Genomic DNA, 121,896 nt, shown 5'->3' on the forward strand with positions numbered 1-121,896 from the left:
CATCAAGGACATTCACAGTGTCTGTACAACTATCAGCCAACCATCAGCACCGTCCATCCCCAGAATTTTTTCATCGTCCCACAGAAACGGAAACCATTAAATAACTCCACACTCCTCCTGCGCCCAGCCCCTGGCAATCTCTATTTTACTCTCCCTATGAATTTGTTTGTTTTAGGGCCTCACTAGAGTGGAATCAATCATAGAGTTTGCCCTTTCATGTCTAACATTTCCCTTAGCTTCACCTAGAAGAGGACTCGCTGGCTCATACAGTAATTCCGTGCTTGCCTTTTGCAGAAGCTCTCTTTTCCAAAGTAACAACACCGTTTTGAGAGCTCCAGTTTCTCTACGTCCAGCCTCTGCCTATTATTTTCCTTTGTCCTTTTTCAGTAATAGCTGTGGAAGTGGGTGTGAAGGGCCTTCTGCTCTCTTTTACGTTTTCACAGTGCATACTGTCAGACTGTTCCCTGCACGCATGCTCGCAGCGTGCCTGCTCCGAGTATCGTTCGTCCATAGTTCTCCAGGGCTGCCCGCACCAGTCTCTACGCTCTGCACCCTACGGCTAATTTAAGGCTTTGCCAAAGGTAATCCCAAATGCGTGACTGTCTCTACGTCTCCTTCCACTGAAAAAGAGATAGCAGAGGCCTGGCAGCCTGTGTGCCACTGTCAGGCCCAGGGTGTGTAAGAGCCAGTCCCAGCTCTCTCCTCCCCCCTCGCCCCACCTCTCCTGTGCACAGTAAACCCGGTGCCCGGGAGGAAGGCAAGGACAAGGGCGGCTCACCCAGGCTTCACACTCGTATTTACGGTGCTCTATTTCAAAACAACTGGAACCGTTGTGAGAGGGTAAGGAACAGGCAAAATACAGAGCCTTGAAACAGACAGACTCTGCAGGTCCCCCCGATCTGATCCTCTGTGATCCTCAAGCTCAAACAATAAATAACACACGTCCTGGAGCAGAACACACAAGTGTAATTTATATCTCAAAATCCAAGCAAGTTCCAAACAGCAGCCAAGCCTACAGATACAAATCCCAGCTCATTCATAAGCTGACATTCCTCGGTCTGAAAAAATTCAACAAGCAAGAAGGCGCTTTCCTGGGTACGAGTACACACGGCCAGGTCTTGAACTCCCAGGGAGGAGCGCTTCCAGGGGCTTTGTCAAGAGCTAGGCAGTGACTGGGGGGAAATGTCCGTGTCCTTGGCTATGGATCGGCTTCACATTCAGCAGATTTTCATCTCGTTTCACAGTCTCAGGGTAACAAAGCTGGGGGATCCTGAGACCCTCTCACCTCATCACACAGATGAGATCACTGAGGCCCAGCTTTCTACAAGGTAACCAGCCCCAAGCCTGTCACTCGCAGGCCAGCCTCTCGGCTTCAATACGTCCTCCCATATCTCTTATGGGCAGCACCCGCCCTTCCTCAAATGGGCAAATTTGAAATCAGTGTTGACAAATCTGTTTTGTTGTTTTCAAACTGACATTTGAGACCCAGCTGGTTCTTTTATCAAGAGCAAAACACTGACATGCCAAGGGGTGGGCTCAAACATGAGACCGCTTCACTGGAAGCAAGGAATACATCATTACGCCACGGCGGGCCCCAAAGGAGAAAAGCCAAGTGCTGATCATAAAGCAACTGGAAGCTGAAACTCCCACTGCGAGATAGGAGAAACTTTCTCGGAATAAGGCAAAGCCAGCTCCCTAGAGGCACACACACACCCCAAAGCTCCGGGACCAGAGAGACGGAGCCAGCCCATGGGGAGACCCGCAGCTGTCCTGAGAGGCAGCTGCTCCTCTGCTCCCTGAGTGACCCTGCTCAGGGATCCCTCCCAGCTCTCATTCTGGAGTGTCCCAGAGCCTTTCTTCTGCTACAGGTTTCCTTGGTTTGGACAAGAATAAGAGCCAGTTTAACAGAGGACAAAGAAATATCCCGAGTACTGCCCCACGCCAGGGCTGGGCTGGGGGATTCATGTCTCGACATTAAAAGGTGAGGACCTCCCTCCCCATAGATGGAGGCTGGAGCTGAATCTCGAAACCACACACAGCTGGCAGAAACAGCTCTGTGCCCATTAGACCCGGCCTCCACCCCTGGCTGATTTCTTTTTTTTTTTTTTTTCAGGGCAGAATTTTAAAAATCATTTATTCATGAATCTGGAATGGATTCCCTCTCCTCCAACCCCTACATGCATGATGACAAGAGGAAAAGATGGCAAACAATGGTGTCCAGTCTTATTACACAGTGAGGATACGATTCTCAAGTCAGTCTACTGATCACAACAAAGAGGACACTACCATCAATGAACTCAACACGACCACGTTTAAGAAGTTCATCAAAATCGGGTCTTTCTTATGAAAGAGGATTTGGAGTACAACCTCAGACAAGAATCACAGCACAGTTCTCTCTTGCAATGTCTATTTCACCGCACTCTGCCTACAGAGAGGAGCTAGCTAGTCAAGTTCAGAGTTCACTGGGGGGGTTGACTTGCAAGTTTCAACCTCAGGCTCTTAGTCTCCTGGAGGTCAGATCAGCTAATGTCCAGATGTGTGTGTGTGTGTGAGATCAGCTAATGTCCAGGTGTGTGTGTGTGTGCGCACGCGCGTGCGTGCACGCACACGTACTCAGTCACTCAGTCCTGACTCTTGTGACCCCATGGACTGCAACCCACCAGGCTCCTTTGTCCATGGGATTTTCCAGGCAAGAATACTGGAGTGGGTTGCCATTTCCTTCTCCACCTGGCTGATTTCTAACGCGAAAAAGCCCGGGCTGATCTCCTTGGGTTTAGGGCACTGAGGCAGCCCGCTCATTTTATTGTTGCTATTGTAGTTCTTTTCCTTCCCAGTTGATTCTAACGTGCAGTCAGGGTTGGGCTTTCCTGGTGGCTCAAATGGTAAAGAACCTTCCTGCAATGCAGGAGACCCAGGTTTGATCCTTGAGTCAGGAAGATCCCTTAGAGAAGGGAATGGCTACCCACTCCAGTATTCTTGCCTGGAGAATTCTACAGTCTGCTGCTGCTGCTGCTAAGTCGCTTCAGTCTTGTCTGACTCTGTGTGACCCCATAGACGACAGCCCACCAGGCTCCCCCGTCCTTGGGATTCTCCAGGCAAGAGTACTGGAGTGGGTTGCCATTGCCTTCTCCATTCTACAGGCTATGGGGTCGCAAAGAGTCAGACATGCCTAAGCAGCTAACACTTTAGCATTAAGATAGACAGCCACTGTTAGACCAGCAGTTCTCAATGTTACCTGCACATTAACGTTACTAAAGAAGCTTAAAAAAAAGGTGCTGAGCCTGAGTCCCTCCCACCCCCAATCTCCCTATGTTCTGCTTGAATTGACATGAGGTGACCTGGGCATCAGGATGTGTAAAAGCTCCTCAGGATGATTCCTCTGTGCAGTCAAGTATAAGATCCACTGTCTTAGGTGATACTTAGGGGAAAAGAGTCCGGGTTTCTCAAAAAGTCCAAGGATCCCATTACCTGGGTGCTTAACACCATAGGGTTCTGCCCACCCTATTCTCCAGGATCGAAATCTCTGGTTTCATGTGTTCCTCAGACACCCTTTCACACAGAGAACGCTGCAGCCAGCCCTGCAGAGCTTCAGCCAGCCTGTGTCCTCGCCCAGAGCCCCGTCTGAGGCCCTTGCCCTGCATCTCAGTCCCCACATCCCCGTGTCGTAAGCCCAGCTGGCATCCCAGAGACCCTGCCAGAGGCTTCTCAGTTCCTTTTAGCCAGTTTTCTGGGTTGCTTATTCAAGGCATCAGCAGCCTGACTGCTGAGGAGATGAAGCGCTCAGCCCTCCAAGGAGTCCACAGAGTGACGGGGAGCACTGGCATCCTACGAAAGCCTCACTGGCCACCATGCACAAGGCAGAGAGAGCCCAGCCCAGGTGCACAGCAAGGCGGGAAGGATGGCTGCGCTGGAGCCAGGTCTCAGCGGAGCCACCCGCAGGGCCTATTGAGCCAGCCTGGAAAGAGGCTTGTGGATCCAGCGTGGAGAGGCGCATGGTGAATACCATCATCAAGAGGGGGAAGGGGTCTGGCCCCAATGGGCCTCCTTCCCAGCCAGGGACAGAGCCCCCGGAAGCCAGCAAGGAGCTTCCCGTCCCTTGACCAACCACGGCTGATGTGGGCTCCGCAAGTCTCCGACACGCTCATCAGTGGCTGTGATGATGTGGGCTGGGCCCGTTCAGGGCATGGCGTCCTCTCTCACCAAGGCCCCCACAGCTGCGACTTTGAGTGCTTCCTGGAAACCGCTTCTCCTAAGGAGCCTCCCTGGATAAGACCAGCCCTCTCATTTCTCTCCCAGGGCACTCTTCTAGCTGTTGACTGTATACACCTTCATTCTCTTCTGTACCACCTAGCAGTGGGCCTTCCATAAACAGGCTTTCTATATATTTTATTGACTGGTACATAATTCCAGTATACTTTTAGGTTACAGAATCAATTATTTAGCAACAGGCATACTGTGGTGAAAAAATGTTTTTCTGTATATGCATAACTATATAACTTGAAGGATTTACTCCAGTATGTTAGACTAAACAATCTGGAAGGAGATACTTTCTTAATTTTTATCCCTATTTCTTTTTTCAAAATGCATTTTTACTTTTGTCCAAGTAAAAAAAAGTAACCAGGCTTAATTCAATTCAGTTCAGTTCAGTCGTTCAGTCGTGTCTGATTTTTTGCGACCCCATGGACTGCAGCACACCAGGCTTCCCTGTCCATCATCAGCTCCCGGAGCTTGCTCAAACTCACATCCATCGAGTTGGTGATGCCATCCAACCATCTCCTCCTCTGTTGTCCCTTTCTCCTCCTGCCTTCTATCTTTCCCAGTATCAGGGTCTTTTCCAATGAGTCAGTTCTTCACATCAGGTGGCCAAAGGACTGGAGTTTCAGCTTCAGCATCAGTCCTTCCAATGAATATTCAGGAGCGATTTCCTTTAGGATGGACTGGTCGGATCTCCTTGCAGTCCAAGGAACTCTCAAGAGTCTTCTCCAACACACAGTTTGAAAGCATCAATTTTGAAAAAGATTTACTGAGCATGGCCCTGCCTATCAGAACAAGACCCAGTTTCCTCCCAAGACAGTCTCTCCCCATCAGGACGCTTCCATAAGCCTCTTATTCTTACCCATCAGAGGACAGACAGAATGAAAACCACAATCACAGAAAACTAATCAAACTGATCACATGGACCAGAGCCTTGTCGAATACAATGAAACTATGAGCCATGCCGAGTAGGGCCACTCAAGACGGATGGGTCATAGTAGAAAGTTCTGACAAAACGTGGTCCACTGGAGAGGGGAATGGCAAACTGCTTCAGTATTCTTCCCTTGATAACCGCATGAACAGGATGAAAAGGCAAAAAGGTTTGACACTGAAAGATGAACTCCCCGGGTTGGTAGGTGCCCAATATGCTGTCGGAGAAGAGTGTAGAAATAACTCCATAAAGAATGAAGAGATGGCGCCAAAATGAAAACCGCGCCCAGCTGTGGATGTGACTGGTGACGGAAGCAAAGTCCAATGCCGTAAAGCACCCAGCTCAGTAAGGGCACGAAACAACCAGAGCCTTAGAGCTGCAGATAAAAGCGACGGTAACAAACAGCAATTTGTGTCTCTGATTCCTCTCCCCAGTTCCACTGCCCAGAGACAAATGCTATCAACTCTTCAAGCAAATTCTTCTGATAGCCGCTTTCAAATTTTGGGGAATATTCTTGTTGCAGCTTCTCACTGGTCAGCTGTAAACATGAACTTCTGGCATCCTCATCACTGCCTCTCCTCCCAGCTTCCTAAAATATGGTCATTCCAGACACTTGTTTTCTTCATTTCTGAGAAAGCCTCCTGCGCTGTTTCTTCAGCACTCTTCCCTCTTTGGTCCATATTTCTGGAACTTCAATAGAGGAGATAAACCCTAGCCTTTCTCCTTTATTTCTCTGTCTCTCTCTTTTGTTCTATTGATTTTAGATTCCGACTGTTCTATCATTTTGCTCCATTTGCTTTATTTCATTTGATTCTGTTTTCTTTTCTTTTCAAAATTCTGTGCTCGGGCTATTTTTTCACGGTGCTCTGCCCGTGTTTCGTGGATGTATCATCTTCCCACGTATCTTTTAGGATGGTAACCATCGGGCTTACTAGTTCTAGCCTCCTGCACTGTCCGCACCTTCCCTCTGTGTATCCTCTTTCTATTTGTCTTGGGTCCTCTCTGTCACACTGGAGCCTTCCGCTAACAATCCACGGCCCTATGTTGACCTTATATCTGGGACAAGGTCCTGCAACACTGACTGGGAGTTTTCTGTGGAGATTTCAGGAGCTTGTGGGTTCCACCATCAGACCATTAGATTTTTGGTCCCCTGCAAGTTAGCGTCCAGGCCTTCTCTGAGGCTGTTTGTACGCTCCAAAAAGAGCCCTCCAGCTGCCTGCCTGGGGGTATAGGTGTGCCTGTTGCTGTTCTAGAGTCAGGGAGGAGAAAACGGCTGAAGAGCTCACAGCTCAGCACAAGTCTGACTAATCCGTCTTCTGTCCTCCGCTTTGCCGCTTTGCCTAGACTTCCACGGCCTCCCATCGCCACCATCCAGTTCATCTGGAGAAGAGGCCTCTGGTTTCTGTTGGATGGAGAGACAGGAGAAGGCCAGGGCAGAATGGAGGGATGGGGGTCCCCAGATAATAGGGAAGGACCCAAGAGTCCAACCGCTCAGTGTACAGAATTTCAACCATCCACCCGTCTCTGGGCCATCTCCCGAGCCCTGCTCTTTGGTTCTTGGCGTCTCTGGGTGCTGAGCCCCTCAGGGATTTTCAGAATGAAAGATACACTGTTGACAGGAAAAAACCCCTGCGGGCAAGTAGCTCGAACCTTTCCATGTTCTGAAAGTCAGCCACCACGCCTCCACCTTCACTTGAGTCCCCCTCCATGCTCTTACCTCGTATTCTTGCAGTGAACACTTTTTTTAAAACCATTTATTTGGCTGAGCCTTGAAGGATCCTTTAGTTGTGGCTAATGGGATCTGGTTCCCTGACCAGGAATGGAATCTGGGTCCGCTGCATCGGGAGCAGAGTCTTAGCCACTTGACCACCAGGGACATCCTGGAATGGACACTTCTGAAATTCTCACACTGTGCTTTGATGGGAGCAGGGGCTGCAGAGATCAAAAACAATTCATTCATCAGGCAGGCTCCAGTCACATGAACTTTCAAGGATGAGTGTCATGAGGAGGAGGAGAGACTGTTGCAAAGCAGACGTGACGTTACAGGGAGGACAGAACAGGGAGGGACAGCGTGAAAGTGTGTGTCTGGTGGGGCTGAGGCTCAGCGCCCAGACTGTCCGGAGAAAGAGAAGAGGGGAGGGGCCAAAGACTCAGAGATGGCACGAGACAGCTTACAGAGGCCCGAGATGCTGGCCTAAGGAGTCTAGGCTTTATTCGTTCAGTTCAGTTCAGGCACTCAGTCGTGTCCGACTCTTTGCGACCCCATGAACTGCAGCACGCCAGGCCTCCCTGTCCATCACCATCTCCCGGAGTTCACTCAGATTCACATCCACCGAGTCCGTGATACCATCCAGCCATCTCATCCTCTGTCGTCCCCTTCTCCTCCTGCCCCCAATCCCTCCCAGCATCAGAGTCTTTTCCAATGAGTCATCTCTTCGCATGAGGTGGCCAAAGTACTGGAGTTGCAGCTTTAGCATCATTCCTTCCAAAGAGATCCCAGGGGTGATCTCCTTCAGAATGGGTGGTTGGATCTCCTTGCAGTCCAAGGGACTCTCAAGAGTCTTCTCCAACACCACAGATCAAAAGCATCAATTCTTCGGTGCTCAGCCTTCTTCACAGCCCAAATCTCACATCCATACATGACCACAGGAAAAACCATAGCCTTGACTAGATGGACCTTAATCGGCAAAGTAATGTCTCTGCTTTTGAATATGCTATCTAGGTTGGTCATAACTTTTCTTCCAAGGAGTAAGTGTCTTTTAATTTCATGGCTGCAGTCACCATCTGCAGTGATTTTGGAGCCCAAAAAATAAAGTCTGACACTGTTTCCACTGTTTCCCCATCTATTTGCCATGAAGTGATGGGACCAGATGCCATGATCTTCGTTTTCTGAATGTTGAGCTTTAAGCCAACTTTTTCACTCTCCTCTTTCACTTTCATCAAGAGGCTTTTGAGTTCCTCTTCACTTTCTGCCATAAGGGTGGTGTCATCTGCATATCTGAGGTGATTGATATTTCTCCTGGCAATCTTGATTCCACCTTGTGCTTCTTCCAGTCCAGCATTTCTCATGATGTACTCTGCATAGAAGTTAAATAAGCAGGGTGACCATATACAGCCTTGACGTACTCCTTTTCTTATTTGGAACCAGTCTGTTGTTCTGTGTCCAGTTCGAAATGTTGCTTCCTGACCTGCATACAGATTTCTCAGGAGGCAGGTCAGGTGGTCTGGTATTCCCATCTCTCTCAGAATTTTCCACAGTTGATTGTGATCCACACACTCAAAGGCTTTGGCATAGTCAATAAAGCAGAAGTAGATGTTTTTCTGGAACTCTCTTGCTTTTTCCATGATCCAGTGGATGTTGGCAATTTGATCTCTGGTTCCTCTGCCTTTTCTAAAACCAGCTTGAACATCAGGAAGTTCACGGTTCACGTATTGCTGAAGCCTGGCTTGGAGAATTTTGAGCATTACTTTACTAGCATGTGAGATGAGTGCAATTGTGTGGTAGTTTGAGCATTCTTTGGCATTGCCTTTCTTTGGGATTGGAATGAAAACTGACCTTTTCCAGTCCTGTGGCCACTGCTGAGTTTTCCAAATTGGCTGGCATATTGAGTGCAACACTTTCACAGCATCATCTTTCAGGATTTGAAACAGCTCAACTGGAATTCCGTCACCTCCAGTAGCTTTGTTCATAGTGATGCTTCCTAAGGCCCACTTGACTTCACATTCCAGGTTCTATTAGGTCCATACCATTTCTGTCCTTTATCAAGCCCATCTTTGCATGAAATTTTCCCTTGGTATCTCTAATTTTCTTGAAGAGATCTCTAGTCTTTCCCATTCTGTTCTTTTCCTCTATTTCTTTGCACTGATCGCTGAAGAAGGCTTTCTTATCTCTTCTTGCTGTTCTCTGGAACTCTGCATTCAGATGCTTATATCTTTCCTTTTCTCCTTTGCTTTTCACTTCTCTCCTTTTCACAGCTATTTGTAAGGCCTCCCCAGACAGCCATTTTGCTTTTTTGCATTTCTTTTCCATGGGGATGATCTTGATCCCTGTCTCCTATACAATGTCACGAACCTCATTCCATAGTTCATCAGGCACTCTATCAGATCTAGGCCCTTAAATCTATTTCTCACTTCCACTGTATAATCATAAGGGATTTGATTTAGGTCATACCTGAATGGTCTAGCGGTTTTCCCTACTTTCTTCAATTTCAGTCTGAATTTGGCAATAAGGAGTTCATGATCTGAGCCATAGTCAGCTCCTGGCCTTGTTTTTGCTGACTGTATAGAGCTTCTCCATCTTTGGCTGCAAAGAATATAATCAATCTGATTTCGGTGTTGACCATCTGGTGATGTCCATGTGTAGAGTCTTCTCTTGTGGTGTTGGAAGAGGGTGTTTGCTATAACCAGTGCATTTTCTTTGCAAAACTCTATTAGTCTTTGCCCTGCTTCATTCCGCATTCCAAGGCCAAATTTGCCTGTTACTCCAGGTGTTTCTTGACTTCCTACTTTTGCATTCCAGTCCCCTATAATGAAAAGGACATCTTTTTTGGGTGTTAGTGCTAAAAGGTCTTGTGGGTCTTCATAGAACTGCTCAACTTCAGCTTCTTCAGTGTTACTGGTTGGGGCATAGACTTGGATTACTGTGATACTGAATGGTTTGCCTTGGAGACGAACAGAGATCATTCTGTCGTTTTTGAGACTGCATCCAAGTACTGCATTTCAGACTCTTTTGTTGACCATGATGGCTACCCCATTTCTTCTGAGGGATTCCTGCCCACAGTAGTAGATATAATGGTCATCTGAGTTAAATTCACCCATTCCAGTCCATTTTAGTTCGCTGATTCCTAGAATGTCGATGTTCACTCTTGCCATCTCCTGTTTGACCACTTCCAATTTGCCTTGATTCATGGACCTGACATTCCAGGTTCCTATGCAATATTGCTCTTTACAGCATCGGACCTTGCTTCTATCACCAGTCACATCCACAGCTGGGTATTGTTTTTGCTTTGGCTCCATCCCTTCATTTTTTCTGGAGTTATTTCTCCACTAATCTCCAGTAGCATATTGGGCACCTACTGACCTGGAGAGTTCCTCTTTCAGTATCCTATCATTTTGCCTTTTCATACTGTTCATGGGGTTCTCAAGGCAATACTGAAGTGGCTTGCCATTCCCTTCTCCAGTGGACCACATTCTGTCAGACCTCTCCACCATGACCTATCTTGGGTTGCCCCACAGGCATGGCTTAGTTTCATTGAGTTAGGCAAGGCTGTGGTCTTAGTGTGATTAGATTGACTAATTTTCTGTGAGTATGGTTTCAGTGTGTCTGCCCTCTGATGCCCTCTTGCAACACCTACCATCTTACTTGGGTTTCTCTTACCTTGGGCGTGGGGTATCTCTTTATGGCTGCTCCAGCAAAGCGCAGCCGCTGCTCCTTACCTTGGATGAAGGGTATCTCCTCACCGCCGCCCTTCCTGATCTTCAACGTGGGATAGCTCTTCTATGCCCTCCTGCACCAGTGCAGCCACCACTCATTGGACTTGGGGTTGCTCCTCCCGGCCGCCGCCCCTGGCCTCGGGCGTGGGGTTGCTCCTCCTGGCCGCCCCTGACCTCGGACTTAGGTAGCTCCTCTCAGCGTTCCTGCACCGTTGCAGCTTGGCACTCTCGGCCACTGACCCTGACCTCGGACGTGGGGTAACTCCTCTTGGCTGCTGCCCTTCGGGCATGGGGTCCTCCCGGCTTCTGCCCCTGACCTCAGACGTGGGGAAGCTCCTCTCGGCCGCGCTTGGTGCGCCGGTTGCAGCCACCCGCGCTTATTCGTTAGGCAATAGAAAATCTTCGAGGGGATTAAGCAAAGTTATAGCTTGTAAAATCTGCAGTCTCCACCAACAACTCAGGTGCAGGATGGAGGCTGGAAGACCAGACAATGACAATTATCTGAGCAAGAAAGAGTGAGAGCTGAACTCAAACAGGGCCAGGAGCAGCAGACACGAGGCTGCAGATGAGAAGCCCCCTGTGCCGTGAAACTGGAGGAACTGCAGATAGAGGGAGGGAGAGGCGTTCCCAAAGCGGACGTGCTAGCTTAGGTGACTAGAGTAATAATGAGGCTAGTAGCCAGGATGTAAAAATCAGGACACAGGAAAATAATGGAGTGGAAATACTAAGTTCAACTTGGGACATAGCAAGCTTGACACATAGGTGACCAGTATACAGGCGGAAGTTTAGCTAAGGAAAGGAGGCTTGGGCCAGAGGCCCTCCCTGGGATTAATCTCATACTGGAAACACTCAAGCTATGAAATTAGAGAGAATGGAGAGTGGATGAGAGAGAAGGGGATTCCAAAGAATGTATTAGTTAATTCTTGGTGAGTAAAAGATTACCCTAAAACTTAGCAACTTGAAACAACACACCCAGCGGGGTGAGCCTAGCTAGGAACCTCTTAAGACTATAGTCAAGCTGCCAGCTGGGGCCACAGTCATCTGAAGGCAGGGGATTTGCTCCTAGGCTCACTTGTGTGGCTGCTGTTGAGGAGGTGTCGGTTCCCCAACATGTGGCCTCTCAGTAGATCTCCTCAAGACACAGCAACTGTCTTCCCTGAGACAGAGGAAGTGGCCAGGCTGACGTAATACCACTTCTGCCACGTCCAGTCACACAGACCAACCCTCCCCATGCAGGAGGACACACTCCAAGGCGTGACTACCAGGAGGGGAGACCATAGAAACCGTTTGGAGGCTACCAACCACAGATCACCCCAGGTAAACAGAAAAGAGGACTCAGCAGAGGACGCATAAGAAAAAGAAAGTACACAAGCCCCAATGCATGAAGGATGATTGCCAAAGGCTGGGGTCACAGGGAGCATTTCCGGTAGGAAGGATGTTAATAGCTTCAAAAGCTGAAAAAATCCAAGAGGTGGAGCTGACAGAAACAGCCATTAGGCCGCTGGATCTGGTGGTCAGCTGCCAGGCCGGCACAGTGGCAGTGACTTGCACCCAAGTGGAAGCCACGTTTTAGTAGGTGGACAAGGAAACAAAATACAAAGAAGCAACGGGAGGGAGTGGTAATTTCAGGCCCCTCTCAAGAGCCTAGGAGGTGCAGGGAGGAAAGACTGCATGTGGTCTGCAGGGGGAAATAGTGCCTTATAGGACAGCTTTGTTCTTGGCTGTAGATGAGTAGATGGGAAAGCTGGAGGCGAAAGAGGAAGATACAGGTCCCAGGTCCCAGGGGACTCGTGATGGCGCACAAGTGTGAGGATTAGCCCTTGTGCCTCCGCTGGAAGGAAAGAACAGGTGAGGGGGAGGATGCCGTTAAGAGGAACGCGAGCGGTCAAGGGTGCAAGTCTGAGGGCCTGTTTTCTTCTGCAGACGCTGAAATGAGGGGTGAAGTGACAGGGCAACTGACGAGGTCAGAGGCTTAGATCAGCTCCGGAGAGTTGTCTCCAGGGCCAGGTGCTCACTTGAGTTATGCCCGTGAGCCTCCTAGTGTCTTGCTGAGGCTTCTGCATCTTGACAGATGAAGATCCGTATACACCCACATTTCATCTTTCCCTGACTTCTCATGCTCCCCAGAGCCATCCCGAGCATCTGGAATTTGTGTGCTGCTATTAATGGCACACAATTTATGGCTACCCTGCATGATGGGGAGTCCTGAGAAGCGTCCATGTATAGCAACACACAGAAGCTCTCGATGAGACCCAGGGAGAGCTGCAGTCCCACACAGGAGGCATTCATTCCCATGCACTGCCATTGGGAGGGCAGCGTGGACAGCTTCACCACGCCCACCACTGCTTCCTGGGATCCAGGGGCAGCAAGGAAATTAACAGCCAGCTTCCACCCGTAGCCCTCCTGAAAGATCTGCCCAAGGGTACTGGGATGGTCTCCTCTCATCGGCGGCTTCATGACAGAGGCGACTGTAAAACCAGAGAGGGCGACAGAAGGGGTCCAAGCCGAGACAAGTGGCCTAAATTCCCCTCATTTCTGCTCCCTGTAGGCTTGAGCAAATGCACTTAACCCAGCATGACTCTGCTTCCTTGTCTGCAAATGTGAATAATAATAATGAGATTGTGTATATAGCATTTAGCACAGACCTGGAATACTGTTAATACTAAGCAAAGGCTAGTTATAATAAGCATCACTGACGTCATCACTGGTTTTCACAGCCCTGGAGTCAGGACTTGGATTATGGTAAATTCCTTTCTTTTTTTTTTTTTTTTTTTGGCCGTGCCATATGGCACGTGGGATCTTAGTTCCCCAAACAGGGATCAAACCTGCACAGAGTCCTAACCCCTGGACCACCAGGGAAATCCCACGGTAACTTTCTTGAGGCAGCTAGTCTTCCTATGGCTGCAACACACAGGGCTCTGGTGTAGCGTGAAATGAAACAATACAGTAAGCAAAGCCCTGGGTGAGCCCTGTCATCTCAAAGAACAGCTTCTCCTTTTACCCTGGTTCTCCATGATGTCAGGGCCAGACTGTGCCCCCGTCTGGGGTATCGTTGGTTCAGTGGGTAGGACCCCCTGTTAATGAGCCTACATAGGGTGGGCCCTGGTGCAGTCACTTTGTTCTCTTATGCATTAGCCTCCATTTCCTGGCATCTGCGCTGGACAGGCCCTTCTGACACGCCACTTCTGATCCCCTAGTGAGACCCATTTTACAGATAAGGAAGTCAAGAGAGCAAGGAATGTTCCAGGCCACGCAGCTGTTAAGGGTGGCAATGAGTTTGGAAACTGTCCTGGCTAGTCCCCACACTGACTCTCTCCCCTGGCCAGACGCTCAGAGCCCACAGGCAGGTGGGCAGAAGAGGAGCTCGGCGAGGTAGGAAACCCCAGCTCTCTTCCTTTGAATCCTAGTCACTTCTCACAGTCCCTGTCTTGAATTGTTCAGGCATCACAGCCATCTAGAATCACAGGCCCCTGGGTCTGAATCCCCCAGTCAGTGCTTGAGAACGTCCCATGTGCCACCTCCCCCCACCGAGTAGTCACGGGGCTCCAAGGAGCCCATTATCTCCTGCAGCAATTCATCCCACCGATGGGAGAAGGATGGTTAGGACGCCTTCCCCTCCTTGGAGCTAAAAGCTTCCCTGCAGGATTTCCACCTGCTGGTGCGAGTTGGGACTCTCCAAGACGCAATCACAGGCAAAACAACGCCTTCTCTGTGTGAGATCCGGGCCACACCACTGTCGGGGCAGCGGGGCCGCAGCACGACGCTTCTTGGACCTCTGTGAGCTGAGACTCCCTTTTTCCTGCTCCCAGTACTTTCCCACACTCTTTATGCATGTTCCTCGGCCCTCCGCAGTCCTTCCTTCTGTCCCGCCCCCTTCTTGGCTTTTCACAGGCTCCCTGGGCGGTCCCGCTATTTCGCCAGGAATTGCCCCTTCTCCTTGTCCTCTGGGTCCATTTGTGACTACCAGGTCAGACTCGGATGTCTCTGCCTTCTCAGCCAACTTCTGTTTTAGTTCTCTGACCCCTGGCTCCTGGCAATCTTTTCTCTAAATTCAGAGTTCTAATCTGGCCCAACCAGATTTCTCCCTAAACCATAACCCCCTCCTCCATCCCTCTAGGGGGGCAAGACCCAGTGAAGAAGGGAAACTTCGAGGATGGAAGAACATTCCTAATGCTCAGCGCCATTAATTTTCAGCCTCTCCCAATCTAAGCCCAGCTCACAAACAAAGAGCTTCCCCAAAAAAGGCTTGGAGAGCCATGAAACCTAAGTCAACTGGCTACCAACAAGGAACAGGTAAGTTCAGCAGGTCCATAAGGACGTTCGATGCCCTGTTCTGCTGGGTCTGCCCTTTGCCTCATCCCCTCATCACCAGCTAGCTGCCCAGCCAACACAGGCTTATCCAAAGGGAGAGAGGGAAGCCCGTCCAGCCCTGGGTTAAAGTGAGGGGCACTTTCCCAGCAGCTCATCAGTACATGCCCCTTCCAGGCTATTTGACCAGACTTGGCTTCCATATTTGTTCCTCAGCCTCTACGAAGGGGAAGCTGTAACTGGGACCAGTAGGCTGAACAGACCCTGGCAACCAAGGCCTGGAAGGACTCCATGTCTTCTGAGTATGGCGGCACCAGATTTACAACATCACTGCTGTTATCAAGGAAGAAGCAAGATGTGCTGCAGGGCCAGCCAGAGCTTCCCAAGGAGCTCAGGGAGGACAGGTTCCTCAAGGACATGAGCCACAGGGCGCTGACCCCAGCCCCCAGCATCTCCGCATGTGCGATTCAGCGTGTGCCATAGCGAGCCAGGTACCACATCAGGAGAGCATGCAAGTGCCAAGCCCTGTTTAAATTGGGAAGTTTGGAGTTGTCTGCTGCTAAAACACAGTCAAGCAACAAAAAAACTAATAAATGTGCTAAATCATACCTTTTTTAACCTCAGTCTTAAAGATCACATGAACACAGAGGTTCTTAAACTCATTCAAAGTGGGAAAGGAGTGTGAAAAATACGAGTTCTAGAATTCTTTATGAAATCTTGGTCAAGTTGATTAAATTAAAATAAATTTAATAGAAAGAGTATTTCTTATATGACGGTATATACATTTTCAACAAAGAGAAGCAAAGCAGACTATGCCTGAGTTTTGTATAGTTACTAGAATCTGGCCTTGGTTTGGGTTTTTGTGTTTTGTTTTTTTTGGAGTATGGTTCCTTAATAATGTGTTCATTTCTGCTGTACGGCAGAGTCAGTTCTACAAACACATATATCTCCTTATTTTTTTTTTTTTTTTTTTTTTGGATTTCCTTCCCATTTAGGTCACCACAGACCATTGGTTTGAGGATTTTTTTTTCCCCCTAATTTAGTGGTTGTTTTTGTTGTCTATCCCACAGGGGCAGAGGCATAAAAAATTTCAGGAAAATGTCTGGAAGGAAAACGAAGGCTTGATAGAATTTGATCTATGTCAGTTAGTAAATTAAAAATTAATAAAAGCCCACCATTGTCCAATTTTAGAAGGCAGCTTCCTCCAAGCCTCCCTCAGAACATGTTTTGAGGACCATCAATCCAGGCAAACCCTCTCATTTGTTTCCTGCAAAAGTTAACAAGGCACACGCATATCTTTGGGTTTCCCCAAGGTCACTCAGTTAATTATTGACATAGAAACTCACCTCCCAAAGAATCACAGTAATTTCCCACATCACCTGTCAGGGATACCTATCAGGGATGGAGAAAATTCTGTGTGTGGCATGGGCCTGAGCTAAGCATGTCTAGTCAGAGTCCAAACGTGCCGCAGACTTGAAAGCTTTTTAATCCACCTATGTGCAGAAGAATAGAAGCTTGGGACTCCTTTCAAAAGTTGTTTCTGGGATTTAAAGACACATGCCTCTCTCCCATACACACACACAGACACAAACCTGCCAGACACCGACTCTCAGACCCTCAGGCTTGAGGCCCAGGTGTGACTCTCTCTGGGCCTTTCTGCTGCCCAGTAAGGAACAGCCTGGGCTGGCTCCCTGGCCGACTCCCTCCTCCCAGCCAGAAACAGTTAATTGCCAGCTCCAGGCTGCCTCCAGCCCAGCCCTAATCGGCCTGATCTCCGGCGGCCACGCTGGGGCCGCGGCAGCTCCAGACCAGGCCCTGGCTGTGCTGAGCAGTGAGGGCATTCTTCCAAGGTAATGATTAAGCCGAGCACCTGGCAAGCTGGGAAGGTGAGCTCTATTCACACCTCGGCCAGGCTGAGGTGGCCTGGACTGGTTTGGGAAGGCAGGGTGCACAAGCCCAGAGCTGGCAGCCACAGCCTCCCGCTGCACACAGGCAACCTGGAACCTCTCGGGCCAGAGCTCCTGCTGCCTGTCCTGCTGGGACCCTGCCTCGCCCCTGGCGCCATGAAGCAGCAGGTGTTCTGGATGGGGCTGGAATACACCTGTCGGCTCCTGGGCATCACCACCGCTGCAGGTAAGACCCTGCCTCCCAGCTCCGGCCCCCTGCGCACTGGGCACAGCACACAGGGCTGCCCAAGGGGCGGGCGCCGGCCAGTGGGGGATGGGCAGAAACACCTGGCCACATCTTCACCTCCTGCCCCCAAACCCCGGAAACACGGCTCTTCAGGGCAGTGGCAGATGCAGTGGGGTGAGCCTGGGGCTGGGACCCGGGGGCATGGTACAGAATCTCTGCTTGGCCACCCACCATCCATGTGACTTTGGGAACCCTCAGCATTGACACCTGTGAAATGAGTTGAGGGGGCCACCCCCCTTCCTGTGGACTGTTGAGAGGTGGATGGGGGAGACCTGAGGTGAAAGTGTAAAGGGCAAAGGTGAAAACCGGATTCCTCACTGGAGGGACATGGAAATGGCCAATGGAGGGCACCTTGTTTTATGCCAAACGCAGCCCACCTCACGTAGGGCAGCTACACTCGGAGGTCCCAGGCTTCCCTTAAAGCACCATGGGTTTGGGGAAGAAACAGTTCCCCCTGCTGGGCGGCTCTTCCCCACCCAGCCCGGCTTGCTGGGAAGATGGGTGGTTACAGAAGAACCTGAGCAGCTGTGACTCTGCGCTCTGCCTGCTCACTTCCCCAGCTCACACCCGGTCCTGAGCCCGGTGCCCCCGGGGTGGTCAGGACCTTTGCTGGGAAAGTGAGCAAGCAGCACTCTGAAACCTTAGCCCTGGGCCCCACTGAACTTTAAAGACCAGGAAGAGACACCCACTGCTGATCAAGTCTTGCCTTCCCACACTGCTCACAATCTCATGCGTGCATCTTGGCAAATGGGAAATGGCCCCCAGCTGACCTCAGACAGCGCTAGTCCCCAGCCCTGTCACTCAGCAATGCACGACCTGGGGAAAGCCACCTGGGTGCTCTGGGGTCGTGCTTTCTGGTCTTTATGATAAAGATGACTGGACCTGCTGGCCAGGTGTTTTGGAAGATCAAGGATGCAGGAACTGAGCGTAGCTAAGTGGAACTGAGTGTGTAAGCCTCTTGAGAGAAGCCCTAGGACATACTTCAGAGCTCCACGGGGATCTGTGTCATTCCCGAGGTAATATGTGAGCAAACAGACTTTTCTCGCATGTAACCCTGAGTTAGCACAAGGAGGGCTGTCATCAATGGTCTAATCCCACCCATCCTGTTACAAAACAGAGCACTGAAGTTCAAATAGGGGTAGTGACCTTGCTCAAGGTCACGCTACAAATCAGGAGGACAGCAGACCTGGAACCCTGATCCCTCGACTTTTTAAAAGGCCAGGACTCTGGCCAAAGAGCTCCTTCTTCCCAGGGCAAGAAGCCTCATGCTCCAGGGGCACTAGAGTGTCCAGAATCGCTCTGCTGAGGGTTCTGGGTAAATAACAAATGGAGGCCTCAGCTCCAACCTCTGCTGGAACCGCCATGTGGCTTGCGCCTGGAGGAAAGAGCCCCAAGCCACCTTCCCATCCAGCCTGGGGGAGGGAGGTTAACCCGAAGGGTTTCTGTGTCTGGGGTCCTACCCTCTACCACTGCTGGTCTGGACTCCACCCTGCCATCCTCTAAGTCTTGGTTTCCTAATATGTAAAACGCACCCCTTTCATTTGTCAGAAATCACAGTGACACTTCTCCCTGTCATACTCTGCCTGGAGGGGAGGCCTGGCTCCGTTGGGAAGCTGTTTTAAGAGGTTTATAAACTTCTAATGGATTAGCTGCAGACAGTTTAAAAGTCTGATTTATCTCAGCCAATGGAAGGGTCTGCAGCAACACACATATAGTGCCCCCCACACACACACCCCACACACACACACACCCCACACACACACACACACCCCACACACACACACACCACACACACACACACACCACACACACATACACCACACACACACACACCACACACACACATCCCACACACACACACCACACACACACACACACATCCCACACACACACACCACACACACACACACACATCCCACACACACACACCACACACACACACACACATCCCACACACACACACCACACACACCACACACATACACAAACTGCACCTCTGAACCACAACCCTCATCTCTTGCAGAAAGCCACCGATGATGCAGAGGATGGGCCTCCCGCTTGGTTTTGATATAGGGACCAGGTTAAATATAGGACACCGTATTGCTTTCTAATGTCCAGGTTTTCCAGGAATGGTGTTTGGGGTCTTTCTAGCATGCTAGGAGCCGGTGGGAAGCTAGAAAGAGGGGTGTTAGTCATCTTAGGAAAATCTCAAGTTTCTTTCAGCATCCCTGAACTGCTGGCCTATTTCCAATGTGTAAGGTCTGCAAATTCCTTATTCCCTTAAGCCTTTTTTTTTTTTTCTTGAAATCCTCTGTTGAGAAGTCCAGGCCTTGTGAATAGGGGCATTGCTGCTAGAGGGGAAATCAGACTTGAGACAGAGGCTGTCACTTTGCAGAAACCCTGGGAAACCTAAAGTAGCCCTGGTCCCCCTGTGTGGAGGAGCCTGAGTTTCCTAGAAACTAGGAAACGCACATGAGCCAGGTCACCCGGAGTGCCACCTGCAGGGACCAGGCAGCTCCTGATCCAGCAGCCCCTCCCCGGTTTCCCTCTCCCTCAGCAGAAGGACCTGGGGCTGTCGGCAGCTCGGAAGGTCCCCGGCCCTGGGGACACACACCAGGGTGGCGAGCCCAGCAGCTGTGGCCAACGCATGCCTTGTGCAGGGGCTTCTTGGCTCAACTCGTCTCTTACTCCCCATTCAGCCCCTCCAAATGAAGCTCCGCTAGGGTGTCCAGGGGTCCCACAGGCCACTGCTGTCCCACCCCACAGCCAGCCCCGCAGCACAAGGGCACACAAGTGCCACCGCCAAAGAAGGGCACCCAGGCTTCGCAGATTTCACCCCAGACAGAAGTGTTTTAAAATCGAAAAATGAGACTGTTCTTGCCTTTGGATCCGTCGTAAGTTTCCCAGATCATCACAGACCCCATTTACCATACACTTAGCTAGCATCTTTCATTGGTACCCCTTCCCTGGCCATGGAAGGCACTGGGAGTCCTTCCTTTGCTGAGATGTGGCACCAGACACACAGACACACATGTGACTGGGTGAGGCCACCCTGGCGGTCTAGAGCCCCCACCATCGGTCCATCCGGACCGGGCACAGCCTCAGGCAGGCGGGGTCATGCCGAGAGTGGGCAGAGTTCCATGGAAACAAAGGAAGGCTGGCCAGACACTTCCTAAATCTAAAGACTGGCCTTCTTTTATCTGCAATATTATGTGACCGATTTTACGGAACGAAAGATCCGTTTAATCCTACAGCACTTTACCTTCGAAAGCCTCACACACGGGACTTCGTATAATTCCGCAGTGACCCTTTGGGCTTCTTGTGCCTGCTCCGCTATTGCCCTGCGCCCTCTGCGTCCCCGCTGGTAGCCGTCCGCTCGCTCTCTAGGTCTGTGAAGTCACGGCTGTCCATTCCAGCTCCTCGTGCTCTTTGAACGATCCCCAAGTGCGCTTTGACCAGCACCACCCTGACTCTCTCCAGCCACACTCACTCCTGCACCTCATCTGGACAGACAAATCTGCGCACATTTCCAGAGGGAATGGTCACAGCAGGACCTTCCACGTATGTGTCCAGAGATACCGGGCTGACAACACACTCGAAAGTCAATTATTAATTAAAGTCACTGCCGCAGACGTACCAGTGTCCAAGAGGACCAAGCGCTGAGCTAAACCTCATTTGACAAATGAGGAAGCGAAGAATTAGAATGTTCAGGTAGTTTGGGAGAGGTTAAACAGCCAGTGAACAGCAGGTTTGGTCTTCCCAGGTGGCGCAGCGGTCAAGAATCCACCTGTAATTCAGGGAACATGGGTTTGATCCCTGGCTCAGGAAGATCCCCTGGAGGAGGGCACAACAACCCGCTCCAGTATTCTTGCCAGGAAAATCCTATGGACAGAGGAGCCTGGCGGGCTGCAGTCCATGGGGTTGCAAAGAGTCGGACACGACTTAGCAGCTGAGCACACTGCAAGGAGCAGGTCTGGTGCTGGAGGGCCAGTCTGCCCGTCACCGTGTGCTGACGCAGTGGAACAGAATGTCTGGAGCCCACCTAGGGTCCATTCAACTGGCAGACACTGACGGAGTCCCCACTTCGTGCAGCGTAGGCACGTGGATTAGGATGGTATGACCTCTAGCCTACAGAAGTGTGTCTGGGGGCTGTCAGCACACATCTCCCAAGAGGACACCACACGGCCAACAGGAAAATGAGCTGGCTTGAGACAAAGCCTTTTAAGCAAATCCTGCCTATCACAAATCAGTGTGGGATCAACCTGGGGTCACTTAGGAATTTTGTTTTGTTCCAGGTTCTTGACCCATTAACCTCTTATCTGCATAAATGACAGAGCTGCATTCCTGACAGCCCCATGCCTTGCACAGCCCACTCAAATGGAGACTTGGCTTATTAATATAGACCAGGATAAAGGAAGCATTTAAACCTAGATGTTCTCATTATTTTTTAAAGAGTACAGCAAATGCATAGTCTGACTTTAGTCCTATTTAAAGCCTTTGGAAGAAAAACAACTGATGCTTCTGGGACAGTCATCTTGGGCCCTTCATACTAATGTCCACCCTTGTTAAATATATGTCCCCGTGACCTTCTCCTGCCACCTAGGGAAGCTTCATGCACTCCAACAGTCTGCAGGTGGCTTTATTACCCAAGCAAGACCTTATTGTTCTCAGATCTTACAAGTGGATATAGACTGTTTTCCACTCTGTCCCAGTGAGCAAATGAAATAGTCCCATCTTTGTTCCACCCTCCTACCATTAAGTGAAAGTGAAGTTGCTCAGTCATGTCTGACTCTTTGTGACCCCATGGACTGTAGCCTACCAGGCTCCTCCATCCATGGGATTTTCCAGTCAAGAATACTGGAGTGGGTTGCCATTTCCTTCTGCAGGAGATCTTCCTGACCCAGGGATTGAACCTGGGTCTCCCTCACTGCAGGCAGACGCTTTATCGTCTGAGCCAGCAGGGAAGATGCTCCTACCATTGGGAGATGATAAATCTGGTCGAAGCATTTCTCTCTCTATTTCTTTATGCCTGTGACTTCCTTGTTAGGGGCTTCCCTGGTGGCTCAGACAGTAAAGAATCCTCCTGCAAAGCAGGAGGCCCAGGCTCGATCCCCGAGTCGGGAAGATTCCCTGGAGAGGGGAATGGTTGCCCACTGCAGTATTCTTGCCTGGAGAATTCCATGGACAGAGAGGAGCCTGGTGGGCTACAGTCCATGGGGCCACAAAGAATCAGACACAGCTGAGCAACAGACACTTTCACTTCGCTCTCCTCCTTCTTAGAGTTAGAACAAAACGTCTAGACGTCCACCTAAGACTCATTTATCTGGAAAATACTGGTGGAGTTCCCACTTTGCACAATGTGGACACAGATTAGAATGGTATGACCTCTAACCCAGAGGCGGGTATGATCTGACCGGGAAGACAAGCTAGTAAATGCATGCCCCAGTGCCCGGCTCTGAAGCACGGTATTTGGGAGGGCGAATCTGTGTCCCTCTCTACCACTCACTAGACATATGACCTTAGGCGTGTCACCTAGTCATTTTAAATGTCGGTTTTCTCATCTATGAAGTAAGGATAACAATTCATCTGCCTTCTGGGGTCATGAGCATCCAATGACGAAATCAGCAAACGTCGTGGCACGTAGATTCCCGCTCAGCACTGTCTGATTCTAGAGGAATGTGTAGGACAGACGGACGGCACTGTGTGAGCTGTGGGATCTCCTTGCAGGATGGAAAAGGAAGATCAGAGGAAAGGAACACGCTAGCATATGATCCTTGAGGCTAGAAAGGAAAAGGGGGTGATACCGTGAAAGCTCTTACCCTGAGTCATATTTTCCTTCACATTTTGAGCTTGGGCCGTTGAGATCACGCCACAGGATGCTGATTATTCCTACACCACGTGTAATGATGAAACCAGAGGAAAGATGGTAGCCGCATTATATTTTCCGTGGGCTAACAGTTCTTTTAAGAATTGTCTTTAGTCTGTGCAGCCAACTGAAGAGAATTGTTATCAAGAAGGAAGGCAGAAACAAACGGCTAATGCGGGGCTGTCCCCCGAGCCTTCCTAGCTTGCCACAGGCCTGGGTAAAGATCTGATAAAGAAACATGGTATGTGCAGCAAAGACAGAGAGCAACTGGAGGCTTAGTCGTTGTTTCCTAAGGCCAGGGAAGCTGCCATATGGAAGGTGAGTGAACACGTACATTCTCTTTGAATACAAGAAAGCATAAGAATCAAATACTTGAGCCAAATACTTTGACTTGAAGCCAAGATCTAGAAGAAATTTCTTCTGTGGGTTTCTGCAAGAAGGATGCCATTCTGCATCCAGGTCAATATCAGCAGCAGCAGCAGCGAAAGTCTGTAGGGCCCCTCCGTGTAAACGACATCACCAGCAAAAGTCAGTATTGTCCCAGGTAGTTTCTTAATCTTGACTCTTATAACCCTAAAGGAAGAGTTAATACTCTGCTACGTAGCCGTTCCAGAAATTTGAAAAGGAGGAGATGGTTCACAAGTCACTCTATGAACTAGCATTATTGGGTTATCAAAACTAGACAAAGAATTCACAAGATTAAGACTCTGTGCGTCCAGTGCAGGGGGCACGTGTTCAGTCCCTGACTGGGCGCATGCCACACGGTGTAGCCAAAAAAAAAAATTTTTTTAAGGGTACCCACAAAGAAATGATTCAAAATGGTTAGACGTAAACGTAAAACCCAAGACTATAAAACTTCTAGACAATAGGATAAAACCTTAGTGATGTGTTAGGCAGAGATGTTTTTAGGTACAATATCAAAAGTCCAATTCATAGAAGAACAAATTGATAAACTGCATAACTTCAAACTTAAAAACATCACTCTTGAAAGTATAATGTTAAAAGAATGAAAAATAAATCAGCAGAGACACGATGATAAATAAGCACATGAAGAAACAGTCCACATCAGTAGTCATTTAGAAAATGCAAATCAAAACCACAATGAGATACTACCACATACCTGTTGGAAAGGCTAAAATTAAAAAGACTCACTATACCAAATGCTGAAGTGTCGGCAAGGATGTGGAACTCTCATACACTACTGATGGCAATTGAAGATGGTATACTCACTACGGAAATGGTTTGGCAGTTTCTTTAAAAATTAAACATACATCTACCACATGATCCAGGTGTTTTGCTTCCGGGTATTCATCCAAGAGAAAAGAAAGTCTGTGTTCATACAAAGATTGTACTTAAAGACTCATAATATCTTTATTTGTAATAGCCCAAACTAGGAACAACCCAAGTGCCCATCAACAAGTAAGCTATAAAGCAAAGTATATGTCCATACTACTCGGCAATAGAAAGGCATGGACGATTGATACTATAATATGAATAAATCTCAGAATAATTATGATGAGTGAAAGTAGATAGCAAAGGAGTACATCTTGTATGATCCTATTTGCATAAACGTCCATAAACTGCAAACTAATCTCAAGTGCCAGAAAACGGGTTGGCGGCTCCCGGCAGGGGACACGAGGGCGCCCAGGTGGCACCACGATGGAGAGCCCGCCTGCCAGTGCCGGGGACGGAGGAGGCGCAGGCCTGACCCCTGGGTGAGGAAGATCCCCGAAGGAGGGCCCAGCAAGCCACTCCAGTGTTCTTGCCTGGAAAATCCCATGGACAGAGGAGACAAAGGCAGGCTACGTTCCACAGGGTCCCAAAGGGTCAGACAGAGCTGAAGCGACTTGGCAAGAACGTACGCAGGGGAGTGGATACAAAGGTGGGAGGGTGGGGTTACAAGACACAAGGAAACTTTGGGGTGGTACATGTGTTCATTATCGTGAGTGGAGTAGTGGTTTCCCTGGTGTATGCATATTTACTACGTAGCGAGTCGCACACTTAAACGCATGCGGCTCATCGCATGGCAACTATACCACAATAAGGCTGATTTCAGTAGCAGATTCGTCAGCTATCTATGCCGAAACAATGCTGTTACTTCAAAACCTTAGACATACAGCCATAAGCTTTGTGCGTGTATCTGCAAGGCATGCAGAATCTTAGTCCTTGGACCCAAGCTCAAACCCCCATCCCTGCAGCAGCAGCACAGTCTGAACCACTGGACGGCAAGAGGCGTCCCCAGAAATGAGTTGTCATTGTCCGCACAGCTGGGCGAGTAGGCCAGGAGGCTCTGCTCACGCAGACGAGTGCACTCACCTCTCTGAGGATCAGACAGCTGTTGGTCCATCTAGACTCGCCTTGGCTGGGGTGATAAGGCCCCTGGTGCTCCAGCAGGCTGGCGTAGACACATGCCTACGATAATGGCAGGGACACGAGAGGGTAGGTCCGGTTCCCAAGTCCGGTTCACATCTGTGCTTGCCTGTTACCTGACAATCCTGCTGTCCAAAGCAAGTCACGGTGCTGAGCCCAGATTCAAGGGGTGAGGAGACAGACTTCTCTTTAGTGCAAGGGACTGCACTGGCATATAACAAAGGGTGTGGATACCAAGGGCATGAAGACTGAGGAGGCATCACCGCAACCTGCCAAGGCACTTTGGCCAGTCTACAAGGCCAGACAAAATAGATCTCTTGGATCGTCCCCTACAGTCTAAGACAGAGAATCGGGTAGAGAAAGAGGACTCTCTTGCTTTCAGAACATTCTGCCTAAGCAGGCATGTGAGTGCTGATGAGTGCTGTGAGTGCTAACCCTAAAATTTTCTTCTATAAAATCTCGGCCTCTTCTCATAGTGTGTCTGAACCCTGGTCCCTAGCTGTCCGCTGAATGGCTCTCAACACCCGAGCAAACTTCCGCGCCATGCTTCGAATCTGCCACAGCTCCTTCTGAGTTAAGAAGCTTGCAACTTACTACCTTATTGCCTCATTGGATTCTTAGCAGCTAGTTCCTGCATCTCTGGGCTCTTAGAAATGGTGCAGATATAGCTTTCAGGTCTACAGTCAGCCGTGACCCCTTCTGAACCATCCCCAGCCATTGTCATCAGGCCAGCGTTTCCCTACCAGAGATGTCCCTGCAGACATTATGACCAGTAGGAGATATGCCATAGCTGTGGATGAAGAAAATCAATAAATACAACGTGGGGTGTTAAGAGCGACCTTCAGCAGCAGTGAGTACGACCTTCTCCCCCAGCTCCCCAGGCATCCAGGGCCAAGACCTCTGCCAGGCGTGGAAAGTCAGTTAGCACGGCCTCTAGTGACCTCTGAGGAGTGTCCTACGTTCTCACCAGGACACTGCACTGAATGCGAGTGAAAGTGCAAGTGTTACGCACGCAGTTGTGTCCAAATCTTGGTGACCCCGCGGACTGTAGCTCACCAGGCTCCTCTGTCCACGGGATTCTCCAGGCAAGAATACTGGAGTGGGCTGCCTTTCCCTTCTCCAGAGGATCTTCCCAACCCAGGGACCAAGCCCAGGTCTCCTGCATTGGCAGGCAGGTCCTTTACTGCCTGAGCCACCAGGGAGGCTTGCACTGAATGCAAGACAGGTGTCAAAACTCAACCCAGCGGCTGATAAGCTCCAACCAGCCGTGGCGCTGGCCCTGAAGCAGAGGAAGCAGGGGTCAGAATCTGTGGAGACAGCCTCTCAGCCATCAGCCGTAACCCTGACCCAGACAGGCCCCATCCTCAGGAACACATGGATACTACAGGATGCACAGAGAGGCTTACACGTGAGGTGTAAAGGTAGATGGGGCTTTGGACCATTTACATCAGTTGAGACTGCAGAAGGGATCTGCGAGACAGGAAAATCAATGAACAACATTTGTATACAGAGAAGAGCTCTTGAGCCACAATAAAAACATGTATTAGTGGAAGGAAAGGATAAGAGTAAACCCTCCCCTTCCCCCATGGCTACAGATGGGAATGCCCTGCCTCTCCTAATAATGCTATTAGCCATCAACTACATTTGCACAACACTTTATAATTTACTAAGACTGAGGCTCACAGCCAGTTATGCATGTTTTATGATCCCCGTTTTCTGGAATAGAGATGCAGGCAAAGGAGTTGCCATTTGTGTGAGGAACCGGATCCTGCTTTTCTGATCAAGCCTCCCATTCTCTTTGCCACAGCCCAGCACATCCACCCACACTTCTGTCCAACCACACTCTGGGACCAGAGCTTTGAGATGCCTGGAAATATGCTCTGCTGTGTGCCTGGCCCAGGCCTGCACCACAGGTCTAGAATCTCTGATCCCTGCTAAGGCTGATTAGAACAAACAGCTCAGGACGGCAACCCAGAAGAAAGCCCTGGCCTCTGGGAGAAGAAAATACTGTACTGTGGCTGGACACAGCCCAGACAAGAGGGAAAGAAATCAGAGGCCAGGGGATGAGATGAAGAGGCCAGGCTTGCCCACAGATGCTGATTATAACAAGACTCCAGGAACGATGCTTCCCCAGAGACTGTGAGGGGAAGTAAGATGGAGGGGTGGGACGGGCTGTGTCGGGGCGGGCTTGTAAGGTGGTTCTGTTGGGCTGGGACCAGGGCGAGAGGACCCTACAGGATGGGTGACCAGGAGGGATGGAAGGAGTCTAACGCTGCTCAGTGGGCCCAACACCCCTACCACCTACAGCACAAAGAACGATGCAGCTCAGAATCAAGGCTGGTCTGGGGCAATTTCTCTATAGAGACGTTGTTATAATGAAGCTTTGATCCGGGAGACGTGATGGCCTTTGTCCCCCACCTTCATCCTCACACCGTAAGCTCCTCTGTCCCCAGCCCCAGCTCATGGCGAGACCCCCAGTGTCACTTTTTGGGGTGAGTGGCTGATGTAGGTTGGCCCATTTACACAGAGCCCTGCAGAACCACGGAAGATGAAATGGAAGCACAGTCCAGGAACAGCTGCCGGGAGATGCCATGCAGCCTGGGCAGGCAGCAGCCAGGCAGAAGCAAGGGCAAGGCCACAAGCAGACAGATGGGTACAGAGGAAAGGAAATACTTCACATCCATCAGCATTGCCACAATGTCAGTGGTCTGCCTTTGAGAACATGAGCCCCAAAACTAGGAGAATCAAGCAGGGGAACCCTTGGCCCCAGTGTCAAAGGGCCTTTCAGGCCTCCCATGAGAGTTCTCTATGGATCTCTTGGCCTGAGGGGTCATGCTCCCAACTCCAGCCCCCTGCTCTCCTCCTCCAACCAAAGGCCATTCCCTCTGTCCCTGGGCTTGCAAAACTAGCATGCTTATTGTTGGTTGAGAGCCCTTGGAAGGGTGACCTTACTTCCCTTGCTCCAAAATGGGCTACCTGGAGGCTGGGAGAGCTGAACAGGCCAGAGTCAGAGGGAGGAAGGAACTCGTGTGTCTGGACCACCTGACATCTCTCAGCACAAAACGCATTATTTTCCCCAATCTAAGCAACAACTCTGGGAGATATAACTAATTCTACACATTCCACACATGGCAAACCCAGATCAGATGGGCTAAGTGAGGAGTGAGGACATGTGTACTAAATCTCTTCAGTCATGTCTGACTCTTTGTGACCCTATGGATCTGGCCCACCAGGCTCCTCTGTCCATGGGATTCTCCAGGCAAGAATACTGGAGAGGGTTGCCACGCCCTCCTCCAGGGGATCTTCCCCACCCAGGGATCAAACCTGCATCTCTTATGTCTCCTGCATTGCCAGGCGGGTTCTTCATCGCAAGCGCCACCTGGGAAGCCCCATGGTTTAACTGCCACTGCTGCTAAGTCACTTCAGTCGTGTCTGACTCTGTGTGACCCCATAGACGGCGGCCCACCAGGCTCCCCTGTCCCTGGGATTCTCCAGGCAAGATCGCTGGAGTGGGTTGCCATTTCCTTCTCCGTGGTTTAACTACTAATCCACAATTACCCACTCAGAACCAGGATTCCAACCCAACTCTTTTTCCTATTGTTATTCTCATTTTTTAATTTTCTTTCTCTCTTTTGGCCTCACCATGCAGCATGGCAGACCTTAGTTCTCCAACCAGTTCTCAAACCCACACCCCCTGCACTCGACGTGCAGAATCTTACCCACTAGGGCGTCAGGGAAGTCCCTGTTATTCTCATTTTTTAAGCTACAAACAAGCACTGCCTCTAGAGTGTTCCTGAAATGCCCCTTTGACTACTGGGCTCTGTTTAAAGACATCAAAATAGCTCTCCATGCGCCAAAGGGGTGCAAGTTAGGGAAAGGGGCTGAGTTCCCGAGAACCTCTCCTGCCATCTGCTGGTCAACCGCCAGGAGCAGTGCAAGTGTGCAAAGAGCGCAGAGGTGGAAGAAGGCCCCGCCTCACCCCAGAGGTGAACAGCCGTGAGAATCGCCGTGGGCAGAGGGTCCCTTCCCACAGGCCCCGTGGGGAGGTCCTCACCTGGGCTGGGCTGTGTTCTTGTGCCAGAAATTAGTGATTTCATTGAGCGCCTGTGATGTGCTTGGCATTAATTAACTCGCTGAGTCCTCAGAGAGATCAGCAGAACTATTAACTGGCAAATGGAAACTAAAGTGCAGGATCTGACTTAGACGTCCATGACTGGCCGGCTGATGGGCTGGTTTTACTTACACTCTCTACGCCTCCAGCACCTCTGACATAAAGTGAGGGTAACATAGTCCTCTCACATAAAACTCTTGGGAGGACTAAAGAAGTCGTGTGGTACGCTAAGTCGCTTCAGTCGTGTCCGACTCTTTGTGACCTGATGGACCATAGCCCGCCAGGCTCCTCCGTCCATGGGATTCTCCAGGCAAGAATCCTGGAGTGGGTTGCCATTCTCTTCTCCAGGGGATCTTCCTGACCTAGAGGCACTTGAGAAGCCCCTTAAATAAGTTAATAAATGCAAATGCCGAAAACAGGACAGAAAACATAGTGAAAACTAAATACATGAATATTTGCTGCATAACACACACACACACTGCATCACACACACACACTGCATCACACACACACACACACACACTCCATCACACACACACACTGTGTCACACACACACTGCATCACACACACACACACACACACACACACACTGCGTCACACACACACACACAGGTCCACAGTGGAAACCAGGAAATGGTCCAATGCCTGGAGCTAGAATTCTCAATCTTGTTTCCTAGGTCCTTTACTTTCTAGATGTGTCCTTGGGAGAACTACACAGTCACCGAGCCTCATCTCCACCCCTGTAGAAGGGGGCGTATAGAACTCCCTGAGTCATGGGGCTGCTGGGAGGAGCCAGAACATGTGCAAGCACTGTATGCTATCCGCTGAGTGCTCTGCAGGTTGTGTTAACGCCGCAGCGGGGCAGGAAGCGTCAGGGTATCCCCGACTCTTAACCTGGGACAAGCCAGAAGTCAGTTACAACTTGATGAGGACAGAGGTGTGGTGTCCTCCACCACCGTGACCCCCAAGCACAGGGCGCGCTAGAACCCAGTCCCTAGGGATACATTGGTCTCCCCGCCCTAGACGGGAGAGCTCTGTCCCTTCTCCCCAGAGGACTTCTGCACCCCACCGCGAAGCGAGGGGTGGAAGGGCTAGCGGCTGAGAGACAGAAGCCTGCGTGTGAAAAGTCAGAATTTCTGCCGTGGATCAAGAGCTCAGGCCGCCCTAGCGTGGGAGCTTACCCAGGGGATCCCCCAGGGAGAGGAAGAGGCGTCACTGCCCGGGGAAGCAGGCCCAGTGCAGCAGAGACGGAGGCCACCCACCAGCAGCCGGGAGCGGCAGCCCAGCCCTCGCTCTCTGCGGGGCAGGCGAGGTGAAGCCACAGTCTGGCAAATGCCAGTGTGGGCCCTCAGAGCCTGCAGAGAGAAATGCGGGGTGCCTGGGCTGTAACACAGGACGCACGGCCGTAACCAGGCAGGGCCAGAAAGAGGTCTGATCCGAGGTCACTGCGGCGGGAAGAACGTCTCCACACAACCTGCACGCTGTCTGTGGCGTGCTTCCTTCTTCGGGCAGATGGGCTGGAGCCACGGCTGGCTGAGTGAAGCCGTGAGAGTGAGGAGACAGCCAGGACCCAGCAAGTCCACAGAGCTGGCTCTGAGATGGATTCATCCTGGACAAATGGAAGTTCAAGTATTTGAGCACAAACACCAACTGCCAAGAAAAGATAGGAGGCGAGACAAGGCTGAGCCGCATCTTGTGTCTGAGCAAAACTCCAGGGACTTCATCAGCACTGGGTCCAACACAATGAGCCAAGAGTGTTCGATGCAGCCGCCAAGCCAGCAAGTGAAAACGAGGCCGTGAAAACAGCAAGAACAGCGATCCGGGCAAGGGAACGGGGTGGGGGCAGGCCCACGGCCAAGCACCAGGGCCCAGACACACAGCACCCCTGGGCCTGTAGGGTGGTGAAGGCCCCTGACGCCACTCCACATGGAGGGCAGCTGAGGAGCCCGGGGCTCGGGGCCTGTCTGTATGCTGTTTCAGGGGGCACTCGGGGTGGTGGCATGACCAGTGTGGAAGAGGACGGGCATCTTCTCTGGGGAGGCTGGATTAAAACTCCTCTGGGCTTATGCATAAATCCCCTCCTGTTCCCAGAGACCAATCCAGAAATTTCCTTGCCCTCCTTCCCAACCACAGCTCCCTGTGCCACACGGAGAAGAGACCCCCTGGCTCCCAGTGCCCAGGGGATGGCTGACTTCACGGCCAAGGAGCCTCCACAAGGCAGCGCCATGGCTGGAGGCCCCAGGCCCACACTTCCCTCCTCTTCCTCCTCCCTTAGTGCTGATCGGCGTGGGCACTGAGACCTTCCTCCGGGGACAGTTCAAAAGCCTGGCTTTCTACCTGCTGTGAGTATGTGTGCACGGGCCCCTCCCTGCCAGTATGTTCTCGTCCAGCTCACCCCAGTCCTTCTGCAGAGATTCACCTGCAGCACGTCCCACACCCCACACGAGCTCCATTCTGTACCAAAGGCGAAAGGAGTAGCGGGGGCTTCTGGAATATCCTCCTGTTTGGAAAAGACTTTAGACAGATTATCCCATAAACCAACCAATCAGCATTCCATCCATCCATCCACCCACCCACCCTTCCACCTACCCATCCATCTATTCACCCACCCACTCCTCCACCTACCCATCCATACATCCATCTATCCATCTCATCAATCATTTCTTTACTCAGCAAACATTAAGCAAGCTCTTTTTTTAGAGAGATGGGAATCAGTTCAAAGGACTCTCTATTTGAGCTCCTCTACATGCCAAGCATAGAGTTAAATGTTAAATGTTTTATTTATATGATGTCCTTTACCTTTGTCAGAGTTATAGGAGAAGTGCACATCATATAGCCTGTTTCACAAATTAAAAGAACTCAGAGGGGTAAGCAGCTCAGCCCACATCACCAAGCCCAAGACCAGCAGGGCCCAGAGTCATCCACCTGGGTCCCTTTAGTCTCTCAACCTCTGTCTTTCTCTTCTGCCAGTTGCCTCTGCAAACGCCCCCTAGGCGGAAAAAAAACCTGTGCAGGGGTGAGGAGAGCCTGGGGTCCCTTCCCTGCCGGTTCTGACAACCCAGCTTCTCAGCAGGCCATCTTGAGGGACCACCAATCTGCCTGGAGCACACCAGGCTGCGTCTCCGCCCCCACCTGCTCCCACCCACAACCGGCCCGCATCACTGTGCCCTGGTCTGTGTCCAAGGAGCCCTCCCCAGAGCTGCTCCGCAGGGCAGCCTCCTCAGTTTGCTGTTAATACATGGATCACACCCATCAGCTCCCAATCCCGTTCTACCCTTCCGGCGCATCTCCACTCCACCACTTCAGCCACTTAAAACTAGGTCCTTCTGACAATCTTCAGTGGATCCCACAGCCTCCAGCCTTTGTCATCCTCTGGCCTCTGCTTTCTTTCTTATCCCTCAGTTTATACCCCAGGAACTTCTGACTCTCTCTCAAACGCACCCATGTCACCGCCCCTCCAAGCCATCACTCCGTTCTGTAGAGCACAAGACAGCCTTCCCAGTCACTCCAGCATTCCCAGAGCCTGGCAGTTTTCCCCTTATGCCTCCCGAGCCCAGGAGCCCCTGCCAGACAGAGTGGCTTTCCCTGGCTCCGAAGGCCCTCCCTGTCTCATTGAGCCTGTCCCTGGCCACTGTGCACGGTCCTGGAGCCCAGAAGCAGGGCAGGCCTTCCTCCTGTCCACATGGCTGCCTCGCTCACCCACAGTCCTGGTGACCCTGGGTGGATGGATATGCCTGCCAGTGTCCCAGCAGCAGTGTGGGGCCAAGTGGTCGCGCCTGCCTTGGGCCTCACCGCCCTCTGGGCCCCAGCCTCCACCCCATGCCCACTGCTAAGGACCAGCCCAGCCCAGCCCAGCACAGGGCCTGGCATCCAGGCAGCTCCTAGTGGCTGTTGGCCGGATGGCAGGATTCGGTCAAGAAAGTCCCAGTCTGTTGTTCAGCTATGCAGAGAAGCCCAGGAGGCCAGGGTGCTGTGAGAAAACTCCCAGGGAACGTGAAGAGTGTGTCTGGCCTCCCTCACCTGTCTCCACACAGGTTTATAGGAGCCGCCGTCTCCGTGAGCGAAGGGGCCTACTTTGTGGCTCAGCTGCTGTCCGTCTGCTTCCAGTAAGTAGCCTCTGGAGCTCCCCCAACACCCCCCCAGTCCCAAACACCCCAGACGCCTCTGCCCATGAGCACACAACTGCAAAGTGTTCTGCTCCGGGAGCAGCGGTGCCTGGGTTCCCTCCCGACCCTGCAGTGAGCCCCGGCCCAGACTTGGGCTCAGGCTCATGGGGCTCAGTGGCCCCCTTCACCCTTCCCCCACCCAGGGAGTGGACTGACACACCCATCAGGGCCTGACCCCACCCAGACTCCACTTGCAGAGTCGTCCTCATCCTCCGGAAACACCCAGTCACCGTACCCGCCATCTGAGTCAGCCACCAGGGGGCAGACCCCACAGAAGGCCAGCTTGGAGCATGCGGAGCTGGGATTGAGCACTGACTGCCTCCAGCCAGGACGCAGGGGCGGGTCCGGGCCTTGGCCTCCAGGCCCGTCTGTGGGGCAGGGCTGCAGACCCGGCAGGGTCTTGGGAGGCCGCGTGGCCACAGAGGGCTGTGCCTCTGCCCACTTGGGCTCAGCTCACAGAAGCTGTCGTTGGTGTGGCTGAGGTGTAGTGCTGGACCACATCCCCAGAACCTACGCAGTTGTGTCCCTAGGCGGTCAGCGTGAAGAATCAGACTTCAGATCCAGCTGTCCTGGCATCTCGCAAGGCCACTGGCTGCCTCCCAGGGGCATCAGCTCTGAGGCAGAAGTCTTCCCCCATCTCTGCGGAACACCACTGCTAAGGGACCCTTGCAGCTTCTCAGGGCAGGAGAGGGTGCTGCCCTCACCCTAAAGGGGCATTCTGCCCTCTCTGGACTTCCTCCATTCCCACCCTGGGTTTGTAACAAAATAATGACCACCAGGGGGCACCAATGGACCGTGGCAGAAGGCTCTGGTCCCACATAACCCAGCCTTACCATTCCTGCAAAGCAAGCCTGGGCTGTGTGCAAAGTCTGGCTTCAGGCCACTTCAGAGGGTGAAGGAGGAGGAACCAAACACAAACACTAACCTCCTTTGCAACTTGGAGGAAGCATCCTCAAGGAAACCTGCGCAGCATCAGACCTCTACCAGGCCCATGTGTGGTCCTTGCATGCCAGTTAACAGAGAAGCCCCTCTAGGCCGATGCCATCTCATGTCTAGGCAAGGCCCCTTTGAGCAGGGTGCAGCTGGATTCCAGCCCAGTTGCCCATGTGTCCAGTACAAAGCACAGCCTTCCAACTGTCGCAGCCGAGGGTCCGCTGTGCGGCACTCCTTCCCCACCGCACCAGGGGCTTCCCAAGGTGCCCCTGAGGTGCCTGCTCCTTCCCACCACCTGTGCAGCCTCCTGAGAGCATTTATCTTCCTCCCTCTAGACCAGACAGCTGTGGCTGCACGGCCTTTCAGAAAAACTGTTGGAGACCCTCTGGAGAGGCTCAGGCAAGGCCCCCTAACTGTGAAACCCACAGTGAGGAGTTCACCTCCTGGGAGGAGTTTAACCAGGGGCCGCTGCAGAGAACACTACTATCATGGAACCCCATCCCAGACTCTGAGGGCTTTTTACATTGCGGGGACTTTTCAGGGCGCCTCCCTACTTCCTGCCAATCCTGGACTTCCTCCCCACAGGTGTCAGCCAGGGTCCCTGGCCTACAGAGCAAGAGAGAAGGCCCGCTGGCTGGGCTGCTTCCAGAGGTTCCTGGCCTACATGCTGCTCTCGGTGGCCTGCTTCCTCCACCCCGTCCTGGTCTGGCACGTGACCATCCCAGGTAGGAGCTCCAGGAGGTAGTGGAGGCAGGCAGACTCTGGCCGAGGGAAGGCTCTGAGCAGGAGGCTCTGAAGCCCCTCTCACGGGCCTCCAGTGATGCTGCCCCTAGGGCCCCACTGGCCCCTTTCCCAGCATAGATCGTCGGGATGAGGAACTGATCAAGAGACAGGAACGTCCCAGGAAACGCATTTTTCCTGTAAATGTCCAGAGGTTACACCCACAAAAGCAAACTGACCTTTTCTCCAATTCTTGTGTGCGATCTAAGCTTTCAGAGGGAGCGAGATGATTGCTTCTCCATCCAAACCCTTGTGTCTCTTAGCCCCTACACATTCAGGTCCAAACTCCTCAGTCTGGTTTGAAAGGCACACTAAATGGGACCCCCAAAGGCCCTCAAACCCCTCTTCTTATCCCCCTCTACTCACCCTGCTAGCCAGCCCAGTTTTCTGACCTCAGAAGCCAGAAATGGATGCTTTTACCTCCGGGTTTCAATGATGACTTTTTCTGCTGGGACGCTTCTCTCCCCTCCCTAGCTGTGAAAACTGCACCCCTCCTCAATACCCATCTAAAATGCCAGGAAGCTGACTGCCTTTGGAAACGAGGTTCAAAGGCAGAGCCGCGTCTCAGGGCCACTCCAGGCAACCTTCAGTAGAGTCAGACTCAGCACTGCCAAGGTCAGACTGAGCCACAGCCTCCTACCTTTAGAGAGTGTGAGATACACAGGAGGCTCTGGCCCTGGCAGGCAGGAGAGCCACCTTCACGCCTTCCTCTGGACAAGGACGGGCTCCCAGCAGGAGACAGAGGGGCCTCCGGCCTGGAGGCTGCGTGAGGGGCCAGGAGGGGTGTGAACACTGTGCCGGCTGCACCCGAAGGGCTTTGCACCTTCCTGTGTGTTTGCTGGAGGCAGGTGGTGGTAAAGCAGGTTGTCCCCACTCCTGGGAATAGAAGGAAGCTCTGATCCAACCTGGAGTCCAGGTTTGCTGAAGGCGCTGCGGGTCCAGACACAGCAAGCCACCCCTGAGAGGGAGGCTGAGCACAGCGCAGGGAGGACAGGCAGGAACGGCACAAGGATCAGCTTCCTACACGAAGGGGGCCTCAGGCACTGGGCCTCCTGGCGAATGGTCGCCATGAAGACCCCAGCACAGACTGGCCCGCTGACATCCCCCACTGACCAGGCAGCAGCCTGCCACGGGGTCTGATGTGGGTGTGTGAGGACAAGTTAGGTGTGCGGGCTGGAGAACTGGGGGCCTAAGGGTGGCTGCGCAGGCCGCCTGCGCGGGGACAGTGGGCATCTGGCTTTTCTCGAGGATGTGTCCAGCATCCTGACCTCCCAGATCTCTCCCAGGCTCTATGCTCATCATCACCGGTCTGGCCTACTTCCTGCTGAGCAAGCGGAAAAAGAGCAAGGCTGCAGCAGAGGTGCTGGCCCCCCCGGAGCAGTACACAGACCCCTCCAGCAGCGTGGTGAGCACCACCGGCTCTGGGGACACCGAGCAGACCTACACCTTCCACGGAGCCCTCAGGGAGGGCCCTGGCTCCCTCTTCATCCACGTGAAGAGCATCCTGAAGGGGACGAGGAAGCCCAGCGCCCTCCGGCACCCGGACACCCCGACGGAGCTGCCTCTGGAGCCTGCTGGCTCGCTGGCCAAGAGGAAGCAGGTGCAGTTTGAGGACAGCGTGGTGAGAGTCAGCCCGGCCCTGGCTGAAGGCCCGGACGATGTGGACAGCGAGCCGGAGGAGGCCACCTCTGACACCACCCCCATCATCCCGCCCCCCGAGGCCCCACTCTTCCTCTCTGCCCTCTCGAGCCCCGGCCTCTTCTGAGCTGCTCTTTCCAGGCTGGGGGATGCTCAGCAAGGAGTCTGCATAGGTAGATGGTCCTGCCAGGAATTTCGTGGTGTCCAGGGCCCCTCGGGGGAGCTCAGAGTCTTCAAGGGCCAGCTCTTCAGGGGTTACCAGACATCCCCATGGCGGCTGGGCCTCTGGGGCCACTGGGCAGCAAGACAGGTCCTGTGGAGACCACAAGGGTGGCACAGATGACGCTCACGCTGCCTCGAGCCCTTACAGGTTCCTCCCTCCTGGACCCAGACCAGAGAAGTCCTGGTGCTTCCCTGAAGGAGAGCATCGCTCCCACTCACACAAGGCATCAGCCCAGAAGTCCCGAGGCTGCTTCGGCCCCTGACACCGGATCCTCACTCTGCACCGGCACGGCCCGTCTCCCCTCTGATGGCACATCTCAGCTCTGCAGGCCCAGCGGTGCTCTGGCAGCTTATGCATCTCAAAGGCAGGTGTTGACGACAGCCATGGTCCCGAACTCCAACTGACAGTGTTCAGGACGGGAAGCGGGGAAGGAAGGCAAGGTGGCAAACCCCCAGGGCGGGAGCAGCGCCGAGCGGCAGGCCGCATTCTCTGCACGCTCGGTGCTGGCGCCCGGCAGCAGAAGCCACAGAGCCACTCGGGAGACAATGCAGCTCTGTGCTCACTGCAGGGGGAGCTGGGCTGGGAGACCGATGCTCATTCCAGAAGCATCGCTGAGGGCTCCCCGTATCCCCACCCCATGGGTTCTCAAGATTCCAGGCAGATGATGTAAACTAAGAGAGACTGTGAACCGACAATCTTCGGCCATGAACGCCAGCAGACAGGACGAGGCGCCCGCCGTGTGCAGGGGCCACCCAGGCAGTGCCTTGCAGACTCACACAGCATGGAGACTGGCTCTGGCCTGCTGGGTGACTTAGGCAGCAGGAGAGGTGAGAAATGTATGTTTGTTCAAAATGGGAGAGAAGGAAGGGAGAGCAGGGGAAAGAGGGAAGATAGGAGAGTGGGCTGGCGGCAGCCCAGCTCTGCACCACAGGCCACAGAAGTGACAGTTAACCCAGAAAGTGCAAATAAAGTTGAATCAAACATTCAGTGAAGGAAACTGCAATATATGTATTTCTGGAAAGTGTGCTGTGGTCCTTCAGGTGGTTGCAAGGCAGAACAGACGTGTTATTCTTCATCAGCAATCTTAATTAACCAGCAATTATATTATAAAGCTTCCCCATTCGTGTGTGTGAGCAAACACTAGCGTTCTGCAGAATAAACCTTAGAGCACATGCTTTGAGGTTTAGGTAAGAAACATGGGCTTATTCTTGCACACTTTTCCGCATTCCCTACAAGTTATTTCACAAATGTACGGAAATAGCCAAGCAGGAGCTGGCATCAGTGTGGCGCCTAAACGCAGCAAGTGTCCCAAACAAGTAGACTCCTTCCTGGGGTGCGGGGGTGGGAATAGTTCTTCTGTAAAACCAAGTGAGAAAGGATACTCTCATGAGCCCTCAAAGGTGGAGGCTGCAGAGTTGTTTTTTTAGCCGCCGCCAAGGAGGAACTTCAGGAGTCATTGTCCGGGGAGAATGAGTAATATGGATCGTGAGTATGTGTAGGCAGGGATTGCGCTGGATTCGTAATGGGCCAGGGGACTCAGGCTGGCCTGCTGTGCACCCAGGGAGCCCAAGCGGGAAGGAGTTAAGGGCCCCACCTGTCATGGGGAGCGGGGGCGGAGGTGATGGGCAGAGACACCCTCACTGCACAGGCCTCTAGGGAACACGACGCTCCTGCCCCCTTCTCAGCCCAAGTCAGCTGAGCTAGATCGGTGACCCGGTCTCAGTAAGCAGCTGGGAAGCACAATCTCAGAGCCTTCAGACCCCGCTAGTAAACAGCTCAGTTTTTTAAGAGAAGTTTAATAAATATCTGCTATGGCATCGTCCGTGAGGTGGGCACTGGGAGTTCTGGGTGATATTCTGGGACCTCTAGGTTTCCTGGTGGGCTTCCCGGGTGACTCAGACAGTGTGCAGTGCAGGACACCTGGATTTGATTTCTGAGTCAGGAAGATCCCCTGGAGAGGGGAATGGTGACCCACTCCAGTGTTCTTGCCGGGAGAATTCCACGGACAGAGGAGCCTATCAAGCTACAGTCCGTGGGGTTGCAAGAGTTTGACATGACTGGGCAATAAACACTAGCAGGCTAAGGCTTCCTGGTGCCTGCTATCAGTACAGGGAATCTGCTGGGTATGGAGCATTAGAGGCTTAGGTGATTATGAACTTACCTAGGTTAACAAGGTAAAGTTCTTCAACACTCTTCTTGCTGACCCCACCTCACCCTCCAAAACAGGCTTGGATGAGGTCATTCAATAGACCAGAGCCCTCATCTCTGTCAACGGACCAGGCAAGAAAGTAGCGCCTTCCTCAAAAGCAGGCAATCGCCACATCTCCATTTGATTCTCAGTCCAAAACATGAAACCGCACCCTTGTCTACTGCTGTCCTTATGCAGATGTCCTGACGTCCATCTCACGGAGAGACAAGGACTAGCAGGGCTGACCTTGGGGTGGCCTGCCCCACCTTCCCAGCAGAAGGCAGAGCAGACATGGCGTAGGTGGAGAAGAGAAGTGCTGGAAGTGGCGCACTGGGCTGAGGCGCGCGCGGGCAAGGGGCGGCTCTTAAATCTGCCCTTAACACGGTGACTGACCTCCACCAAGCTCTTCGCCTCTCTGGTTCCAGGCTCCCCTGTTAAGTAGGAATAACAGCACTTCTCTCAGAATAGGTGCAGAGTCTTCCAAGAAGGATGGGGAACGTGCTTTTTCAGATTACATGTCACCCAAGCCGGTGTGAGTGCTTGTTGCTGTGGGGCCTCACAGTGAGGGAACACCAACAAGGCTGGTCTCCAGGGCAAGGCTGGTGCAGGCGGGCGCAGCTCCAGAGGCCAGGGCTTGAGCCTGGAGAGGGTGCAGACACCACCCTCCAGCTTCAGCAGAGAGGCGAAGCAGACCCCCAGTAATGAGGAGCCGTGCTCTGCGGTCAGTGGGGGAGGGTGGACCTAGTATTCTAGTCTCTCTCCCGTCAGTACTAAAGGATTATTTTTTAATTTTTAAAATATCTTTATTGAGATACAGTTCAAGTACCATACAGTTCACCAAAGTGTATAACTGAATGTTCTTTGTTATATTCATAATTGGGTTTACTACAACCTAAGCTAATACATTTTCACCACCCTACAAAATGTCTGTTACTCGTTAGCAATTATTCCCCACCCTCCTCCACTCCTCCCCTAAGCAACCACAGGCTACTTCCTGTCTTCCTAGGCTTTCCTGCTCCGGACATTCCGTGCGAACGGGCTCCTACGACGCGGTCTCGTGAGACTCGCTCCATTCACTCAGCATAGTGTTCTCAAGCTCCGTCCGCGCCGTAACGTCTCACTCTATCCCTTCCTTGGCTGAACGCTCTTATTCGGAGGCACAGCCACAGCTTGCACCCATCTCTTGATGGGCTTTTGCGTTGTTTCCATTGGTGCCTATCATGAATAATGCTGCTGTGAACATCCCCATGTACAAGTGTTAGGGTGAGCATGTATTCTCATTTCCCTGATATATACCTGGCTGTGGAATTGCTTGGTTAAGTGATAAGTCAATGTTTAACATCTTGAGAAACTGCCAAACTGTCTTGCAAAGGGGCTGCATCATTTTACCCTACCATCAACAATGTATGAGGGTTCTGATTTCTCCATATTCTCACCAACATTTGTTATTGTCTGATTTATTATAGTCATTCATTCATTATGGTTTTGATATGTTGTTACTCCTGCTACTGCTAAGTCGCTTCAGTTGTGTCTGACTCTGTACGACCCCATGGACGGCAGCCCACCAGGCTCCCTCGTCCCTGGGATTCCCCAGGCAAGAACACTGGAGCGGGTTGCTATTTCCTTCTCCAATGCATGAAAGTGAAAACTGAAAGTGAAGTTGCTCAGTCGTGTCCGACTCTTAGCGACCCCATGGACTGGAGCCCACCAGGCTCCTCCGTCCATGGGATTTTCCAGGCAAGAGTACTGGAGTGGGGTGCCATTGCCTTCTCCGTTGATATGCATTTACTTAATGGCTAATGGGTTGGGGCACTTTCCACATAATTGTTGGCCATTTCTATACCTTCTTTGAGAAACACCCATCCAAATGGTTTGCCCTTTTCTGAATTGGACTGTTTGTCTTTTTATTTTGAATTGTAAGAAAAGAGCTTTTAATATATTATGGACACGAGACTTTTTTTTTGATACTAGACTTTTATCAGGTATGAAATGTCAAATATTTTCTCCTACTCTGTGGATTGCCTTTTCTCTTTCTTGAAGTGTCTTTTGAAGCCTTTTCTCCTTCTCGCCTGATTTTCCTAGCTACCACCACCAGAACAGCATTGGCTAGAGTAAGAGCAGACATCTATATCTTGTTTCTGAGTCATAGAGAAAGCAATCTTTCACCATCGAGTATGATGTTAACTCAGTTTTTTGTAGATGTTTTTACAAGGTTGAAGAAGTTTCTTTCTATTTCCAAGTTGTTGAGTGATTTTATCATTAAAGGTTAGTGGACTTATCAAATGCTTGAGGGAAAACTGTAATGTAAAGAAGAATTGGAGGGAGAGGGCTCCTCTGTGCTATCAGCCATCCTTGTACCTGGAGTAATTTCCAAGAGAGAGAGCTGAGAGGGAGAAAGCCAATGGGTCATGGTTCAAGTGCCACACACCCTCTCTGTTCTCACCAGGAGCTAATAGATTTTCTTGAATGAAGATTTCTCCATTTGCTATATGCCTTTAGGACAATTTCCAGAGATCTTAAATAATTGATACTGTTCATTTCCCCCAGTTAAATCGTTGGTTTGTAGGGAGAGTGTCTCTCTATTTGCTATATGCCTTTAGGACAATTTCCAGAGATCTTAAATAATTGATACTTTTAATTTCCCCCAGTTAAATAGTTGGTTTGTAGGGAGAGTGTCCCCCGAGTTCCTTATGTTGCCAGTCCCTGAGTCTTGTTCCTAATTGCTCGTGGCGCGGCCGTGGCGGCGCGTGTGGCACAACCATGAAGTCACGGCGTGTGTGGGTGTGCCCGTGAAGGCGCGGCGCGTGTGGGTGTGCCCGTGAAGGCGCGGCGCGTGTGGGTGTGCCTGTGGAGGCGCGGCGCGTGTGGGTGAGGACGCTGGCCATCGGGTGCACGGAGTGTAGTGTGGAGCCCTACCTCCACTGCTCGCCTGCCCTGTGGGCAGAGCTCATGGAATCCCTCTGAACCTCCATTTCCCCATTTGGAAATGATAAGACCACCTACCTCTAAGAACTGCTTGAGAGTTAAATATAAGGATTTAGATGAGGTAAGGCGCCTGGCTGCTGGCAGGGACTTACCAAACATCAGCCCCCAGCCTCTGAATGCTCCTCTTTGAGAACATGAGCACCTATGACCATTCTGGAATCTTTTGCTGGCTCCCTGGTCAGCTTTGCTGAAATGTAGCGACTTCACTTTCACTTTTCACTTTCATGCCCTGGAGAAGGAAATGGCACCCCACTCCAGTGTTCTTGCCTGGAGAATCCCAGGGACGGCGGAGCCTGGTGGGCTGCCGTCCATGGGGTCGCACAGAGTCAGACACGACTGAAGCGACTTAGCAGCAGCAGCAGCAGCAGCTCTCTTTCTGCAGGCATCTCAAAGCCCCACCTACCCCTTTCAGCTCAGCGTGGAGTCCAAACCTTGCCAAGGACATATATGTTCCAGGAACAGACTCGAACCTCTTTTTCTGGAGTTCTACCCTCCACACCTTACTGTCCTCTCGAAGGAAATGTACTATTTTGTGTGTCCAAACGGGAGAGCATCTTGTGCCATCCACTGCCTGCACGGAGCGTCAGCCTCTCTCTGCAAACTGGGCGTCATCCAGCCTGAATCTTCCCCTCAGAGCCCTGGGGTCAGCTGGAGATTTGAGCTGCTGCCCTGGCAATGCAGACCCAGCTGTTTGGCCATGTGGAGAGGGGAGGAAAAACTAACATTCTTGGAAGACAAAGAAGTAGTGTCCCCATTGGCTGGGTGAGGGCTGCTCCCATGGGATTTGTCTGGCTGGTCATTTTCTCATTGTCTGGAGAAGAAGAAAGAATTGATTAGTAAAGACCTTTGCACAAGAGGGAAGTGGATTTCTGAGAAGCCGAGTTTCATTTAAGGGGAACATTATGCTGTGAGTTTCATATTATGACAAAAGTGAAAACAGCCTTTATAAAAGGAAGCTTCCAGGAAGCCAAGAGTATTGTCCCACTGGGCTCTGCTGAGAAATGAGGTCATCTGTGAAGTTTCTCCCATCTCCAAGCCTCAGCAATGCCCAGCTGGGCACGTTAAAAGGGAGTATGTGCCCAGACATCAAAGCAGGTCCAAGGAAAATCCAATACTGAGTCTAAAGATAGGCTGTGTGGTTGTTTGTCTGTTTTTAAAAGCTAGATCTTCTGGGAAATTCGCAGAGTCTCTGAAGATAGAGAATGGAGGTCTGGGGCAGGGGGAGTGTCAGAACTGCGGACGTGCTCTGACATGTACTGAGGCAGGTGCAAGAGCCCATCCAGTGAAATGTTTACCAACTAACGGACACTGAGAGCCTTTGTGAGTCTCAAATCAAATTTCCCTTTAAAGAGAAGATGACAAGTAAAGTAAATAGGCAATGCCTGTGATGATTCATTTGTCCCTCAAGAACTGCCTCTGACTGAGGCTGCATGCCGTCCAGAGTGGGGCTGAGGCTGCCACAAGCCCACAGTCGCTTCAGTTTCCAGGAGACCCAGTGAGATGGTAACAGGTCCCAGGTTTCGGGTTCTCCTTCTCAATGTGAACTACATCTTTCTTTTGGGCCAGCAACACCAGTATAAACTTAGAGACCAGCTTGCTAGGGACAAGAGGCCATTTAAGGAACAAATATCCGTTAAGCTCCTCCTAGTGCGCTATGCACCATGCGAAGTACTGGGCTAAAGGGATGAGTCTGGCTTACTGTCTCATCCCATAGAAGGATGTGTGGCTGACATGAGGCAGATATAAGCATTATAATGAAACTGCAGACAATATTCCATGAGAGATGAATTCAGAGGGAGACCTAGGAAGGAAGAGTCATGTTGAGCTTCAAAAGCACTAGCATATTACCAGGTACATCACTGTCTCTTCTGGGACAAGAGAAGCATGGCAAAGTCCATCAGAATCGGAAGGCAGAGATATGTTCTCCATACACAACAAAGAAGGCTTTTGTGCCGTAGAAAGAGCTCAAGGCAAAGAGCCCTGTCAACAACAAGGCAACAACAATGGGTAGAAATGAGACCTGAGTGTGTGCAGGGTGTTCAGTGTTCTGCAAGTCTGTCTTCTCTAATTCTTGAAGCCTGTGAGGCGGGGTCTTTACAATTACACATTACAAATGGGAAATCAAAGCATGGAGACTTTAGTAACTTGCACGCTGGCTCAGGAGGTGCTGAAGGACAGGGGAGCCTGGTGTGCTCCAGTCCATAGGGTCGCAAAGAGTCGGGCACAACTGCGTGACTGAACAGAAACACTGGCTTACAGCTAAAGAGCAGCAGAGCCTGTATTCATCGTAGGCTCCAGAGCTGAGATTCTTCAAGCCATCAGAACGAAGTCTTAGACTGGCCACAGACCTCATCAGTCCATGACCCTGACCTTGCCCCATCCTCTGCACCTGTCTCCCCTGTGTTTTGAATGAGAAGGGTGTTATCCAGAAAACCCTAAGGTCCTTTCCATCTAAGTCCTCTGAGACTCATTTTTCTGAGCGGTGGATTGAGAGGAGGAAAGGAACAGGGAGGGATATGGAAAGTTTAGGGAGTTTGGGTGGGAAGAGGCAGAAGACCAACCCCCCACGGAGGCCTTGACTGTTTACAGCATTTTCCACCTGTGTTTGCATGGCCGGGAGCAGTTTCTATTCTGAGCACTAAACCCTCCCACCTCAACGCACAGCCTGAGCAAGGCATGACTCCTGCTCGAGGCACAACCAGTGCTGAGTTGCTCACCCTGCCAGAGGCCTGGCACCTTTGAGATTTTCTCTGGTGGCTGATTGGCCCTAGCAGAGCCTGGGAGCTGTGCCAAGCCCTCCCACATGGCCTGCCTCCAAGCTCAGAACAGAACTGCAGCCTCAGCAGGGTCTTCCCTGCCCCATGCAGTAGGTAAGTAAGCAGTAGCTAAGTAAGCAGCTCTCTGACACTTAGAGAGATGCATCGATCCCCAGGCTATGCTCTGGTTTCCTTCCAGAGGCCCAGGTCTCTTTCTGCTCCTGCTTGCTGTGTTCCCTAAGAATGCTCAAACTACCACACAATTGCACTCATCTCACACGCTAGCCAAGTAATGCTCAAAATTCTCTAAGCCAGGCTTCAACAGTACGTGAACCATGAACTTCCAGATGGTCAAGCTGGATTTTAAAAAGGGAGAGGAACCAGAGATCAAGTTGCCAACATCCACTGGCTCATCCAAAAAGCAAGAGAGTTCCAGAAAAACATCTACTTCTGCTTTATTGACTATGCCAAAGCCTTTGTGTGGATCACAACAAACTGTGGAAAATTCTTAAAATGATGGGAATAACAGACCACCTGACCTGCCTCCTGAGAAATCTGTATGCTGGTCAAGAAGCAACAGTTAGAACTGGACATGGAACAACAGACTGGTTCCAAACTGGGAAAGGAGAACATCAAGGCTGTACATTGTCACCCTGCTTATTTAACTTATATGCAGAGTACATTCGGAGAAGGCAATGGCAACCCACTCTAGTACTCTTGCCTGGGAAATCCCATGGATGGAGGAGGCTGGTAGGCTACAGTCCATGGGGTCGCAAAGAGTCAGACACGACTGAGCGACTTCACTTTCACTTTTCACTTTCATGCACTAGAGAAGGAAATGGCAACCCACTCCAGTACTCTTGCCTGGAAAATCCCAGGGACGGGAGCCTGGTGGGCTGCCGTCTATGGAGTCGCACAGAGTCGGACATGACTGACGTGACTTAGCAGCAGCAGAGTACATCATGAGAAATGCTGGACTGGATGAAGCACAAGCTGGAATCAAGATTTCCAGGAGAAATATCAATAACCTCAGATACACAGATGATACCACCCTTATGGCAGAAAGTGAAGAACTAAAGAGCCTCTTGATGAAAGTGAAAGAGGAGAGTGAAAAAGTTGGCTTAAAACTCAACATTCAGAAAACGAAGATCATGGCATCTTGTCCCATCACTTCATGGCAAATAGATGGGGAAACAATGGAAACAGTGAGAAATTTTATTTTCTTGGGCTCCAAAATCACTGTAGATGGTGACTGCAGCCATGAAATTAAAAGATGCTTGCTCATTGGAAGGAAAGTTATGACCAACCTAGACAGCATATTAAAAAGCAGAGACATTACTTTGCCAACAAAGTTCCATCTAGTCAAAGCTATTTTTTCCAGTAGTCATGTATAGATGTGAGAGTTGGACTATAAAGAAAGCTGAGCACCAAAGAATTGATGCTTTGAACCATAGTGTTGGAGAAGACTCTTGAGAGTCCCTTGGACTGCAAGGAGATCCAACCAGTCCATCCTAAAGGAAATCAGTCCTAAATATTCATTGGAAGGACTGATGCTGAAGCTGAAGCTCCAATACGTTGGCCACCTGATGTGAAGAACTGACTCATTTAAGACCCTGATGCTGGGAAAGATTGAAGGCGGGAGGAGAAGGGGACAACAGATAATGGGATGGTTGGATGGCATCACCGACTCAATGGACATGAGTTTGAGTAAGCTGCAGGAGTTGGTGATGGACAGGGAGACCTGGCGTGCTGCAGTCCATGGGGTCGAAAAGAGTCAGACACGACTAAGTGACTGAACTGAACTTGCTGTGTTCCAGTCTCTAGGGTTTATAAAAATGGTTAGCAGAGAGGCCAGCCAGCACTGCCTCCCAAAGACCTCTTGCTCCCTTGAGCCCGGAGCCCATGGCCAAAGACCCCCAGTTGCTGGTGGGGGTCTTTCAGGCCTCAGGACCCCATGGCCGCTCTTCCCATTTCCCAGGTTTGGGCAGCTCCCTGCGCTTGCAGCCAGGCCACTTTTCTCTAGCCGGGGTGCTCTCCCCACTACTGAGAGCTTCCTCCCCAGCTCCCTGGTGCTCCACAGAGGACACTGCTCTCCTCAACGTCTCTCCAGCTTTTGGCCCAGCTCACTTACCCCAGTGCGGTGACTTTGCCCCCACAGTGGGCTCTGCTTGTCTGCCGTGACTCTGCAGCTACCGCAGGCATGGATGGGCTTGTTTCCAGGGGCACTGTGATCCCCCACTTGCTGGTGGAGCCTGAATTTCCATAGCTGACCTACCTTCCTCCCCTCTGCCAGCCATATGCTGGGTCACTTGGGTCCAGTCACCTGGGTCCATCCTCTGCAGGGCATCCATATCCCACTCCTGGACAACAAGAAGTGAGAGGCAGCTGGGGTTGCCCAATACCTTCTAAAAAAAGTTTCCCTGCTACTAACATAAGCCTCACTCGATCACACCCTTCCTCTCCTTCCACTCAATGTGGTCATGACTGCTGAGCAATATAAGAACCGTTTCCAAATGGAAGGGGGAACTAAAAGTGTGAGGATGAGTGCAGAGATGGAAAGAACCTGGGTGCTTGAAAAGGTCTCTGAGACCCTGACTTAAACAACAATGGAACCCCCCATTCCTGGGGCTTTCTACGGTATAAGATAGTAAAATCCCCTTTGTTTAGGTTTTTTGTTCCTTACAGATGAAAGCATCCCATGCTAGAGTGTAACTTACCCACACCCTTTGCTAGGTTTTGCATAAAGAAAATGTCCTATATCAACCCCACCTCTCTCTTTACTCATGGACCAAATTGGGCCCTCATCCTGTTTCGGTAAATAAAGTGTTATCAGAACACAGCCGTACCATTCATTTACAGGTCATCTGTGACTGCCTCTGCTTGAGAAGGGGCAAGAGAGACGGCACAGGCCACGACGGAGAAAACGTTTACAGTCTAGCCAACTCCTCAGGTAGACTCAGTGGCCAACAGAGAGGCGAAAGTTCCTCAAAAATTGCCCCAGGTTATAGAAGCACATTAAAACGGGGAACCCCTGGGAAAGGAGGCACGGCCATATTCCAGAGTGTCTTAAAATTCCGAGCATCAGGCCGCACCTGGCCACAGAGCCTGTTCTGAGAGGGGCGTGATTCATTTCCTGTGTCCACTTGGCTAAGCCATGGCGCCCAGCTGTCTGATCAAACACAAGTCTAGATGCCGCTGTGAAGGTATATTTTTTTAGGACGTGATTAACATTTCACATCAGTAGACTTTGAGTAAAGCATATTTCCCTCTATAATGTGGTTGGATCTCATTCAATCTTGAGGCTTCCCTGGTAGCTCAGGCGATAAAGAATCTGCCTGCAATACAGGAGACCAGGGTTCAGTCCCTGGGTCAGGAAGATCCCCTGGAGAAGGGAATGGCTACCCACTCCAGTATTCTGGCCTAGAGAATTCCATGGACAGAGGAGCCTGGAGGGCTACAGTCCATGGAGGTGCAGAGTCGGACACAACTGAGTCACACACACACACACACACACACAGCCAATCCTAAGGCCTTGAGGATACCTTAAGAGCAATGACTGAAGTTTCCTAAGGAAGAAACGATTCTGCTTCAGGACTGCAGCATGAAAATCCTGGCTGAGTTTCCAGACTGCCGGTCTGCAGATTTCAGACTCAAGAGTGCTGCGTCAGCGCTTACCTGAATCTCTAGCCAGTTGATCTGCACAAGAGACTTTGGACCTGTCAGCCCCCAGGAATTATTTATTGGAATTGTCAGATGAGCTTATTTCAATAAATAAATAAATCTCTACCCACCTATCACAATAGGATATGTAATATAATATAATATATATTTCCTCTTTGTGTTTCTCTTGAGAACTCTATTATACCAGTCATTCTAATTCTGCCCCAGGGGTGAGGTTGACATCTTAATTATTACAATGAGGGAGAGTTTTCAAAGTGAAAAAAAGAAACAATTTCCAATGGACACACAATTTAAGAAGTTTAGTAATTATACAGTGCTGTCCTTTCTTAAGGGCCTCCCTGCTGGCGCAGATGGTAAAGAATCCGCCTGCAGTGCAGGAGACGTGGGTTTGATCTCTGGGTCAGGAAGATCCTCTGGAGAAGGGAATGGCAACCCACTCCAGTATTCTTGCCTGGGAAATCCCATGGACAGAGGCGCCTGGGGGCTACTGTCCAAGGGGTCGCAAAGAGTGGACAGGACTGAGCAACTAACACACACACACACACATACACACACACACACACACCCTTTCTTAAACAGTCAGGGCCTTAGTTTACAAAGTTTGAGAAGGAAGCTTGGGAATGGGCAGCTTCTGTCACACCAGGGGCGAAACAGAGGTGGCTTTGATAGCAGGTTCAGAGGTAAGGTCAATTCAGCTGAAACATCTTTTTAAACCCAGGGTTAACAGGTCAAGTCTGGCCAACTTGCCCCTTCCCCGCTGGGGAGGTTTTCCATCCTCAGGAAGCCGAGTGCTTAGAAGACGAGGTAGAGGAGGCCACTCTTCCCTGCAGGCACAGCAGCAGCCTCATTCTCTCTGCCGGGGAGTCTCCCCAAAGTGCCTGAGGAAGGTCATTTTGAAATTCACAGCCCAGGAGCTGGACAAACCGCCCTTGTTTGTCAAATGCTTTATTTTTCATCTGGAAGATCCCAGCTTCCTTTGGCTGCTTAATATCCTGGCTTGAGGGAAGGTCCTGACACTCCTTAGTTCTCAGCCTCGAGTATCAGTCAGTATTTTGTTATTCATAGAGATTCTGGCTCCCAAGCAACACAGACTCTCTGTGGAGGGAAATCCTTAATTAAGATGTTCTCCTTTGAAAAGCATTGTCCCTTAAATGCCCTTATACTCTTTCAAGTCCAGCCATTGTGTTCCATAAACAGTCTTGCTTTTTGTTAAATGAATCAAAATATTAAACAATTTCAAGTCATTTTCTATTGTTAAAATTATAGTTACAGTGAAGATGCAGTTTGTCCAGGACTTTTGCGTTGCGGGTTATTTTCATCCTGTTGTTAAGATCTTATTAACTCCTGATCATTACAATATCCATTCATAACAATCAGCTTTCTAGCAACCCCGTATTGTCAGCATCCTCCAGAGGCACAGCCACATAGACAGTGGAAGAACATACGAGATGTGGGTGAGTGGGGAGGTGACGCAGGTCTGGGGGAGGCATGGGAAGGCAGGGAGACTCCAAGGACGCGGAGAGATGTCCCTCCCCTAACTTTGTGATTCGTGCTGTTGGATGGACCCCACCCCACCCCCCCAAAAATCTGTATGTCCAGTGTCAGGAAGATAGGGAGGAGAGTGTGAAGAGAAGGGTCTTAACTGATCAACCAAGCAGACCAATGTTTGCTCTCTGCCTGGAGATGTTCATGCCACCCTTGTCCTCACATATGTTTTTCAAGCAGTTCCGGGTACATTTATATCCTCTTCTCGGGGCCAAGTGGAGAAAGGGCTAGAGCTAAGCAGTTATCTTTCCCCAAAGGAAATTTCAGCAGCAATCTTTAGCAATTAATGTACCACCTTTTAAAGCAAACTCTCATCCTCCTAAGAAACCCAGTGCCTAGCACTTATTAGATCAGCAGCATGGGATGTTTTTCCAAAGCATAACTTAAAGGACAAATATGTTAAGTGTGTGTGCCCATTTAAGGAGAAGGCTCTTATATGGCAAACATCGTTGAAATTTATGTCCATCTGTAGAATAAATTCTCATTCTCAGCCTGCCTTTGGAATGGGTTGCAGAGTTCCATATATTAACCTGAAGTTACTATTTATATGCTAACAAATGGAGTTAATGAAAACTAATAGGAAAGAAACGTAGATGGTATGCAAATTATTTGAGACATTGTCTGAAAACTGGCAAATCCTGCTGCACAGTAAGATCACACAATGGGGTGACCTTGTTACTCAAGGATTCCACCAAACTGAATAGGACAAGAAGTATTCTATAAGTGGAATCTTCTGCTAATGGGTTCAATAAAACAGAACCCACTAAAGTAAAGAAAATCTGCTTGAAACTAGCTCTTACTGATCTCAATCAAGTACAATCATCCAGTTGTTTTCCAAAGATATACATTCAAAATCTGCAGAATTTTTGAAAACTTGCTTTAAAAACTCACTTGTCCAGAATCTTCTGTCAGAGAATGTAAAAGAGGAAAATTATACAAAGTCACCCACAAAAAGCCTTAGGAAATTACCCAGTAATTTTAATCCAAACTCCACTTTACTGTTTTAAAAGAATGGCCTTGAAAATCATCTTCATTGTTAATATTATTTATGTTAAAATATGTCTATTTTCTTTCAAGACTCAGAGAAATCTAAATTGAATCTTAACAGCATGTGATTATACCCAGGCATTTTCATGACTTGCCGCTCAAAACACCAGAGGGAAGAAGCTAACTTCTCCGCCTTCTTGGAATGGTGCCAAGAAGCTTCAAGGAAAGCCTAGCTGAGTGCACTGCCCCAGGAGCAGCCTTATCTGACGCAAGAAATCGCATATGTTTGATCAGACTTGGGCTCTTTTACGTTTCCACACTTACAAGTCAAACATAAGTTTATTCTCTGTGGTTCCTTCTTGGCTAAAACTGTTGGGTCATGAGTGCTTCCCTTCGGCATTTTATGGATCTTACAAGTCAGTCTGGACTGTTCACAAAATAAAGATATTTTTTTCCTAATGATTTTCTGAAGCAGGAATGCTATAAAAAATGAGACTGTCCAAGATAACAGGATAATGCCCTATTTCCTTATTGACTCCCAAAGGTCCCCTTTATTGGGACAATTCCCTGGGGGATGAAGTCTTCCAGAAAATTCTGTGGCCCCTGCTTCCCTGAGCCCCAGTCTTCCAATAGAGGCACATGCTTAGTCGCTGCGTTTCTTTACCCGATGAGTCATCAGGGAAGCCCCCGATAGAGGTAGAAATCGTTCCACCCTCATTCCCTGGTGGCACAAATATGACCATCAGGGCAATTAGGAGGCAACCTCAGATTCTACGACTTTACTCACTTTGTCCCCTTGGACGGGGTAATGAGCCTCGTTATGTCTGTTTTCTTACCTGAATTTGACAGGCAGGGAAAAAAAGTCAATCCTACACCAAATGTTGATTAAACACCTTCACATTCCAGACAGAGTTAGTATCTAAGGAAACAGATAAAATCTCCCTCTCTCAAGGATCTCGTGATAAAGAAATGAAATATACAGCATGCAAGAGAGTAGTATGTGTGGGCCAGGGACTGGCCTTTCAGACAGTGGGCAAGGGCAGGCTGCAGAGAGGGCAGTTTGTGTGTAAAACCCGAAGCAGATGAAGGAGCAAGTCCTGCAGACACTTGGGAGAAGAGCCTTCCAGGCTGGGGGACAGCAGGGCAAATCCACGAGGTGCGAGTGGGCCTGGAGAAGAGCCTTTCAGGCTGGGGGACAGCAGGACAAATCCACGGGGTGCGAGTGGGCCTGGAGAAGAGCCTTCCAGGCTGGGGGACAGCAGGGCAAATCCACGAGGTGCGAGTGGGCCTGGAGAAGAGCCTTCCAGGCTGGGGGACAGCAGGGCAAATCCACGAGGTGCGAGTGGGCCTGGGGAAGAGCCTTCCAGGCTGGGGGACAGCAGGGCAAATCCACGAGGTGCGAGTGGGCCTGGGGAAGAGCCTTCCAGGCTGGGGGACAGCAGGGCAAATCCACGAGGTGCGAGTGGGCCTGGAGAAGAGCCTTCCAGGCTGGTGGGACAGCAGGACAAATCCACGAGGTGCGAGTGGGCCTGGAGAAGAGCCTTCCAGGCTGGGGGACAGCAGGGCAAATCCACGAGGTGCGAGTGGGCCTGGAGAAGAGCCTTCCAGGCTGGGGGACAGCAGGGCAAATCCACGAGGTGCGAGTGGGCCTGGAGAAGAGCCTTCCAGGCTGGGGGACAGCAGGGCAAATCCACGAGGTGGGAGTGGGCCTGGAGAAGAGCCTTCCAGGCTGGGGGACAGCAGGGCAAATCCACGAGGTGGGAGTGGGCCTGGAGAAGAGCCTTCCAGGCTGGTGGGACAGCAGGACAAATCCACGAGGTGGGAGTGGGCCTGGAGAAGAGCCTTCCAGGCTGGGGGGACAGCAGGGCAAATCCACGAGGTGCGAGTGGGCCTGGAGAAGAGCCTTCCAGGCTGGGGGGACAGCAGGGCAAATCCATGAGGTGCGAGTGGGCCTGGTATGTGGGAAGGAAAAGAGAGAGGGAGGGGAAGTGGGAGGAAATGAGGTCAGAGAGGCAATAAAAAGGGCAAGGTCACCCAGGGAAAGCTAGTGAACTGTAGCCCAGGGGTCACACGTGGCCTGCCACCCGTTTTGTTAATAGTTTTACTGGCACTTCACCAGGGTCCTTTGATTTGCCTACTATCTACAGATACTTCCAAACCATAGCAGCAGAATTAAGTAGTTGTGACAGAGATCACTTAGCCTACAAAGCCTAAAATATTGAATATCTGGCCCTTTACAGAAAAGACTTACCAACCTGGGGCTTAAACAAATAGCAGTTAATTGGGGGCCTTTCCTGGTGGCTCAGAAAGGAAAGAATCTGTCTGGAAGTCTAGAGAAGGCGGTGAAGGCATTGTGCAGCAGCTCCATAAAGTTACTAACGGCCCAGACTCCCGTCATCGCTGTGCTCCACCAGCTTCAGTATGTGGACATGTTGTATCGTAACCTCAAAATGGCTGCCAGTGCTCCAGACAGTGCACATTATCCACGTCTGAGACCGAAGGGCAGGAAAAAGGGGAACCTATCTGTTCCTTCTATCAGGGAAGCAAAAGTTGTCTTCACCCTCCAGCAGTTTTCCCTATCTCTTAGCCGAAAAGAGGGTCACATGACCACTTATAGCGTCAAAGGAAGCTGAGAAAACTATGTCAGACTGTCGAGATTGACTTAGACAGTAACTTTCACCCTTTTTTAACTGAGGCCCACAGTGAGAAACATATTTTATACAACAGCTAATACACCTAAATGAATCGTAAGGTAAACAAAATTTTGCAAGACACAACTTTCTATTTTTAAAATACCAGTCAAATCACTACTGACTGAACTTCATGGCACACTGTTGAGCTGTAAGTACAGTATGAAAAACACAAACTGTCACGATCCATTACTAGGGAGTGGCACATTGCTGCTCCAAACAGTTACCCACTCTTGCTCTCTCCCTCTGTTTCTGTCTCCCTCTCAACTCTTTTTTTTTTGAAGTACTGTAGATTCACGATGTGTGTTAGTGTCTGGTTTATAGCAATGTGATTCAGTTATACTCCTTTTTCTTATTCTTCTCCATTATGGCTTATCACAGGGTATTGAATATAGCTCTCTGTGCTATACAGTAGGACCTTGTTGTTTATCCACTATATAACAGGTGTGTAGCTGCTAATCCCAAACTCCCAGTTCGTCCCTCCTCTATGCCCCCTCCCCTTTGGCAACCACAAGCCTGCTCTCCATGTCTGTGGGTCTGTTTCTGTTTAGCAGATACGTTCATAGGTGTCACAGTTTAGCGTCTACATATGAGTGAGATCACAGGACGTGTGCCTTTCTCTTTCTGATTCACACCTCTTAGTGTGAGAACCTCTAGGTCCACCCATGCAACTGCCAGCGGCAGTATCTCATTCTTTTTTATGACCAGGATTCCACTGTATGAATTTACCACTTCTTCTTTGTCCATCCATCTGTCAGCGGATGTTCAGGTTGCCTCCATGTCTTAGCTACTGTAAACGGTGCTGCTATGAACACTGGGGGCCGTGTGTCTTTTTGATAAGCCAAGGAGTGGGGCTGCTGGACCATATGGCAACTCTAGTTTTACTGTTTTGACAAACCTCCTTACCATTCTCCATAGTGGCTGCATCAATTTTCCTTTCTTTTCCTTTCTTCTCCTCTTTCTTTTTTCCAAAGCAGAGAGTGGGTACTGGGTTGGCACCTAAGAGTCTACACAACACCCACCATAAGTGGCCTGGGGGCCAGATACGGTGCCGTTGAACACTGAGGGAAAAGGTGATTCTCCTTCTGAAGCTCCTTGAGGATGGACACTTGTGCTGTATGTAAAATGGGGCTAGTAACAACCATTCCCGGGAGGTCGTGGGAATTGGGTGGGATCCCTACAGTAAAGCACCTACAGAGTGCCTGGCGCACAGTGGGAGTGAGGGACACATCGAGCTGTTCCTTAACGCCAATCATCACCCCAGGCTAGTCCTGGCCCTGAAGAGAGCTTGATCAGCTGATCAGCTGATCTCAGGTGCTGGAAAGCCCCAGGGAAATTATTTTACCTAGGTGCTCTGTTCACTTATCCTACTGGGCATGAATGAATGCTCAGAGGTTGAGGGCTACGTTGCATTTTACTTACTGTTTGAAAAAAAAATTTTTTTTTTAAAAACTACTTCTGAAGCACCCAATTATTGTCCTCAGCTTTAGTGAGCAGACCTTTGGGCTCTGCAGGAACAGAGGTCCCTGACCACAGGGGTGTCCTGAATTGGCAGAGAGGATGGGCTACTCTTCATGAAATCACGCCAAGACAGAGCTGAAAGACCCCTGGCCTGGTCATCTTTAGCTCCCTCATTTTTACGAAGGGGGAACTGAAGCCCAGAGCCATGGCAACAGGGCAAGCTTATGCAGGAAGTCGACGGTAGAGCCCAATCTCTTTACCCCATATCCAGCAGCCCTAACAACAAGGATTAGTACAGTTCAGTTCAGTTCAGTCGCTCAGTCGTGTCCAACTCTTTGCAACCCCATGAATCGCAGCGTGCCAGGCCTCCCTGTCCATCACCAACTCCCGAGTTCACTCAGACTCGCGTCCATCGAGTCCGTGATGCCATCCAGCCATCTCATCCTCTGTTGTCCCCTTCTCCTGCCCCCAATCCCTCCCAGCACCAAAGTCTTTCCAGCCTCCCTCAAATGGGGTCCAGAAGCTCACAGACTCAAATCTCAGGCTGATTTTTGCCTATGTGGGAACCTGCATTTTTCTAAAAGGTCCATATCACATTCTAAACTGGCCATATGACTCTAAAAATATTAGGAACCACAGACTGAGAGGAAAGTAAAATGATTCATGCTGGGAGGAGGGAAGGGGAAGTCCCAAGATCAGGGTTGGGATGGTGGCATAAAACAGAAATCGGAATTGTTTTCATCAACCCCTTCTCCATTCCTTCCACCCCCACACCCCAGAATTACTGAACTATTCGAGTTCCCCAAAAGGCCGTGGTCTTCTGTTCACTCTGCCCCTGCGCAGATAAATCTTCCTGCAGCAGGCGGTAACTGGCAGAGAAGTTATCTCCTCTCCATCATCTGAGGATCCGATTTCTTAAAGGCGGTGAAGCTCTGAGAGGCAATGCCAACCTTGCAGCCGAACTGCAGACGGGTGGCCCTTGAGCAGAAACTAACATCGCTGGGGTTCTGCTGATAACCTCCTCTCTCATGACAGGCACACGAGGAACTGCGGGGCTCGCACAGCGACCTTTGTTGGAAACCCGAGTGTCTGCTCCCTCAGGGTTCCTGACCTTGGCCCGCGTGCTTGATCCTGACGACCCAGTCGGGGCCGCTTCCTTCTTGAGTCTCCCTCAAGGCGCCCTCGGGGTGGTCCCGGGACACCCCGCACTGCCGATGCCCCAAACCTTCCCCGAGGCCCCTCGGCACCTCCCCTACCTTCCCGCGTGTGCCAGGGGTGGGCGGGTCCGTTAAGGTGACAGGACGCCATTGGCCAGAGCTGGGCGAGAGGCGGGGAGGGGCGGGGAGAGCCGGGGGGCGGGGCGGAAAGGGAGTAATGGGGCTGTGCCATTGGCCGGAGCGAGGCGAGGGGCGGGGAGGGGCGGGCCTGACCCTCCAAGTCCTGGAAGACGGGCAGTAGGCGCTGCGGAGGCATCTCGGGTGACTGCGAGGGCAAGGCACCGGCCGCGGGTTCTGCACGGCGTGATGAGTGGTCGGTGAGTGATGCACGGGGCGTCCGCGGAGCTCCGACCTCCCTCCACCGCGCGAGCCCAGGACCTTCCCCAGCCAGGGGCTCTGGAGTCTAGGCACTTGTGGCTGCAGCGTGCTAAGTCCCCTCCCTCTGCCAGCCTGGCACTTCCTGGGCCTCGGGCCCAGCGCTGAGGGTGGGCACTGCGCCAGGCACCTGCTCCAACGAGAGGACACTTAAGGAGCTAAAGCCTAAGCAAAGCAGGTGCGCGCGTGGCCGCGGGCTACATCTTTGCCCGCCTTGTGTCTTGTCTTGTCCAATATCCTAGCGGCATTGATCTTAGAACTGGGGGAGAGGCTTGAAGTGCCTCTTGCACAACCCTCAGATTTCATGGATGGAAGACCACGATAATAGCAGCAGTAGGGCCTCACAATCGCTTTTTACAGAGGATTTGCCTTGTTGTCAGACCTGTGCTAAGAGTTTTAGCACAATATGCCTCTCACACTTCTCACAGCCTTGATACTTTCAGTGTTCCCACCTTCAGATGAGAAAACTGAAGCTTGAAAAGTTACAGAGTTGTCTGGTTATACCCAGATGAGTCAGGGATAGGGTCAGAATTTCTAGCCAGGGCTTATCATGCCAGATTTCTTTCATTTCCCCCAGTGACTTCAGCACCCTCTTTGCCCCGTGCTCCTGACTGTCCTGCACTTCCCACTCTAGACGGATGCCTTTGTTTTATTAATCTGGCACAGCCCTGGGGGAGGGCTGTGTGTGATCTCTCGCACCAGGATCAGTGCCAGGCCAGTGACAGTGTTTTCTTAAAACTCTGAAAAAGCTTTCATAACCCCACTTCACAGAGGAATTAAGTATGGTCATGACAGGTGAGGGCCGGAATTCTGGAATTTGTGCCCAGAAATGGTGAAGGGCAGGGAAGTCTGGCACGCTGCAGTCCATGGGGTTGCAGAGAGAGACATGACTTAGTGACTGAACACCAAGTTGGACTCCAGAGCCGTGCACTCGCAAGAAGGACCTTCACAGGCTTCTCCGTAGTTTAACTGCTCACAGCACAGTCAAGATTTGTTGGCAGAAGCTATGAGTAAACAATAACAACTGAAATGATGATCTGCCTGCCTCCAACTCCCTGGAGTAATTCTTGAGCTGCCGCCAGGAAGGTGGGAGGTGCTAAGTGGGGCGGAGGGTGGGAGGGAGGGGAGGGAGGGTAATGGGAGGGAGAGGGGAGGAGGGGAGGAAGGCGAAGGAAGAAAAGAGAAGATGAATGCCTTTGCCCTGGGTCAAAAATCGCAGGCCAGAAGTTGTTACGGGTTCCACCGCTGTCAGTACATTTCCATTAGTTCTTGTCATTATACCCTCTGTGCACAGTGCTGGTGGTTCAAGACTTTGCAGGGAAAGTGAGGTTGAGACCCCAGATTAAAGGATCAGGGTGAAAACGAGGGTGGGGGTGGGGGGGATGAGGGGAGGGGAGGGGCTGGGGGGTTAGGAGGTGAGGTGGGTGGAGCCGTATTTCCACCCTGAGACTCCAGCAGCTGGCCTGAAGAATGGAGCGAAGGTCCAGAGTCCCCCTGGGTCAGGGTCAGCTGGACAATGACCCGTAACAACAGAATATGAACAGAACTCGGGCGTGTATTATAGTTCAGGTTCTATAAATGCAGAGGCTCAAAGGGGAGGGTCTGACTCTGCGAGCTACCAGAAAGCACTCTGGACCGGGCCCTGGTTTAGAGAGTGAGTTCAGCCAAATACCGTGGCTCATAGACGCTCCTGCTGAGAACTGTCATCGCCCTTTCTGAGCACCATGTTCCCATATCAGAGCCTCGCTGTCCCTCTGGAGGCCTGGACTCCCATTCAGACTTCTACTGGGAATGCTTTTTATCACGGGCGAAGCCCATATGAAGCCCACCTTACCTGTTCCCTCATTCACCTTCACAGCAGTCAGTGATTCAACTGAGGAATCCGAAGGTCAGAGAAAGAAAGGGATTTGCCTAAGGTCACACAGCTACAGAATCCCAGTTCACAGTTCAGTTCAGTCATTCAGTCATGTCTGACTCTTTGTGACCCCATGGACTGCATGCAGTATGCCCGCCCGGCCTCCCTGTCCATCACCAACTCCCAGAGCTTACTCAGACCCATGTCCACTGAGTCGGTGATGCCATCCAACCATCTCATCCTCTGTCATCCCCTTATCCTCCCGCCTTCAATCATTCCCAGCATCAGAGTCTTTTCTAATGAGTCAGTTCTTTGCATCAGGTGGCCAGAGTATTGGAGTTTCAGCTTCAGCATCAGAATCCCAGAGCAGAGCTCTATGTCCAGATTCTTACAAAGCCTGGTGGTTATCCTGCCGCAGAGTACACTGAAGAAAACAGTTTCAAGTTGTTTTAAAGCAAATCAAAATCAAATAGGAAGTGGCTGCACTGTCCGAGGCTTTGGCAGACTTCTCACTCCTGTTAAAGGGGAACTTGCAGTTGGTCCCCTCCCTTTTTCGGCTTCTGACCTCCTTCCCCAGGATGCACTGCTGAAAGAGATTTGGAGCCCCTTCCCCTTGCCTGGGGCTTCCCAGGTGGCTCAGTGGTAAAGAATACGCCTGTGGTGTTAGAGACGCAGGTTCGATCCCTAGGTTGGGAAAATCCCTGGAGGAGGAAATGGCAACCCAGTCCAGTGTTCTTGCCTGGGAAATCCCATCGACAGAGGAGCATGGTGGGCTGTAATCTATGAGTTCACAAAAGAGTTGAACACAACTTTAGTGACCCAACAAGAACAACAACAACAGCCTTGCCTGACCTTGGGGGGTAGAAGTGAGGGTGTCATACAGCCCCATAGCTGCAGAGCTGGAAAGAGACCTAAAGACACTCTTGTCCAGCTGCCTGGCTACAGTCCTGGCTAGGCTGAGGCCCAAGAGATGCGGCCGCATGCTGAAATCACGTGCCAAGCCGGTGCCCCAGCAAAGCCCGCACCTGCCTCCTCTCTGGCACGCCCCTTGTCTCCTCTCTCTTGCTGTGACACGTTCCGCAGAAGTTCTTAACCTGGGACCTGGGGACCCAGGGGCACGTGGATAAGGGTTTGCTGACCCCCTGCAACGGTGAGCAGACCTCCTGTGTGCGTGTGTGCACGCTCACACACACATGGGCATTTTTCTGGAGACTGTGTTAAGCTTTCAAGAGACTCCAAAGTGCTCCATGACCCTTGGTTCTGAGCTGAACCGTGTCTCGCAGGAAGCCGCCTTCAGCAGCTGCGTGCGGTGCACAGGTGTGGTGCAGTGGGTAGCACTGGCTGGGGAGGGAGGGCGCAGCAGGGAGCAGGGGTGGGGCAGCAATAGAGGGCGTCCGCGCCGCCCCGCAGCACTTGGCACTTAATAATCGGAGGGCCTGCCCCGCTAACCGCAGGCCAGCGGGATATTGGTCAGCGATCATTCTCAGTAGCTATTTGGCCCAAAAAGCACGCTGCAAGGATTCCTGTTTCTATGAGTGCGTGCTCAGCTGTGTCCGCCCCTTTGTGACGGCATGGACTGTAGCCTACCAGGCTCCTCTGTCCATGGGATTCTCCAGGCTCGAATACTAGCGTGGGCTGCCATTCCCTGCTTCCTCCTTCAGGGGATCTTCCCTACCTAGGGACTGAGTCCTCACGTTCTTACTGATGCCACCTGGGAAGCCCTCCTGTTTGCTTGGATTTCTTCTTCCGTAGGCAAGGCGCGGGTCCAGTTTGAGGAGGAAGAGGTGTGGGAAGGACTTGCCAGGAGGACTGACGCGCTCTCTTGCCCCAGGCTGCCATGTTTTGAAAGCAAGGACAGCACCCGGAGATCTGGCTGCAGGAGTGTGGGTGTAGCGCCGCCTCGAGGTGGGAGCTGTCAGAACGCTTAGGAGAAGGGCCAGGCTGCCTGAGTGCGCAGGGCTCGGCTCTGCAGAGGAAGGGCAGTGGTGTCACGGAGGACTGGGTGTTGGGATGGTCTGAGCGAGAGAGCTGGTGGAAGCCCAAGACTTGGGGGGGAGAGGATACAGTGAAGGCGAGCCGGGGTCAGAGGATGGGCCCAGGAGACGGCGGTGAGGAGGGAGGCTCTGCAGTGAAGCCTGCTCCGCTCGGCCCCAGCTGCGCTGCACAACGGCCCCCTGGGCTTCCCGGCCGCCAGGGCTGGGGCGGGGAGGGTGTGGCCACGCCCAGGGTGGGGGTGAAGGTGGGGGAGAGAGGAAGAGCCGAGGCGGCTGTGTGGAAGGGGATGGGAGCCGCAGCTGCCGTGTTCCTGCTCAGCACCCGCATCCCAGCAGCTGGCTCTCTTGGCAAAAATCTGTTGCTTGGGAGTGGCCTGTGTCTGGCCAGATCTGCTATCGGGGCAGCTGGTACCAGCAGGCACTACGGTTTCTTCCTTGGCCAACTTCCTGCCATTTGCTGGCTAACAGTTGCTCTCGAGGGCCCATTTAAAGGTCCATTGTTTTCCCCACCACCTTCCTGCTGGCCCTGGCTGGTGATCGAAAGTTGTAGCCTTGGGCTGCTGAACAGGGGACTCGGCTCCCCAGGAATGCATGGCAGTGGCCCAGCACCTGCTCTTTTCCTGAGAGCCGCCTTCCTCCTTCTGGTCTGAGTGGCCTGGGCTCAGAGGCCCCCAGCCGTGCCCCTCATGCCCTGTCCTTTTCCTTTGGCTCATCGTGTCCCAGTCCTTAACATATTTAATTTCCATCCTGCCCGCCCGCTCCTGTATTCCTGCCTGGAAAACTCCGTGGACAGAGGAACCTGGTAGGCTACAACCGTGGGGTTGCAAAGAGTCAGACACAGCTGGGCACCCACGCGAGGAGGAACGTCAGGGTCACAATTTTATAAGATTAAGAGCAGAGGTCACCAAGCGTTCAGATTTCACGAACATCCTCAGAACATTTTAATTCGGACACTGATACCATTTTCCATTCTGCCAAGTGAGGACAATGACCATCTATTGTTGCCACAAGTTCATGAAAGAGGGGCATTGTGGGAAGCACATCGTCTTGACGTAAAAGCCTTTCAAATGTAGTGGATTTAGCCTCAGGAAAACACCACTGCGTCAGCCTGCTTTTTCTGCTTCAGACCTTGGCCCGTAGGGAGTGGGCTACAGTGATGGCCTGAAGGGCCATCCGCCTTGTCCCACGATAACCGGCTCCATAGCCCCCAAAGAGGAAAGATGGTCCAAACCAGGCAGCTGAAAACCTTCAGTGTCCTTTGTCCCAAACAAAAGACCAGGGACAATGGGGAGGGCAGGCAGCCGGCCCACTGTCCTCACGGCTGGCAGAGCGGCTACTGGAGTGGAAAGCAGAAACAATTCACTGCCTGTTCGCTGGGACAGGTAACCATGGCTGGCTTGCTGCCCTGGGGCCCCTCCTCTGGGGACAGGGAACCCTGGCTGCAGCCTGAGTCCCTGAAATGGGGACAGAGCCTCCTCCAGCCAGGGAAGCAAGAGTGGAGGCCCTATCTGTGTGCCCTGAGGCCTGGGGGAGGGGAGCCAGCCAGGACAAAGAAAGCTGGGCTCCGCAGAGCCACGGAGCTTGGCCTGCCCAGCTGCATCTCACTCTGTGCTTTGCAGACTGCACCAAGGCGGCGGGCCAGCCCACCCTCTCCCCGACCCCACCCTCGACCAGAGCGGCCCGCTTTAATCCATCTGTGCATTGGGCTTCTCCTGGGGTTTTATTGAAAGATAAGATCATGCTTTTTATAAAAGGTAGAAAAACATTCCATTGGAGGTTCATTAAGTCCTGCCCAGTGCATGAGGACAGCGAGTGTTTAAGGGGAGGTTTCAGGAACATGTTCCAAACAGAGATATCTCCATTGGCTTTCTTCCTGGGCCTGTGTCCCTGCTGTCTCTCAAAGCTCTCATTCAAGTTATCTGTAGGATGCCTCTTAGGTACCCTGCAGCTCACCTGAGAACTGGACAAGACACTGGGAATGAAAACTGTCTCAACCTCCAGCTGGGTAAATGAGGCACAAACGCAGTGTCGCCATTTGGAGTGGGATTCTGAAAGTGGCCCCAGAGCTCAGGTCTGGAATGCAAGGAGACGACAGGGTGGCCACCTTGGAGTCGGGGGATGAGACATGTAAGAATCAGAGATCATGAGAGCAGCCTCAGGCCATACGCATGATGGGTGTCAGGGCAGCAGTAGATGGTTCTCTCAGAGAAGAGAACTGGGGGAGAGGTTCCTGCCCTGTAAGGCTCAGACCTCGCCCGGCAATTCGGAAGCAGCTCGGTTGCTTCCCCCAGCCTTCCTCACGCCCCTCCTTCCCTTACTTGGGATGGTGTCCTGGATTCTCTTCCCCTGCCACAGAAGCTGTTCACTCGACAAGCCCCTTCTCCTTTCACTTTGTCTGTGTCATCTAGGATCCTTCTGCACTTTGCTCCTGATTCCCTCTGGGCTGCCAACCCCAGCTGATGTCACCCAACTCCAGCTGGAGACCGTCAGCTTGTTGATTGTGTCCTTTAAATAAGCAGGCTCTCTAGCGTAAAGTGTATTCCAGAAGCCCAGTGCGGAGAGCATCTCCTCTGTCATACATCACAGTATTATCCAGAGATGGAAGATCCCCTGGAGGAGGGCAAGGCAACCCACTCCAGTACTCATGCCTGAGAATCCCATGGACAGAGGAGCCTGGCGGGCTACAGTCCATGAAGGTCCCAAAGAGTCGACACAACTTAGCAGTGAGCACACACGTGGGCAAAGCCGTGGGTGGGGGCTCCCCGCCACCCACCTCACCTTCAGCCAGAACACCCCCTGTAATCTAATCTGCATAAATATCCTGTCTGAATGAAGAGTTCCACAGGTAAGAAAACATCTAACTCAGTGGAAATCAATATTCTCGTACAGATGGAAAAATCAAGACCCAGAGAGGAAAAAGCATGCAACTGAAGCTATATGGGTTTTTAGCAGCTCCCAGCCCAGGACACTTTAAGAAGTATCTTCTATTAATAACTAATCACTGATTATAAGAGAGTTCTCTTAGAAGAGAATTCCACTTATAAGTGTCCCTACTAAATAGAGCAAAAGGGGCATATCCCTCACAGGCTGTGGGAGAGCGAAAGCGTGAAGTGCTATAAACTGTCGTGTATCTGCAAGCTTTACAGATATATGTGTATGCTGCTGCTGCTGCTGAGTCGCTTCAGTCGTGTCCGACTCTGTGCGACCCCATAGACGGCAGCCCACCAGGCTCCCCCGTCCCTGGGACTCTCCAGGCAAGAACACTGGAGTGGATTGCCTTTTCCTTCTCCAATGCGTGAAAGTGAAAAGTGAAAGTGAAGTCGCTCAGTCGTGCCCGACTCTTAGTGACCCCATGGACTGCAGCCCACCAGGCTCCTCCATCCCTGGGACTCTCCAGGCAAGAGTACTGGGGTGGGTTGCCATTGCCTTCTCCAATGCATGAAAGTGAAAAGTGAAAGTGAAGTTGCTCAGTCGTGCCCAACTCTAAGCAACCCCATGGACTGCAGCCCACCAGGCTCCTCCGTCCCTGGGATTCTCCAGGCAAGAGTACTGGAGTGGGGTGCCATGCCCTCCTCCAGGGGATCGTCCCAACCCAGGGATCAAACTCCCATCTCTTGTGTCTCCTGCACTGGCAGGGGGGTTCTTTACCACTGGAGCCACCTGGGAAGTTAAAAATATACACATTCATTTTCTAATTAACTTATTTATTTTAATTGGAGGCTAATTACTTTACAGTATTGTAGTGGTTTTTGCCATGCATTGACATGTATATTCATTTTAACTGAATTATTTACTGCCTTAGAATAAACCAGATTATCCTGCAGTAACAAATCCCTGAAACAGGTTTATTTCTCTCCCCACATCCACATCTGCTGTGGGTTGACAGAGGCCTCCGGTCCCCAGCGATACCCTGGGACCCAGGCTGACCGTCAGGAAGCTGTACTAACTGGGTTGTGTGGCTCTCCGGGTCACCATGGCGGGAAGCAGGAGAGCTGCCGGGCCACAGCCTGGCCCAGGTGCGCTGGCCTGGGAGTGACGCTCAGCACTTCCATTTGCAAGCCAGTCACCTGGCCCCGTGGCTGCAGGGGGCTGGGGAGCGGGCGCTATCACGCAGTCATTCCAGGGGCAGTGCTTGTCTCCACCACAGTCACCCAGCTTTAAAAGTGAGCTACGGCCTATTTCTGGCTTCTCATGAAACACCAGAAAAGCTGCCCCGCCGGAAGAAGAATGTGTCCCCAAGCCCCCATAGAGTCCACTGACCAGTGTCCCTCAGCCAAGTCACGTCCCTGGCCCCTAGAGACTTTGACATGATTTATTCCGGCTATGTATACACAACTGGGAAAGTTGACTTCAGTGGACCTCATGAGGCTTTCTGTACTCATTCAATAATTTAACAGCCGTTTATGGATCTCCGCAGCATCCAGTCTTGTGATCTGTGCTGGAAACAAGCGGTGAGGCGTAAAAGTAACATCTCTGCCATGCCAGGCTCCTGCTCTTCTGGGAGAGTCACAGTGAGAGGCAGGTCCTGTGGCGGAGAGCGGGGCACAGGAGCTGGCCCAGAGAGGATCTGATGGCTGGAGGAGGGGCCTGGTCTGGGCAGGGCTTCCTGGACAGCTAAGGGTAGGGTCTAGGATGAGGATGATGCTGGATGCTGAGAGAGAGTGGCCATAGAAACCCAAAGGGAGGACACAGCCTCGAACCCACCAGGGGACCGGAGAGCTGCTCAGGCAGGCTGGAGCGCAGAGCAGGAAGTGGGGAGGGGTGAGAGCGAGGCATGAGGAAAAAAAGCTCCTTGGGCCATTTCTGGGTCAATCCAGCCCTTGCCATTATGAGCTTGCTTAAAACAAAGACAGTTGGGTCACTGACCCAACAGAAGCAGTGTTGACCGAGAGACTCAGCCTTGCCCTGGGCTGAAGCCAGCTTCTGTGTTGGTAGCATTTAAGGAAGTACCCGGAGAGAGAAGCTGGCAGATCACTGTTTCCACAGGAGAGCTGAAATGCTGAGGAACTGAAACCCTATTTTGAAATAGGCCAAGGAGAAGGCCGCTGGAGGCCCCCAGCTCCAGGCCCCACGGCGCCGATGCCCCGCAGCTGGGAGCCTGCCCCGTCTGCGGGCCCGTTTGCCACACGGCAGACCAAGGCAGAGGGGAGGTGTTTCGGGGATGATCCTGATGTCACCGGGCAGCTCACCACCCTCAGATCATTCCCCGTCTCCATGCCTACCGTGTGTCCCCTGCCTCCAGCATCGGTGCTCAGGGCTGATGTGGCTGCAAGAAGGCTGGCTCTTCCTGTGTGTGGGAGGATCGAGCCAGCAGGGAGACGGTGTGCTGGGCTAGTCGGGACCAACGCCCGGGGCTCTGTGCAGTGAGGCCCTGCTCGCGGCAGCCGTGGAGCAGGCCCTGAGCCCCACAGTATCCCTGGCACAAACTCGGGTCAGGAAGGTGTGGCTGAACCAGGCTGTGTGAACATACGTGGAGTGTTGTTTTTGAGAAGAAGCCGAAGGAGCGCCATGATGTGAAAGACATGCGGTGTGCCCTCCCAGGTCTGTGCCGTCCCCCAGGGTCACAAACTCCTCACTCCTCGCTGCACCTTGGGAGAACGCGGGCAGAAGCAGGATCGAGGTTAGAGAGAGAGAGAGAGAGAGAGTGTGTGTGTGTGTGGTGTGTGTGTGTGTGTGTGTGTGTGTGTGTGTGTGTGTGTGTGTGTGTGGTGCTGGCTTAGAGCCCAAAGCGCAATGGGGATCTACGCACAGGGTGCCAACAGGGTAGAGAAAGCTCTCGATTTACCCTCCATGAAAGGAGCCCCGAGGGCTTGGGAAGCTCCGCAAACATTTCCAGGTTGTGAATGAGAAGAGACAGTTTCATGGATGAGTCTATGAACAACGCTGTCGGACAGAAGTTACTTCATGCGCCAAAGAGAAAATGAAGGGTCTGAGGGCTTAAGTCGCTGTCGAGATCAGTGTACAGAAGGGGCTGAAAGACCAGAATCGAGGGGCTAGACGCTTGTGATCAGTGACTTAGCCGGTTACTCTCTGGGAATCTTAGGTGAAGCACGTAACTTCTGTCCCTGATTCCCCATCCGTGAAATGAGTACACGATGGTCCTTACCTCTGAGAGTACTGTCAGGAATAAATAACTCATAGAATACGCTCAACAGCCTCCAGCATGTATAAACATGGTATCAATCAGCCTGTCACTGGGAGGGCTGACCCAGGGGTGCTGACTCCAAAGACAGCAGTGGGGCAACCACCCCGGGATCCTTGGGCATGGACAAGAAAGGCCCAGGGCGACTTAGAGGTCTGAGGGAGCAATGGAGGTGGAAGACATCATTCAAGGTGTCCTTAAAAGGGAAAGAGAATATAGCCTGAAACACTTAGGAGAGTGATCTCATTCCTAGGGATTGTGCGGAGGTTGGGGCAGGGGGCTGAGCGGTAGTTCTGACCTTGCCCTGCCTGGGCTGGCGCATGGGGGTGCAGGGTCCCATTAAGGCCTCTGGGTCTGGCACTTCAGCCCCTCCGTGCCTGGGGGCGGGGGGCGGGGCGGTGCAGCAGGAGTGAGTGGTCTCAGGCCTCTACGCCAAAGCTCTGGCCCCGCCCTGGCTATTGCTCCTCCTGGCTTACCCATCTGTGGGCCCTCCCTTGTCTACCTAGCAGGTAGCTTCCAAGTCTGCAGACAAGAGGAGAAGATGAAGGAAGATTGTCCCCCCAGCTCCCATGTGCCCATCAGCGACAGCAAGTCCATTCTGAAGTAAGTCACTGTGTGCAGAGAGGGGCCTCCATGCCTGCCCTCCCTGGTGGCCACGCCCCTGCGGGGGGCAGCCTTTGTGGAAAAGGACTCTGGGCATTTTTAATAGGTATGATGGTGGGCCTACCCCAGGGACAGTGATGGGGGCGCTTCTTTCTGAAGTCTTTCTCTTTGGAGATCAAGGGTCAAGGTATGCCTTTGACCCCCACCTCCTAGGGCCCAGGGAAGCAGGAAAGTGTGCCTGCCTACTGCGGCTCTGCAGAGATGGCATTTAATTTATTTAAAAACTAGAGCAATCCTACATTCTTGTTGTGTCAAACAGTTCATGGAAAGAACCCTCAAAACTGGTGTTGAGTTTTTATTGAAAAAGTATATTTTATTGACATTATGATTTAATTCTGCTCCTTTTATTTTATTTACTCCCTGTCTGTCTCATGATGAAAAAAGAAAAGCTGGGAAACTTTTCCAGGTTCATCGCTGAACTAAAGAAATCTTTTTTTTTTTTTTTCATTTTATCTTGCTTTTCGAGTCCTGAGTCCAAATATTTTCTAAATTTAGTCAGCTCCTGTCTGTTGTCCTGAAGGCAAACCAAGCCTCCTTAAACTGCATTAGCTTTTACTGAGGACCTGGCTCCTAGGATCCTCCTTCCCAAGACCCTGAAGAAACAGTGCTGCCTACAAGATCGTTTCCCTTATTTAGATTTGATAATAAGAACAATGTGACAACATTAAATATTTTGAAAAAGTCATAATAACGACCCTAATGTGATGGATTCTAAGTCGCTTCAGCCAGAGATCTCTTACGTCTCCTGCGTTGACAGGCGGGTTCTTCACCGCCAGCACCACCTGGGAAGCCCAATCATATGTTCTGGAAATTTATACATATGTATCCTATTAGTTATGTGCTATAAATATATTCTAACAAGACTGTATTCAGTGATTGCACACTTCAGAGCACAGTGGACATGGAATGTTGAATTCTGCATTGTTAATACCATCACGTTGTAAAACCCTGCCCGTTACCATCATCCCACGTCACACAGGGCTGCACACCAGAGCACCAGAGTGTGTTCTGCTCATCCAGGCCCTAGATTGCTTGAGTGTGGGTGAAAGCACTGCCTGAGAGGTTCTAGAGCCTCTCTTTCCAGCAGGGAGCCACCAGCCACAGTGGCTGCTAAGCACGTAGCCTGTGGCTGAAAGGGTGTACTGAATATGAAAGAGGCTCCAAGTGGCAAGCATTGCTTACAAAGTAAAGCAATGAACCAAGTCTCGGTAACAGTTTGTGGTAGATTACATGATAATACTTTAGGAACACTGGGCTCAGTAGAATGTGCTATTGAAGTAATTCCCCTGTTTTATTTTCCTTGGTACCATAGCTGCTGTGGTGACTTAGTCCCTGAGTCGTGTCTGACTCTTTTGCGACCCCGTGGACTGTAGCCCACCAGACTCCTCTGTCCATGGGCTTTCCCAGGCAAGAACACTGGAGGGGGCTGCCATCTTCTCTAATGGGCCTCCCTGAGACAGGGATTGAACCCGGGTCTCCTGCAGGCAGGCAGGCAGGCAGAGTCTTTACCACTTGACCACCAGGGAAGCCCGATATGGCTACTGGACAATCTAACACCATGTGTGTAGCCTTCATTTCATGTCTATTGGACCGCACTGCCTGCAGAGCCCAGCTTGGGGGCAGCAAGCTGGAGTCATTTTCTCTCTGCCATACCTCAGCCAAGACACAGGCTGTGGCTTTCCCTTTATTCGGGGGAGAAAGCGCTTGGATTCAGTAGCCTTCCTAGGGCCTTCAGGATCTTACGCTCGGAGCCGTCAGTCTCATCCTTTGACCACATCCAGAAAGTCAGGAGGAAGAAGACAGACATCTCTGGTGGTACTCCCACAGCAGCCAGCCCAGACCCTTATCGGAGGTCATATGGGGGAAAAAAGCAAGCTTTTAAAAAGCCAATTAGCCAAGCCCAAGTGATTTATTCCGAGGAGGTGACTCAGAAGTAAAGTATAGAGAGATTGTCAGGAACTCTTATCTATAACAGTGAAATTGTGCAAACACCCTCGAAGTACAACAGTGTGACCTGGGCCCCTCGGTGAGTTTTGCTTCCGTCTCAGCCCCACCTCAGGCTTCCCAGGAGTGCTGGTATGTGAAACTCCATAGAAGGTTAAAAGACATGTGTCTGATGGCAAAGTCTAGCCTCTCAATGGAATATATATTGTTGGCAAAGTGTGTACATTGTGCCCATTTTATAAATGAGGAAACTGAGGCCACAAAAGCCAAATGCTTTATCCAGGGCCCGGCCACACTCCAAGATCACATGTGTGTCCTTACCTTTTCAGGTCAGAGCTCCTAAGCCTGCTGAAAACCTACAACTGCTACCACGAGGGCAGGAGCTCCCAGCTGAGGCACAGGGAGGTAAGGCCGCCTATCTTCTGTTACATAAGGTCACCGTTTATCCTGGCTGGCCAGAAAGACTTTGGCCGGTCTTTTTTTGGCAACTGCTTTATGCCTGTTAACCAAGGGTAATTCTTTATGCCTGTTAACCAAGTGAAAGAATGTTTCCTTCACTTTAAGTGTCCAGTAAGGATAATGAATTGTCAGGCCTCCCATTCTCTGAGTTGGGGACAGAATTATCTCCTTTGAGGTCCCTGCAAGGGGTGCTGAGGGTCGGACCATCCCCAGGAGAATGCAGAGCCGATGGATTTCACAACGTGGGTCTTCTCCTTCCTCCTGGGACTTTGGTCAGGATTCCGGTGTTTGAAATCTCTGAGATTCCGCCCAGCCCAGTCCTTCCTCTGCCCATCCTTCATCACAGGGCCCTGGTTTGCCCAAGTTCACAGCAATCCAGGAGTAAAAGCAGAGCTTCTCCGCTTTTCAACCAAGAGGAGAGCCTTGCAACAGAGGAGGGCTCCCCAAGTGATGCTCACAGGGCCGGGCAGGTCCAAACATGAAAGGCAGGGTGGCCGTGGGGGAGAGGACATCGGCCCACTGGCAGGCCACCGCTGCCTGTCAGACCCAGCCAGGGTGGCCGCGTGGAGTTCTGGGATTGGGGCACCCAAACCCTTCCTGATTTTTCTAAAGAAGCTAGATATCCAGAATTTCATGTGGAATTTCCAAACCTCGAAACACTATGTGAGCTAAACAAAGCACGCTTGTAAGCCGCACACAGCCCGCGGGCACCAGCTGAACTCCAGGGAGCAACCAGCACGGCCAAGGCCCAGGGAGCCGCTCACCAGGCAGGTTAGGTAGAGGCGGTCTTACCACCATCCAGAACTTTCGGCTCTTTCACAGGGGAGCCCTGGTCGGGACATTGGGACATTTGAAAAAGCCAAATGGGAAGTCTTATCGTGGTCATGATTAAGCTTTATTTTGGGAGTTACCACAGTTGAGAGCCCCTAGACAAGGAAATGGCAACCCACTCCAGTATTCATGCCTGAAAAATGCCATGGACAGAGGAGCTACACGGCGGGCCAAAGTCCATACAGTCACAAAGAGTTGGACATGACAGAGAGACTGAACACAGGGTTGAGATCGGGTTGGCTCTTGGACTTTCTGCAGCCCATCCGTGTCTGAGAAGGGCCGGCAGACTCTTCCCACCCTCCTTTGCTCAGACCTGCTGAATCAGAAACGCTTTCACCCTCCCAGCTGTTCTGACAAGTCCTCCAGGGAATTCTGGTGATGGCCAGGTTTGAGAACAGCTAATCTAAGAGCTTGATCTTGGCACTTGGGATTCCCCAGAACATTCCCCTCTGTAGGAACAGCTGAGTGGGACTGGGAAGCCCCAACCCTGTTTGTGTGATGGGACAGTATCCATGGAGGATTAGAGGACCCTGCATCAGGAAGAGGAGCTCCTGACGTTCCCCAGAGGCAGGAAGTTAACATCCCACAGGCAGAGATTTTCATTTTTCTAACCCTAAAGTGGGTGGCGGTGGGGTGGGGTGGGGGGGTCTGCCTTGATCTCCTTGAGCTGGGAAGTACTTTTCATGAAACTTCTGCAGCTTTAACCATCCAGGTATGCCAGCCTGAGGGAGTGTATGTCTTTGGAGGTGACCACCACCATCAAGACAGGTCACTGGCTTGGGAGGCAGGGAGTTCTAACACTGAAATGCCTGACTGGTTCCTGGAGCACCACGTCTCAGAGTGACTCACCCACCACCCGGTGTCGGGGCCTCTGCAGTTCCTCAGATCGCTCACCTGGGACCTTCTGGGCCTCAGGGACGCGCTGTCCTCAGAACTTGCTACAGGGCCTCCTGAGACTGGCCTCTCCTGGCCCTGCAGGCCCCAAGGGCAGGACAGACAGGAGGAGCTCGGCCTCAACTCTATTCATTGTAGTCCTAGAGCTTGATGAGAGAGGAGGGGCCGTTTTCCAGCAAAGAAACCGGGGCTCGTACATAAGCCTCTGGTCCACGATGACATTGAAGTAACAGAGACGCTGGTGGCTCCAAGGCCTGAGCAGAGGAGCATGAAATGCAGTGATAGCACGGTCAGCGTTACGCTCTGGAGACCTTTGGAGGTCTCTGCTGAGGATGACTCACCAGATCTTAGAGACTCAGGGGGCTGTTCGCTACCCATGATCCCCAGGCTCGACCCCCAAGCTAAGCACGGGGTGCGCACCATCGGGTACCTCCCCACCCTGTTGTCACCAGGCCTGCCATGGAGCAGCCTCGGCCTGGCTGCTACAGTTGGGCACCTTCTCTTCCACTGTCTCATCTGCGGTCCCTTGAACTTAGAGAGATGAAATGTGTCAATGGACAGGGGCCGCACCTGGAGCAAGCGTTTCCCCGTGAACTTTCCCCCAGCTTCTAAAGGGCTAGGAGCAAAGGATCCCTAGCTCAGTAGGCTGAAGCACTAGCTTCCTTCATTGAAAACCTCGTCTTTAGGATAGGATAATTCTGCTTGTTTTACAATGAAAAGTGTGAATGCTAAGTCGCTTCAGTCGTGTCCAACTCTGTGCAACCCCATAGAGGGCAGCCCCCAGGCTCCCCCGTCCCTGGGATTCTCCAGGCAAGAATACTGGAGTGGTTGCCATTTCCTTCTCCAATGCATGAAAGTGAAAAGTGAAAGTGAAGTCGCTCAGTCGTGTCCGACTCTTAGCGACCCCATGGACTGCAGCCCACCAGGCTCCTCTGTCCATGGGATTTTCCAGGCAAGAGTACTGGAGTGGGTTGCCATTGCCTTCTCCGAAAGTGTGAATAACCAGGAGCAATCTGAGCCTTTTGGAAAAATAGCAAAGCATTTTAACCTGGCTGGTTGGTGCCTGTAGAGAATAATGGACCACCAGGAAGTGCCAGTGGGCAACTATATCACTGCTGACATTATGAGCTAGAGGCCTTAGGGCCCTGGGGTCGCTGGGTGTGGTGTGCAGCCAGCTTCCAAAGCCAGCCTCCCACTTTGCTCAGCTCTAAATGGACGCAGAGCTCCCCCTGGTGGCCTGAGCGCACAACACACCCAGTGTAGGACCTCGGCCCCTGAGCCACTGCGTCCTGCTTAAGGGAGGGACCTTCCTCCACCAGGGACCCCCTTCCCTCTTACAGTGATCCCCCTTCCTCTAAGGCCTGAAGGCAGGAATGACAGGGCTTGACAGACCACTGGGCCCGTGTCCCCTGGGAGTTGCTGAGTGCTTTCCAGCCTGCCTCTCCAGGTGGGAGGGGCGTTGGGCCCCTTCCCTGTCTCAGTGCTGGGTGGGAGAATAGGACTGCTCACTAGGGCCTCAGCACGAGCACTTTCTGATAGGCTGTTCTGTCCTCAGGAGCTTGGGACGCTGCTGGGGACCACTTCCCCCAGACCTTCTCTTTTCTGTTTTCTTTTGAGGGGGTACCTTCTGAAGGTGCCATTAGCTTTTTTTACATCCAAGAAATAGACAGAGAAGTCCAGAGCCCAGGCCTCTCCTTGGCCCTGTCTGATCTCCCAAACTGCGGCAGTGTGATTTCTGAGCTTGCAGGATTAGCAACGTCATCCTAGTTTTTCCGCTGCTTCGCTGTAAGGCTGGCCCAGTGAGCCCAGCACATCCCGTCACCAGCCACACACCCACCCAGTAGGTCAGCCCTCCTCATCACCTCCTAAGGATGTTCCAACCAATGCCTGTTCCACACATATTTGCTGCAGAAGGTCAGGGACCCAGAGGTTTGAGCCAACCAGAGGCACAGCAGTAGTGACCGCTGGGAATTTGTATACAGTGTTCGTAATTGCATCTCTGAGCTCACTTGTACTGTTTCCCCAGTCACTGTAGAATGTGAAGGATGGGCCTTGCTGTCCCCATGTTACAGATCAGGAAACTAACCACTAGTCAGGAGCGTTTTCTTTTAAAACGTAAAGTTATTACCATTCTAATAATTTTTTTTACCGTATGGTTTACATTCTGCCTCCTCAGAGAACACACGTTAAAGAGGACTGATACACACTGTAAACGTCCAAAGTGATTTTTGTAAATATTTTAAAGTTGAAGGAAAGAAAGGGCAAACGAGAGGAAGGGAGGGAAGGGTGGATGGAGGCAGGGAGGGAGGGTAATTTGCTAGTCCACAGAGCAAGGAGGTGGGGGAAACTGAAGCAGGCCTCGCGCCCACCCGTGACCCCAGCTCTATCCTTTGCTCCTTTGTCCTTCCCACCCTGATGAGGGCAGCCAGCACTGGCCTGGCCCAAGATAACCCAGCAGCAGGCCTCAGGCCTGCGTCTTCTGATTGCTCCGATGCCCCCCTCCTCCCCGAGGAAGGCAGTCTGCCCCCTCCCCATTCCTCATCCTCACCCCCTTGCTTGCCAGACGCCTCTGGGAACTGAGGTTTGCCAGGCTGTGGGGACCCAGGGCTGGGGGTGGGGGCACCCATGGACATGTGGAATGAGGCTGTGGTCCCTGGACCCTGCCGTTCACCCCACGGATGAGAGGCCCCGGGTGAGGCGGTTGGGGGTGGGAACGAGTGGAGACAGAGCCGTGTGGTCTGGCGTGCGGTGCCCTGCAGGCCGGCCGGGGCAGGTTTTGTCTTGGCCGTCAGCGTGGGGAACGCTCCCAGGGCCACAGCAGGACTTCTGCGGTGGGGCCCCTGAGCCTCCCTGGGAAGCCCCCAGGGGCCGACCCCCTGAAGCACAGCAGCTGCGCTTGCTGAGCCCCTCTGTTTGCTCATGGGCCCCCGGGGGGACTTGGGAGTGCCCAGGGCTAGGCTGTGACTCCGCTGAGGGCCAAGGCTTTCTTTCTCCTCCCCCCTAACCTTCCCTGTTTCCCCACCTGTGAGGCCACCAGAGGCAGCAGCTGCTCCACGTGTGGCTCGTAACCTGCGGCCCCGGATGTGTGCGGGTCTTAGCACAACCTAGGAGGCAGGCCTCATTAATCACAGCTTACCCGGGAGGAAACTGAGGCACAGACACATTAAATAACTTGCCGAAGGTGATAAGCCAGTTAGGAGAGCCACAGGTGGGACAGGCTGTTATTCAAAGAAGGGGTCTCACTAGGACTTGCCAAAGCAGAGAGCCCCTGCAGAGAGGTGCTTCCCTCCCAGAAACCTGCCAGGGGCAGTCCCCACCTGGGTGGGGGGGTGGTGGATAGGAAGGCGAGGTGTGGAGGAGACACAGACCTGTGTGCTATTTACAGAAGTCTTTACTGGGGAGGTCTCAGAGTTCATGGATCACCGGGAGGTGCAAATAGAGAGTTCTGAGGATGCTGCTGTGGCGAGGGCTTGCGGGGGAGCCCGCATCCTGTCCACGTTGCCCAAAAGCCTGGGAGCACTGGTGCCAGTCCCTCGACGTTCTCTGCAGAGAGTGCCCTGGAGCCTTGGCATCACTCAGCCTCCCTCTGGGGGTCCCTGGTGCCTTGTCACTGTCCGTCTGTCTGCGAGAAGCCCGGGAATCAGCGGAGGGTCCAGTCCTCCGTGGTACATCCCTTCTACTTGGCTGCTTCTCCTGAGACTCCCCAAAGAGCCAGTCCAGGGGATCCACAGTGCCAGTCCCGGGCAGGGAGGGCTGCTGGCCAGTGAAGCGAGTGGTGATGCCCTGTAGAGACCCAGCGGGGCAGCTCTGCGCACAGGAGCGGGCTGGCCAGTGGGGTCTGCTGGGTCGCACCCTGGCTGCAGCTTCATCCAGCACGGAGGTGGGCTGTGCCAGCTGACAAATGGACCTCACGTAGTCCTCCAGGCTGGGCGAGGCGGGGGGCTCCTCTCCAGCCCCTCCGGGTAGCATCTCCTCCGAGGTCTCCCGAATTGTGGGCAGGAGAGCCACAGAAAGCCAGAGCCGGGACCTCATGGCTGCCGGTGACAGGGAGGCAGCAACCTGTGGGCTGACAGAGGACCTGGGGTGAGGGACTGCTGGCCATCCTGACACCCTTCCAGGTCCCCTCCCCCATCTGAGGTCACCTGGGTGAATCAGAAGCTTGAGAGCAGTTTAAAGTCTGCAGCTCCAAGACCAGGCTCGAACTCCTGGGCTCTTAATGCTGACATTCCTAAGACTCTATCGTTACTGTGGTTCAAGAACCTGTGCAAATCAGAGCCCCGCTTCATGGGGCTGGAGTCTGAGGAAACCTGGGTTTAAAACCAAACCTGGGTTTAAAAACCAAACAGCCGTTCCTGACCCAGGGTTCTTTGGCAAAGTCACCTCTCCAAGCCTCCACTTCTCGGTAAAATAGGGTTGTGAAAACACATCTCAAGGGTGCTGGGAAAACATGGAACATCTCCCTCGGGGGAAACGCCTCTGAATATAAAGCCCCTCAGCAGCTGCTGTCACCGCTGTTAGCTGCATCCTGGGCGCGAACCCGCAGGGAGGCAGGGCACGTCCCAGGCTGAGAACTGCCCTCAAACATACCCAACGCGATTTTGTTTTACCTCTAACCAGAGAGCAGTGGCCCTCCCTTACCTGTAGCTGGCAGGGGTGATGGATGAGCAGGGAAGCCCTCAGGAAGCACCCAGGAAACTCAGGGCCAAGGGCCCAGGGTCGAGGAGCTGGAGCTGGTGTCCAGAGCCAGATTGCTGCAAGAGGGACAAGGAGGACGACGCGCCAGGGCTCTGCCCAGAGTGAGAGCCTCCCTGAGCTGTCTGGCAAGCCTCGGGGCCTGGCCGCTGCTTTTATACCTTTCCACCGGCAATCAATTACTGTCACACAGAGCCAAAAATAGCAGTGCTCAGGAAGGCTCTCAGAGGAAAACAGCTTGGCGGGCGGGGTCTGGCCCAGCTGCCAGCTCGGAGCAAGTGTTTGCACCCGTGGGAAGTTCTGGGAATGTTTACTCCGCAGGGCAGGGGTGGGGTAGCCACAGCTCCTGGCCATCTCAGAGCACTGGCAGGGCCAGGGGCCTTCACTGGACCTCCACAGCGGCCCTAGGCTCTGCCATCTCTGCCTAGAAGCATTCTTTGGTACGTCTTACACCAGCACCCCGGCACCCCAGCCACTCTGGCCCAGTGCTGGCTCTGACTGAGCCCCGGGCCTGTGCCTGCAGGGGCCCCGTCAGACACAGCGATGCGGAACTCAGCCTGGAGATGGCTGAGGCCGGGCTTCCTTGGGCTTGCTAAGCCTTGGGCTATGCTCACCTTCCTCTGGGACCAGGGGCAGCCTGCGGGGTCCTGGTCTTGCTGCTGCACACATGAGCTGTCAGATGCGGACGGGCTTGTGTATCTGTTGCTGGCTATCTAACCAGTACACCTCTGCACCAGCAACTACTCCAGGTACAGAGAGCATAGCAATGAGCGAGTTGTTATGTCCTTCACCCAGAGTGCGGTTCAGGTCTCGGCTTGCAGACTTGGCTTCAGACACCACTGTCAGATGTTGACACCTTGCTGGAGAGAGCCTCCGCTCCACCAGAACAGCTCATGTCCACTTGCAGACATGTTTATCCATAGATACCCGCCCCACGGCGGACTCTGGCTGGAGGAACATGAGAAAAACCATAGCCGCAGACCAGCTGATGCTCTGGGGCAAGGCTGGGGCGGGGTCCGTGAAGCTGGACATGCTGAGGCCAGGCCTTCAAAGACGGTTCTGGGGACCCCACTGTGACGAAAGATGTGGGGGCTTGGTCTGGGGAAGCGAGGGGCTGGGGCAGAGCTGCTGCCTGAGGTCAGGGCTGAGCCATTCTGGCGACCAGCTGCCTCGTGCGACTCATGTCTGGTGTCCCTGCAAAGCCACCAGGGGGGCCCCAGGTCTGAGCTCCCCTTCCCTGGATGGAGGGGACGCCCTCTCGGCCTGCAGCTTTCTCTGATCTTATCAGAGGAAACCCACAGCAGAGGAGAGGGACCGCCTTCACCACCCACTCTGGGTTTTCTCACCACCCTCCCAGGGCCGCTGACTCGTTGAGCCCGTCCAGCCTCTCCTCCACAGGGATGGTTGGTCGCCTCCTCATGCCTGTGCAGCCTCAGTGGTCGTCAGGGGCTCTGGGTGTTCCTGTTGTTGTTACTTGTTTTCTTCTTTAGCAAATGGTGCAAGGCTGTTCCAGAAAGCTGTGTGTGTTTTTGATAACCTTGAACAGAAGAGAACTAGTTTCTTTGTGGATGGCAGGGTGTTTTTAAACTATTACTAACTAACCATGAAATCAATACTGCAAGACACCCCTGTAAGTGTTGCCAGGAATATGAAACTCCCACAGTCTCTGTTCTCACAGTTTTCAGTGCCAGCAAGGAGAAAGAAACGGCGCTGATGAATCTATTACAGAATGGTGCTTGAGAGAGCGCGGGGAGAATGGTGTTTAAGTTCATTGCCAAAAGACCAGTGTCAGAGCGGACTAGGAGCAGGTAGCTGGGGAGACCTGGCTCGGCTGAAGGGTGAGGCTGAGGAGGTTTCTGGCAGGTGCTCTGAGGGTGCAGACAAGGCAGCCTGGCCAGGAGCGCATGTGGGCTTGATCAGCTTGGCACAGGGGAGTTGGAGGTGGTTGTGTGCAGACAGAAGCCTGAAACAGGTCAAGAAACAGAATCGAGGACCCGAGGGGAGCGAGTGGGAGCCGGCTGCGAGTGCTTCTGGAGGACTCTGTTGATCAGGACCTCAGGCTTTGGCAGCAGATGAGTGGCTGTGCCACCTGCAGACCTTGGAGAATTAGGGCTGGTCAGGGACTCAGGCTGGGAGCTGTTGTTGGTACCCTGAGTGTGTGTGCCACTAGTGGGGCGCGGGACTGGCCATACCCCAGGTGGTGAGGAAGGCAAGACTGGCCTTGAGGGAAGAGGCCAGCTTGGAAATCGGGGGTGGGGACCATGCTGGTCCTGCTCAGCTCTAGTGGGCATGGGATCCAGTGCCCTTGGCACATTCCCAGCGGGACCAGGTGACCGTGGCCCCCCGAGCAGGCGCAGCGCTGGGCGGAGAGCTGGCCTGTGTTGCACCGGTGTCTACACAGCTGTGCTTCCCTGGGGCGTGTTTCCTTGCTACTGTGTGGACGTGCCTGCGGGGCAGCAGCTGCGTTCCTGTGGGACACCTGACTCAGCGCCCTGTCCCAGCCCCTGCGCCCGAGCGGTGGAAGGGCACGCCTCAGGCTTCCTCTCCAGCCCGGGCCTCGTGCCTTAGAGCACAGAGAAATTCACAGGCCTTCCCCTAGAGGAAGACGGGACCCTTGGGATGAGAGGCTGCATCTGGGGGCCTGAGTGCACAGGGGGGTCCCGTGAGCGGGGGCTGACTTCTGAGCGGGCTGTGAGGGTGGTCAGTGACCCCTGAGTGCGGCTGCTCTGAGAGGAGGGGCTGAGCGTGTGGGTCCCCACAGGAGGAAGGGGCTCTGATCATCGAGGGGCTCCTCAACATTTCCTGGGGACTGAAGCGGCCCATCCGGCTCCAGATACAGGATGACAGGGAGCGTGTGCACCTCTCCTGGACACCCGGACAGTCCAGCTGCCATCTGTGAGTGCCCACTGGGTGGGGCGGGCCCAGGTGGTCTCCATGACAACCTAAAATTACTGCTTGGAGTGTGCGGGGCCAAGAGGTTGATCTCTGTCTCTGCATGAAAGCCCCGTTTCTGTCTGGGGCGGGAGGTGGGAGGGTAACCCACCCTCAACCCGGTCACTCCTGTCACCCCTTGACTGCCTCAGCCCAGGACCTCAGCTGCCAACCTGAAGCCTCACCCCAAGTGGTTCTTCTCCATGACAACCAAGTCACCCCCCTTCCTGGAGAGCGACCCAGGCTGCCCTCACCTCCACTTGCGCTTCTCAGAACATTCCTCGTCTGTAAGAGAAAGAGGCCTCTCAAAGCCGTCTGCAAGCCAAGCCTCTCAGCACCTCCTGTTCTGCCCTAAAACACACAGGTTTAGCCTCCAACGGCTCTGCTTTTATTTCAATATCAGAATTTATTTTTACAAATTTATCAGAATTTATTTATATCAGATTTATCTGAATATATTAAGAACGTTTTGATCAGGATAAAATGGTTTTCTACCTGTCTTAACAGACATTTGCCTCTTCCCACTTCACACCCAAAGATGGGCAGTAAGCTGCTGAGTTTCGCTTGCTTCCACACGTAATAAATCCTTCTAAGAGTCGGAAATTCAAAACACGTTCCCTTCGAAATTCAAGTAAAGTCGCTGCTCTCATCGCCCTTTGCAGGCCGGCGCCCCGGTGCATCCCCAGATGTCCCTGGTCACTCGTAGTGGACCTGGGGCCTCAGAGCCTCAGGTTAGGGTGGGCTCCTTACGAAGGAGGTGAAAGCGGTCACACGAACAGTCCCAGACAAGGCCCCGCGGAGGCCCCTCAGTGCTGGCTTGGCTCCTCCGTCCATTCCCCCCAGGCTCCCCTCCCGGTGTGGCCACTTCCCATCACGCCATCCCTCCTCCAGTCCCATGCTGGCTGCCCTGGCTTGGAGTCCGCCTTTCTCGAGGCCTGGCGGTTAGCCCCCTCCAGGGTGCTGCTGCCCTACTCCCCGGGCCAGGCTGCAGCCCAGAGGGGCCAGAAGGCAGCCCAGAGTGCCCACTCGGCACGCGGCCGCAGAAGCCGACCGCCTCGGCCTGGCGCCCAGCACGGGTCTGTGTGTGTCCATCTGTCCATACCCCGGGGCCTAGAACAGGCCACTCAGGTCTGCAGGGCAGACTCCCTCTCCTTCCAGCAGACACGGGCAATCTTTTGCTTTTCTTTTTATCTTTTACGTTGACCATGTGTGAAATCCCAGTCTCAGCTCGGCCCGCCCTGCTTCCAGCCTGTGTCTGGCCAGCAGAGGCAGCCGGCCTCCTTCTCTTTGATCTGAACCACCTTTCTCTGCCAGCAACCCTCTCAGCACCATGACTGTCTCTTTTCAGGAAGGAGCCACCTGTTCAAGATGGCAGAGTCACTGCCCAGGAACCCAGCGCTCAGGCTGGGCCCCAGGAGGAGAGTTCCAGAGACACATCAGGTCAGTGGGGCCTCGAGCAGCCCAGGGCCGGGTCCCACGCATCTGGGGTGGCGGGGGGGGTGGGGGGGGCTGGCTCATGACCGCCATCTCTGGAGATCAGCTTTGTGGAGTAGCAAAGAGTGGCTTCGCTTGCCTTCAAGAGCGTGTGTGCTAAGCTGTTTTGGTTGTGTTAGACTCTTTGTGACCCCATGAACTGTAGCCCGCCAGGCTCCTCTGTCCATGGAGTTCTCCAGGCAAGAATTCTGGAGGGGGTTGCCATGCCCTTCTCCAGGGGATCTTCCTGACCCAGGGCTGAAACCCACATCTGTAATTCCTGCACGGCAGGCAGATTCTTTACCAGTGAGCCACCAGGGAAGCCCAGGCCCTGCTCAGTCTCTCCTCAGCACAAGGCGTTCTTACTGACTCCTCTCCCAAGGACAGGGAAGCGGAGGCTTCCAGAGGTGATGCGGTTGTCTGCATCCCTGCACCGTGCTGCCTTCTGAAAAGGAGAACATCTGCAGAGAACACGGCTCTCCCCTGGCCCTGCGGGCCTCTGGGGCCTCTTCCCCACCCGCCAGGATCCGTGCCTGGGGGTCTGTCCTCTCTGCACCTCCTCCTGGACTCAGTGAAGGGCTTGCCCAGAGGACAGGGCTGGGGCTGTCAAAGTCCTGCTCTGGGCCCCTGGAGCTGGAGGCCCAGAGGCTATGGCCGTGTGGCATGGTGACACAGGTTATCCTGTCTGGGGGTCACCTTTCCTGTCTGCAAAACGGCTATCACACTGGCTGGACCCCAGCCTCCATCACAGGGACAGTGCTCACACTGCCGTCTCCTGCAGCCCAGTGTGCCAGGGAGCCAGCTTCACACGCGGCACCGCCACAGAGGCTGCTCTGTCACCACTGCAGGCCCCTGTCCTGAGCCTGACCCCCTCGTCCATTTCTCGCCGCAGAGCCAGCGGAGGAGGACGAGGGGACCCCACAGCTGATGCGGACCAAGAGCGACGCAGCCTGTGTGATCCAGAGGCGGCCCAGGAGCCGAGCGCCCGGTGAGGCCCAGAGGATCCGGCGGCACCGCTTCTCCATCAACGGGCACTTTTACAACCACAAGGTGACGGCCCAGCCTGGCCTCTCCCCTGGGCCCTGAAGCTGAGGCTTAGAGAGCCAGCCCCAAGCACCATGCAGCCATTGGGCCTTCTGCAGTGGGGGCCCCTCGGTGGTCACGCCTGAATTCACCCTCAGCAAAACCCTGGTAGGCTTCCCAGGTGGTGCCAGTGCAGAAGACGTAAGAGACGCAGGCTGGATCCCTGGAGGAGAGCGTGGCAGCCCACCCCCGTATTCTTGCCTGGGAAATCCCACAGGCAGAGAAGCTTGGGGGGGCTACAGTCCAAGGGGTCGCAAAGAGTCAGACACAACGGAAGCGACTTAGCCTGCATGCACAGCCCTGGTATGCAGGTGAGGCAGTGCCTGTGTCCTGATGGAGAAACAGGCTCAGGAGGACAACTGTCTTGCCCCAAATAACATCTCACTTCATGACCACAAAGCCTGTCTTTTTCCCATCACACGCTCAGTTCATTCTCACAAACTGCATGAATATCTGGAGGACGACGCTAAATTTGTCTTCAACAGGGCACTTTTGTGTCAGGTTCCCACCCAAGGTCGGTTCATTGTTTGAGGGGAATGCCGCGTCCCTACTGTTATTGTCGGTTGGTAGATTACACCAGCTGGGTCGCGGTGCGCCCCGGAGCATGTGTGAAGGGTCCCAGAGAACTCACACAGCTCCTGATTCCCAGCACTTAGCCTTTTGTCCTAGCCTTTTGTCCAAGTATGTATTGTACTGACCTCAGGAAAAAAAGATCTCCTTCCCCTGATGACATCATTCCATAAACAAACCCAACTGTAAAAAGGAGAAGTGGATTGTTGCTATAAATGGCACGCATGGCAGTGTGGGTGAGGCCCTGAATGGAGCGTCCTGCCCTGGAGCACATCCCGCAGCGCTGGGAAGCTGGAAGCCAGGGCTTCCAGGCTCAGCAGCTGCCCTTCCTGATAGGTGGTGGGTGACTCATGGGATGGGGGAGCTGGGCGAAGGGAGGTCTTGGGTCAGATCTGAAGCACAGTCATACAGGGGAGGTCTGCTCGGAGCCATTCAAGCCACTCTTGCAGTACCCTGCACTTGGGGATGAAGAATTCAACAAGGCGGGCTGAAGGGACCCTGCTCCATCATCAGAACCTCCCTCCACTCCACACTAGGTTTGCAGTGAGTGTTACTGAGGAACAATAGGTTATCTTCACTAAACCTAGGAGGTGAGTGTGTCTGTCACTCTGCTGCTGCTGCTGAGTCGCTTCAGTCGTGCCCGACTCTGTGCGACCCCATAGACGGCAGCCCACCAGGCTCCCCCGTCCCTGGGATTCTCCAGGCAAGAACACTGGAGTGGGTTGCCATTTCCTTCTCCAATGCATGCAAGTGAAAAGTGAAAGTGAAGTCACTCAGTCGTTAGCGACCCCATGGACTGCAGCCCACGAGGCTCCTCCAGCCATGGGATTTTCCAGGCAAGAGTGCTGGAGTGGGGTGCCACTGCCTTCTCCGTGTCAGTCACTCAGTCACGTCCAACTCTTTGTGACGCCATGGACTGTACTCTGCCAGGCTTCTCTGTCCATGCGATTTACCAGGCAAAAATACTAGAGTAGGTAGCCATTCCCTCCTCCAAGAGATCTTCCTGGCCCAGGGATTGAACCCGGGTCTCCTGCACTGCAGGCAGTTTCTTTACCATCTGAGCCACCAGGGAAGCCCAAATCTAGGAAAACCAGGAGTATTTGAGAGTAGTTTCCTCAGAGCGGGAGGGGAAGGCAGGGCTGAAGTTAAACAGAGATTAGGAATGTCTGGATTAGCCGAAGGACCAGCCATCTAACTTGGGCTTTTTTTTTTTTTTAACATAGACTGTTTTTAGTCTTTATTGAATTTGTTGCCATATTGCTTCTGTTTTACACTTGGTGCTTTTTGGCCACAAGGTATGTGGGATCTTAGCTCTCTGCCCAGGGGTCAAACCCAGCCCCCTGCACTGGAAGGCAAAGTCTTAACCCCTGGACTGCCAGGAAAGTCCCCGACTTGGGTATTCTTTACATGCTGTTCCAAAGAGGTTTAGTCTGCAAAGTGTAAAGTAACCACCATTTGCCAATATTTGAATAAATACTGATATGCTACTTTAAGGGACTATTTGAAAATTTAGAAAGATTCTTTGCATGGATTTAGGAGAAGGCAGTGGCACCCCACTCCAGTACTCTTGCCTGGAAAATCCCATGGACGGAGGAGCCTGGTGGGCTGCAGTCCATGGGGTCGCTAAGAGTCGGACACAACTGAGCGACTTCACTTTCACTTTTCACCTTCATGCACTGGAGAAGGAAATGGCAACCCACTCCAGTATTCTTGCCTGGAGAATCCCAGGGATGGGGGAGCCTGGTTGGCTTCCATCTATGGCGTTGCACAGAGTCGGACACGACTGAAGCAACTTATCAGCAGCAGGCTCATTCTAATTCTACATTCCTAAAAAAAAAAAAAAGAGGTTTTTATGACTCAAGGCACTGAATTGTAGGCTTTATCTTCAGTACATTCTCCTCTCCTCTAAGAGGTGTGTTGGGCACTCTAAACCTTACATTAGTCGTTGCAAATGTCACAGGGACGCGGAGAAGTCCGAACACCCTGTAGCCTTTGCAGTGAACCGAAGTGAACAGTCGGGGCTTTCATCGCAGCCTTCCGCTTCCCTTGGTGCCATCCTGCCAAGAAGGGCTTCTTAGCCAGCCAGACCTACACTCGACGCGCTAGTCAGGGTGGCTGTTCCCCAAGTCACAGACTTACCTGCCACACGTGGGTCCGTTCTTCCAGGCAAACTGGGTGCCTTCATGAACTAGCGTCGCAGGCATGTTGGACACTTGATTCACATCTGCTGAAGGAGCAGGGGGCTCCCTTTTTTGCTCCTCGTTCCGCATCCATTCAGAATCAGTGTCCTTAGAAACCAGGTAACATAGTGCTTGAGTCACAGGCAACAATTAAAAAGTAATAGCGATAATGAATTCCTAGAATTACCTTCCTGGAGCTGTTACTCCAGGTTTTATTTCTTAGAGCTGTACACTAGTGCTCCACTTCATTGTTCTCTAAGACAGCTCTTACTCACAGTAGTGTTGGCTTGATTTCCCGAGTGGGTAGACTTGGCACCTGTTTTCAGTGCTTTGCCCGTCGGACTCAGGTGGGTTCTGTGAGGGAGCAACCATTGTGGGTAGAGACGGGAAAAGAGCCACGGGACCTTTGTTCCTACTTGGAGCTGATTGTTCTCTTCTTGAGAAAAGAGTTCAGGCGAGAGAAACACGGCGTCTTGTTGACATGACCTTTCTTCTCCAAGAGACAGCCTGACTCCTCTGTTTCATATTTCTCAGAAACTCGGACTTTCTGTATCACCCAGTCATTCTACACCTCAACTGTGGAGAAAGCAGGTCTGGGTTTGAGGCTGGCTCTAGTACTTGGACCTCAGCTGGGGACACTGAGCAAAGCCCTCATGTACCCTGAGCCCCAGTACCTCCTGGGGAAAGCCGAGCTAGGACCGTACAGGAGGAATGTGTGAACTGGAATTTGGTTTCGGAAAGCAAGCAGGAGCTAGCCCACAGGGAAGTCAGACGCAAAGGGAGGACCCTGTGCCATGCTGGTGAAGCATGAGGCTTGGGGCAGCTCTGCCCTTTCTAGACGGGTGACTCCAATGAGCTACTAACCTCTCCAAGCTCCATGTACTTCTAAGGACTGTTGTGAGGATTAAATCAAGAATCTATATAAAGTGTTTAGCAGGGTTATTACCTGATTAGTGATCATTAAGGGCTTAATAAGCTTTAAGTTTATTCCCTGGAAATTCCCTGGGGACTTCACGTATGGTGTCTCATGAACAAAGGCAGCATACCTGCGAGAATACCATGGGCGCCCAAAACTGTGCAGAAGCCGTGTGGCGGGAGCATGAGATGCTTGGGAGGGAGCCATGTGCCACATGTGCGCTGTGTGGGAGGAGCTGCAGACGCCACCGTCTAGGCTGTGGCGCGTGCGGTGATACAGTGCCGCTCAAGGTTTACTCTACAAATAGCATCCCGGGGCATTCTCCTCAAACGCAGATGCCGACCCAGGAGTCTGCACCAGGGAGCCTGAGACTGTGTACTGACACGGCTGGTCCAGAACACACTTCGAGTTGCAAAATGTTTGAAAGGTTGTTCCTTTGGGCAATAGGGTGGAAAATGGATCGAAAGGGCTGAGACTAGAGAGGAAATTTTGGGAAGCTGATGCAGTATAAACAGAGGGCCTCACCGCAGGCAAGCTGGGAGAACAGAGCAAAGAGGACAGATGTGAGAACCTTTAGCCTTAGAATCAGCAGACACTTGGTGATTTGGTTCTAGAAAGAGTAGAGAGACTCGCTCCCCAGCTCCTCGGGGATGACCCTCACGCCCCTTGTTATTGTTCAGTCACTCTGCTGCTGCTAAGTTGCTCAGTCGTGTCTGACTCTGTGCAACCCCATAGACGGCAGCCCACCAGGCTCCCCCGTCCCTGGGATTCTCCAGGCAAGAACACTGGAGTGGGTTGCCATTTCCTTCTCCAATGCATGCAAGTGAAAAGTGAAAGTGAAGTCGCTCAGTCGTGTCTGACTCTTAGCAACCGCACAGACTGCAGCCCACCAGGCTCCTCCGTCCATGGGATTCTCCAGGCAAGAGCACTGGAGTGGGGTGCCATTTCCTTCTCCAGTGCGTGAAACTGAAAGTGAAAGTGAAGTCGCTCAGTCATGTCTGACTCTTAGCGACCGCACGGAGTGCAGCCCACCAGGCTCCTCTGTCCATGGGGTTCTCCAGGCAAGAGCACTGGAGTGGGGTGCCATCGCCTTCTCTGGTTCAGTCGCTCAGTTGTGTACAATTCTTTGCGGCCCCATGCACTGCAGCACACCAAGCTTCCCACGGCCCTGGTTCCTAGAAAAAGGAGTTTGGCTCTTATAGGTCTGCAGGCATCTTTCTTAGAGGCCTCGTACGATGTGAGCTGTCAAAGCTTCTCTGCTCATGACTGGATCTGGGCGCAGCTTGTGTGTGGATCTGTGCGGATGGACAGACACAGGTGATCGCAGAGCCCAGGTTCACCTGCTGTCCCAGGCTGCTCAGTGCCAGCGGGCTGACTATGCCCACACCCTGCCTGGTGTCAGCCCTGTGTCCCCTCTGGCCCCCTTCCTGTGCAGACCTCCGTGTTCACTCCCGCCTATGGGTCCACGACCAACGTGAGAGCCAACAGCACCATGACGACCCTCCAGGTGCTCACTCTGCTGCTGAACAAGTTCCGAGTGAGTCTGGCCGTGGGCAGCCTCGCCCCAGATGCTGGTGGCTGGCACTTTTGCTGGGGAGGGGGCTGGTGGAAGCCATGGCTCCTGGGAGAAGGCTGAACAGGTTTCCTCTGCTGAGCTAGCCGGAGAAATGCTCTGGGAATTTAAGGAGGCGGGGGCGAGGCGGGTCCCTGGGGATTTGTGTGTGTGGGTTTGGAGATGTGGTTACTGCCAGGGGCCCTTTCCTCTCTCTCCTGTCTTGAAAAGCCATGGTCTGACTCCCTGTCCCTGCTTGTGCAGGTGGAAAACAGCCCCAGTGAGTTTGCTCTCTACATCGTTCATGAGTCTGGGGGTAAGTGTCTGCCTTTGACTCAAGTCCCCATCCATTTGGCAAGCTCACCGACTGAGCTCCTTCTCTGAGGGCTGAGCTGGCTTGTGCAGTGGGCACAGGGCAGGTGCCCTCCTGGCCTTGGGACAAGCTGTGCCCCCACCACGGGCAACCCTCCCAGGCTTATATCCAGGCACACTTGTCATCCCTTTCGGAATCCCACCAGAACCACATGGTGAGCCGCTCTCTCCAGTAGGTTCAGTGAGGAGTGGGGAGGACTGTGCGTCTGGGTTTTCAGGATGGATGAGAAGCCCCTCACCCACTGAGAACTGCTGTTGCAGAGCTCGTACGGCACAGCCCTCTGCCCAGCACTGCATGGCCTGGCCTCCCCAGGTCTGCTTCCCATGCCGGGCTCCTCCAGCCACGGTTCCTCCCTGAGCAGGGCCTTCACTGAAGAACGCGATCCACATCATCAAGGCAGTGTCCATCACACAACATCTGGCAGCATTGCCAGGGCCCCTGGACATCTGCCTTCATCCCATTCCCATCCTGGAACAAAGAGACACGGTCCTACCACCCCATGAATGTTGTCTGCCATGTTCTTTTTCAGAGCGTACAAAGTTAAAAGACTGTGAGTACCCACTGATTTCCAGAATCCTGCATGGGCCCTGTGAGAAGATCGCCAGGATATTCCTGATGGAAGCTGACTTGGGCGAGGAGGTCCCCCACGATGTGAGTGGGGCTGAGGCATCCTGAGGCCTCTCCTGAGGGAGGGGCTGGGGGATGGCGTGGCAGACTCCTGTGAGCTTGGGCAGAGCCCCCTTGGGCAGTGCTTCCGGGCCCCCCATGGCCATCACAAAGTCCATCCCGTCTTCACGGTTTCATCCGTCTTGTTGCCATCAGCCACCACCAGATCCATCAGCTGGCCCAGGGGAGAAAGAAGTTGGGTCTTAGAAAACCATGGCCTGGCCTTTTCCATTCTTTCCAGACAGGTAGAGTCTTTTCCTTCACTGGAGTGCGTTTTGTTGTTATTTACATTAAAAAAACAACAAAAGCTCCTTACCTAGGGTCTAACTGCACCTTATGGAAAGGACCAAGTGTCTCAGGACATCTTGAGTCCTGACTAGGCAATGAGCACATTTCCAAACTCCACTACACAGAATAGGCCTATAGGGTGTGGACTTCCAGAAGAAGGCCTGTGACCCTGTGTCCCTGGGGCCATTGGCAGACTAGTGAGTTCATTCTATTGTTGGGAACGGTGGCATTCCCACTGTCTCCACCCCCACCCCAGGGAACTCCCAGACTGACTCCGCTGGCTACTGAATGGTCTTCCTAAAACTCAGTGTAATCTTTCCTCCCAGGGATCACAGTGGCCTTAGGGATCAGAATGGGCTCCATCCTCCCATCCTGGTACACACAGAGCTGTGTCGGGGGGGTGGGAGGAAGACAGGCAGCCTCTTCCTTGGAGACAAGACCCTGCTGAATCGGCCACAAGGAAAAGAAAACACTTTTGGCCTCTAAGTTAAAGCACATTGAAATGTTCTTGGATTTTCTAGGTCGCTCAGTACATTAAGTTTGAAATGCCGGTGCTGGACAGTTTTGTTGAGAAATTAAAAGAAGAGGAGGAAAGAGAAATAAGCAAACTGACCGTGAAGTAAGCAGCCCTTGAATAGCCAGTCATGGGTCTGGAACTTCAGGGCAAGGGCGCAGTCGGAGCACCAGGCCCGGGGCTGCGAGAGCTCTCCCTGCGGTTGTGCCAGGCGTCCTCACGCAGTTCAGGGACACCTCCCCCTGGCCCCGTGCTCCGCAGTGCCACCAGACTGGGGTGACAGCCTGCCAAAATGGGGGCCTGCAGCCCAGCCCGCCCATCGAGGCTCGGCAGCCCCACTGTCACGGGACAGACACGAGCTGCTGAAACTGGGCAGGAGACTCGGGCAGCAGCGTGGGCCGGCCCTGGCCCAGGGCTGTGTGTTCTGCGGGCGGCACTGCCCAGGAGGTGCCGCCGGGGGGCCTCCCCGTGCACATTCAGCCTGGTCTGAAAAGTGCCGGTCCATGCTAGCAGGAGCGCCGAGCCTGCCCCAAAGCGGCAGTTATTGGGACTGCCTGTACCCGCTGATGGTTGCAAGTGCAGGGGACCAGTTCAGTGGGCAGGTGAGTGGGTGCCACGTGCTGGCTCCTGGTGCCTGGCAGGGCCTGGCTGTGTGAGGTGAGGTCGCAAACCCCGATGGTCTGTGTCTCCCTCTGCGAGGGAAACTCGGTCCCAGAGTCCCTCTTAGGAAGGGAAGGAGGGCGGCCGCTCACCGTGAGAGTCTGCGGTCGGGGGACTATGTAAACCCTGGCTTCTGGCTGAATGTCCCTTTAAAAGGCTTCTGTGTGTACAGTCAGGCCCCACTCAGGCAGTCAGCGGAGACCTCAGCAGAGGGAACCGTGTCACTGTAGCGAGGAGGGACCTGGGGGTCACTCGGTGCACAGAGAGGGAAGGGCGGCCCGAGGTGAGGACGGAGTCTACACCACGTGACTGTGGAGCCAGGGCTCGGACAAAGCTTCCTGACCCCCTCTGCTGCCCCATCTAATCCAGCACACTCCTGTCCGTACCGGAGACTCTTTGGAATACAAGGAGCATTCTCCTGTGAAGCTTGACAGGGTCTGCAGCCCTGTTTGACTGCTCCTCGAAGCCAGTGGCCTCGCAGGATGTGGGTCCCGGCTCTTCCTTCCCCTTGGCAGAGGAGAGATGGTGGCCACTAAGCAGCCGGTCGGGAGCCGTGGGTCTCCAGCCCCAGCACCTCTGGGCTGCTCTGCTGTGCTCCTTGCTCCCTGTCCCCTCTGGTACCAGTGAATCCTCTCGGCTGTGTCTCCCTCCAGGTTCCAAGCCCTGCGTCTGACAATGTTACAGCGCCTGGAGCAGCTGGTGGAAGCCAAGTAGCCCAGCAGCACCTGCCCCTTCCGAAGCCCCCAGCAGCCACTGCACACTGACAGCCAGTGGCCAGGCCCCGGTTGGCCACGCAGATTGGTCGCACGGCCGAGGGATCTGGCATCTGTGCCTCTGCCTGTCCACCCGCCAGGCAGCCTGAGTCCCACGGCCCTGGCGTGTGGCTCCAAGCTGAGCACTCACGGGGCCCAGTCCTAAGCCTGAGGACCCAGGAGCTTGCTGGGTGGGGTCTGCATGTGAGATGGGCCTGGGCTGCGAGCAGCCCTGGAGCTGTGACATGAGCCGAGTTAAGGACCTAGACAGCATGGCCGGCCCTGTTCATGCCACACCTCTCCAACTCAGGGGAGCAGAACACGGTCTTGCTTCTAGATTTCGGGCTCCACCTGCTTCCCCAGTGCCTGGCCCAGAGTTACTGCAGAACCACAAGCCATTATCCTCATCAAACACGGGAGCCACTAGATCCTGTCCACCCTCGCCTCGTGCCGCCGCTCAGAAACTGCTGGGAAGAGCAGGGACTGCCAGCGGGTATGGGCTGTGCGGTGCTCCCAGCTGTCACTTCACCGTGGCGTGCCAGGTAGCGCCTCCGATGTCGCTCCATGAGCCTCGCATAGCTCAGTGCCCTGCCGGCAGAGGTCAGACCGAGAATAAGAGCGCCAGCAGCCCGTCTCTCAGCGGCGCTCACTCTGAACTTCCCCAGCAACACCTGAAGGGACTCTTATAAGGAGCTCGCTGAAAGAACCATGTCAACTGTATCACATTGAGGAGGTGACCCACATGACCCCGAAAGGATGCCTCCAGGGTGGGTGAGAGGCCAGGAGCTGTCTAGGGACTGCCGGCAGTGGCTTGGGAAGGCCACGCTGCACCTGTCACTGCGCTCCTCGGACACTTGTATGCCTCCTGCCCTCTCTGGGTGTGCGTCAGTACTTCCCATCAAAGGCCACCACCGGGAAAAACTGTTCGAGGAGAAAGGGCTTTGAATCCCCTGGGGCCAAATCCAGAACAATTTGGGTCTGCCAGTTGATGGAAAAATTCTCGAATGACAAGAAGGCCTTGCAAGAATTATGCAAGAGTTTACAGTAGTCATGTGAGGTGTTTGTCCAAAACAGAGCAAACGAGACCAGATTCTCCCCATGGGGCCCATGAATTGTGGATTTAAAGGGAAAAACTATAAAGTCTCCCGAAGCCAGAAAGTCAACATGAGTGAGATTCCAACTCTGCCTCAATCAGCAGCTCCTCACCAGCGCCCATAAAGAGCAGAGCGTGGGAGCAGCTACGCCATTCGAGCCCACTGTTCAGGGTGAGCTCCACACCAGGACTGCCCCCACCTGGCGCCCTGCTCCCAAAGGCAGGCGCAGAGATGCCCCAGGGAGGCCGCCGCCGTTCCCGTCTCCTTTGTCCGCAGGGTTTCCTAGGTTCTCAATAAAGGTGTTGCCACATGCAACCAAAGGAGTTAGGTCCAAGCTTTTTTTTTTTCCGCTTGTGTGTGTCCACCCTGACCTCTGCTCTGACCTCTGAAACTCTTGTCCTGCAGGACGTGTCGCCACGTTCCGTAGAGGAGCTAACGCTGAGCACAGCCTGCCGCTTTCGACGCTGACATGCCTCCTTCCTTTCCAGGCACATCCTTGGGACTGGTGTGGCCTGAGGACGGCAACAGCCGTAGGGCTCAGAGGAGGAGGTCTGTGGGCAGCCTGGACAGTAAGCGTTCGGGTCGCCCCGAATTGCAGAGTTCCAGCATCAGGGGCACCTTGGAATTTTCCGGGGCCCAGTGGGATGCAACAGGGTCTAGGAGATGGTAGAGAGCTGGTCAAACGGGGTTCCCCAGTAAAATAGTGAGATAGCTACCCGAAAGGCTTCCCTGGTGGCTCAGACGATAAAGAGTCTGCCTGCCGTGCAGGAGACCTGGGTTCAGTCCTTGGGTTGGGAAGATCCCCTGGAGAAGGAAATGGCAACCCACTCTAGTATTCTTGCCTAGAAAATCCCATGGACGGAGCAGCCTGGCGGGCTACAGTCCATGGGTCACAAGAGTCGGACATGATAGGTAAAACCACCACCAGCTTCCCAGACCATATTTATACATGCAGGTCAAGGACAACAGCTGACCATCGTTCAGCAGTAACCGAGGGACAACTGCCTTGTGCCAGACCTGAGCTCAGCTCCAAAGGGACAAAGACAGTCTTGCTGCAGCCTGCATTCAGAGGCCTCCTAACTGGGAGACCAGGCCACACACCCTGCAGGGCCAGGGATGTGCAGAGCAGAGAGATGGTGAAGCTGCCTGGAAGGAAGCCCAAGGCTGAGCCCCACTGGCCTAAGACAGCGTGTGAGACATTCCAGCCTGAAGACGCCCGCTAACCTTGCAACAGACAGGGCCTGACACATGAAAAGCCATCAGATGAAGAAACCCTCTGTCAACATTCCCCAGTTTTGTTTTAGGGGGTTGGTTGGTTGGTTTTGTTTTTTCTTTTCAGCTGTTACAATATTGCTTCATTTAAAGCCTGTCTTGATAAGGGCCACTTGTGAAATAGAAAAGTTAGCGAAACTAACTTCTGAACAGCATAGCTAAGACATCTCTAACAAGGGGAAAGGTATAGTCATACCTCAGAGATACTGCAGGTTCGGTTCCAGAGCACTGCAATAAGGCAAATACCACGATAAAGTGAACCACAGATTGGTTTCCCACTGCGTATCGAAGTTATGCTTAAGCCCTCCTGTCACCTGTGAAGCGTGCGATAGCGTCGTGTCCAAAAAACAAAGCATGTACCTTAATTTTAAAATACTTTATTGCTAAACAATGCTAACCATTCTCAGAGCCTTTGGCATAATCTTTTGCAACAGTGACATTAAAGATTATTGATCATAGATCACTGTTATAAACATAATAATGACAGGCTTGAAAATTGCTTTATCAACGGAAAAAAAAAAAGCCTAAAATTTGCGAGTTTTTTTTAAATTAGAGGATAATTACAATATTGTGATGATTTTTGCCATACATCAACATGAATTGGCATTGGTTGACATATGTCCCCGCTCTCTTGAACCCCCTTCCTGAGTTATGTTTTATTTGGGGAACTTAACTGAGGACCAAACCCCATGGGAGAGGCTGTTGGACAGCTCTGAAGAACTGTTCCAGAGAGTTAAGGGAGGAGACAAGATATGAAGTTTTTGCTTAAAAACAGAACAAAAAAAATGTGATCAAACATCAAAAGATGAATGCTAATCACAAAAAAACAGACATCTCAAGTTAATGATTTTACTGCCTTTTGTGTATGGAAGACACTAGAGTCTGGGTTCATTAAAATTACTCCTTAGATATGCATCTTAACTATGGAGGGCCAGTATCCTGTTTTTCTCTATCATGACTTCCCCTCGGGGTACACCTTTGGAGCAGCTGCAGTGACTGATGGCTTGATAGCAGGCAACATTTCTTGTTTACAGAAATGGCTGGCAACATGCAACATTTTTTTGTCCGCAGTGACAATTGCCAAAATATGACACAGAGATATGAAGTAAGCAAAGTGAAGTCGCCCAGTCATGTCCGACTCTTTGGGACCCCATGGACTGTAGCCTACCAGGCTCCTCTGTCCATGGGATTTTCCAGGCAATAGTACTGGAGTGGATTGCCATTTCCTTCTCCAGCGGATCTTCCCCACCCATTGTAGGCAGAGGGTTCACCGTCTGAGCCACCAGGGAACTGAGCAAAGGCTATTGGGAAAATGGCACCAATAGACATTCAATGCAAGGTTGCCACAAACCTTCAATTTAAAAAAAATGCAACGTCTGCAAAGAACAACAGAACGAAGTATGCCTGTACACTTCTACAACCATTTGAGGATTACAAAGCTTTCTGTCAATGATGCTTGCTTTTCAGAGGCAGTTTGAAAAGATGCTAATTCAGCTCACCAGGACACCACAATTTCAGACTTTCTCCCAGGCTCTGCGGTTTCCTGCTGGTCTATGTGGCAGTTCCATGTGCCTCTCTCCATAGAGCTTTTAGAGAGTTTGTCATACCTTGCTTCACTCACTAGTACTCAGGTAGAAAATGTATACAAAGGTAAAGTGAAGATTGCAGTGATAAGTGTCCTCTCCTATATCAGGAAGGTCTTCCCAGGTTAGACTTCAGGAACCAGGGCAAATAATAAACGCAAGAAAAAATCAACATGATTGCAAAAGATCTGAACTCAGGAAAAACAGGGTAATTTGCCCAGAGCAAATGAGCAGAAGGAATTAAAAATAAATAAATAAATAAAAAGGCTTGTTTTTCCTGTGGTGATAGCCATTTGCTACCAGTTTAGATTGTTTACCAGAAGATGGATTAAAGACCTTCCCACTGTTAAAATAAAGCCATTGGTTCACCAAGGACACACCTGGCCCCTTAGTCCTAGGGAAACGAAGCGCGAGGCTTACCCTGTCAGACCAGGTGATCGTGGAGAAGCTAGCAATACGCAATGTGCCCGTGTGGGCAGGATCCAGGTGCCCACAGCTGCAGGTAGCAGTGGGCTATGTTTGTCAGGCGCCCTGCTCCTCCCTCCCGGGAAAGGCGGTCAGACTCAAGCCTTTCCAGATGTAAAAACAGCAAGTGCACACGCTGTCTTCAGGTCCCAGGAGCTGTGGTTACCTGGGAGCAAGCCAGCTGCTGATCCGCCCTTGGACTCTGCTCCCTCCCGGCTGGCCTTTTAACAGAGATGTTTTCTGCAAACTCAGGAATGGGAATTCCCAGAGAACCCAAAGGAAACAGAAAGCAAAGCCTCAGGCTTGAAGGGCAGAACCATTGTTCAGGGGCCCTTCGTGGGAGAGAGACGGCCCCTGTCCCCGCACTTGGTCCCTGGGCCACACGTGTGACCGGCCTCCTTTGCAGTGTTGCCAATGCAGACCCCAGGCAGCAGCGCTCCCTGCTGAGGCAGTGCCTTCTGGTGTGTGTCTCTGTCTGCAAGGGAGTTGGGGTGCAAGGGACGAAACTAGAGTAAAAAGAAGCTGTCTTGCCAAGACGGTTCTGTCTGTAACACAACTCTGTATCGCAATTACACTCAAAAAAAAAAAAAGACTGTTCTCAGCCCAGAAGCCTCTTCTTCCTAGAACGAGCCCTTTAGACACACCTGGGCCCAGGGACACTCTGGCCCCTGCTGTGAGCAGTTTCCCGAAGAAGCCCTAACCGTTCAGAGAGCTGGCCTGTCTTGACCCAATTTTCTCAGAAAGATGTGCTGTTAGGAGAACACAGCCCATCTCTGCGGCCCTGACCGTACAGTCCTCCCTCTCCCTTCCGCCCGCTTTTTCCTTTCTGCTTTGTAAACATCTGGGCTTTCCTTGCGGCTCAGCTGGTAAGGAATCTGCCTGCAGTGCAGGGTACCTGGGTTCGATCCCTGGGTTGGGAAGATCCCCTGGATCTGTGAATATTTACACTGGATCTGTAAATATCCAGTGTGACCAATTTCAGTCTTTACTCTGTTTAAAGTAACCTGGACTTCTATTTGACAGATACTGCTAGGTAGAGGCGAAGGGCATGGGCTCTGAGGCCAAACTGTCTGCCACTTATGAACATGTGGCCTTAGGCAAGCTACATGCCTCCATTTTCTCATTGTTACAGGATTCTAACAATTCTTATCTCTTAAGGTTGTGGAAGGTATATGAGCTTTGCTGTAGTAACAAATAACAACAAAAATTGTGCTTACAACAAGAGCGTTTATTTCTCTGGCCTGTTACATGTGACTGCAGGTGGCTGCAAGTGGGCTCATGTGGCTCCGCTCCATACGCCTTCTCATCCTGGAGCAGCCACTACTTGGGACATGTTATTCTTGAGGCAGAGGGAAGCAAGAGTGGTGGCGGAAACACAGTGACCCAAGCGGCTTCTGGAATGGGCTGTACGCTGCATCCGCACATGAGCAGCTGGCCAGTGCTACTCATATAAAGTTAGCATCAGTGGAATGGACAGCCATTCACTAGGAGACAATGAAAGCCACACAGCTTTAAGCAGGGATGTAAAACTCAAGAAGGGTGGAGCAAATGCTCGGGAACAAGCAGAGCACAGGAATACTGAATGAGGCACTGCCAGTGCTTCCAACAGTGCCTGGAACCTAGAAGCACCCAGTAGGTGTCGGCTATTGTCATACTGACAAATTGAGAGCAGAAAGCCTGGCCTGCTTTCTCTCTCTTCTTCCTTTTCTTCTCTACTCCGCCCCGCCTCTCCACCCCACATCCTCTTCTCTTTCTCGCCTCTCCCCATCCTCCCCCTACTCTGTTCACTCTTGGCCACAGCCCTTTACCTCCTGCCGTCCCCTCTCCTTTTTCAGATTCGGCTTTCTTCCTCCAGTTCTCTACCCCTCTCATCTGCACATCTCTGGGCCTCCTGTAGCTGGCCCAGCTGTTTTTAGGTACAGGCAGGAGGGATAATCCCCCTTTACGAGGGATGCGTAGTTTTAACTGGGCTTCCCAGGCAGCTCAGATGGTAAAGAATCCGCCTCCAACGAAGGAGGCCTGGGTTCAATCCCTGGGTTGAGAAGATCCCTGGAGAAGGACATGGCAGCTCACTCCAGGATTCTTGCCTGGAGAATTGCATGGACAGAGGAGCCTGGCAGGATACGGTCCATGGAGTCGCAGAAGAGTCGGACACAACTGAGTGAGTAATGTTTCTCTTACTAGTAAAATTTTTTGAATAAATTTTTACTATTTTAATGCACATAGAGCAAACAGTCCAAGCAGGTCACTTTTGTTCTTGAAACTTTACCTAAACTATCTTTGTGCACTGTCCCATACCCCCACCCCCACCCAGCCACCAGAATCCACCACTTGTAGTAATAGTTTAATAGTAAAATAACAATGGCTGGCATGCTCCAGTCCATGGGGTCACAAAGAGTCGGACACAACTTCGCAATGGAACAACAACAAACCATGCCTCATATTTCCTATGTGTTAGCCATTGTGCTAAGTGCCTTACATTATCTTATTTAATCATCAACAGTCTGGCTATCATCTAGATTACCAAGTTGACAGTCCCTGTCCAGGACAGTTTCATGCTTTGCCATCTGCAGAGCAGAAGGCTCCATCTTGAGATCTGAACCTTGGATCTAGTCTTGCTTCTGCCATCAACCAACTAAGTATTCCAGGCAAGTTTCCCTCTTAGCCTTATCTTATTGCTCTTTAAGACAGATACTAGGATCGCTGCTTCGTGAGACTGCAGTAAAGACGAATGACCAGAGAACAGATATAAAAGCACTTTGTGAACAATGAGAAATCTTATAAATTCACTCATTCAACAAATACTTGCTGAGTGCCTGCTACCTTCCGAGCACTGTTCTGAGCACTACAGATATGACAAAGAACAGGAGATAGATCATGACAGCTTTGGTGCCCCTGTGAAGTCATGAGCTCTTGTTCTAGAAAAATGGGGAGCTTTTGCTCTAATAAGAGCAGTCTTTCGAGAATTTAGGAAGCCTTTGGAGGATTTTGAACAAAATGAATGACGTAATCTAAGTTGTTTTTCAGAGGACCACTCTGGGGCTGTGAGTAGATGTAGGAAGACCAGAGAGGAAGCCAATGCAATAATCCAGATAGGAGGTGATAGCAGCCTGGTGGCATTAATAGCAGTGGAGGTGTTGAAAGTGGTTCAATTCTGGATATGTTTTGCAGACAGGATGCAGGCCAGGAAGCAACAGTTAGAACTGGACATGGGACAACAGACTGGTTCCAAACAGGAAAAGGAGTAAGTCAAGGCTGTATATTGTCACCCTGCTTATTTAACTTATATGGAGAATACATCCTGAGAAACGCTGGACTGGAAGAAACACAAGCTGGAATCAAGACTGCCGGGAGAAATATCAATAACCTCAGATATTCAGATGACACCACCCTTATGGCAGAAAGTGAAGAGGAACTAAAAAGCCTCTTGATGAAAGTGAAAGAGGAGAGTGAAAAAGTTGGCTTAAAGCTCAACATTCAGAAAAGGAAGATCATGGTATCCGGTCCCATCACTTCATGGAAAATAGATGGGGAAACAGTGGAAACAGTGGCAGACTTTATTTTTGGGGGCTCCAAAATCACTGCAAATGGTGATTGCAGCCGTGAAATTAAAAGACGCTTACTCCTTGGAAGAAAAGTTATGAGCAACCTAGATAGTATATTCAAAAACAGAGACATTACTTTGCCGACTAAGGTCCGTCTAGTCAAGGCTATGGTTTTTCCTGTGGTCATGTATGGATGTGAGAGTTGGACTGTGAAGAAGGCTGAGTGCCGAAGAATTGATGCTTTTGAACTGTGGTGTTGGAGAAGACTCTTGAGAGTGCCTTGGACTGCAAGGAGACCCAACCAGTCCATTCTGAAGGAGATCAGTCCTGGGATTTCTTTGGAAGAAATGATGCTAAAGCTGAAGCTCCAGTACTTTGGCCACCTCATGTGAAGAGTTGACTCATTGGAAAAGACTCTGATGCTGCGAGGGATTGGGGGCCGGAGAAGAAGGGGACGACCGAGGATGAGATGGCTGGATGGCATCACTGACTCAATGGACACGAATGTGAGTGAACTGCGGGAGTTGGTGATGGCCAGGGAGGCCTGGTGTGCTGCGATTCATGGGGTTGCAAAGAGTTGGACACGACTGAGCGACTGAACTGAACTTTGCAGACAGGAGGTAATAGAGCTTGGTGGAGCTAATAGCAGGAGGTGATGAAAGTGGTTCAATTCAGGATATATTCTGAAGATCGAGCCAACAGAATTATAGATGGCTTGGAACTGGGTTTGGGGTAAAAAAAAGAGACAACAGTGACATCAGGATTTTTGACCTGAGCAGCTAGAAAGTTGGAATTGCCATCAACTGTCAGGATGAAGACTGCTGAATTAACATGTTTGGTGAATATAGTAAGTTCATCTGGTGGGCACTGAATAACTGTATATACAAATCTAGAGCTCAGTAATACTTGCATCCCAACTTCAGACTGGAGTTACCAGTTCAAGAGTGTTCAGCACGTACAAATAGTATCTGAAGCCATTAGATTGGAGGCGTTCTGTAGGCAAAGGAGGGCCCAGGAAGAAGAGGAGGGATCAGGTGACCCCGCACAGACTAGGTGGGAAAAGGTGATTGGCTCCAAGAGATGAAAACCAGGAGAGGTCATCACGAAAGAAAAACAGGTGGTGTGTTGAAAATCACCAGACTTGGAGCCGAAAAGACACATTCCGATATGCAGCGGTCCACTAACACAGTCTGACCTTGAGCAAACCGCTACTCTAAGCCTTGCTTTCCTTATTTGTAAAATGAGAATGATCAATTAACACGACACTGTAAAGCAACTACGTGTGTGCGCTTCGTCTCCCAGTCGTCTCCGTATTTCCCCGGGGACTGGAGTCCGCCAGGCTCCTCTGTCCATGGGATTTTGCAAGCAAGAATACTGAAGTGGGTTGCCATTTTCTCATCCAGGGGGATCCTCCCGACCCAGGGACTGAACCCGCATCTCTTATGTCTCCTGCTTTGCAGGCGGATTCTTTACCCGCTGAACCATCAGGGAAGCCTCCAGAAAAGCAACTATACTCCAATAGAAACATTTAAGAAAAAAAAAATTTAAAAAGAGTACGATCGTTCCCATTTTGTAGGGGCTTTCTGGTTTAATTAAATAAGAATCAGGAATGGTTTAGGCTCTCCAGAAGTACCTCCATATAACCAGTAATTAACACTTGTACAATGGAGTCTCGGGGTCGAACGGGCTGCTGCTGAGTCCAGAAGCCCTGAGACCGTGCCTGCGGTGCCCGGCCTGCCGGTGGCTCCTCCGTGACAGAGGGAGATAACCGCAGGCCCTGCGCTCCTGGGAGGCCGCACGACGCCTCTCGAGGGACAGGAGATGAAAACCACAGGACAGGAAGAAACGAGGGACGGCTTTTTCCGGTGGGCTCGGGGCCATAGAGGGCCACTCCGCCAGGATCCTAGAGCGACCGCGTGGCGCAGACCGACCGCGCGGCCTGCACTTCCGGCAGCGCGGAGGGCTCGGGGCGCGCGGGCGAGGGCGGCGGCGGTGAGTGGGCCGCGCCCGCAGGGGCGCCGGGCTGGCCGCGGCCGGGCGGCGCCGAGCCGGCGCGGGGGGGGGGGGGCGCGGCTTCGGGGCCCCCCGCGGCCGGCGGCGAGGCGGCTGGGGTGGGCCCGGCGGCCGGAGGCCCCGGCAGGGCGGAGGCCTGCAGCGGGGGCCCGGCGAGCTGAGGCCGAGCGCCGGCCCGGCTCCGCGGCCGCGCTCCCGTCCGTCGGGCGCGCGGCCGGCTCCGACGGACTGCAGAGGCGCCGGGGCGGCGCAGGGCTGCTGCGAGCGCTTGAGACGTTGACGCGCGTGCATGTCTACCCCCCTGGTGATGTGGCGGCCTCACTGTCGTCCCAGTGCTCCTGGCGAGAAAGCAGGCCCATTCCAGCTCGGCTTGGTGCGTGGCCAGCGGGCCCACTCCCTCAGATGTACCCTGAGGCCCGCGACTGCCGTGCAGCTGGCCGGAGCGCCGGCCGGAGCGCTGGGCTTGGCACTGCCAGTTGCGGCCGCAGTCAGTTCCCACTGCGAGTGCAGGTTCTGGGGTCAGGCTTCTAGGGGCTGGGAGCCTGGCCAAAGCATGCCTGCCGGTTCCTTAGAAACGGGCGTAGAATGAAGATAGTCCCGTAAGCCTGCTCTGAGAATGAAATAGCACAGTGACCCAGGCTACCTGTATGGTTTCCTCGTCTGTAGTGTTCCAGCTGAATTAGAGTTTCCTACTAGAACTGCCTTCCGTAGTATTTAAAAATAAATATGGGGTTTTTTTCAGTGTATAATTACCATTATAGCTCTTTTTGAACACCAACATCATGTACCTGACAGATGTCTCCTTGAAATAGATGTTCCACAAATATTTACCAAGTTAAGAAATGAGCAGTGCTCTCTAATTTTGTGTTGTGGGCCGTTTTCTCGTTTGGTACTTACCTTAATTACAGCAGATGTAACTGTTAAATACACAGTTACAGTCTCAGCACTATCAGGGCTACAGTCTCAGTTATATAATATAATGACGGAAAAGCAGTAACCGTGAAATAATTTCTGTTTCCAGTTATTTGCTTGGTAAGCTTGTGTGCAGAAGACCAAGGTGATTATTCCGATTTTAGTCTGCTTACTTGCTGACACAGGAGGTGGAAATTAGTTCCAATCATGGTACTACCTTTGCAGTCTTAGGTTCTCCCACATGTGTCCCCTATTTGGAGTTTGTGCTTGTTTGTGGCCACAATTTTAAATAACCTTGTAAGTAATTAAGTGAAATTAATTTATTTGAACATTGGAATTCTTGCAGCATTTAGGTGTTTTTAAAATTCCTCCCTATTTTTACGTGTAAACTTACTTTCTTCTCTTCTTCTTGTGTTTTACCTACCACCTTTTATTCTGTTTCATTACACTATCAAATAAAGTTCTTTGGAAATTTTTCCCTCCCAGAAAAAAATCCTCTTGTATCAAGCTTTCAAACAATTGTCCTTTCTTGGATCATTGGAATCTAGAAGAAATAATAATGAAACATTTCTTTGTTGACATTTTCCTCATCCAGTATTTGTTGAATAGATTCACAGAAACTTTCCACTCCTTATAGAATAGTTCTTATATTTGAAACAATTTATGCTACAAAGTTAGAACTAGATTGTCCTCCACAGCTGTGAAAGTAGAGTGGCTGAGCAAACAAGGGTAAACAAATATTTAATAAAGGAGTGTGAGTTGTCATTTCTTTCTAATTTGGACACCCTAATTAGCCTCCCATGAATGACAATCGGCTTAATATGGGGCAAATATTAGAATATAATGATAACCTGTTACCCAAATTTTGGTTGTCTTTTGGAGCTTTTTTTTAATCCCCATTAAAATATTATGTTGTCTCTACTTTTTAATCTTTCAGAATTACATACTCATTTGTTATTGCCCAACAGAAATTTGTATTTTATATTATCACTTTTTTTTGTCCTGTCCCAACAGACAAGAACTCCAAAGGTAAGTTTGGTTGTAGTTATAAAGTTTAGACTCTGAAATTATTGGGCTTCCCTTGTGGCTCAGCTGGTAAAGAATCTGCCTGCAATGTGGGAGACCTGGGTTCAATCCCTGAGTTGAGAAGATCCCCTGGAGAAGGCAACAGCTATCCACTCCAGTATTCTGGCCTGGAGAATTCCGTGGACTGTATAGTCCATGAGGTCGCAAAGAGTCGGACAGGACTGAGTGACTTTCACTGAAATTATTAGAACTTTTTTGCACATTATTTTCCCTATAATTTTCTTTGTTTTCATATATATATTGAATACATTCGTAATTTGAAAATAGATGAATTTTGATGGGCTAAAGAGGTGTTGCTGCTGCTGCTCCTGCTAAGTCGCTTCAGTCGTGTCTGACTCTGTGCGACCCCAGAGACGGCAGCCCACTAGGCTCCCCTGTCCCTGGGATTCTCCAGAAGAGGTGTTAAAGTTGAATAATTAACAAGTCATCTATAATATGTTTTTTTTTTTTCTTTTATACAGAAAATTCTGAGCTGTGTAGCTCTAGGAAGTGGAACCCTCGTTCAGAAGAAGGACATAGCCTGTCTTAAGAATACGTTTGGCTCTTCACCATGCGGTTAGGAAAACCTAAAGGAGCTATATCTCGGAGCTCAAGCCAAGGAAAAGTCTATGAGACCCAGCGCAGAACCGGCCGGCAGCGGCAGAGGTGGGGGGTGACTGTCCGATTTGACTCAAGCTTCAGGAGACTGAGACGAGGCCTGGATGAAAAGCCTTATAAATGTGTCGAATGTGAAAAGAGCTTCAGTCAGAGCTCGACTCTCTTCCAGCACCAGAAGATCCATACTGGAAAGAAGTCCCACAAGTGTGCAGACTGTGGGAAAAGCTTCTTTCAGAGTTCTAACCTCATTCAGCATCGCCGCGTCCACACCGGGGAGAAGCCCTATCGGTGCGATGAGTGTGGAGAGAGGTTTAAACAGAGCTCAAACCTCATTCAGCACCAGAGAATTCACACTGGAGAAAAGCCGTACCAGTGTGACGAGTGTGGCCGGTGCTTCAGCCAGAGCTCCCACCTCATTCAGCACCAGCGAACCCACACCGGGGAGAAGCCCTACCAGTGCAGTGAGTGCGGCAAGTGCTTCAGCCAGAGCTCGCACCTCAGGCAGCACGTGAAGGTGCACAAGGAGGAGAAGCCCCGGAGAGCCCGGGGCAAAAGCATCAGGGCGAAAACTCACTTGGTGTCATCTTGGAAAGCGGGTAAAGGAAGGAAGTCAGTGGCTGGTCTCCGCTAAGTAAAGGGCACTGCATCAGCCCTTTTTTAAAAAATAAAAAGTGTTTCTTTTAGAACTGGAGGTATTTTTTAAATTTAATAGTGTCCTTAAACACTGTATCCTTTCCTAGCATGAGGACATTGGGAGTTCAGTGACATTGGGATCGGAGAGATTATGAGTCCAGCCTTCCCTATTTTTATGTAACCTGCAGTACAAAAAACAGGAAATGTGTTTCTAGAGAACATAAGCTCCTTGAGCTCTTTTGAAATTGCTTCCTGCATCATTTTGACCAAAAAAAAAAATCATGTTTTGATGATGTGTAAAGGTGTAGAAATTCCAGTGACTGCTCAGTTTCAGGACTTTCCTTGGAAAGAATAATTAAAAGGGAGAAATTAATTCCATCAGTTTTAGAGTTCTGTCGTAGATGAGAGTTTATGTTTTTAAAGTTTTGTTCTGTATTACCCATTGGTTTGTAAGTATGTCTCAAGGTTCAGCATACTAAAATGAATTCACGTTCACAGATTTTTAGTCAGTGAAGTACATCAGTTTGTGTTAGCTTTTTTTGTTCATTTCTCCTGTTTATAGACAGTTACTAATTAAAAGAGTAGAGCTTCCCTATTTTTCATCAAATTCTTAGTAGGTGACACTCTGGAAGCCAAAGAGAGCAGCGAGTTCGACCGCAGGCCTCCTCCCCCCGCTGATGCTGCCCTTCGTGGTGGTCTGACACCGCGCCACTCATTTCTAGAAGCTGAAACGGCTTCATGGCAGTCCTTACCCACGTCTTTGAGCTCTCTCGTGCTCTGGCAGGCCGAGCCAGCCTTTTAGCGCTAAATGAATGAATAAACCAAAATTATTTCTTCTAAATAATCTCAACTTGCAAATTAAAAATCTACAATTTATATGCTTCCCTGCCCTCCCCCTTCAAGAGCTTCTTATAACCCTGGTTATCTTAAATGTTTGCCAGTAGCATAGTGAAGTTTTGAAAAAGTCAAGTGTTACTGCATTGTAGCTTTTTTGAAATCTAAGTTTAACTTTTTCTGAGTTACCTGTCTTATTTATAAGACCAAACAAGTTTCTTATCTTTCATGAGAATAGTGCCAAGTATCAAACATTTTGATCAGCCTTCAGCTCAGGTTTTAATTTCTATTAAATGCTAACATTCTTCTGATTTTTTTTTTTGTATCTTTCATAATCATATCTGATCCTGCTGTATTAATGACAGTTATCCATAAAAAAAATTTTTTTAAGATTATTTTGCATATTACTACCTTCTGTTTATTTTTCTCCTGGGAGGTTGCTTTGATGATGTAGGCAGCATCTAAAATCACAGCCTGGGAAGAACCTCTTGTTTTGCCTGCCTTTGATTGCCTCAGACTTGAACTTTGCCTCCCTCATGGCCTTGTATTTGAGCGCCAAGTCATGGCAGATGGCTTTGTCAACAGCAGTTTGATCCAACAGGATATTCACGGTGTTGTGTGAGCGCAGGCATGCCTTCGAGTGCCACAATAAAGCAGATACCACGGTCAGGTGCATCACATGGACTTTCTTGGTTTCCCAGTGTGTAGCGAAGTTGTGTTTACGCTGTATTGTAGTCTATTAACTGCAATACCATTATGTCTAAAAAACAATGTAATACTGTAATTAAAAATACTTTATTGCTAAAAATGCTAACCATCATCTGAGCTTTCAGTGAATCATAGCAGTAACATGAAACATCACCTATCATTTAACAAATATAATGAAAAAAACAAATATAATGAGAAAGTTTGAACCGTTGCAAGGATTGCCAAACTACGACACAGAAACACAGTGACCGCGTTCTGCTGGGAATACCGCACTGACAGGCACTTGATGCAGGGCTGCCAGAAACCTGCCACAAACCTCAATTCTTTTTTTAAAGGAATACAACAATAAAACAAGGTATGCCTTACAAAGTGATCACAGTTATCTTGTACAAAAAACATTGTTTAGATTTTATTGGTTGACTTATTAGGTCTTTGGATGCAGAAAAGCTGTTGAATTAAATCTAAAATTGTCAGCAGCAAAAGTATTACTCTCAGATTTAAAGGTGAGTTCAACTTTATTTTGACTGAGTTAGTACTCTTGAAAGAAAGTTACACCTATAAAGGACAAGAACCATTTAGTAAGTTCCTAAGGGAAATTGAAGTATTTGTTTGGACTTCTGACAGGTAGTGGGAGTATGTCTTCAAAATAAAGATACACAGCTGCAAATGCTGTTTAGGCCCCATGATAGGGAAGGAAAGTGCTGTCATTCTGTTGAGAAGATAAAATACTTATTGAGAACTGGCCGTGTCTACTTCTACCGAAGACTGGTAGAACTGGTAAATTTTAAGTGAAAGTAAAAAACAGGTAATGAATATACCGTCTGATTGCCATTCAGATTGGGAGGATTTTCATCAGGTACAGGGAAGAAGGAAGGGCCCTTGGAACAGATGGCATGTACACTGAAGGAGTCGAAACCCTGGATGTCTGTGGAGGTCAGGTAGCTGGTGTGAATGAGTGAGGTGAGAAGAGCTGTAACCTGAAGCGCACATGCCCGTCTAAAAGGATCACCTGACTCGGTTTCAGTCGTTGCTGCCGTCGGAGGATCAGGCTCAGGCCACATCTTGACACTTTCCAGAGAAACCAGAAATCCAGATTTTAAAACCCACAGAACTTCTGAGCAGTTTACCACAGCTGAACTATCTTTTCAAGGCCCTGTGTGTGGCCGGCTGTGGCGGAGGTGGAGAGCCTGGCGTGGTGAGAGGTAGGGGTGTGTGATGGAGTGGACGCTGTGCAGCACAGAAGGGTCTGCCCGGAGAACGGCAAGTGGCTGCCCTGTTGACGTGTGGTGTCCCTGAGGGTCAGGACAGTGATGCCGGGCTCGGTCCCTGAGCCACGTTTTGGAGAGGGTGGGGTAGGGGCAGATGGTGAATCTTTTTTTGGCTGGTGGGGCTCTGGACCTCGCCAGTGGTAAAGAATCTGCCTGCCAAGGCAGGAGACGCAAGAGACATGGGTTCGATCCCTGGGTCAGGAAGATCCCCCCAGAGAAAGAAATGGTACCCCACTCCAGTATTCTGGCCTGGGAAATCTCATGGACAGAGGAGCCCGGTGGGCTACAGTCCATGCGGTCGCAAAAAGGGGGACGTGACCGGGTGCACATACACACAGGGCTCCGGGCCAGCAAGAGAGGCCAGGCCTGATACAGCAGTGACCAGAGGCATCCCTTCCTCAGCCCGTTCCTCCAGACAATACACTCATCCAGGGAGGATGGTCCTGAACCCCATACATCACTACAGCAACCTGAAACTCCAGGATTGCTGACGTCACCCCTGGAATTAGGAACTTGGTCCTGAGACCTGTACACTGTTCAGACACAGGAGGAAGGGATGTGCATCCCTCTTGCACGCAGAGTGTGTGTGTCAAGGCCAGTGCACAGTACGGTGCACAGGCACCCGGGGGCCCACCTGTAAGGGCGAGACCCTTTATTGCACAGGGGATGGGCCTGCTCCCCCACCTTGACGTCAAAGCGATGAGTCAGCTTGGACAGTGAGCACCCCAACCACCGCCATGGCGAAGACTAGAGGACGCTCCTCTGAAGTCCAGGTACCACATGAGGCCCTAGGTTGTGGTGCAACTCGAGGCACTGCTAATGCTAAGTCACTTCAGTCGTGTCCGACTCTGCGACCCCACAGACGGCAGCCCACCAGGCTCCCCTATCCCTGGGATTCTCCGGGCAAGAACACTGGAGTGGGTTGCCGTTTCCTTCTCCAATGATGAAAGTGAAAGTGAAAGTGAAGCCGCTCAGTCGTGTTCAACTCGTAGCGACCCCAAGGACTGCAGCACCAGGCTCCTCCGTCCATGGGATTTTCCAGGCAAGAGTACTGAGGGGACTACAAAACAGGATTGAGCCTGCGTTTTCCACCACCCTGGAGGTGAAAGGGGCTATCCATTTCCTTCCCTTTTTTCTTTTTTCAGGTAAAAATGAATTGAGCTGATTCTTAAACTCAGAGTTCTACAATAAAACTCATCACCCAGAAATGCTTTTCTGTCCGTTTTAGATACGGCACAGGGGCTTATCTGGTAAAATAATTAGTTTTGCTTCGTTTTTCATAATAAGTGAAAACTAATCCACTCCAGTTTGAAACATAAATTTTGCTACTGAAAGATGAGAAAAGATGTAAACTAGAGATACAATTCTTGGTCGCATTCCTTGGAGAAAAACCAGGTACACGTAGCAGTGTTGTCTAAATTTAAGTATAATAAGATGAAATCTTTTGTGATTATTTTATGAGGGGGTGATTGATATCTTTCTCCTTTGACCCATTCACTTGGTAATGTATTGAATAAGTTCTAGAAAGTATACCTACTCAGTAATAGGATTTTGTTGCTAGTGCCATTTTATTATTAGCATTATAACATCTGATAGTGTTTTATTCGGAGTTTTTGCATCAGCATACGTGAAGTAACTGCTGTAAGTTTTTTCTTATGTGTTATCTTTGTTGTAAAATACTTTGCTGTGACTCCACATCATAGTTTTCGAGAAAATGGGCCAAGATTGTAGTGGCTTGTTTATGTGCCATTCTGCCTCCTAGTTTTTCAAGAGACCTCTCAGGCACAGATTCTTAAAAATTCAGAAGTTGCGGATGGGCATGTTGACTTAAATAAAGCTCCTGAGATGAGGATCTTTCTCAGATCTCAGAGAACCCTCCCGGTCATATCTTTATGTTCAAGGCAATCTTCTGGCATGTAAGAAACACCTCTAAATTCAGTGAGATTAAAAGGCTAAGTGTCAAAGTTTGACCAGGTAAGTCAGAGAGAGGTCAATATGATGATTTGGGGGCAACAGTCATGGAGAGAAGTCAAGGTCAGTTGAAGGCCACAGTCACTCTATTTATTCCAAATATGAAGAGTTTTAATATAGCTGATTTAGTTTGCATTCATTCTCCATTTCCTCGTGCTTGCTTTTTGCCTTTTTAGTCCAGTTCTTGTTTAACATTTTACCTGCATTTAGTTTTCTATATTAAAATATTTGGTGTAGTTTCCTTTTCCTCACTAGACTTTGATTGAAACAATAGTCGAAACAGAAGCAAAAGCCAGAAGTGCAAGGATCTGTCGTTTTCTATCTACCAGATTGGAATTATCAAAAAGTGTAAACGCTGCTCCGCTGGCAAAGCTAGGGAGAACCAGCCAAACTCACGTTTTGTTGGTGGGGATACAAAATATTGGACCTCTACAGAGGAGAATTTGGCGATATCTAGCAGATTTGTATGTGGGTTTACTGTTTGACCTAGAAATTACGCTTTGGAGGAACTGGTCCCAAAGATACAGTAACAAAAGATACAATGTACATACATGGCAGCAAGTTCTTATAGAGAAGGCTGGTTTCTCACTGGAAGACATTCAGCTTCAGTGTAATCACATATGCATCTCTTCAGTGGTGGGCTTGTTTTTCGTGACGGCCTCATGGCTATCTGCTTGCGCTTTAGCTGAATCCCACTTGTCATTTTCAGGGGTTTGCTTGCCTTCGTGGAGGACCCAGAAACACGTTTAGTAAGTGCTCTTGAGAAGCTAAGTGTCACCACTGGTGCAAATCAGCAGATCAGATTCCGAGGCTCAATCAGAAACACTCCAGGCCGATGAGGGCACTGCGTGGGCAAAGGACGCGGAATGTGCTCCGTTCCTGAAGTCTTCATTCTTCTGGATGCTGGACGCCTTCATTTGTTTACATTACCTGGAACAGTCTCTAGAGGGCAGCAAAGGAAATAAAATAGAAACCAGCCTCCCTACATTGAACTTGTATTTTCCCTTGAAAATACCGTACTCAAAACGCTAACAAATTTGAGGCCACTCTTCACAGACAGCTAGGATTTAGTAAAATGTCTTTAAGGATACAAACTGAATTTTTTAATTTGAGCATACTTTAGGCAAATTACCTGGATGTCATCTCCATTTCCACCGTAACTTAGACATTAAATATATACAAAGCACAGGGATATAAGCAAGTCCCTTTCTTATTTTGGTAGGAAAGTAAATCATGTAAAGTGTTTTTCTGTGCTCCCCTCTTTCTTTGCGCTCCTTACAGCCTCCTCCTTGATTTTATATTTCTCCCTTTACGTACCTGGCATTCTTTCCTTAGCCAATTCCTTGTTAAAATCCACCAGGCTTTCAACACTTCTCTGCTCAGAAAAACTGTTTCCAAGGATTCTCTGAAAATTCATTAAGAACAGTGGCTCAAGGCCACTAAGAGGAAGGCTCAAAGGTAAGGCCAGAACCCTTGCAGGGAAGAATGCGGTTGAAGAAACTAACGTTAGAGAACTTTTTAGAGTTGAACAGTTAGTTTGCTCTCCACAGTCTGAACCTTTGATTCAGTACAACTATTTGAACTTTTTGCCTTGTGAATGCATTATACTTACAATTTAAATATAAATGCGAAGCCAATTGCACTCCATAGCGAGATGGAGATGGGGAACAGCTGGGAAATAGGCAATGTGGTCCCAGAGCGGTGCCCCGGCACTGTATCACTAAGGGCTAAGCAGCATTCACTTCATAAACTCACCACCTCATCTAGAACTTGCTCCTCTCATCCTTCCCCTGGTATTTTATTTTCCCCCACTTCTAAAAGGCTGAATTACGTCACGGAGCCTACATGTGGGAAAACTGGGTATTCGGTGGTCGTGTGCATCTGGGGCGGGGCAGGGAGAAAGGGGCTATTAAATATAAGAGGCGGTGAGGCAGTGTGACGGAGAAATTTCTCGGCATTGGAGTGATTAGCTCTGAGTTCTAGATCCTTTTCTGTGGAAGACCCATGTGCCCTTGGGCAATTCAGTTTTCCTCTCTGGTCCTAAATCTGCTCATCTATCAAATAAAGACGAGTTTGGCAGTTAAACCAGTTGTTTCATTTATGACTCTATGCTTCTAAGTTGCTGAAACTGATTTTAGCCAACTAAAGAAAAATCCAGTGAAGTCAAGTTGGCCTTCGGGAGCATTACTACAAACAAAGCTAGTGGAGGTGATGAAATTCCAGTGGAACTATTTCAAATCCTAAAAAATTATGCTGTTAAAGTTCTGCCCTCAATATGCCAGCAAATTTGGAAAACTCAGCAGTGGCCACAGGACTGGAAAATGTCCGTTTTCATTCCAATCCCCGAAAAGGGCAATGCCAAAAAATGTTCAAACTACCGCACCACAGCACGCATTTTACATGCTAGCAAGGTAATGCTCAAAATCCTTCAAGCTAGGCTTCAGCAGTACACAAACCAAGAACTTCCACATGTAAAGCTGGATTTTAAAAAGGCAGAGGGACCAGAGATCAAGTTGCCAGCATCTCTTGTATTATAGAAAAAACAAGGGAATTCCAGAAAAAACATCTGCTTCATTGACTGTGCTAAAGCCTTTGACTGTGTGGATCATGACAAACTGTGGAAAATTCTTAAAATGATGGGAATACCAGACCACCTTACCTGCCTCCTGAGAAGTCTGTATGCAGGTCAAGAAGCAACAGTCAGAACTGGACAGGGAACAATAGACTGGTTCCAAAGAGGAAAAGGAGTACATCAAGGTTGTATATTGTCACCCTGCTTATTTAACTTCTATGCAGAGTACATCATGAGAAACGCTGGACTAGAAGAAACACAAACTGGAATCAAGATTGCTGGGAGAAATATCAATAACCTCAGATATGCAGATGACACCACCCTTATGGCAGAAAGTGAAGAGGAACTCAAAAGCCTCTTGATAAAGGTGAAAGAGGAGAGTGAAAAAGCTGGCTTAACACTCAGCATTCAAAAAGTGAAGATCATGGCATCTGGTCCCATCACTTCAGGCAAATAGATGGGGAAACAATGGAAACAGTGAGAGACTTTATTTTCTTGGGCTCCAAAATCACTGCAGATGGTGACTGCAGCCATGAAATTAAAAGATGCTTGGTCTTTGGAAGAAAAGTTATGACAAACCTAGCAGCGTATTAAGAAGCAGAGACATCACTTTGCAAACAAAGTCAGTCCAGTCAGAGCTATGGTTTTTCCAGTGGTCATGTATGGATGTGAGAGTTGGACCATGAAGAAGGTTGAGCACCGAAGAATTGATGCTTTTAAACTGTGGTGTTGGAGAAGACTCTTGAGAGTGCCTTGGGCTGCAAAGAGATCCAACCAGTCCATTCTAGAGGAAACCAACCTTGAATATTCATTGGGAGGACTGATGCTGAAGCTGAAGCTCCAATACTTTGGCCACCTGATTCAAAGAGCCAATTCACTGGAAAAGATGCTGGGAAAGATTGAGGGCAGGGGGAGAAAGGGACAACAGAGGATGAGATGGTTGGATGACATCATAGACACAATGGACATGAATTTGAGCAAACTCCAGGAGACAGTGAAAAGCAGAGGAGGCTGGCGTGCTGCAGTCCGTGAGGCAGCGAAGAGTCGGGCAGAACCTAGAGACTGAGAAACAGCGACGCGTGCTCAACAGTAAGCCGCGGTCCCTGATATCAGTCTTTCTTTGCAATCTATTTTTGCATCTGTTTTCCTTTCTAGTAAATCTATCAATGTTGCTATCTATGTTTCCTTTCCAGTAATCTATCAATGTTTCTATCTGGAAATGTGTCACTTTTATTCATCTATCAAAAAAGTTAACTTTGGCTTTGTTAAATTTTTCTATTTACATTTTTTAAATTAAGACTATGACTTTAGAACAATTGTGGGTTCACACAGCAAAACTAGGGGGAATGTACTGAGATGCTCATATCAGCACGTGAATAGGCTATTCTGTTATCAATCTATTATTCAGATTGGTTTCTTTCGCTTAGTAATATGCATTTAAAATTCCTCCATGGCTTGGTAGCTCATTTCTTTTTAGTGCTGAATAATATTCCCCTGGATATAATACAATTTATTTTCCACTCAGCTATTAAATGACATCTTCGTTGCTTCCAGGTTTGGGCAATTATGAATAAAGCTGCTTCGAATATCTGCATGTAGGTTCTATTGTGTGTGCGTGCTAAGTTGCTTCAGTTATGTCTGACTCTTTGTGGCCCTATGGACTGTAGCCTGCTAGGCTCCTCTGTCCGTGGGGATTCTCCAGGCAAGAATACTGGAGTGGACTGCCATGCCCTCCTCTAGGGGATCTTCCCGACAAAGTTGAAAATACATGTCTGTGTTTTTGTGTTGACATACGTTTTCAGCTCCTTTGGGTAAATGCTCAGAAGTACAATTGCTGGATTACATAAGAGTGTTTGCTCAGACTGTCTTGCAAAGAATGCACCTGTTTTCCAGTAGTGTGGCGGGTATACTCTGAGATGGCCAACATGACCCTCACCTCCTAGTGTTCAGGCCCTGCGTGATCTAACTTTGAGTGCAGATGACCCTGACTTGCTTGTGACCAACAGAATATGGCAAAAATGATGGTTATCACTCTTGTGATTACATAACATTGTGCAAGACTTTATCTTACTAGTACTTCCTCCTTTTCCATACTGACTTCTAAGAAGCAAACCGCCACATTGTGAGGGGACCTGCAGAGAGAGCCACAGGTCAGAGAACTGCAAACAACCTTTAGGAGCTCAGAGTTCAGTTCAGTTCAGTCGCTCAGTCGAGTCTGACTCTTTGCGACCCCATGAATCGCAGCACGCCAGGCCTCCCTGGCCGTCACCAACTCCCAGAGTTCACTCAGACTTATGTCCATCGAGTCAGTGATGCCATCCAGCCATCTCATCCTCTGTCATCACCTGCTCCTCCTGCCCCCAATCCCTCCCAGCATCAGAGTCTTTTCCAATGAGTCAACTCTTCACATGAGGTGGCCAAAGAATTGGAGTTTCAGCTTCAACATCAGTCCTTCAAATGAACACCCAGGACTGATCTCCTTTAGAATGGACTGGTTGGATCTCCTTGCAGTCCAAGGGCCTCTCAAGAGTCTCCAACACCACTGTTAAAAAACATCAATTTTTCGGCACTCAGCTCTCTACACAGTCCAACTCTTACATCCACACGTGACCACTGGAAAAACCATAGCCTTGACTAGACGGACGTTTGTTGGCAAAGTAATGTCTCTGCTTTTGAATATACTATCTAGGTTGGTCATAACTTTCCTTCCAAGGAGTAAGCGTCTTTTAATTTCATGGCTGCAATCACCATCTGCAGTGATTTTGGAGCCCCCAAAATAAAGTCTGCCACTGTTCCCACTGTTTCCCCATCTATTTCCCATGAAGTGATGGGACCAAATGCCATGATCTTTGTTTTCTGAATGTTGAGCTTTAAGCCAACTTTTTCACTCTCCTCTTTCACTTTCATCAAGAGGCTTTTTAGTTCCTCTTCACTTTCTGCCATAAGGGTGGTGTCATCTGCATATCTGAGGTTATTGATATTTCTCCCAGCAATCTTGATTCCAGCTTGTGCTTCTTCCAGTCCAGCGTTTCTCATGATGTACTCTGCATAGAAGTTAAATAAGCAGGGTGACAATATACAGCCTTGATGTGCTCCTTTTCCTATTTGGAACCAGTCTGTTGTTCCATGTCCAGATCTAACTGTTGCTTCCTGACCTGCATATAGGTTTCTCAAGAGGCAGGTCAGGTGGTCTGGTATTCCCATCTCTCTCAGAATTTCCCACAGTTTATTATGGTCCACACAGTCAAAGGCTTTGGCATAGTCAATAAAGCAGAAATGGATGTTTTTCTGGAACTCTCTTACTTTTTCCATCATCCAGCGGGTGTTGGCAATTTGATCTCTTTTTTCCTCTGCCTTTTCTAAAACTAGCTTGAACATCTGGAAGTTCATGGTTCACGTATTGCTGAAGCCTGGCTTGGAGAATTTTGAGCATTACTTTACTAGCATGTGAGATGAGTGCAATTGTGCGGTAGTTTGAGCATTCTTTGGCATTGCCTTTCTTTGGAATTGGAATGAAAACTGACCTTTTCCAGTCCTGTGGCCACTGCTGAGTTTTCCAAATTGGCTGGCATATTGAGTGCAGCACTTTCACAGCATCATCTTTCAGGATTTGAAATAGCTCAACCAGAATTCCATCACCTCCATTAGCTTTGTTTGTAGTGATGCTTTCTAAGGCCCCCTTGACTTCACATTCCAGGGTGTCTGGCTCTAGATGAGTGATCACACCATCATGATTATCTGGTCAAATAACCTTTAGGAGCTCAGAGTGGCCTCTAGCTAAAAGCCAGCAAGAAGCCAGGCCTCAGTCTTAACAGTGACAAGAAAGTGAATTCTGCCAACACCTGACTGAATCTGGGAGTGGACACATGACCAGTCAGGTTTCTGGATGAGAACCAAATCCGGGCCAACACCTTGACTGGAATCTTACAGAGCATCTAGCTAAGGCATCTATACTCAGACTCTCGACCCACCAAAAAAAAAAAAAAAAAAAAAACACACAACTTTAAGATAATTACTGTGTGTTGCTTTAAGTTTTTAACTTTGTGATAATTTGTTACTCAGCAATAGAAACTTAACACTAGTAATTAATTGAAAAAAACAGGCTTTGCTTGTTGAAAGGAGGAATTTCCTCTCAGTTCCTGATGCCTCTGTCCGTGCAAAGCTCCTACCATTGTAACACATTTGCTTTCTTCCAATCTCATTCACTCTTCTCCCAGAGAGCTATGGGTTGGGAATGACCTATGTTATTGGTGAATTTTGAAGGAAAAACTGAGCAGGTATGTCCCGGCCCTTTTCTTTCCCTTTCTGCTTAGAAGCGAGCTGCCCCATGATCCCTATTTCTCCAGGGGAAGTTCCCCTATTTCTCTAAAAGAAATGTGGTCCAAGGATAGGAGCAGATAATAACAAAAGAAATTCAAGTGATAATACACAAGTGAAAAACTCACCTCATTGTACATCATTTAAAAGAGCAAGATCCGGACGTCGCCTACGCAATGGCAAAGGCCCAGATGCGCATTAACACATGCGTTAGAGTGCTTATATTTTACTTGCTGACTTGGATGATCCTTTACATATTAATAATATTAATTCTTTCCCTCATATAGTGCCAATAGTTTTCAATATACAGAGGTTTGAATTTTTACATAGTTAAATCTATTATCTCACTAATTTTCCTTCTCCTTCTTCAGTTTTGTGCTTAAGTTATTTGCCACTAAGTGAAGTGAAGTGAAAGTCACTCAGCTGTGTCTGACTCTTTGTGACAGGTTCCTCTGTCCATGGAATTCTCCAGGCAGAGTACTGGAGTGGGTAGCCGTTCCTTTCCCCAGGGAATCTTCCCAACCCAGGGATGGAACCCAGGTCTCCCAATTGCAGGCAGATTCTTTACCGTCTGAGCTACCAGTGAAGCCCATTTGTCATTAAGAGATTAGTTAAATAGACATCATACCTTTCCATGGTTTCATTTTCCATGTTTAACTCTTTAATTCAAATAGAATTGATTTAATGTTACGTTGTAAAGTGAGTACCTATTTTTATAAATATTTCGAACACCAACACTTACTTGTGAAGCTATATTTGCTGCATATTAATGTATTAAATATTTATAGTTTGTTTGAAGGCTACTTTTCTTTCTATTAGATTATAAGAATTTTATATGGAAACCATCAGTTCAGTTCAGTCACTCAGTTGTGTCTGACTCTTTGTGACGCCATGGACTGCAGCGTGCCAGGCTTCCCTGTTCATCACCAACTCCTGGAGTTTACTCACACTCATGTCCACTGAGTCGGTGATACCATCCAACCATCTCATCTTCTGTCGTCCCCTTCTCCTCCTGCCTTCAGTCTTTCCCAGCATCAGGGTCTTTTCCAATGAGTCAGTTCTTCACATCAGGTGGCCATGGTGTTGGAGCTTCAGCTTCAGCATGAGTCCTTCCAATGAATATTCAGGACTGATTTACTTTCGGATGGACCGGTTGGATCTCCTTGCTGTCCAAGAGACTCTCAAGAGTCTTCTCCAACACCACAGTTCAAAAGCATCAACTCTTCGGTGCTCAGCCTTCTTTATGACCCAGCCCGCACATCCACACATGACCCCTGGAAGGCATAGCCAGCTGATCGTGTGTCTGTGCATGCTAAGCTGCTTCAGTCACGCCCAACCCTTGCAAACCCATTCGCTGTAGCCTGCCAGAATCCTCTGTCCATAGAATTCTCCACTGAGAATACTGGAGTGGGTTGCCATGCCCTACTCCAAGGGATCTTCCCAGCCAGAGAGCAAACCTGCATCTCTTAACATCTCCTGCACTGACAGCCAAGTTCTTTGCCGTTAGCACACCTGGAAAGCCTAACACCCATCGTGCCAGCTTTCAAAAGCACAGCTTTCATTTCAAAAGGGGACAAATGTATGCTGGGCTCCTCTGCGGTTTCAAGCCACTTCACAAAAGAGAGGTTTCAGAGGCAAAGCCGCTTGTGACACACACATGGCAAGCAGTTAGAGAGGTGTTCTCCGTGGTCCTGCTTCACGTGTGCTGCGTCTTTCTGACTCTCTGTACAGACACAGGGTCTCATAAAGTTGATTCCAGCTGAGTTCCGTGGACCTCACCTCGTCACACTAGCTTCATAACATTTACTGTCTTTAAAGGGCCATGGCATTCTAATTGCCAGAGAGGTGGTAGAAAGACATGGGAGTTGGGCTGAGGGGGATACAGTTTAGGTGAGGGTCAAGGAGGAAGACCCTTATTAGCACTACACATCTCCATTTAGTCAGCAGCGAGCAGTCTAACCCCTGCAGATCAGGCATTTGCAAAATCCTGCTCACTAACTTGAGGCATCATTAGCACAAAGGTAAATGATTCCCCAAGCAAAGAGTCCTTTGGGGCCTCCATTTCTCCTGGCGTGCACTCACTCCAGCCTGTAGACTTTTCTCTTAACTATCATAATTCCCCTGGAACCCATATGTCTCCGATCTACTAGAAGTTTTACAAAGGTTCCTAGAGTCATCTCTGGCCAGAAATGGTCCCTGAAAACTTGTCCCAGAGCCTATGCGCTCCCTGGAAGCACCCACTGGGAGACCTGCTTCTGCGAGATAACGAAGCCCGCAGAGACAAGCAGATCATGGCCGGATCCCAGATCCCTGGAGACATAGCCAGGACTCAGCCTCTGTCTTTCTGGCCTCAACCCACACTTTCTGGGGGTGATTAATACTCTAGAGAAACATCAGTAAACTTCAGAGCCGGAGCTCCAGGGGGCAGGCCTCCAGGGCGAATCTGTTTCGGGCTGGGGGCACGCAGGCTTCTCTCCACGCTGTCACGTTTGTGCCCGCTGTCCCTCCTGCTACTTCACTGCGTGCTGGGCTCTGGGAAACGCAGAGTGCAGGGAGGGGTCTGCGAGCAGTCACAGCAGGAAAGCTGAGGTTCTTGCGGGAGTCTCCTGCTGTTTCCACTTGGCTGTGTTTTGATATCGACACCTAATTTGCAAAATGTCTTTCCTCTATATTAGCCTTCATCCTTGCAATGGCCTCAAGTACGCGTCATCATCAACAATTTGCTAGTGTGGAGGCTGTGTCTGGGATACAGACCTTTGCCCATAGAGTCTTACTTACCGGGCCTTAAGCTTTATAGGATGGCTCTCCCGGTGTGATTGCTGATCATGTTCAAAAGGTCCTGCCAAGCTCTATTTCAAGAAATCCACGAAGGCTGTAGCAATTCACACATCTGCAGCAGAGGAATGGGCCTTTTTCCAGTGTCCTTTGCTGACACTTACTGTTACTGTTCTTGTAAGTGTTAGCCAGTGTGAGATAAAATGCTATTTCAATATTATCTATTGTTTACGTGGCATTTTTTGATTACCAGTGTATTTCAGATGAACGTTGCCTCCTCTGAGCTGTATCCCTTCCCATTTTGCCTCTAGCTCTTCGCCACCAGAGATTCTCATCCCAGCTCTGAGTTTACACTCAGCCTGGAAAATCCCATGGATGGAGGAGCCTGGAAGGCTGCAGTCCATGGGGTCTCTGAGGGTCAGACACGACTGAGCGACTTCACTTTCACTTTTCACTTTCCACTTCCATGCACTGGAGAAGGAAATGGCACCCCACTCCAGTGTTCTTGCCTGGAGAATCCCAGGGACGGGGGAGCCTGGTGGGCTGCCGTCTATGGGGTCGCACAGAGTCGGACACGACTGAAGCGACTTAGCAGCAGCAGCAGTAGTAGTGGCTATTTCTCAAACACGCTTTCTGTCTCAAGCATGGCTTTTTACCCAACCCTGTTGCACTTACTTCTTTGCTCAGATGGTTCCAGCATTGTTCTTTGAGAGCTCTTTCAGGTGGCTTCTCTTTCCCTGTGCCATACCCCTATCATTCGGGGACTTTTTCTAAGCACATCCTTTTTCCTTACACTACGAGATGTTCCATGCTTCCCTTGTATATTTCCTGTACCGATCTTAGAATCAGCCATTTCTCCAAGGAGCCCTGGTGGCTTCTGTTGAAAATAGTGGTGGGAACCGTGGTCTGGGAATGCTGGCTCATTGCTCCTGGGGTGTCACTGCTGCTAAGCCTTCTCAGCTGACAGATTAAGGAAGCATGTTTAAAACCCCAAAACAAACAAACAAATATTTCTATATGTAACCATATACATCTTCATTAAGCTAAACATCAGTTCATATGGATCTCTTCCACATGAACTCTAATCCATAGCTACATGGATCACCCTAGCTTTCTTCCCCTGGTTATCTGTATCTCCAGCTCCAACAACAGATAACCTGGCTCCCGCCATCTGCCAATCATTCACTCAGTTGTTCAGTCCCATTGTGTATGTCTTGCTTTCAGGATTGTTGACCGTACCCCCGAGGCAGACAACTTTACCACCCAGAGTATGGTGATGCGTAGCTTCTTCAGCCTTTAGTCTCACGGATTAGCTCACATCACAGTTTCTCAGGTCAGCAGCTTCTCCCCTCTGTGAAGTTTTCATATACATTTGTATACAGTTAGACTCTTTAGTCACATTCTACATTCCGTTCTGGGATACTCTGACCTCCTAACGATTTTTAACTTGCATACACCAAGATTTATTCTTTGTACTGTGAAGTGCTATGAGTTTTGACATATATGTGTCATGTAGCTGCATTTGTAGTATCATATAAAATAGTTTTACCATGCTAAGAAATCCTCTGAGCTTCACCTGGTACACTGATCCCTCCCACTTTTCCCCTGGACTCCTTGCAACCACTGATCTGTTTATAATATTAATAGTTTTGTCTTATTCAGAATGTCATATAACAAGAATCACACAATATGTAGCCTTTTCAGATGGGTTTAACTTAATAATATGCATTTAAGATTTATCCCTGTATTTTCATAGCTTGATGGCTCTTTTTTTTTTAATTAGTGAGTAGTGTCCCATTGTATGGATATACCACAGTTTGTTTGCACATTGACACACTCAAGGACACGTTGGTTGCCTCAAGTTTTTGCCAATATTGAATAAAGCTACTATAAACATTTACATGCTGGATTTTGTGTGGCTATAGCTTTCAAACCATTAAATACCCAGGAGTGCAATGGCTGAATTTTATGGTAGTATTGCAAACTGTAAAATATTCCCAAATTATCTTCCAAAGTGGCTGTACCATTTTCCATTTCCGGCAACACTGAATGAGAATTCCTGTTACTCTGCAGCCTCACCAGCAATTGGTATTATCAGTTTATGGTTTGGTCATTTCACATAACTCACTGTTGAGTTTTCAGTCCCCTAACGATGAATGATGTTCAACATCTTTTCACATGCTTTTTTGCTTTCTGAAAATCTTCAGTGAGATATCTGTTCAGATCTGTTGTCCAGTTTTAATCAGATTATTATTGTTGAGTTTTAAAAGTTCTTTGTAGATTTTGGATACAGGATTTTATAATGTATATTCCGCTCTGTAGCCAGTAAAAGCATTCTGTAATTGTCAATTGATCTATTTAGTTAATGGTGGTGTTCAGTTCTTTCACATACTTGCTGACTTTCTTTTTCCTAGCTGAATTCATTATAAATAGAGGAGCCTTGAAGTATCCAATTATATTTGTGGATTTATTTCTCATTAATTCTGCCCCTTTTGTTCTATGCATTTGAGGTTCTTTGATACATTTAGGAATTTTGCATCTCGGTGAATTAATGTTTTTCAGGATATAACATTCCTCTTTATTCTTGGTAATTTTCCTGGTTTCCTAGTACACCTTTTTCTGCTATTAATATAGCCACTCCAGCATTATTTTGATAAATGTCCACATACTACATTATTTTCTGTTCTTTTGCTTATAACAGCAGCAGCAGCATATGTGAAATTAGCATCTTATAAATCACATACAGTTTGGTCATGCTTTATTTGTTTATCTGTATTTTTAAAATTAATCTGATACTTTCAACTTTTTATTGTGGTTAAAAAAACATACAATTTACCATCTTAACCATTTTAAGTGAACAAAAGTGTTAACTCTAGGTACATTATTGTGTAACAGATCTCTAGAATTTTTAGTCTTATGAAACTCAAAGTCTATATCCATTTAAAAAACTCCTTTCTTTCCAGCTCCTGCTGCTGCTGCTAAGTCGCTTCAGTCGTGTCCAACTCTGTGAGACCCCACAGACGGCAGCCCACCGGGCTCCCCCGTCCCTGGGATTCTCCAGGCAAGAACACTGGAGTAGGTTGCCATTTCCTTCTCCAGTGCATGAAAGTGAAAAGTGGAAGTGACGTCGCTCAGTCGTGTCCGACCCTCAGCGACCTGGCACCCACTAGTTTACTTTCTTTTCCTAAGAGAGTGACTCCTCTAGGTTCCTCATGTAAGCAGAATCTTACAGTATTTGTTGTGACAATCTATCTTTTCACTGGTGAGTGTCGGTCATTTCAATTTAACGTAATTATTGATCTGCTGGGATTTGGGTTTCACCATTTTATTATATGATTAATGTGGTTTTCCTGTTTTCCCTTCCTTTGTTTCCCCAATTTTTGCCTTTATTTGAATTATTGGTATATTTTTATTAATCTACTTTACTTGACCAAGTGTGCTTTAGTGTATCTCTTTGTATAGATCATTTTTGGTGAATACTTTGAAAATTACAATTGACATATTTAACTTTTCACAGCCTAATAGAATTAATACTTTACCTCTTAAGTGACATTTTGTCTTACAACTGTCTTACAACTGATATTTTGTCTTACAACTTTTACCCCCTATTTGTTATGGTTGTCTTTTATATAAAATTTTTTAAACTTGCAGGTGGTGTTTTACATTTTGCTTTCAATCATCAAATATATTTTAAAGAATTCAAGGATAGAACAACCTATTGTATGTA

General features: G+C 50.7%; 4 protein-coding genes across 9 annotated transcripts; 3 read left to right on the plus strand and 1 right to left on the minus strand.

Moving 5' to 3' along the window:
* Window positions 1–16,989: 16,989 nt before the first annotated feature.
* Window positions 16,990–37,111, plus strand: TMEM72 (transmembrane protein 72). The gene is made up of 5 exons (XM_052641523.1): window positions 16,990–17,059; window positions 31,743–31,809; window positions 33,502–33,573; window positions 35,152–35,291; window positions 36,633–37,111. The coding sequence occupies exons 1-5, from the start codon at window positions 16,990–16,992 to the stop codon at window positions 37,109–37,111; spliced, it is 828 nt and encodes a 275-aa protein (XP_052497483.1).
* A 19,800-nt stretch (window positions 37,112–56,911) lies between these two features.
* RASSF4 (Ras association domain family member 4) lies at window positions 56,912–91,929 on the plus strand. 5 transcript variants are annotated; one of them, XM_052639460.1, is made up of 12 exons: window positions 60,180–60,264; window positions 60,700–60,852; window positions 67,593–67,686; window positions 70,020–70,095; window positions 79,328–79,461; window positions 80,846–80,937; window positions 81,863–82,020; window positions 87,155–87,256; window positions 87,536–87,587; window positions 88,174–88,295; window positions 89,120–89,217; window positions 90,426–91,929. In XM_052639460.1, exons 1-12 carry the CDS (start codon window positions 60,195–60,197, stop codon window positions 90,484–90,486), a joined length of 1,212 nt encoding a protein of 403 aa, XP_052495420.1. In that variant the 5' UTR covers window positions 60,180–60,194; the 3' UTR covers window positions 90,487–91,929. The 5 variants fall into 5 exon arrangements, with proteins under 5 accessions (XP_052495422.1, XP_052495423.1, XP_052495424.1 ...); XM_052639462.1 differs by lacking the exons at window positions 60,180–60,264; window positions 60,700–60,852 and adding an exon at window positions 56,912–57,034; XM_052639463.1 differs by lacking the exons at window positions 60,180–60,264; window positions 60,700–60,852 and adding an exon at window positions 56,974–57,034 and having other exon boundaries at window positions 67,590–67,686.
* Window positions 75,248–76,944, minus strand: DEPP1 (DEPP autophagy regulator 1). The gene is made up of 2 exons (XM_052639465.1): window positions 76,513–76,944; window positions 75,248–75,933 (listed from the first exon to the last, which is right to left on the minus strand). The coding sequence occupies exons 1-2, from the start codon at window positions 76,918–76,920 to the stop codon at window positions 75,280–75,282; spliced, it is 1,062 nt and encodes a 353-aa protein (XP_052495425.1). The 5' UTR covers window positions 76,921–76,944; the 3' UTR covers window positions 75,248–75,279.
* An 8,453-nt stretch (window positions 91,930–100,382) lies between the features above and the next one.
* On the plus strand, window positions 100,383–105,367 carry ZNF22 (zinc finger protein 22). 2 transcript variants are annotated; one of them, XM_052640108.1, is made up of 2 exons: window positions 100,383–100,475; window positions 102,956–105,367. In XM_052640108.1, the coding sequence occupies exon 2, from the start codon at window positions 103,045–103,047 to the stop codon at window positions 103,720–103,722; it is 678 nt and encodes a 225-aa protein (XP_052496068.1). In that variant the 5' UTR covers window positions 100,383–100,475; window positions 102,956–103,044; the 3' UTR covers window positions 103,723–105,367. The 2 variants fall into 2 exon arrangements, with proteins under 2 accessions (XP_052496068.1, XP_052496069.1); XM_052640109.1 differs by lacking the exon at window positions 100,383–100,475 and adding an exon at window positions 100,764–100,869.
* The last annotated feature ends 16,529 nt before the right edge of the window (window positions 105,368–121,896 follow it).

This window comes from Budorcas taxicolor, chromosome 5, assembly GCF_023091745.1.
Source record: "Budorcas taxicolor isolate Tak-1 chromosome 5, Takin1.1, whole genome shotgun sequence".
Lineage (NCBI taxonomy): Eukaryota > Metazoa > Chordata > Mammalia > Artiodactyla > Bovidae > Budorcas > Budorcas taxicolor.

What these genes read in the sequence shown, in the direction of transcription:
- TMEM72 (XM_052641523.1), top strand. Translation starts at nt 16,990, where the DNA reads ATGAAGCAGCAGGTGTTCTGGATGGGGCTGGAATACACCTGTCGGCTC. An exon ending in GGGCATCACCACCGCTGCAG is followed by an intron (nt 17,060 to 31,742) that starts GTAAGACCCTGC and finishes CTCCTCCCTTAG; the next exon opens with TGCTGATCGGCGTGGGCACT. An exon ending in CTGCTGTCCGTCTGCTTCCA is followed by an intron (nt 33,574 to 35,151) that starts GTAAGTAGCCTC and finishes TCCTCCCCACAG; the next exon opens with GTGTCAGCCAGGGTCCCTGG.
- RASSF4 (XM_052639460.1), top strand. Translation starts at nt 60,195, where the DNA reads ATGACCCTTGGTTCTGAGCTGAACCGTGTCTCGCAGGAAGCCGCCTTC. An exon ending in GGCACTTTTACAACCACAAG is followed by an intron (nt 82,021 to 87,154) that starts GTGACGGCCCAG and finishes CTTCCTGTGCAG; the next exon opens with ACCTCCGTGTTCACTCCCGC. An exon ending in ATAAGCAAACTGACCGTGAA is followed by an intron (nt 89,218 to 90,425) that starts GTAAGCAGCCCT and finishes GTCTCCCTCCAG; the next exon opens with GTTCCAAGCCCTGCGTCTGA.
- DEPP1 (XM_052639465.1), bottom strand. Translation starts at nt 76,920, where the DNA reads ATGGCCAGGAGCTGTGGCTACCCCACCCCTGCCCTGCGGAGTAAACAT. An exon ending in ATCACCCCTGCCAGCTACAG is followed by an intron (nt 75,934 to 76,512) that starts GTAAGGGAGGGC and finishes GTCAGCCCACAG; the next exon opens with GTTGCTGCCTCCCTGTCACC.
- ZNF22 (XM_052640108.1), top strand. Translation starts at nt 103,045, where the DNA reads ATGCGGTTAGGAAAACCTAAAGGAGCTATATCTCGGAGCTCAAGCCAA.